General features: G+C 44.0%; 3 protein-coding genes across 3 annotated transcripts in view; 1 reads left to right on the top strand and 2 right to left on the bottom strand.

Moving 5' to 3' along the window:
• Positions 1 to 16,230: 16,230 nt before the first annotated feature.
• T265_06608 (hypothetical protein) lies at positions 16,231 to 58,097 on the top strand (the record flags this gene model as incomplete). The annotated part of the gene is made up of 13 exons (XM_009171912.1): positions 16,231 to 16,641; positions 28,527 to 28,678; positions 30,019 to 30,118; positions 31,317 to 31,447; positions 33,895 to 34,146; positions 35,617 to 35,871; positions 37,485 to 37,671; positions 39,454 to 39,712; positions 41,559 to 41,650; positions 41,935 to 42,156; positions 50,573 to 50,647; positions 54,973 to 55,043; positions 56,520 to 58,097. 13 exons carry the CDS (start codon positions 16,374 to 16,376, stop codon positions 56,595 to 56,597), a joined length of 2,142 nt encoding a protein of 713 aa, XP_009170176.1.
• On the bottom strand, positions 41,414 to 42,551 carry T265_06609 (hypothetical protein; the record flags this gene model as incomplete). Its single annotated transcript, XM_009171913.1, has 2 exons — positions 41,414 to 41,657; positions 42,469 to 42,551. 2 exons carry the CDS (start codon positions 42,549 to 42,551, stop codon positions 41,414 to 41,416), a joined length of 327 nt encoding a protein of 108 aa, XP_009170177.1.
• Positions 58,098 to 84,638: 26,541 nt separating the features above from the next.
• Positions 84,639 to 101,223, bottom strand: part of T265_06607 (hypothetical protein) — a gene marked incomplete at both ends in the record, with an annotated part of 113,342 nt that continues 96,757 nt past the window's right edge. The window contains 3 exons of the mRNA XM_009171911.1: positions 84,639 to 85,249; positions 89,466 to 89,703; positions 91,281 to 91,434. Of these exons, the coding sequence (XP_009170175.1) occupies positions 84,995 to 85,249; positions 89,466 to 89,703; positions 91,281 to 91,434 (647 nt within the window). The remainder of the gene's footprint in view (positions 85,250 to 89,465; positions 89,704 to 91,280; positions 91,435 to 101,223) is intronic.

The following is a 101,223-nucleotide window of genomic DNA, read 5'->3' as shown; positions in this document are numbered from 1 at the left end:
TTTCCAAAGAAACATATTATTATTATTTAATCGAGTACCTCCCACTGTTTGTGACATTGTCCCCTTTTCGTGCAGTCAACACTACCCGCAAATCCCAATGCCATGCCCCATTCTGACTGTAAACGCATGATCATGCCAGACGGCATGCCACCCACAAGTTGGGAATAAACATTATCATTATCCAATGGATTATAGTAGTGCTTTGAACTGGGTTCTAGTAGGTACATGGACAACCGTCGGAGGAAGGTCATTCCACGCAGCTACTACCCGAAATGAGAAAAAATTTTGCCTAATGAATTTGTGCACTCAGAGCTTGAAAATCTTCTTACTGTGTCCCGCCTTGTGTTCGCTGGATCAACGGTGCAAAAGCTGTTGGCCAAGCTTTATTCAAACAGGGCATAAGTAAGAATTAGGTCCCCTCGAAGGCGACAATACTCCAGGGGAAATAGGTCAAGCATCGCGAGACGCGTTTCGTAGTCCATGAACTTGAGGCCAGCGACCATTTTCGTACCGGCTCGCTGGACACGTTCAATGAGGGTGACGCCTTTCGTGCGTCATGAGCAGACAACTTAGTTGGCGTATTCCAGGAGTGGTCTGACGTAGGCCCCATAGAGTATTTGGAAGTCCATGCGAGTGATACGGGAGAAGGTCGGATGGATCATCCGTAAAATGGCGAATGCCCTTTGGGCTGATTTCTCATGGTCAAGTGAGAGGGACAAGTTTGAGGAAACCCGGATACCCAAATATTTTTGGGCGCCAACCCTTATGATGTTTCTGGCCCTTTCTCACCATACATGACAAATGACACATGGACATATGGACACATGGACGCACTTTTTTCATTAGGGGGAATGTGCCAGTCCAACGACCACTGCTTGGCAGCGTCTACATCCATTTGGAGGGCACTGGCCATGGAATTCCAGGATTTCAAGTTGTCCGCAAAAAGTAAGCATGGACTTGCAAGAACATCTGGAAGGTCGTTAACGTAGATCAGAAACAGCAGTGGTCGCAGAGCGGAACCTTGAGAAATTCCAATAAAGACCGGTGCTGGAGAAGTGTAGGTTGACCTTATTCTCACTCGGAATGATCTGTCTGATAGGAACGCTTTGATCCAGTGTAGGATTTTCCCCTGAATCCCGTAAGACTCGAGTTTGTGGAGCAGCGGGTTGTGTGGGACCCTATCATATGCTTTCGAGAAGTCGAAAAATATGGAATCTGACTTGCTTATCAACTTGTGCATAAGTGACCTACCCAGGCTTAACATCAGAGATGGCCCACAAATTAAGTTCTGAGCTGTATCAACAGTGTTCACTGATACAAGGCAATCAACCGCGAATGACTTCACCTAATGCAGAAACATTTTCTTCGTCGAAATCATGTCTATATTCACTTGTGCCGCTGTCTAGAGAAAAACCGGGGACAAGATAAAACCTGGCTACAATGGGATTCAAGCTAAAATGATATATATCCGGAGCTCTCTTCAGAAAACCGAATTCCATATCACCCGCTTTCAAAGCACCTGTCCACAGCTGGAAACAAAACGCCTTCGCTTAATCAGTAACTAAATAACCATCCAGTGCCGTAATTCATTGAGTCGGGTTTGGAATAAGAGCGGTCCTGACAAGAAATATCCTAATCCTCTTCAGTGCGGTCAAAACTCCACTGACCCTTGAAGCGGGCTAGGACCTTATCAGCGTGTTTGGACAAAATAACAAGCAAATTAATCGCAAAATCACAATAAGAAAAGAATGAGTAGTCGAATGACGACTCACGAATGCGTAGATCCAATAGTCCACCACCAATCCAAACGCAGTAACCGGCTGTGAAAAAAATATTCACTCGTAGAAATTTCCCACGGATGATCCAACGAAGCGTAAATACGCTCGTTAAGCAGGAAGTCAGCAAGCCGCACCGGGAAATCGCGCACTGGCAGCATTAAAACAAACGTCGTGATAAAATATGTACGATAGTTACAAAGTGTAGCTTCAGTTCAGCAAAATGGTAAACATGTGACAACGGATTACAGACACTACACCCTCCCAGGCTTTCATGATTGAAAACGGAGTAGTTCGGAATTAACAGCAGGATACTATTCTGGCCAGCAGTCGATCCACCCTATATCACCTTCACTTGTAAGCACATGTAGTCTTGCTGTAGCGGCGAAGGAGGTCATCGTCTTCTGGCAGGCTAATTTCCGAAATGGGAGTTGTGTGCTACATACTGGATATTTGATAAATTTATGAGATCGACTCTGCATGATAGAATCGCATGTAGTGGCTGTCCATTAAGCCGATAGACCGCTCGGTAGGGCGCAGAACTTTTCCCTTTCTTAGAGAGTTCTTTAGCTCGACTTGTACTTCCGTTTAGGTCAGACGAGATCATTCTCAATGTATCATCCCCCACTGGGCTGCGCTCTGGAGCAGCATATTGGTATCTGGTTTGGTTTCACGCGGATGGCTGGACAAAGCGTTTCCAGGCGGGATTTTAGACTCACCTGTGGCTGTGTTAGAGGGACAAGATTTTCCCGTATAATCCCCTTGGCCTCCAAGATATTATTTATAATCAAAACCGAGAATTCTTTGGACGGAAGTTTTCTTTACCCGTATTCCAAATTATGGTACAAGCTCCACTCACCTATCAGTACTACATTATCTCATGTAGGATTTCAAGAGACCCTTGATCCTCACGTTTCCATTAGGGACCAGAGCGTCTTTTTGCGGCACAGCTTAGACCGGACAGTTTCTTCGAAGTAGGCCTTAAGCCCTTCTAATTTGCGCTCTTGCCCTGTCCTATTATTTTGCGGCACAGCTTAGACCGGACAGTTTCTTCGAAGTAGGCCTTAAGCCCTTCTAATTTGCGCTCTTGCCCTAACGGTCCTATTATTAGACCCTAGAATGTACACTTAAAAGCTTCAGCCCTCTAGCGTTGCCCCCACCAGTGAGAACATTACCCCCCACCCGCAAGTGTTTCTGTCCATAAACCATCATTTTTTCTATCTCTCATGCCGACGTTCATTTCCTATTTACACATCTGCACCTGCTCTCTGAAGCGTAGTTGTGTTGCAGATAGTGCCTAGAGCCTTCCACCGTAATCGTCTTCATGCCCGTCTCCGCTGATCTCTCCTTAGCACTGCCCTTAAGTTTCCGTGCCCAGCTATGTTGTTCCTGATTCTTTCAAGCCTAGTCTCATCTATCAATATCTCTGTCGGCTTTATTTTATATGTGGTGTACATCTTAAATAGATTTGACTAATATCAGCCAAAATGAATCTTTGATTCCTACCTGTTCTTCATCCTCTGATCACGCGCAGTGCATACACATCAAAAAGTGGGTCTGAAGATGCGGTATGAATTAATACTGGCTTAGGTCCACAGCCCACTCATTCACACATACACAAAATTGTAGCCGCCGTTTCATTTGCTTCTGGGACTTGGCACTTCCGGCGGCTGTTTTCCTTTGCTCATTCGAGATGACGAAGCTATTTTACTGGCCTGGCTCCCTTCCGGCCAGACGAAATATTTGGTAGCTGTATTTATTTAATAACGCACAAACCGTACCTATGACTGCTTGGTGGCTTGTCACCCTGAACATCTGGCAGCATGCACGAGGGATGAAAGTCTCGTGTGGTGGACGGGTATGCCCTGCGGGGAGGGTTTCCATGTTACACTGCACCATGATGCGTTCGTTTACCTGCCATTCCTCTAATAGCACGGATGCATCGCCCATCGCCGTTGGTTCTGAGCCTGGTCTCTAATTCGGGAAAACCATAAAAGAGCACCTTTGTTGTTTGCCTGTAGTTGGATTGGACTTCTTCCGGTTGTCACTTGTGTCGAAACACCAAGAAATACAAGCGAACGACGGCTGTACTTTCGTTTGATTTAAAATATGTTTATGCACGGGATATCCTGAAGGCACGGCTCGAACTCACGGCCGACTTCGACGTTCAAGGAGTTGCTACCTTCTCTTAGTTGTCTTGTACCACCCCAAGTCCATTTCTTCGTTTAAACTTAACACGTGTTCTTCCGTCTTGTTCTCTGACCATATACATATAAAATGTGAATTCCCTACTATTTCCTGAATGCCAGGAGTTACAGCTGGCGCCTAATGGCTGTTTCCCCATGCACTATTCGTTTCTTGGAGCTGACAACATCGAATCGGTGACTGGCTATACTTACTCTTACCTTCCTATTAATTTGATATGGTATATTTCAGTTTAACTTATTCTCTTATTTATCTCGAAAGCTATTGTTCGGCAGCTTATAACTTCTCTGCTGTTCCTGTTCACATTACCCCCCCTTTGCACAACGGAGAGCCTACGTTTGGGTTCTTTCGCTGAGCTAAAATCTACCACCACGTAATCTTGCCATGTATTCGCCCGCTTCAACTAGTACAACGGCTAGCCTTCCTGCCAGCCACCTCAGCCACCAGTTCCTTACCTTCGCAAGATTAAGCACCTACTCTGGCCTTGCTAGTTCCTGGTTTCCAGGTCAGCCAACAAAATCCACCCCTTCCTTGGTTCGTTTAGGTTGCTGTCACCCCGTTTTAGATTTTTCATTGACACCGTTATCTGATGTCTTTTGGCACTCAAGATGCCACTGCTCTCATCCTATTCCTTCATCATTCCCCTTCTTCCCATGCTTCAGACTTCGGCTGTAGTTGCTCAAATGCCCCGTACAGAGGTTATTTATTAAATCCGGCTAGTCCTTAGCCTATAGTCACATGGTCCTCCAGCTGAAGGGAAATTATCCGTGACTCTGCATTGGCCAGACTTCATCTGTGTGTGCATCCTCATGAAAGTCTCTCATACTCGTCGGTAAAAGGTTATACAAGCACTTCCATTATTTTTCAGCACTGCCAATCAGTAGTAGTCTCCAGTCTGGACGAGGGTCTATGCGTCTGTCTATCAGACGCCATAAAGATCGCTCCAGATGTCTCTCCATACCCCCTAAATATTCAACTGCACTTTCCACGGCCGTTTCATCCCTGCATTCCATTGGTGGTTGCCCCGACATTGATTTAGACACTTCATCCGACCACATGAACCGATCTTCGCCAGCTGATTCTCACTACCTTTGCTTCGAGGTTAGCATTCAGCTGCCACCGCAAATTCTAAGCCTCTATGCTAACCCGTCAGCAACGATTCTACCTCCCTCGTTTTGGCTTCCACCTTTATTGCGACCTTTAAAATTTTTCGCGCCATGGAAGTGAGAGTCCTCCGTTTTATACTCCCCCACAGTAACGTCAGCCCAGTATTTACCGTTATTTTAGGTCTAAGTGAATGTTAACTACCTCACACGCATTCAGATCAGCCGCCCTCTCCCTTAGAGGTGCCCCTAGAAAGTACATTGCCATTGCTAAGCGGTTTATTCCTGAGAACGGAAGTCAAAGTACACATCGGAAAGAATTCCTAACCGATAGATCTCCACTAGTAGTCAGGTACGATTTTTGACACCTTTAAAGCAGCTTGACTCTCTGTTGTAGTATCTAGGATACCTTTGATTGGGCCCTCTATACAACTTAGCTGCTAATTCTTGGTTTCGTCGACAATACCGCATCGTCGTTTCAGATGTACGCCTCTCCGCTCTTTGATGGAACTCTAGTCGCATTGATTTGTGACAGTTGCTCCACTCCCGATTATTTTGGAGTCATCCCGTGGGGTGCGTTGGACCTTTTGTCCTCCTGCTTTATATCGATGGCATTTTGGCGTCTTTTTAGGTGGTGAGCCTCTGCAGTATGCAGATTATAAAAACTGAATCCCTTCTACAAAAATTCTTGTCTTTCATCATTTCTAACGCCCCTCAGTATTCGCACAGTGGAATTGATTTCTCGAAAGCTATGGCATTTTCAGGCTCGCCACTTCATAGTGTAGAATGTCTATGTATGATATATATGTTTTTGTATTACTGCAAATTGTCCAATGTGGCGATTGCCTTAAGTGAGCGAGTCAAGGCAAATAAACACCACGGACTATAATAAGAAATCGAGAATGGAGGAAAATTTTGACTCACAATGTACGGATTTTTCAGGTAGTTTTCCAGCTGAAGCAATTTCCTAAATAGTCTAGAATCTACACGGCCTTTGGGGACGCAAAATATGTGGAGGTGCACTCCCTGAAACAACTTCTGCTCGTTAATTGCTCTTGCCGGTTAAAATCCCATACGCCACGCTGGTCGTTAGCAAAAAGCCGTGCAAGTGTGTTGGTTGACAGCAGAGTTTTCCATGTAGGTTGAGAATTTTGGTAGAAGGACCTCGAATTACACCGATCGGCCACATGAAATCTATGTCAATCGTAGCGGACAGCTGAATGAGCCTAGCTGATGCACACGACTAAAATGCGGCTAGGGGTCCACGACGCTTAATCAGCTAGCCTGAGCGCGCCCATCCATCTGCATCGAATAAGAGGCTCAGAATAAACGCCATAAAATGTCGGGGTATATTGGTTGTTTTGATGAGTACATGTGTCTTTCCGGGAGGCGGATGATTTTCATGAGGAGTGTTCACTTAGCCGTTGACGTCCTGAACTGAGGGGGAAATAATTTGGGTTATCGAAATAACACCGGAAGGCGGGTGGCCGACAAACTGGTAGGAATACTTACCCCAAAATGCACTCCAGCGGTTGTGATGCTGTAGATGCTTCTTCACAGAGTGCCATCTTCAGCGGCTATTTCGCATGCCTACTTCCAGGGTCCCTCGAGAAATAAGAGACGTACGTGAAATGTATGAGATCCGATTAACAGGCTAACTGCCTGAATCTGATGGGTGAAATGAAACCATCTTCGTACCTTCCATCCAGCTGGTGCTCTACAGCCTTAATTTTCTTACATTTACTCACGGCTGTCGAGTAGTTCCTCAGTGTACCCGAAAACACAGGCACACACAGACTTCCGGGACACACTGTGCTGGGATCCTGGGCTTCGGTCTAGGTCGACATCAGGAGACGTCTTCTTTGCAGACCGGGTAGCTAGCGCACCTTTGCGTTTTCTGGATGGGTGGGGGGCTAAGAACCAAAAGTGATTTATTTTTATGTGGACTCGCCTTTGGGACAGGCTTAAATAGCATTAACACAGCGGGCAAGGTTCACAACCACAATGGCCCGCGTGGTATGATAGGCGATCCGTTGCATACTAGCGGTTACAGATTAAACAAAATCCCAAGTCTGTGTCCCCAGGCCGCCATCTGGATTGAGGTCAGTATCCTCGGCCACCAACAGCAGGTCTTCACTTTGAGACATTTATTCATGACGCAGCAGGATTTGCCCCTGAACAACCAATTTCTTGAAGATGGCTGTGGCTCTCCTGGTTCCCAACCGCTGATGACCGTTACCTGCCTGCCCATAAACCAAAGTATGGCAGTGCAATGATGACACTGCACTGTCATGCCCATTTTGCTGGCACTTCTGCAGCTATTTCCTTCACAACCTGGACAGCAACCTCTCGCTCATTCGAGCCAGTAATTGCGACCACGAGCAAATTTTTCACCCGGCCCCAAATGATTCTGAGACGAGTTTGATCTAACCCGATGAAACTTTCGTTCGGATGTGACCAACCTGTTTTACTGCTACGATTTTGCCTTGCATCTTCCACAAGCTTAAGTCCATGCACAGTGTTCGTCTGGTCTTATGCATCAACACTATCTCCCCATTCAACTCATTCTTTGAATCTGACTTCCCTGCAACAGTGAAAACCGTGAGTCTACTTAGTTTCAGATTACATCACAGTTTGAAGACACAACTTGCTGCTTGCTTCCACTTCGAATTATTCCATCTCCGTTTTTGCTTGCTGTTTCACTGGCCATTTACTCAACTGCCCAAGGTTTCTCATGGTCGGCTATGGTTTTCAGTTTTAGTTCGTGTCAACCGGCTCCATCTTTTAAATAGTCGGACCTCATGCCCGTCGTCCCCCTACAATTTTGGAAGTGAACCAATTATTATTTCATCGGATCGGCATTACCCTCTTTCCACGCAATCCCTACTACCCGCAATTTTCCCAGTCATGCGTCATTCTGACCGTAAACGTATGAACATGCCAGACGGTGAGCCACCCACAAGTTGGGATTAAACATTATTATTATTATCCATCACTTGGTTCAGTTGTTTACGAAGGCCATCAAAAGCTGTCAGTGATGGTTTTGGAACAAGGGTAAGGAGTACACCTTTTCTCGGTAGATTGTAATCCAACAGCCATCGTTGGAGGATTGGCAAGCAAGCTAAGCAACAAAAAGTCTATGAAGGAGTGTTCCTACTGCTTGGAGCTGACTGATCCCTAGATAACGAGAACACGTGTCTGCAGGAGAGCCCTAGCGCCTGAGAGAAAGGGCATGTGCATTCGCCAGCGCAGGTGTCAACCGTCTCGGAGCATCTGGGTGCTGGCAAAACAAAATTTAAGTCAGTTTACGTAGCCTGAACTTACGTTGCTCATTCCAACACTAAAAATAGAGCAGCCTTGGCGATCGCGGCCCTAAGTGACTCAAAACGAGTGAGCGTGCATATTTATTTGTTATACCTGCTGATTCGCTAAACCGTGTTACTTGCTGCTAACACACTTCAGTGGCCAGTGTCTGAAAAAAGACTCACAGAAAGGAACATGTCAGCTATATTCCAAACAAGCGAAGGCGAAAGCAAAAGTTACAACAACCCCACAGTATTTAAAGGGTACTTTCTGACATTGATTCAGGCTGTCTGATAGGCGTTAGTGAACACCCGTCAGCATCGATCGTGCTTCCATGAAATTCCAAAACACTGATCATATTCGCTCAAGCTTCCGTGGCGTGCATGAAGACTCATTGTCTTTAGCTGAATTGATTGAATGGTTGGCTGGCCTGGGTACTTACCAGCTTTCCTGTTTGAATTTTGGTGAAGCAGGAGGTTTCGGGCTATCTGGGGCTTCTTTCAGGAATCCAACCCTCTTGATAGTGGCCATTCGACAGGCCGCGTTCAGAGCGCAGGAGTGACCCTCCAGGGTTTGCCGTTTGTCACAACGGTACGATATATTTATATCAACTTCCCTCATGAGCCACTCGGCGTGCCGGGACACCTTTTGTATCGCATGCTCCAGCGTGACGGAGTGGTGCACTTGGCCCTTAAGGCGGTCGTTCTCATTCTCCACATGGTTGTTGGTCTCACTATCGAAGTGAGCCTTTCCGAACAGTGTGCGTATGGTTCGTTTTCGGATGATGTACAACCAATGGGCAGTAAGATAAGAAACACATCGAGGGTCAGTGCGACGTAGAAGCCGTAGGTTTTGTCGGAATGTTTGTGCTTGCAATGCAATAAACAAAAGACCCACCGTATGGCGTTGTCCTGGTGAGCGACGCGGTGGTATGTGTGCCGGCTGTTTGCAGTATGCCTATGACCAAAAATACGTCGATATCAAGTGACACACATGTGCATCCTGGTTGCCTTTTGGATATGAACACAGCAAAACATCACGTCATAGCCGAATGCAACTATTGCGGCACGCATTTGCGCCACCAACATTTCCATAACAGAAGTCTTAACTGGATAATTTTCGCCCATCATTCCCTTTGGAGAAAATTGTTCCCCCTCTATGAATGCATTCATAACCGGACGCCCGGGACCCATGACGTCCGTTATCACGGAAGTGTACGGCTTATAGCTACAGGCCGAATATTGGGTGCCTTGAAAAAACTTGTTCAAAGCGGTTTGTTGCGTGCATTCTGTCTACATTCACCATATCTGGAAGGCGTCTGAACAACGCTCTCCACTGCCAGCTGGAGATGCACATGCGGCTTTAGCGAACTTTCCCTGACTGCCACACAAGCAAGCTGCCGGTCTCCCGAAGTTTTACAAGGATCGGAGGCATTTATCTGTCACAGTGAAACCCAACTATGCAGCACCTACTCAACAGAGCCGGTCGATACTTCCGACGGTAATTGTATATAGGATGAGTGGTAGGAACCTTGCCGAATTCATCGGCCACGAACAGCCGCGCCTCACCTGAGGGCGTTCCATATTTCAGAAGAACCTTGCAATTATCCAATTACTCTGCGTTTGGCCGTCAATCAACCGGAACCTGATTGTACAAAAACTTTGACAACTCATAGTTGTGTTCAAAGAAAAAGGAGGTGACTGCCAGTGGGCTCTTTTGTGTTCGTAGACCAAATCAAACTGATAGCCAGTGCTCTGTGTACTGTTTTCTATTAGCAAACAGGCTCAGCTTACTAGCTACTTCGGATTCCCCGAGTTTATGTTGGTCTTGGAGGCCACCTGATGCATTTACTGTTCACTCATTCGTACGAAAAACCGCGTTGGTGCTTCACTCATTCGTAACGAAAAACAGCGTTGGTGCTTTGATTACTGGATGAACGCACAAATACCACATAGTTATCCTTCGTCTATTGGTTTAAGGCCTTCTCAAATGCCGTCAAGCATGAAAAGGATACAGCCCCGAATTTCTCAGCAAACACTAGTGAAGCCACATCCAAAGTCATAGCGCAACAAGCTCAAAGCAGAATATGCACCGAAAATTTCGAAATCGCAAAACAATTATAGCAGATGAGGGTGAGCGAATAAGCTAAAAAATGCACCATTTTGGCTTAAATGTTTTTATTTCACCCACAAGGGTTTTTCGGAAAGATGCATTGTGCGTTCAAGGTGCGACATTTCCAGCCAACGCAAGCTGACACTAGTTGAACGTGCGCGCTCAGCCTAAATCTCTCTTCCGCCGGCAACCAGACAGCTTCCTGTCGCTAACAGCTCCCAGCCGGCCCGGTAATACTTAACGAAATGCCAGTGAGATTGCCACCTAGTCTGGCTCTTGCTCACTGAAGCGCGCAGACTCTTACTCCAACATCGCAATTCCCCTACCTTGGAGACCCAAGGATAACAATTTTCAAGTGGTGCCTATGACCAAATATGGAATGTTACCAGGCATTCTTTTCACTAGTCCTTCAACGTTGCAGAGTAGTAGTTGAAGTCACTCTACCAAAATTCGCTCCAAAAAGTCGAGCTGTCTCCAGCTGCTCCCGCCACAAAGCCTGGGGTCATCAAGCTTTTCAGCTCATACAGTCAGCCAGACCACGCTCAAATTTCCGTTTCTATAAATTCTGGAACTCCAACGACGTAGTGCTTGGAGATGCTGGGTGGCTGATTGCGTTTCACTATATATCACGTCAAACAAGTGAAAACCAAAAGTGTAAAAGTAAGTTTGAGAAACATATACGTATATTACTCGAAAAAATTTCTATCGCTATCAGTAAAGGCTTACATCAAACCAACCAAAACAACTTTTCCATGTGGCAAGTGACAGGCCTTAAATACTGGGGTTCGCCAGGGCGCGGTGGAGAAAGTTAGCTTCAGACAAAAAACGTCATCAAATAATAAAACGCATTAGCACGTGTACTAACATCAGTTCCACCCAAAAATTGACGTTTCGTTGGTTTACTGCACAACCTACCCCTGGAACCTCAGAGGAAGTACCCACTGGGCTGTAAAATACCCAGCACGTACTCTCAATCAGCCATGTATCATCGGCGCAAATATTTTCTCCACAACCCAGGCGACACAGATAAAACAGAAGTCATTCATTAAAAAATGCCCGAGCTTAGCAATATATTTAAATCCCCACACTGGAGAGCGAAAAATTTCACTGCGCTGCAACGGATGGGGATCGCATCCGTGCATCCGTTAATTAGGTGAGGCTTTGTAGAAGAAACACCCCGCAACAACGTACTTTGCTTTATGCAAAGCCAAGTGACCATACGCATTGCTAATACACGATCACTGTTGAGAGTGAACGATTAAAAAATAACGAAAAACATATGTACATGGGAGAAGGGATGAGAGGTGTCGTTACTCGTCTTCGCAAACAAGGCACGTTTGCAAGAACACCTGGCAATTTGAACGGCTTGCTATACCACGGTAGCTCGAAGAATATGCGGCCCTCTGTAACGTACGTAGATTGGAGCTGTTGGCAGATTCCGTTGTCGCATTTGATGATGGAAGCTTGTTTCATGAGTTTGCCGTTATAAAGGGGAAGAATGAGATGGCCATCAGGGGTCCGATTTTTCTCTCATCAGAAGCCCTCTTGTAGAGTTTCTCACTATGCCTGTTTCGGGGAGCACCAAATGATTTGCTTCATAAACCCCCGGTGATTTTAAAAGTTCCTCGAATATTCCCTCAACATGCACTTTCAAGAGAGGATAGACCTAGTGTCTCCCGATGATGACTAGCATAAATGCCCTTGGGAATCCCAAACCATCTGGTTGAATAAGCTGAATCCTTCCCAGTGCACTCGTGTCGGAGTACTCAATGGGTGACACTCAGTAGCTGGGATATGGTCTGAAAGTTTTAAAAGCCGCAAAAGCAACAAATGTCTTCTAAGAGCTTCAGCTTCTTTAAGGTGCTGAAGAGCAGTTTCCATTCTCAGACGCCTCTGCGCATTATGCACTATGCTTGAGATACGCAGTGGCTTGTGTTTACGGAATTGTGATGGTTACTATAGCTGTGGATCCACTCTGACTCATGGACCTGTGTATCTGCTACCCTGAGTGTAGCGTTCACTAAACTGTAGCATCCCTTTAGGCTCACTGGGGCTATAACTCTCGTGAACTTTGGTCTGCCTTGCCGAATTCTTCTGCGAAGTTTGATTTCTAACCTAGTTTATCGTCTTGATCATTGCCGCCTCCCACATTGCTGGCTGTCTGGCCCACTGCATCGACCAGAGACACATTGGCCGAAGCCTGAATGTCTCGAAGATGTCAAGCTGGAGCGCATTGGAGTCTACAGTATCCGGTGTGTCTCACTGATCACTCCTTGCTATGCAGACACTTCGTTACTTCGAAATCTGAGATTATCTTCGTTGCCAAACGTCCACTGGATTTCCCACATACCACCGACAAGCTGACGACGAACACCCGAGGAAAAATCTCACACCCGTCGTCGAAAAATCGGGTCCTATGCTTTTTCACGAATAATATCAAAGTTCACATCTAACCAGTTGCTGCTCTATCTTGAAGCATGCTCACATTGCGCATTTAAATGAAGCCACAGAGAAATCAATTGAAGCCATGAAAGCTAGACAGATACATGTGGATGGAAATGTTTGGACGCTAATAGGGTGTCGCTCTATTTCGTACGGTGCAAATACACCTGAAATCTAGGGTTGGGAAACTCAGGTGATATGGAGTAGTGTGGCGTGGAGCTTATGTTTGGGGATAAAGGGACTCTAAGGCAAGGAAAACAGCATCATTGGGCTTAACATATAGAAAATGTAAGTGGTGTAATGTAAGTGGCGATGGAATGACCTAGGCTGCAGCCAGACAGCAAAATAAAGACGAGGACTTATGTTTAGGTTGAGTAATAAAGGATGGAGTTTCTACCACGAGAAAAGACCAAACCGGGGACGGATAAACTCCCGGCAACAGTCTTGGTCGGATATGTTAGAGCGGATGTTATTTGTATTACTCAGAATCAGTTGGTCGTCACGGGAAGATTGGGTGGGTTCAAAGTCAAACTGACAGAGAGCACTTATTCGCGGCGAAAGTGTTAAGGTTATTGCATAACTGAGCAGTTTGAGGCGGTGTTTCATCTGAGGTGGGGCAAGTGGAACCGAAAAAGTAAAGTTATGGCGGACCGCTGGGAAGCTGGGTATGGCAGACATGGTACTGTCATCATGGCATCGTTCTTTTGTTCACTGATTGCCACGTAGATGTGCATCTCGGGTAAATCATTTAGAATTGTTGGGATCGGACAAAAGATTATCAGAACAGGGCAGTGTGTAGCAAGGATGTTATTGGGTCTGCCAAGAGATGGCGTAGGATTTTCCTGCCATCCAAAGAACTGTCTATTGTCCACTGACCATCATTTGCAAAGCAGTGTGACCACCTTCAAACCGTTTGAATCGGGTAAAAGCTCTGTCTTTGGCCTCATCAAGCTGCATCGACCAAGAACTACTCAGTAAAGAGTGCGGTTGAGTCCGCCTACACCCTCGAAAATTTGCCACCCTGGGCCACAATTCCGGTATAATTTTTCCAATAATGCTGGCCTGCATGCCTTCCTTACCCATAATCTCCATGTTTTCCAGCACTGCCCATACCTCTAGGATAACGTCATAGCATCTTGCATCTTGCAGACCGTTGATATCAACAAACTGAGAACAAAGTTTTCTCAACAATTGGCGTATGCTGCTTACAGTAATTAAAGACCTCCTTGTAACTCCCAACTGTTCTGTCAACTGGGCGTAGATAGTCGTGCCTACGATTACAAATAAAAACTGCATCCTATCTTTCAGGGAATGCAGGGAAACGGTCGTGGTGCTAACACGGAAGAAAGGTAAATAAAGGGAAGCGTCATTACAGATAGGCGAGAATGATTGACCTAAAGTAGCATTTTGCTGTTACCCGCCATCTGACCGCCTCATTCAGCGTTCCATAGAAACCCCTTTCCAATCAGCATATTCCATCCAAAGAAAGTAGTTTTGCCACAAGAAAGGTTGATTCGTGCTGATTCAAACTTTTGCATGCCTCGTGGTCTCACTGCCTTGTTCTTGTTGCGTGATTCTGGTGGTATCGCGTCCCCCTGTAGTCCAGGCCGCGCCCAAGTGCAGTTCCAGTGACCAAGTGAACCAAGTCCACAGGAATGTCCTGGAAGACCAACCAAAGCAAGAATTGGCGAGTTTTAACATATCAAAAAGCATTGGCTTAAATTTTGTTACATTTGTGCCTCCAACAGTAGTAATGGGCTGGTGTCAATGGTCACGGTTGTTTTGGTTTTGCCGAATGCACCTTTTCTGAATCAAACACACTCCATCGAAAACAACGGGTATAAGATGCTTGCTCACCTCCATACGAGTTGCTGGCACTTACCATACTGTACGCCCATTGGTTCTTCCCAGTGAAAAGACTTCCTAACTGATCCGAATGGCTAAACGAATCATTCTGCACTATCGCTAGGTCTGAAGGGGAATATGGGGTAGGACAGAAATGACTCCGCATGGGTTGACTGCAAAGACCTCGTCCAGTACACAGTTGTCAGAATCCAACCATCCAAAATTGTCAACCTCAGTCACTGTCTGTTCGCAGTGTAATTAGGAACCCGGGCTTCTGTTGCCCGGGAGACACTGAAGGAGCATTCTTGAGATGCAAGGTTAGAACAATACAAAATCGAGTTATTTAAATAGAGGTTCTTGACGTCTGATATCGGACAACGGGTTCAAAAGCAAAAAATTCGGAAGGCTTGTCGCTCATCATCGCCGCAGTCCACCTCGTGTCAACCGATTCCCAAAAATGCTGATTGGTTCAGATTTTACTGTATTGGTCTGGCTACCCAATAATTTGCTTTACCAGCAGTTTTCGGCAAAGAAAGAAAAATAATAACTCTAGATCGGGTATACAATAATAAAGAGGTCAGATGGAACGGAATCACTAATAATTGTTCTCTTTGAAATAGTTCGTCGTTGGCCCAGGTGAGCAAATCAACAATAATCCAATTATGGTGGTCCAGGGGCTTCTTCTGAACAGTCTCTACAGATAATAGATTCCGAAATGGTCTGAAATGTCTTAATACCAGAGTTAGCACATGAGACTCGCAAATGACCGCTGTAATCGCGAGAGAAATCAGAAGATGGAGTCGAGGCACGTGACCACACTTGTATTGCGTGTATTGTACAAGTGCGCGATTTTGTAGTTTTTCGTATTCAAACAGAAAATAATTATACAATTGACAAAATTCGTAGTTATAATGGAAGCAAAATTAAGGTACAGAAAACCACTTCATACAGCGTAGAGTTCGACTAATTGTGTTCTTATCCCGATGATAAATCCTAGTAAAGCGGCAAATATATAATTTGTTTTCACTTGTTCCGTCAGATTATACCATTGAGCCAAGCATAAATTGAGTGGCTGACATCTGCGAACAGTGAGCTGCCTATATGTCAGTTGTAGAATAATGGCGAGTTGTGCAGCAGGCCTTTCAGGAATTGTTTATTCTTGCTGTAGAATTGCGCTGTCCACCTACTAATCTCTCAGGCTTCTGCTTACTGCGTATCGCGGATGTTTCCTGATCCAAGCCTTAGGCTACTTACTAAAAACACCAATACGTTTTTCTGATGATCAGCAGTTAGCTTTTCGTGATCCCACAAAACTCAAGCTTTTCTGAGCAGAGGTTACACCTGGTTTAAACGGAGCTGTGGGAAATCAGTAAAATACAAAAACCCTATGGTGTGAATTAGTGAACTGGTTAGGTGTTAAAACTAACCAATTGAAAACCTAGTCCGCGAATTTTGATTTCCGCGGGTATTAGAGGTCGCTGCACTTTTGTGTAGTGGCGTGCGTTCTTCGTTGACCTCGGATTACTCTTATATATTTGCCGATTTGTGAGACCACATGTGAGATTCCCTTCCCTGTCTGTGCTGCATCATGAATTCTGAACATGATGCCATCCAAAGTACGACCGTGTTTGGCACTAACGGACCCTTAGTAGATCATCTAAACACCGGTGATTCTGGTACATTTGACTCTAGAATAGGTGGTGATGATACAAAGTTATCTTCAACTCTCAGGTCCTATCCTGATAGTTCAAGGTCAGCAACCGGATTTCGTGGTCACAAACACGGAAACCCTTTGCAAGCACTCAGTGAGCTCCTTGGGCAAAACTTGAAGATCGAGGGTCTTGCGGATTTCAAGGGTAAGTTCAAATGCTTGATTTTGTCATGCAGCTGGGGCTTTGTTTGCATTTCCTATCGGCACTTGGGAGGTTCAAAATTTGGGGACATTCAATTTTTAGTGTGCAGGGAAGCTGAACGAATACATATGCGTGAGAGTCTTGTGGTTTGACCGTCTGAGTGGCTGTGGGTGCAAAGGACCGAGGGACCATATAGCAGTTAACCGTTCACTGAAGGTAGACCGCTGCTCTGTTTATTGAGCTGGATGCGCAGCGTCGCACAATGGAGAGGAAATGACCCATGGTAAGCAAACCGCGGCACTCGTTCGGGTGCGCCGAGTGTAGTCGAAAATAACCATCCAGATGAGCAATCATTGGCTGAAATGATCCTCTGATCCATAGTTGTCATGTAATGTGATGAGTTGGGCTCGAGCCACCGACCTTGCCTTGAGTTACTTCGCTTCCTAATCACTAAGCTCTGGAAGGCTTTAAGCGCTGAACCTGAATACCACTCTAGCGGACACAATATCTAATAGAAGTCCTTGCGGAAACCATGCCACTGGCGACCACAACCAATGAAGCTTCGCTCCGCCTCGACGTAGAAAGCGCTAAACGATGTATGTTGAATAATGCTTTCCTTCATTAAAGGCAATAATCATGTCGTAGTAGGGATTAATTGGCTTGTAGATAATACTTACTCCCTGCTTTTCACCGATTGATATGCTGTTAATTCTAGCCGTAATTGTCAGGTGAATAACAATACGGTCTCGTAGTGCGCGTGTGATATGGACCTTTAGATATAGAGGAATTAGAACTCCATTCATACATGATAATTTCGAACTGACGACTCTGGAAGTACGAAGATTCCATAGATTTCTGAAAGTCAGTGGCAATCATTCAGTATACTTTGATTAAAAACTGATCCCAAGTTCATGTCCAAATTACACACAAGCCATTTGTCTGTCATGACACAAACGTGTGCATCATTAATGATGTGGAGTGACCCCCATACACGAGGCGTGAATCCGAGAATATCGCACTCATTACCGGGTCAGAGATAAAAACTGTTATTTGTCGCCAAGAAGCTGTCATTATCTTCCTCAGCCCATCCGATTTCAATTGTATTGACCATTCCGCATACTCACGGTTAAGGAAGAATGCCAGCTAATTCGGAATGTAACTTATGTCCTCAGCTCCTACTCCGCTTGTCTTCTGACGACTCAAGTGAGTCGCCGCAATATCTTCATAACCGGTGAGGTTTGTGTGGTCTGCTATCCGGTGGTCGTTGACACCCTGGAATGCACAATTCAGGGGGCCGTGTTTCCAGCAGTCAAATATGGGGTCAAATAGTCGTTTTGAACTAATAATCGTTCAACTTTAACACATGGTAAGCTGCCATGGCACCTGAAGGATATATGAGGGATAAGGTACTGCCAGTTTACCCAAGTCTAGACAAGAGCATTCCAAATGCCAGGGTTGGATCCGAGCCATGGACCTACCATTTAGTAAATTAGCGCCTTAATCACTATGTCAAACTCAGTTTTGAAATACTCGGGTATTCTACAACCTGCTGCGAAATCGATTAAGCAGAGCGCCTTATGAATCGACGTCTTGATCGCCTGACGAAGCGCTTAGTTTGAGTCTAGCTACCCTCCTCTAGCTATCCTCTCGTTCTCCCCCAACAATCCCGTTGGCTAGGGGTATATAGTAAAGTTATATTTTTGAAACATAATAAGTCGCCCAGCGAAGACGAGCTTTTCGCCGAACTTTCCGAAACTATAGGAGTAAGGCTGCATTGACCAGATTTGCACACTGCGACACCTTAAGCTGCGCTAAACTCCGAGGATGGAATCTTTGCAGAATCGTTTGAGGTACTACTAGCTGAACTCGTGGACTTACGTTGGAAACCTAATAAAGAGACATCGGTTTGAGTCACACTTCATTCAATAACGGTTAGCTTCTACGTTCGGGTAAGCTGGCCCTTTTTGTTAATTGTGCATTAGGATCGGCTGCAGGGTTGCTGCATATTCCTTCTCATTCTGCTTCAAGTGACAATTGCCATAAATTGTCCCAGACAATCGGTATTGGATTTCACTATAGAAGTTCAAGTGTCAACTTTCGCAGGGAACAGGACGGTCATTCCCCTGTAGTCTGGAGTGTCGTAGGTACACAGTTTGTGTTACTACCAAGCACCTTTTCTGTTCATCATGGTCAGAAACGCGAACTTACTGACAGGGAGGTTTGTGGTTCGAAGCTCACCCCAGCATCTAAACTACTCTGTAGGCTTTGGCAATCTGACTATGTCGGCCTTCATGCCTCCAGGTGAAGTGGTAGTTAGGCACGTAAAAGTGTTATTACGGTAAGGCATTTGGTGACGCCAGCATACTTTAAAATTGGTCCTTAAACATTTCTCGCTGCTGAAGATCTTCGATCCGTAAGAGCTAGGTCTCGCATCCGTTAAGTAGGAGAGGGCGAGTAGCAGCTTTCCAGACATGAACCTTGATTCGAAAATTGGTTCTCATCCTGTACCTCCAAGTTCCCATTTGAACGAAAACTTCCCAGCATTTACTTTAGGATGAGGTGTTTGAAGTCGCTACCTATCGGTTGTAGCATCTCTCAGCATAAGGATTGATCCCATGTCGGTTTTGTAGGTTGAAGAAAACAATTCCGCGTTCAGTGTGGTCTTGCGTAGCTCTAAGGCTGCCGGTAAAAGGGCATTATCGTCAGCTTAGTTTGGGATGTCTTATTTGAACTTGCGATAATCTCTAACTACTCGTTCCATTATCATGGCAATAGTGACTGCGGAAGGGCGGAATGATCGGTATTTCCGTTGTATGCAGGCGTGCAGAAAAAGGTTGATCAATTCTTCAGCATGTGCCCGGCTCTGAACTTTGATAATTTAGCCTTCTAGTTCAAATACTTCTGATTCCCAGTAGAGCAGCACAGCTGGTGAATGGGGTCAAAGAGGCTTGTGCTGCGTAATTTGTTGCCACGAGCCGTAGGTCATTATCGCGATTGACAGCAATACAACCTAAGGATAACGATCCATAACAAAGTGCCTGTATCTTTGGAAAGCATTAAAATGAAAACATCTGAGGGTCTTGCTGAAGTAAGGTACCATCAACGGGAACGACCCAGCGTCCTGTGCAAACCTGACCTGACAAGCCCAACGAAGAACAGCAGACGAATTTTGGCTGGGGAGTCTGGCTGGGAAATGACAGCTTGCGCGTGTCATGTTCCACAGGGTTCCCAATCACCTGCATCTCGTGGACCCCAGCCAGGAAGGCACGAAGATTCCATAGCACTCAGTTCGACAGAAGCCGCTTTCATTTCACGCTACAATGTCATGGACTAGTCGTGCGAAGCTTTCGCCAGTGCGGGTTAGAGCAGCGCTGTACAGAGGACCCACAGTCTTGAGGTCCCTTGGTTTCGTATGCGCGTTTGGTTCTATCGACCCGTCCATGCTGTTAACCGGACTTGCTCAACAGGTTATGGCCGGGATGTTTGAACGTATTCACCTGTTCACTGTTCACCTGTATTCACCTACTTCGCGGCGTGTAAGATCGTGTTGTATGCTTCACAAAAGTTTTCGTGCAAAGTAGGATCTGACAAGTATGTGCACGCTCTTCGCTCCTGTTCAACTTCGCCGTTGACAAAATAATGGGGCTAACGCTGGAAGGTCTTGAAAATCCTGGTGTTCAGATCGTTGTCAGTGAAAACCTTGTTGATGTGGAGTACGTAAACGACATCGTTATCTTTGAAGACGAAGGCTAAGCACACTCCCTCTTGAATAAGCTGACCACCATTTCACTACCTTTCGGCGTACGCCTAACACCTTTAAAGTGCAAAGCCATGCTTGAGAACGTTCAGTGTCTGAACATACTCCTCATGATTCAAAGAAAGTAATTGTAGATGAAGTGTGTCTGATGTAATCAGTGCACGAATCTCAGAAGCAAGAAGCACGTTCGCTATCTCAAACAGAGCAACTCTTCGAAACGTCCCTCACTGGTCGTTTCCCTTGGTCTGAAGTTTTTGGACTCTGTCAATCGTCAGAAGCTGGTCTGGCGATCAAAGCTGTCCCTTCTAAATTTTCATCTCTGTATGCGAACTCTTGTGGGCGCATACGGGTGAGCAGCAGCCTGTAGACCAAGGTCAAGTCTAGAGGTGAGTTACAAAGCTACCATCTCACTGACGTGCTGCTTTAAAACTCAATCTGCTTGTGGAACCGCGCGGATTTAAAGCTGTGATACCAGTTTTTTCCAAGTGCTGCTTGATCTTTTGTTCGAAGGCGTACCTGTAGCCTTTGTACGGTCAAGTGCGACCTGCAAGCTAGCAGGAAATGCAGCCACCGCTTGAAAAACATTACTATCATTACCCATGGATTCATTAAGCCAATCCGCCGACGCTGTTCCATGGTTACGCTGTGTTCATATGAAGTCAAGACATAACCATCCACTTTCAGTGGGCGACCGACGGGCCGTCAGACAGGCCATAGCGCTGTTTTAACGAGGGCTGGGTTACTACCGGGTTGCCCAAGCCTAGACAGGGGAAGTCGAGAGACAGACGTCGGGTTTGAACCACGGACCTTCCGGTCAATAAATTCACGCTCTAACCACAGCCATCTCCCCCACGTACCTGAACTGTATGTACGTTATTATATTCAATGATCAGCCTGTACCATCTTTTCGGATTGGATCGTCCGGAGTGGTTTCTCAGTTCGGCACGCTCTTTGCGACTTATAAGTACAAATTATCACTGAAGGATTTTCAGTCTCTTTGTATCCCTCAAGAACTTCAGGATGAGGAATTTGAGTTTTTCTGTAGACATTTAAGCCATGCTTGTATCGCGGCATACCATATGGATACAGAGACAGGATCATACCTGGTCTGTAATGGACGTGGCCACTAAGTGCTGTGAGATTTTCGCATTATCTTGCTTACGGTGTGCGTGATTTCTCTGGTCTTTGCTGAAGACCCCATAGAGAAGCATAATCAAACCATATAGCTGGAGTTTGTGGAATGTCGTATTTGTTTTTCAAAGACTTACAATCCATCCCGCTGGTTATATCTATCTGTTTACATGCTGGTCAAACCTATGGGCGCTTTATTCTGGGTTCTTCCAGGAGAAAGTTCTTTATACCAAGCTTTTACTGTTTACTGTAGCACTCTTCCCCCATATCTGTGCAGCAGTTCAACACCCTTATTACTGTTGCATTGCTGCCAATGACGATGATGACGAGTAACCCGGTAATGTAAACCCATGGTCAAAGGACATATGCACTTTCCGAAGCGCCTGTAACGGTCTACTTCTCCAATGTCAGTTGCTTGCAGATCCATCACCGATGAGTACCAGAAATCCTGGACAAAGTACTTCTTCCATTATATAGTTAACATCAGTGCCATTGACAGCAACACTGTGGTTCATTTTCAGGCACCCACCCTAATTTTCTCCACAGAAACTCCACCATGTGGAGAACAGCATAAGAGGGAACGGATCTGGTAACAGCCTATCGCATGCCACTGAGGTGCATGCCCCGAATCGGTTAGCCTTGATAAAAAGCTGGCAGCGTGAATGCATCTCCCATAGGTTTCCTGCATTGCAGTGTCTAGCCAATCACGTGGACCTCACCATTGAATGCAGGTCGCCCCCACTCCACCTAGACTTTGCGTGATTCCAATTTGCTCCTTTCAACGCTTGCAGTACATACCTTTTTACCACTTGTAATTCTGCTCATAAACTTTCTCGATAGACGACGAAACGGCATATGTGGACTCAGACTAAGCTACCGAACGTTCTGCTTTCCTGAAGTACACTCGCGGGATCACACGCTCGTCCAATGATTACGTTGCAATTGTTTCACCGCTAGCCTGTGCTGGCGTTAGTTACAAAATTTCGTCAAAAGCATGTAGATATCACAGCTGATTTCTTCGAATCCGTATGACAGCACAGGTCGCATTATGGTTGGGCGCACAGTCCTTGAGACCAAGTGATTTATCTCCTCGGTATCACAAATAGTATAGTTACTCTTGTTTTAGAAGTCACCCACTGTCACGCCGCCATCAGTGCAGATACATCTCCCGCGACACACGGGGACCTCCATTGCTCTCAGTGCCCCGGTTTTCAAGAGGTCTGCTCAAAGAGTACATTCTGGAGAGTGGTTTAATCCCATTGTCCTTGACTACCGATGATGACTAATCGCTCAGCGCTCGACGGACACCCAGTCGGACACTAACTCTGCCCGATTTCCTATTCGTATCTCCTGAAACCATAGTGATACCTGGGTTTTAGGACTTGTGACGTGGTACCTTGTGCTTCATTTGACTGAAACTATCAGACTTTCGAGCGGAAAAAACTATTCTCAGCCCCAGTTTGCAGACATGACCGGGCTGCTTGCACATAGACGTTTACCATTGGGTGTTCAGTCACGTATTGACTCCACCCAGTGCTGAAATAATCCCGATCCCAACGTTGTCATGAACGGTTGTTTTTAACTCATCAGAGGTACGTAACCGGTAGCGCCAAAATTATGACAGGCAACTTGAATTGGTTCCCACTATCTTATTCTTGTCTCTATTTCCACGTAGTAGCCATGTATTTACGGGTTGGTGGTGTGTTGTTACTGTGATCCATGGCGGTTCTGTGTTCTTCACCTCGAAATTCAAGATGACAATGCTTTCTTGCTTTGAGCAGTGATACTATTGACACTTGCCATGGAGAGAGTGCAAGGTACGTCTTTTTTCGGGAACGCCGTAGCGCGGATGAAATTGTGAGTTTGACGTTCGTAAGGTGTCTTGAAGTTTCTTGGATTTTGGTGAGGGTCAACATCAACCACCACCTCCTAAGTCTACATAACCAACTGTGACCTGTAATATAAAGAGAACAACAACATACGCTGATCTCATCTTCCCAATAGGCCAGGACTAGCTTCACATACCAATATGCGCCCTCAATGGCGCTCGTGCATCCAAGGTATTGCCTTCAATGCACAGCTCCTTTTCTTGCATCTCACCCTCCAATCGTATACGTGTCAAATGTTTAATCAAAAGCCCCAGGTGTACTTTCCCAGGCGTCGGTCTTTCGGCCCGAACAGAAAACATTCCCTTCTTCTTATTTTCCTCTCTTATATTTCTAACTGCAAATTCAAGATCTATCTCCTTATCCGAAGATAAAGACCGGACATCTGTCGCTTTCGTCAGATTCTGATCAGAATGATGTCACGCCGGCTGTGATTGGTGTCAAATTCATGTGCTTGACTGTTTATATGTCGTTTGTGCGTGACACTCCTTTTTGGGGACAAGACTACTGTTCCATTTGGAATTTTTGTTTGGACTCAGGTCATACTCCGGTCCAAGACCGTCTGGCAAAGTTTCACGCGGAACAAACTAGCTGGCTGAATAAAGCCTAGCTCGAAATTCTGTGCATCCGACATTTGGTCTTGAATATTTTCGGCTGATGGTCACAGCAGTTTTTCGCCGTCGCTGAGTAGGGTTGGCAATTTCGTCGGATTTACATTTCGAGGTTTCTCAGTTCGGCACGCTCTTTGCGACTTATAAGTACAAATTATCACTGAAGGATTTTCAGTCTCTTTGTATCCCTCAAGAACTTCAGGATGAGGAATTTGAGTTTTTCTGTAGACATTTAAGCCATGCTTGTATCGCGGCATACCATATGGATACAGAGACAGGATCATACCTGGTCTGTAATGGACGTGGCCACTAAGTGCTGTGAGATTTTCGCATTATCTTGCTTACGGTGTGCGTGATTTCTCTGGTCTTTGCTGAAGACCCCATAGAGAAGCATAATCAAACCATATAGCTGGAGTTTGTGGAATGTCGTATTTGTTTTTCAAAGACTTACAATCCATCCCGCTGGTTATATCTATCTGTTTACATGCTGGTCAAACCTATGGGCGCTTTATTCTGGGTTCTTCCAGGAGAAAGTTCTTTATACCAAGCTTTTACTGTTTACTGTAGCACTCTTCCCCCATATCTGTGCAGCAGTTCAACACCCTTATTACTGTTGCATTGCTGCCAATGACGATGATGACGAGTAACCCGGTAATGTAAACCCATGGTCAAAGGACATATGCACTTTCCGAAGCGCCTGTAACGGTCTACTTCTCCAATGTCAGTTGCTTGCAGATCCATCACCGATGAGTACCAGAAATCCTGGACAAAGTACTTCTTCCATTATATAGTTAACATCAGTGCCATTGACAGCAACACTGTGGTTCATTTTCAGGCACCCACCCTAATTTTCTCCACAGAAACTCCACCATGTGGAGAACAGCATAAGAGGGAACGGATCTGGTAACAGCCTATCGCATGCCACTGAGGTGCATGCCCCGAATCGGTTAGCCTTGATAAAAAGCTGGCAGCGTGAATGCATCTCCCATAGGTTTCCTGCATTGCAGTGTCTAGCCAATCACGTGGACCTCACCATTGAATGCAGGTCGCCCCCACTCCACCTAGACTTTGCGTGATTCCAATTTGCTCCTTTCAACGCTTGCAGTACATACCTTTTTACCACTTGTAATTCTGCTCATAAACTTTCTCGATAGACGACGAAACGGCATATGTGGACTCAGACTAAGCTACCGAACGTTCTGCTTTCCTGAAGTACACTCGCGGGATCACACGCTCGTCCAATGATTACGTTGCAATTGTTTCACCGCTAGCCTGTGCTGGCGTTAGTTACAAAATTTCGTCAAAAGCATGTAGATATCACAGCTGATTTCTTCGAATCCGTATGACAGCACAGGTCGCATTATGGTTGGGCGCACAGTCCTTGAGACCAAGTGATTTATCTCCTCGGTATCACAAATAGTATAGTTACTCTTGTTTTAGAAGTCACCCACTGTCACGCCGCCATCAGTGCAGATACATCTCCCGCGACACACGGGGACCTCCATTGCTCTCAGTGCCCCGGTTTTCAAGAGGTCTGCTCAAAGAGTACATTCTGGAGAGTGGTTTAATCCCATTGTCCTTGACTACCGATGATGACTAATCGCTCAGCGCTCGACGGACACCCAGTCGGACACTAACTCTGCCCGATTTCCTATTCGTATCTCCTGAAACCATAGTGATACCTGGGTTTTAGGACTTGTGACGTGGTACCTTGTGCTTCATTTGACTGAAACTATCAGACTTTCGAGCGGAAAAAACTATTCTCAGCCCCAGTTTGCAGACATGACCGGGCTGCTTGCACATAGACGTTTACCATTGGGTGTTCAGTCACGTATTGACTCCACCCAGTGCTGAAATAATCCCGATCCCAACGTTGTCATGAACGGTTGTTTTTAACTCATCAGAGGTACGTAACCGGTAGCGCCAAAATTATGACAGGCAACTTGAATTGGTTCCCACTATCTTATTCTTGTCTCTATTTCCACGTAGTAGCCATGTATTTACGGGTTGGTGGTGTGTTGTTACTGTGATCCATGGCGGTTCTGTGTTCTTCACCTCGAAATTCAAGATGACAATGCTTTCTTGCTTTGAGCAGTGATACTATTGACACTTGCCATGGAGAGAGTGCAAGGTACGTCTTTTTTCGGGAACGCCGTAGCGCGGATGAAATTGTGAGTTTGACGTTCGTAAGGTGTCTTGAAGTTTCTTGGATTTTGGTGAGGGTCAACATCAACCACCACCTCCTAAGTCTACATAACCAACTGTGACCTGTAATATAAAGAGAACAACAACATACGCTGATCTCATCTTCCCAATAGGCCAGGACTAGCTTCACATACCAATATGCGCCCTCAATGACGCTCGTGCATCCAAGGTATTGCCTTCAATGCACATCTCCTTTTCCTGCATCTCATCCTCCAATCGTATACGTGTCAAATGTATAATCAAAAGCCCCAGGCGTCGGTCTTTCGGCCCGAACAGAAAACATTCCCTTCTTCTTATTTTCCTCTCTTATATTTCTAACTGCAAATTCAAGATCTATCTCCTTATCCGAAGATAAAGACCGGACATCTGTCGCTTTCGTCAGATTCTGATCAGAATGATGTCACGCCGGCTGTGATTGGTGTCAAATTCATGTGCTTGACTGTTTATATGTCGTTTGTGCGTGACACTCCTTTTTGGGGACAAGACTACTGTTCCATTTGGAATTTTTGTTTGGACTCAGGTCATACTCCGGTCCAAGACCGTCTGGCAAAGTTTCACGCGGAACAAACTAGCTGGCTGAATAAAGCCTAGCTCGAAATTCTGTGCATCCGACATTTGGTCTTGAATATTTTCGGCTGATGGTCACAGCAGTTTTTCGCCGTCGCTGAGTAGGGTTGGCAATTTCGTCGGATTTACATTTCGAAGAGACTCTCGACTTGCGTCTACAAACTAATAAGAGGACACGATAGATAAGGAGAAAGTGGCAGCGTTCAGGAACAGTCGAATTCTGTTTCAATTTATCCTCAATACTGGTTGAGGGGAACTACAAGGGACGATGGAGCACTTTGAAGAACGACTTCACAGACTTCAGTTTTACAGCTGGATGCAGGCCGCTTGAATTCGACGTATGTTAAGCAACCCGAAACCCCTGAACAGAACCAGCGTGCTTTGTGGAGGTCATCTCACCTTTCCTCATTTAAGGAAATGTCTCATTCACACTTCATCCGGAGTTTCTGGCGGACGCGTGAACCTTCCGGGTAACGACGGATTTATGCCTTCCTCCTTATCTCCAAAAAGGTCGTCAGACGCAACTGCGGAGATCTTTGGGATGTCACTTTAATTACCATTGCTTCGAATTTGTTGATGCATGTCATCCTACGCTGCCTCACCAGCATGCACGAGAGACAGTTGTGAAAATCAGGCAGAATTCCCTCCGAATATTGTGTGTATCGCCCACATTTTCGTTGTGCAGCCTTTTCTGGAACACGTCACATATGTAGAAGACCAACTTGTGCAGCGTTTAACTCAGTCGGCCGTTTCAGCTATGCAGGTTCCTTAAGTCTCCAAGTTATTGACTATTCTTCTGTTCTGCCTCGACATCTGTAGGTGCATGAAAGTCTCTTGTGACTGTTCTCCTGAGTCTACCACCAATACTTTTCATCTGCCTTCTCACTTGATTTGGTGATCGAATGAATTGTTTGCCATATAAGGCCTGAAGTTATCTCCTGAGAAATTCTCAGTTATCAGAGGGCTGTTACCAAGCAAGCTAAGGAGAATGCCGCATTTGGCGTTGCTGATTGCGTGCCTAAGGTACTTCTGAACTTAGGTGATACAGCGCAACAATCATCATGGTGAAGGAACCAGTTACGGGGTTGAATGCGTACATAGTCAAACAACATGGATCAGAATGCTTGTAGTAGGCTGGCATTGGTTGTCCTCGTCCACTGTTTTCACGCTAAGGCCTTAAGTATAATTAAATAAACTTTGTGACTGTACATTGGTGAACATCACTGTCAACACTGTTGTTGCTATCTTTGATGATGACGACTTCTTGCGTATCAGAGGCTTGGGCCGCCCTGCATCGCAGATTGCATTATCGAACAAACCTCATTTTGGTGATCCCTTCGAGGTTTTCGGCTGCACCAGTTCTATCTAAGCACTGAATCATGATGTCACTTTTGACTTGTTTATAATTGGTGCGTTGCCACGCTCTCATCCTGTTGCTGTGTCCAACTTTGAATCAGGAGAATACATCATCTGTGCTTCCCCTTGTTGCATCTTCCTGCTTTTCAGAGCTATTGAGAGTATTCGGAAACGACGACCGACGTGAGTATTGGGATGCGGCCTTGCGACGGCGTTATTATGTTAATTGGGTTTGGTTCATCTATCCATTCATTGAGCACTAATCCCACATCATCCGGTGCCTTTGTCTCACGACTGTAGCCGCATTTGGCAAGACCCCATTGCAATAAAGCCCGACCTATATCCGCTTTGTTTTCGCCTTCTCTGTCTTTCCAGGCCAACTTCCAACCATTCCAGTGAATGACCTCCGGGGTGAGGAAGCTTCCGCCTATTCCCGTGAGGAATGTACCCTTCGGCGAAGTCTGGCAGCGTTATACCGTCTCGTGGATGTTCGTGGATGGACCCATTCGATTTACAATCACATATCGGTTAGTCATTCTGACTTTTAAGTTTTCTGTCTATTCTGTTGCGGTTCGCACACACAGGCGCGCTCCGAATCGCTTATTCATAGGTCATGTGACATGAATGCAGAGCAAAACAGAAATGCGGTCAGCTGCTCATATTTCGAGATTATTTCATTTTCAGTTGTGTTCTTGTGAGGTCGTTGAATGACGTTTCTGAGTAGACAACGAGAATGAGTATTGGGAGTATTGTGATTCTGAGTGATAATTCTTTGGTTGCCGTGACATATGTGATTTTCGCAAGGTTCGCCTGCATGTACAAGCTGTTTTCTCGAAGGTTGTTAGGTGCCCTAAGAACCCTAATCTTCATGGGAATTAAGAGTTTCCTTTTTTCTCTCAGAAAATCAGGAAACAGACACGGAACCGCTGAGGTTATTATGTCCTAAGTTGCTTACAAATCGTTTGAAGAACGGGGAATATTTACACTCATTCTTCAAACTCGTCGGCCTACATTCGCTGGATATCTTAGAAAAAAACTCCTGCCATGAACCAGCTTATTATGCTCCATAGTTTGTGCCGGTTAGGACATTTACTCCGCATGTCCGGTAAACGTCTATCTTGCTCTTTGTTGAGTGCAAACGACCGAGATATGGACAGTCTATGACCTAGCAATGAAGTGTGAATCTACTAACCACTCAAAACTTCATGTATTTACTCCTCTACCCTACTCCACCCCAATGTGAATATTATGTTTGCATGTCCGAGCACTAGGACTAAACGCTTCGTGTGTCATGCAGTACGTCCAGCTGTGCGTCCATCTCCACTAACAATCCTAGTCACCTCGAACTCACTTTTCTAACCTCGAATGTTCGCACACTGAAGCGAGTAGGACAACAGTGGACTCCCTTTGCATTGAAGTTGTTATTGTTTTTCTTTGTGCCGATGTATGGACTTCGAAATGACAAGGTGCTGAATGTTCACATTGGTTTGCTTCACATGTTGCATGCACACCGCAGAATGCAACCAATCCTCTCTCACGCATTCTACTTACCCTCTACACCGGCGTTTGAGTTTTCACATCTGTTTTCCACTGTGCTGACCGCATAGTTGATCATCTGGCGGATCGATTACTCAACCATGCTGGCAAGCCAGTGGTTGGGGTACACCCCTAATTTCTTGATTGCCCCTGGGCAGTTGAATGGTGTACCCGACAATAACAGTAATAGCGATGAGTTGCTGAGGTAAGCAAACCGGGGTACCACGATCAGGTCTAACCTTTTCATGACGGCTAAACTGGGCCGCATGGCGAGGTTCTCAAATAAGCTTACCCTATCTTAGAACTTCTCTTATTTTTGCTTTGTTCACAGGCAAGGTGTCCGGACAACTCCCACCATTTCCTTGTCAATCCCTTTGGTTTGTTATACCATGAGATTCAAGCATCCTGCCTGGTGAAAATCGATGAAGAAGGTATGTTTTTTTCTTGCTGGAATACACTACTCATGGGGTACTGAAAACTTTTCTGCGACTGGTTTTACTCTTGGGGATGACCGGGTAGGCGCCCTCCCCAGGTTTCTGCTAATCGTATGCCCAACGCAAACGTCAAATTGTACACAATTGGCGAAGTGCATCCATTTTCAATTTAAGTTGATGTTATTGGGCGATTCATCTTAATGCCAGGTGAATCGTTTGCAATTGGATGGTATTATCAAAGATATTAAAGCTGGGTTGATGAAACATACCTGCTCCAAATGTTTTTCAGTCTTTAGGGACGCTGCTTAATGAATATGATATCTGTTCATCTGATGTCCGCGGTAGTGATTGTATACTTACTGAGGCTGATTTCAGACTGCTCTGGATGTGTCATCGTTATGGGGGTTGTTAGCGCACCATCATATGAAGTATGTACGTAATCTTGTTACCGCGGATGGGAAATTGTAGACTGAGTCATTCACTTGTGACCGACACCTGAATAAAATAGGTTCGTCATTATTGTCGACTGTCTTATCTTGTCAAGGGCGCGGTGTTGCGCCAGCTTTCCTCAGGACCTTTAAGGATGTATTGGCGATCGCGGTGAGTGATATTAGTGCGGTAGTTAGTAAAGAAGATTGTGATCGCGGTGATGGAGCCTTTTGTTGTCCAAATTATAACCGGGCGTGGATACTGCGAGGTTCAAACGAAACGATTCGCCATACGTGATTATTTCGTACACACCCAGTGTATCCCTGAACAGAAGGTGGGCGCAACTGCGCTTCATTTAATCAAGCTGTTACCTTTGAACTTACTATATCGTAATTTCTGCATACTCACGTCTCCAACTTGCCTGTAGGCCTAAATCTCCTCGGACGTTTCACCCTTCCGCGTTTTTTCTTGTCCGACGTGCTATATGACCGTCGTACCTACGAGTACTTGGGAGAAGATGCGGTCCAAATGCAATGTTGTTCAATAAAAACATACAGTTCTCAGTCACAAAGTAATCAGAACAATAGTAATACTTGTGTTTCCCACTTTGTTTTTTATTGCACTGTTTGATTGTCCATCGTAACCATACCTGCTGTTTCCTGTTCACACAGAGAAGGTCGACTCAGATAATGATGGACTGTGTATGTTTATGCTAGCCGTCATTCGGTACATACACTTGACTCTGCGTGTCGCTTTGTCTGGTCAGGTAACGTTATCCAACAAGGTAGCACAGTGTTGGGTGTCAACAAGGCCGCTTGGACGTTACATTCCGCCCTGTACGCGTCTCGACCGGATGTCAACTGCATCGTTCACATACACCTGCCAGATGTTATCGCGGTACGTACCTGATTTCCTTCTTCCGTATTTCACCCAATCGCTTGATTTAGCCCTTTGGATATATGCGTACCACTGCAACCACCGCATTGCGTCCTGCTGGTAAAATCTACCCCGCCTTACTTCAGCTCCATAATAAATTATTTGCTATCCTATATTGCACCATAGGCCGGTACGCTGGAAGTTTCGTGGGTGGAGTGTGTCCAAAGGCACAGATGATCTATAGTCTATCGTTTTCACTCCATTCAGTAGACATGAAATGTTTCTGCCGTCGTACGGATGTAATCCGCTCCAGCACGATCGTGATCGAGTAAAGATCATAGTCTCCATACCATTCGCACAAAATTTGATCCGTTTCCGAGGAAACTGACTTTGTACACCTTTAAATCAAACTAGATAAGTTTTGCTATTTGCACCAGCCAGTCGCTAGACTTCAGCGGTCTTTATCAATGTATCCAGGCACTTTTTATCTGATTGTTGCATCACGTAATCCGGTTGGTGAATGCCAGACCAAGAACCTATACTATGCACTTGTCGTACACGTTTGTCGATGCTTCTCGTATTATCAGAACATGTCGAACCTAAGCTAGTAGAATCTTTCACTGTCTAGTGAAGCGCAAGTCGTTAGGTAGAACCAAAACTATAGGGTGTAGAATGTGCAATGTAATATCAGTGTAAGCCTATTTTTACTGCCCAAAAGGCCGGAAAATTCAGCACATCTCATGTGCTTTGTTTCTACTGTGCTGATATCGAGTGAACTTGTTCCTGAGTTTCACCTCCAAATTGGCTCGTTTGGTAGGCCTTAGTAAGAACGATAGAAACCAGTACCTCACAGCTTTTCTAAAAAGTCCTTCTGGTTCAGGATGTATGCATTTTGACAACCTGGCTTCCTCGTGTTACGGTCGCTCGGTTCACTCGCAGTTCGTCAATAAGTTGTCTACACGACCGACCCGGAAATTTTTTTCGCGAGTACATTTCGCGCGTCAGTACCAAGTAGACAGCAGTTGCAAACTGTTAATCAGGAGGCCTTCAAAACACCGGTCAAAACACCGGTCGTATTCGTCATTCTTTGGTCAGCAAAAACTGAAGATGGGGCTGGAATAACCGCTGTACTTTTTTTTACGCAAATTAATGGCAGACATGAGAACAGGACCCGCTTGATGGTTGCAGTGTATTTGCTAATGTGCGATTCATATTTACCAAAATTGTATAATAGAGCTCTGGGTGGTCATTGTTCACACTTTAGACTTGCGTAGAATCGGAAGTGTGAGGTTCCTGTTGGAATTTGCCACTACAGGCTGGCGAAAAGACGTGGATGAAAGGTTTTGGTGAAACGGTTACATCGAAACACCTCACATACTTAGTTATTTCAGCATCTCCACATCCTTAAGATGATTTTGTAGTTCGTTGGATGACGGTGACGTAATGAAAAAGTGGGATTTCCTTCTTGACCGTCGTCCGTCTGTCAAATTCATTCTAATGGTGCAATCGTTGCTCCAAACTGCCTTTCTCTGTGTTGGGTTGTAATCGGGTTATTCTCCTTGGTGGGGCTTTGTTGCACACTATCCAAACGCTGACATTTAGGGCATGAGAAGAAAAACCAAGTCAGGATGCGGGCACCTCTGAGTTGGCGCAACTTCAGGGTGCATGTAACCCATTGCATAATCCATTTTAGTCTCGTTTTAACACATTTTCTATTTCCTTGCACCGAAGTTGAGTAGTGTTATCTTATTTTATCCATTCATCTGAACTTTGTCTACATTGGATAGAGGCGACACTGCATGGAGTAAATGAAAGCCATTCTTTTCTAATTTCGGTGCCTGTTGTGTCACGCTTGCATTTGTACTATACTTATCCGAGAGAGGCCTCTTTATTGTGACAATATGATCGTTTTGAGGTGTCCCAGTTCTCGTATCTCACTTTACTCCCTTCTGTTCATACGGCCTTTACTAGTGATCATACATGGGCTGCCTTGTGTCTGTGCTCATGATCATTATCTTAAACCACGTACAAGTCATTTGGTGGTGTCAGCCGTTTCGATTTTGTTCACTGTTGAACAGTGGAATGAGGTTGGAGGAGAACCGCACTTTGAAGAGGGTCACTCAAAACACTGAAGTGACCACCGAAGTAAATGTTTGTATCAAGTACGTTCTGCGATCTGCTTCTGAAATCCGCTATGATCAGTGAGATAGCTTGTTCAGGTTTTATAGGTGAGGATTTCTCGTGTTATGTGTAGTGGCCTAGTGTAATCCTATTGGCTACTTGGTGCCGTACGGTTGATCACCGGTGTATAGACCATCCTTGAGTCATTTGTAACTTTTGTCTTGTTCACTTGCAGTTTCGCTGAAAATCGAATATACTTTTTCCTTTCTCCTGAGTTACCTATAGTACTGAGGAGTTTCTCGTGTATAACGAATTCGTCTTGTCTTTGCTTGACTTTTTGCTATTAGGTCTCTTGTATTCGGGCTGGTCTGCTGCCCGTTAGTCCTGAGGCCAACGAACTTCTCAGTTCCATTGGTGTGCAATATCATGACTACCACGGAATCCTGGTCGACGATGCAGAAAAGGGTAGCATACAGAAGGACCTTGGACCCAAAGCCAAAGTGCTGTTTCTACGAAACCACGGTGTTGCAGTCGCAGCCTCAAGTGTTGCTGAAGCTTGGTATGTACTCAAGCGTGTTGTTGCCGCCTGTCAAACGCAGGTGAGTTTACTTTCACTCACTCCATTTCATTCACTTGGTAGACTGAGTTTACTCTGGTTCACCCTTTCGATTGGTCAACTCTTCAGGTGCCTTGTTTCTTTTCATTCACACATTCACCAGCACCCCCGTACACGCTATCACGTCATCTGGGAACCCCTCACTTAGTATTACGTCTCACGTCATTGTTAACTATGATCAACGCACTTATGGATTTTCTTGCATATGTGATGTGCGTTAGTAGTACCTTATGATGTCCGATTCGATTCATCTCACACTGTGGTTTCATTATTGCACTGACTCTGGAGTTTAAAACTACATAGTGGCGTGGGGGAAAAGAATGCGTTGGTGTGTGGTAGAATCTTGGGTAGTTTTCTCATAGTTTCAGTATAGATATAGTATACGTATAGGTATACCGGCCTTTGGTGGTTGTGGTAGAATCTACCGAATGAGTTCGAGGTTCTGCTTGGGAATATATCGCTAGCTTTTCCAAACTAGTCAACAGAACCCCCTAAATACTTCTCTGCTCGTGGCTAACACCATACCCGAAATTATTTCCAGGTACACGTGGCTTAATTTCATGTGACACGGACGCAAATATCGTGTTTTTAAGGTCATACGTTGACAACGGACACCTTGCGACAGCCAATGTGGGCCCGTAGTGAGTGTGATAACCACAGGAGTATCACCTTGTCCGCACAAGATTCTTTACTTCACTTGCCTTAGGGTTGCCCGTGGAGGATTGGTTTGAAAGCAGCCAGTGGGATTCCGGTCTTGTAGGGGTTGCATTGGTCATACTTTTAAACGGCCCATAATTTTAGTGTTACCCTCTTTCTAAGGCACACTCGACTCAGTTGCCGGCAACGTAGTTTGTGAACGTGATCAGTTCGTTGTATTCTCGAATTCCTGGCGTGTGAGAGTACACAGAGTAGTGTTCAACAGGGATGTCCACTCCGACCACTTTCAATTTTTTGATTGATGAGATGATGTGGAGGCTAGGAGGTATTCATGAAGGAAAGAAAAGTTGCTGAAAACTCTTCGATCGGTTTCGCCCTTCTTGGTGCTCACCATGTAGGCGCAATCTCTGAGTTTCCGTCAACCTTATGTTCTACTTGAGGAGGTCTCAACAACCATAGATGCTGACAAAAACTTCTTCGGTATTGAATATGCTGAAGACATCTCGTGTTTGAAGCAGATGAATGAACTGACCATAGTCATTCAGTCGTTTACCATGCGTTCTGCACCAACAAAGTGTGAGGCCATGCTTATGGCAAGCATTCGCTGAACATTCTATTTACATTCCATGAGAAAGTTGTGGAGCGTTTTACCTATCTTGGAAGTTTATCATTTCCGAGTATAGTGTGACGGTTGAGGTCAATGCACAAATCTATAAGACTTGGATCGAGTTTTCTAATATGAGCCCTCTATGGTGTCAGTGGTATATCCATGGATCTCAAAGGACGTGTGTATCAGGTTGTACAGTTGTATGGTCGGGAGAAGTGGCCTGTGCGAGCAGCGGAACTTAAACGTCTCCAGATCTTCGACAACCGTCGTTTCAAAACCGTGGTTCCTTTAGCCTGGTGCCGGCGAATTGGCAAGGAGACAGTTGGGGAAAATCTTTCAGCCGTAACACCCTCTCAGTGCATTGCTGTCATGCCACCGAAAGGGAGCATGATGGCTGAGATACTGCCAGGTAGCCCGAACCTTGACAGCAGTCGAGATGCAAAGGTTGGGTTCGAGCTACGGACCTTCCAGTCAGTAACCCTAACCACTAAGCAATCTTGAGCCCGATATGTGGAAGATAAATCTTCGGTTATGCAACGGGGAATTTACAGCGCCAAAAGCTGCGGTGGTTAAGCTATGCATTGCGCATGTCAAACCATCTTAAGACGCGGATAAAGAAGAAAGAAAGCGTTCAGCTGTAGCACCCTTTCGGTGCCTAGCTGCCTTGCCACCCGAAGGAAGCACGAAGGCTTTGATACTGCCAGGTTGCCCAAGCCTAGACAGGGGGAGTCGAGAGGCGGAGGTCGGATTCGAACCGCGGACCTTCCGGTCAGTAAATTCGCGCTGTTACCACTTGGGCCATCTCGCCCATCTGCTTTCTGTGTTCCATTCAGAGTGACATAACTAGAGGAGTGGTGAACCTTTGATCTGGCAGAGGGAAATGAAGTCAGGTTGCTGTCGCTGCGACTCGCCTTCCAGGATAGGGTCCATCTGAGAAAATGTTTGGAGGTTTAGGCCCTTCAGAATGATTTTGTTGGGTTTAAGTCCGTTCCCCATCAAACTTTATTCTTCCTTTCAAAATAGGGCTTTCAAACAAATTGCAGGTGTACAGCAGCGAATAATCAGTGTTTTTAACACTGATTTGATGCTGTCGATGTTGATGGCGGTGTTGATTCGTAGCCTGATATTGAAAAGCTGCAGGCATACCACCACCGATTTCGTCCTTCTTTTAGCTCAGTAGGTAGTCGTAATCCTCGAGCTCCCACCACTGTTCTAATTGAGCAACTTATTGTACGCAATTGGTGAACTACACGAATGATACTTTACCCGTATCAGTCTGTCATTGTTAAAGTATGTGTATTTTCTAGGTTGTGCGGTGGTACCCCCTCGGACAACAGCCGTGACAATTCCGTTTCAGGTGGCCTGCTCGCTTCGTATAACTACTCATCGTCGGCAGCATAACATCAGTGCTCAACACTGATGCTTCGCTATCGTAACACGAGATTATTTTTAAGTGTGCAGTTCATGCCTGTACGTGGGCGTGGATACTGCCCGGGCGTTCAGACCTAGACAGAGGGGCGATTAGGGTGGACCAAAGCGTTTGGCTCAAAAACCTGACCTCAAGGCAGCGATGTTTGGTCGGTGCATTATCAGTGTCGAACGAACACTCCCTTGTGTAGTTCAATGGGTCACAGAGGCATACAACCCCGTCACACCATTGTTTGCATAACTACTGAAAGTGTAAACACAGTGAAGCCAAAACTTGGTTTTTGGGACTAACTGGTTTAATTTGGTTGTCGGTATTGTCAAACAAAACAAGAAACACTTTGTTACCCAACCATGGTTAATCGGGTTGCAGTACGGGTGCGTTATTTGAGCAGTGGCTTACGCTTCCAAATCCAGATCTTGGCATGTTAAACATGCAGCAGAATAACGATGCTATCAGAGCAATCTGGTTGTGATGTTGCGCGTACCATTGTGTGTAAAAAAAGACAGAGTAAAGGACAAGGGCACATACGTCTTGTGTAACGTATGCTTGGCGAAGCTTGGCGGGCAAATCTTAACGCCGACCTTCCAGGTTACCGAATAACACCTAATTCTGCCTGTTTTGTACCCAGATGCGAATGCTTCAGCTGACCGGCGGAGCTAGTATGTTGGCCGATCTGAAAGCAACGGCAGCGTATTTGATGGATGGTACTTCCAGCTCTGCACCGCGGCCATTCTCAGACCTTGATGGTGATGATGAAATGAACGATGCCCATGGGCACTCACTTTTAAATGGGAAAGCCCGTAGCGGATCCGGAGGTAAGTTGGTTTGTCGGCGTGGTACGCTTAGCACCTATCCTTATCGTTACATCAGTATTTTTCAATCCCTGTCAGTACAGCTGGCTACCGTATCGCTTACCAATGGCGGTGCCGTTTGTTGTTGGGGTCGTCACCATTTTTTGTATGATCACTTATGCTGTTCGGATGCTGTTGGTAGTGTGTGAGCATCTGTGTTGTGGTCGTTCTGTCACAGTCAAAGCTTTCGGAACTATATTTGTACGTTTCCTGTTTCTCACCTGGGCACCATTACTGACTATCGACGTACATTAGTTTCTGGTGCCTCCCAACATGCATGACGAAAAGCTGTTGAACACCGTTCGTCCCTGGCCAACATGAGCTGTTGGCACAAGCGACCATTCTGGGTGACTTGGAGGCCACAGGCCGTTTGTGGACTTATTTGGATGATGCGGCAGTTATATACCTATGGAGAGCCTCAAATTTGCCGATCCCTCTGGAATACGCATAGTAACTTCTATCATGCCATTGTACAGGCTTGGTTATGAATACGCTTTCTTTTCAGAATTACCCTTGCAGAAGTAAGACGGTTCTGTTCATCAGCTTTGACAAGTTGCAGTAGCTCAACAATATCGAGGCGATCTGGTTAGGAAGCTAGTTCAGTGACAAAGTCCTGCGGATGAAGATTGGTTGGAGAATCAACGAAAGAGAATGAGTGAAAGGTATCATCTTAGAGCTGCCTGTCCCAGGCTAGCGGCGACATCAGCAACTGTTCACAATGATGATGCATTCAGATCCATTAAACGCTAGATAACCAAAAACATGAAGAATGACACAGTTGTGGATTATAAAGGCCAAAAAAAGAGGACCTTCGCTGCAGACAGCAGCCGCACCCTATTTTAGCAGATACGATCGAGTGGCCGAAAAATAGCTGTCAGCAAAACAAGTTGCTGAAAAGGTGAACCGACTATTCGTTCACAAAATCGTCGTCTTCAGTCACTGGTTGAACTTCATCGCTACCGCTGGAAGCATCCAATGGACCCAAGTGGGATATCGATACCCTTCTGCCAGCCCACTGTACCTATCCCCTCCCCGAAACATCGGTGAACGAAACTGCGGCAGCTACAACCACTGTACGACGAGTACGCGGTTATTACAGCTGACAATGATGATGATGATGATGATGACCCTTCTGCCGTCAGCAACAGAAATCCAATGTGATATATGATTCCTACGATGTGACAAAGTATTCGATTTGGACGGTCTGCACTCCGCAGTTTTCAAACAAGGTGGTGAAGCCATGGTGAACAGTCTGACGGCCGTATTACGGGAAATTTCAAAGGAAGGCAGAATAGTGTATTAGGACGCTTCGACCATGGTCCCGATCTTTTAAAAGGGACGAGCCAATTAGCACCACTCTCTAGCTATCACGTCTAAATCAGGTACGCGGGAAATAATCAGAATGATTGGTGGTTCTGTTTCACTGTTCTTACGGACGATACACGCATAGAACTGAATTGGTCCGATTTGGATTGAACCCACTTCAAATCAGAAGACAAAAACAACTGATCCCAGTTGGGTATGATGCTTAAAGCACACTACAAATCGGTTACGCGAGCTCGGACTAAATAACTTGATATCTGCGATTCAGTGTTTCTTGGATGAATCAAACGAAAGGTGTGAAGTGATGCGCCAGCATTCAATCTTCTGTTAGTATCCTTGTGAGTGGGTGTTGTTCAGAGTAGTATCTGTCGTCTTCTGTTGCCCCTTTCTATTTTCTGACACCATGCTTTCTATTTCCTACAGAAATATCCTGGGCACCAGCAGAACTGGAGTTCGAAGCCGAAATGCGGGTACTCGACAGTGCTGGATTTCGGACCGGTCATGTCTATCGGCAACCGAATCTGCTCCGAAGAGCACATGCCGCGTCCACATGGGCTGGAGACACGCTAGGCGATCAAATGACTGGTGCCGACTTGTTTACCACGGATTTCTCGGCAACTGAATTTAGTGCTACTGATGATGTCGCGGCCGCGGAGGCTGCCGGGGTTCAGCAAGTGGCTAAGTAAGCAGTGTATCGTCGGTTTCTTCCAAGGATATTTCCCACTCCCTTGATAAATGCAACTAAAATTTTCTGGTTTGTTTGGGGAAAAAATTTGTCAGGTTGGTTATGCTCCTACTGATGCCGATTTATTCATATCCTTGTTCTGCGATGCGTTGTAGTGATTAGGTTTACCTCGAAGTTTCCTTGCTACACGCAAGGGAATATCTCTGTTGCTCACGTACGGGAGAGACAGATAGTCATATCATTCCACATCAAAAACCTTTGGTGACGTTTATTTTATGAGGCTGGCTCTAATCAGTCTTCGGTCGACAGTTGTCGACCATGGAGAGATCGTTGACAGAACTAGTCTTATCTCAAATTCGGGGGCCTTTCATTTACCCATAGGGAGCACGTCTTCAAACTTTCACTGCTTTTTCGTGGCACCGATCATTCTGTTTTGACCGATAATCAGACTCAGGTGAGAAACAAGCAGGATATTGGTGATTGAGGTAAGCATACGTGGATTTGGTGAAGCCGGTCAATCCAATATCTACCATGCTGGCGAGCTTGAGAGTAGCTTAATCACCGGACGGCCCGTAGTTCGAACCTAACATCAGCATCTCGACTACTCCTCTTTAGGCTTGGATAACGTGGCAGTGTCTGATCCCTCGTGATTTCTTCGGATAGCATGCACCGGAAGGATGTTGCAGCTGAACGATTGTCATTTACCATCCTGATTTATGCTTTCGCTCTTGCTCTCTGTGAATCATGGCGCACGAACGGTAGATGTACTGAATTCTTTCGGTTCGTGTTTTGTTGTTCTGGAATTACGTGATTTACAAAGGGGATTCAATCTTACGGAATCTTTGGCATCCAATTATCTTCAAAAAGCCTGATCCTGGGTGAGCGATGACTTGTAAACATAAGTCGTTTGTAGCCATTAGCGGAGCCACCGAGATTCAACCGGTGTGGACAGCTCTCCATCCGTTTGTGGATTTTTAAGTGGGACGTCCGTTACTTTCTGACATACTTTGCTCAGGGATCTCATCCTATTTGCTTGAGAAAGTAGTTGACTGCCTGTGTAAGCAGGCTCACGCGTGGAACCAACTGCCTTGTTTTGTTGAGCGAGAAATGACAACCATTCTGTTTCACTCAGTGCACGTTACTCAGATAGTTGGACCTCCTTTCAACATGTCGCTCTTCGTTCGCGACAAACCAAGTACAGAGAATATCAGCTACTAGTTGGTGTTTTGCGCCTGTCGTTTTGGGTCCTCTTAGGCCAGAATCTCGGAGTCCATTCTCTGTGTTTGACTTACATCTCAAATCCCTTTCACTAGCTTAAGAATATCTCATGCTGTTCTCATTTTCGAAACAGAGCTCTATCCCGAAACGTTGTGGTGACGTAGTGAAATGCTGATCTCTTTTCTCATCGAACCCCGACCGAGAGAAAAAGTCTCGCCCAAGAATATCGGGATGATTTCTTGCTTCTGGTACTGGTGTCGGAGATCAGCTGATATTTTTTTACTCAGTAGCGTTAATGCTATGTTGTTTGTAGCTGTTTCACATTTCAGCGTGATCCCCAGCGCGCCTGATTGGAGACACTGCACGCTATGGTTTCTATTTTATATCAGTGGCGTTTCAGCTGTCAGTTTCTATCCAGATTGTCTGAATTAGTTTTTGCAGTTGTAGGCACCTCGGAATGATTGTGGTAAGGTAGTAGTGCTAAGTCCATTCCCTGTTCACATTTACTCTTTTCTTTACAATAAGGCTTTTAAATAAATCATGGTTGTACGCCAACGAAGCATCAGTGTTGAACACTGATGTCACGCTGTTCATGATGACGATGATGAAATATTTTCTACCACAGAATCGTGGACAGCGTGAAAGCCAATCGGTTGAAGAGTGTGCAACGCAACCAATGGTTATCAGACAAACGGGACCCCACAGCACCAGGTCTTGGTAAGTTCTGCGTGATTTATATAAGGTGGTTATATCAGAAGGCCCGCTTGTTACTTACCACTGTGCTGCATGAGGTAATTCCAGTTTCGCATGTGCCATTACCAATTGTCTTCTGAACTCTCCTTAATTCAATCTGCATGCTACTTTGTCTTGAGCAACAACATCCTGCGTTGTGCATTACTGTTCTGCTGTTTTTCTGTGTTTGCGTGTATACTGTACCTTATCATGCATGTATGCATGGACGCATTCTTCTCCGCAATTCTCCGCCGATTTGACCCTTTAAGTGAGCAGTTCGATGGTGGCCTCACCCGGTTCCAACCAGTCTGCGAACTTGACACCGGTTGTTAGACCGGTACACTCGTTTCACAATCCTCCACCCGATTCCCCAGTCACTACTCCTCTGAAGCGTCCACCCTTGGGTTACTCACCATCCAGTTTACCAAGAGCCCCCAGCTCCCTACAAGACGGAAGAAGCAGTCCTATGTTGAACGGCGAATCGCTGATTGGTGAGTTTCCGCCCCTGCTTCATGGATGATTTTCGTTTGCCTTGATTTCGCTATTGCTACCGCTATCACTATCATTCCATCTACTCGTTCTGCTATGGGAGGGAAACTATTGAATGCTTTCCTTTTGGAGCCGAGTTACCGGGTCTTCTCTTGGGTGGCATGACATTTTTGCTGCTGGATACCTTCAGCCTGATAGAGCTATTCGGTTCCCTGTGAACAAAGTTCATCACGCAGAGCTTGCGCTTGTTGGTATCTTGAAAGAGCACCCTCCGGATGAATATTTGCGTGTTTTTTGTGGTCTTCACAACAAACCTTGGTGCACTTGGTACTTTTGTCCTTGCACGTTCATGTATCGGTCGTTTTCCCGTCGACCGACAGTCGAGGATGCGACGCATGGGACCTGTCAGTTTTTGTTGACATATCGGGATGGGCTTGTCGCTTTTGTCTTTGATCCCACCGTAGACATTTACTAACCAAACGAGTTACGATCTGTGTTTCCTGATTGCTTTAACCCTCCATGAAAAGTTTCTGTCGTATTTGGTGCCAAAGGCTGTTTTACTTACGATTACATTTCTGCATACAGACGGCCGCAGGAATTTTGTTAAGGTATTCGGTCCTCTTTGTTGTGTCGACCAGCATATTCTCCTCCACTCGTGGCCTTCTGGTTTACGCGTTGCTTTTCAACTGTTGTCTACTGGAATTAATTGCTGAATTAGGTCGCCAGATCATATTTCCGTTGAGGCCTCATTTTCACGCATTTTAGGCTTTCCTTTTGGTCACCAGTTCTGAAGGTATGGTAATATAGACAGAACGTAGGCCAGATATTGCCTCGCTCCTCCTGTCGTGTAAGGCATTCTAATTAACCAAGTCAACTAGTGAATTGAATTATGTGGTACGTGTAGTTGCACAGCGCTTAGTAAATGAAACAGTTTCAGAAAGTAAAGTTCACTATCGCTAACGCCTTATGATAGATGAGGGAATTGTGCAAATTCGCACTCGTCATCAGGCTTTTTTAGGTATCACGAACGTGGGTATCACGTACGTCCTCTTAAGCATTGCAGAGGAAGGGGAGCCCATATTAATGACGTTAAGGTTCGGAAGCAAGAATGATGGATTGAGAAGATGCACAATAACTCAATGTTTGTGGGGTGGGGTGAGTTTGGAAATACAGGAAGTAGACGAAGGTTCTGTTCCGCGGAATAATGAAGACTTAAATATTCACTTTCTTCCCTAGGGGGTTAAAACCTGGTAGTGATGGCAGGAGGTGAATAGTAATAAGTGATAAAAAGTAATCGTTCGGCGTAACGTCCTCCCGGTACCCAGCTGCTATGCTACCCGAAGGAAGCACGAGGGTTAGGAAACTGCCAGACTGCCCAAGCCTAGACAGGGGAGGTCGAGGGGCAGTGGTCGGGTTCTAACTCTGGACCTTCCGGTCAGTAAATTCGCGCTCTAACCACTTGAGACGTCTCCCATCAGGTGAATAGTACGTTTGTGCGGCAAAGGGATTGAGGTATTGGGACGGAAAAAATCTAGTTCCGACAAATATCTTCCTTTGAGGTAATAAGAAAACAAAGCAAGAAAGGCTGCATTCGGTCGGTAGGAGTTTTTTTCAGGCATTTGATCAAGAAACTGTGGTACCGAGGCTTACAAGTATTATCTTAATTTGTGCGATTCGTGGTTGTACTTCGGCTGGGATACTGCCAGGGCGCCCACGCCTAGACAGGAGGACGATTAGGGTCCTCAACCAAAGCCTTTGGCTCAAAAGCCTAACTGCAAAGCAGCGGTGTTTGGCGGGAAATGCAAATGCATTACCATTTCTACGGAACAAGTCGCCAGATGTTCCAACCCTCGACCTGGAGGGCCAGGAGACTGTGTTCGTCAGACCTCTAACCATTGACCAACCTGGTATGAGAGACTCTGTGAGTGTCGCGGGACACTCTCCAGTGTAGCTCAATGGATCGCTGAGGTGCGCAAACCGTCACACCACGGTAAGGTCCAGTCTCTTCATGACGGGGTCCAGTCTCTTCGTGATCTGAAGGTGAACCGAGCCTGGTGTTTAGTGAGAAGCTAAATGATATTAAACTGTTTACGTGCTCGAAATAGAAAGCCTTTCTTCCAAGAGGCGAGAGTCATGAGCAGTTTGAACTAAGCGGACTTGGAAAGGCCCATAAACGTCAGCTGAAGAAGAATGAACAAAGTAGACTGGAAGATGATAGATGTTTAATCCATGAGTGAGGTGGTACATGGAGGGATTTGCAGTCAACATGCCTCGTTCGGCCATCCAATTAAGGTCGCTTTTTGACACCCTGATGGAAGTGCTCTGTCAACGGTAGGATGAAGGATAAAGAGCGACAGGTGATTGAATGTGGGAAGGAGATGACTATAACTCATTGGTGAAAAGTGTGCGGGCAGTATATATGCTCGAAGAACACTTACACTAATCTGAGACATGCGTGATTTGAGCGACCGCTCAAAAAACGCCTCGATCCATTTGCTGAGGTTGGAGTGCGGAACTTGTATGGAAGGATTACGTGTGGGATCTATATGCCGTACACAATCGAAATCTGTTGCGCAACTGCGTCTCGTCAAACGAGCCAAGGGAGAATGATTATGCTTGTGACGCAAGTTGGCATGTTCCGTCTGGAACTGTGATGTTTGGAGTCATACCGACGTTCGCTCGTGAGGTCTTCCAGATGGCACAGAAGTTGGGTAGTTCTCTACCGCGGACTAAATCTAGTGATATTCTCTATGGATCTCATAACAAGACAGTTCGTTCTTTATGTGCTGAACGTAATACTGAGGACCGATCGGTCCATTATGGAGTAATAGCGAACTGAGCGAAAGGATTCCGTCCCTGCAGGTTAACGACCGGAAACTGAACGAAAAATGAACTGGATGAACTAAGTTTTCCAGACAGCGTTGGGCCTGGCTATTTTACAATAGGGATTCCGTTGGTTTTCTTGGAAGGGGTGTATCGAACCTTGCCGAAAACTCCTGGTTATGTTTGCCAGCAATAATTTCCAAAAAAAGACATTTCAGCATAGATTGGCTTCACTTACAGGACGAAATCCCACATTTCAGTAAACTTTTATTTGGGACTTAATTTGGTGATGAAAGGAGACGCAGCTGCAGTTCACCAGAATCTCTTCTACTGAACGTGTGTTTCCATGCCTCTCATAAGGTCAATCAAAACTCTAGACAACTAACTACAGGTTTCGCTTTTTTGGTAATCATCAAGCGGGTCTAATCTTCGAATTTACATCAAGCTTATTTCCTACCCGAACATCAGTGTGTACATATCTTGCGGTAAACAGTTCGATATCCTGGACATCGTTCCAGCTGAACTTGGGCTGTCAGCACATTCAGTTCTAAACGAATGTGCATCCACTCATCCGTCCACTCACTTTGAGTGGGCTGTTCAATGTTTACAGCTACGTTATGGATAGTACTGATGCTGTTGCTGTATTTTCAAGCACTGATGGAGAACGGTGCTTCAACTCAACTAATAAAAAAATGTAGTTCAAACCTACTGTAACTACTGTTTCGTGTACGAGGGGTGCAAAAAAGAAAGACAACACTCTGAAGAAACGCTATTGGTAAGTCGTGTTTGAAGAGAGTAAAAGGCCATCCGTGTATGTAATTTTGGGTGACCTTAACCTGACTTTGCTGGCTACCTTGATCCCTTAGTATCCGTGCTAACGGTATTTTGTTAATGTCGCCAAACCTTCGCGTAGACAGTAGATGTACATTGCTCAAAAAATGAAATGAAACAGTTTTTTGATGTGGAGGATGATTTGTATTTACTGATTTTGGGAGTGGAAACACCTCAGGTCATGTGCAGGATCGTAGCTGTGAACAACGTTCCACGTGATAAGGATGACTGCATTCCTTGTGTAAATAATGCAATGCACGCGGCATGATAGCATCATATTGATCTGATTGACACTCAGGTAATTAAGTCATCCTCCTGCTGATTCCAGTCAATCTGAAGAAATGTCACCGGAGTTTGACAAAACTGAGGGTGATTTGGTCGAAGTTAGCCACTGCAGTTAAAGATGTGTTTTAAAGAGGAATGGAGCTAACGGATACAAGTTTGGGTTTTGAAGTATAATAGCATGCTAGATCCTTACGAAGTTGCCTTACCTTCAGTTACCCTCAGATTCGGGGGAATTATGCCTTTCATCAGAAAATGTTCGCCAGTTGTTAACCATAGTATGCCTACGGATTTTTTGTCAGATATCTGGTAGTATGTCGTATTTGGCCTTTTAAGTGATGCCTCACTGCTACCTTGTGACACTAGACAACGTGTACTAGTAAATCAGGCGTACCAGAGAGAGTTCAACATACGCTTTATTAGATCATTAGGACCGAGATGGCTCAAGCGGTTAGAGCGCGGATTTATTGACCGGAAGGTCCGTGGTTTGAACCCGACCTCTGCCTCTCGACTTCCCCTGTCTAGTCTTGGGCAACCTGGCATTATCCCAGCCCTCGTGCTTCCTTCGTGTGGCGTGGCAGCGAGGCACCGAAATGGTGCTGCAGCTGAACGATTTTTTTAAATAGATCATTGGGATTCTGTGTACTGGCTAGTTTTTGCACCGTGTGCCAAACTACATTCTTACATATGGGACCCAATCCTAGAAACATAAAAATCGAAAGCAGTTTCCTCACCAGCGCCACCTGGCATCTGTGCTGAGTGAACTCAGATGCATGCGGACTTCGCCTGGCACTGAACTATTCCGATGAGTGAACTCAGATGCATGCGGACTTCGCCTATTCCGATAGGCCTGGAGCAGTCCTACGGTAGTGATCACAAAACACCCGGGGACTGAATTGTAGTGCTAGGTTACGTTTAAGGTCACCGGGATATTTTAACGAAATGTCCTAAGATTTATTTCAACAACCGAGCTACTCAGAAACTTTCACATATTTCAGTTTTTACCCTTCCACAAAGGCTTTATGGGATAAGCTTCAATGTAATGGCATTCGGCTTTCAGAACCTGATTCGTTAGAACAAACCCGTTGGTTACTAATAAGTATCTCGTTACCCCAACTTTATGTGATGTCATTGTTTGGCTAAAAAAGGGAAGGGAAAATTCGGAAAGACAATTGTCTTAATTAACAATGTCTCATAGTCTGGACACCCAATACCCCCGTTATATAATGATAGCAGGGACCGCGAAGAACACTGTTGTCGAGGTTGAGGGGACAGGCCCACGAAAGTGAGGGGTGCCTCGGCTGTCCAGAATGCATAGAGTTGGATGGAAGAAGCTAATATCCTTTATAATGTTGGGATATAGTGGAATTCTGCCCAATCCCCGTTTTGCGGCCTTTTTTGAAGGACAAGTCGACGGAATACCACATCGACGCCTTGTACGTCAATCTAAATTGCCAAATCAATTTGCTCACGCTTTTTGTATCAGAGAATTCCATTGCTGGACTGCACTGCATGCACTGCGAATATAAACAACAGCAAGGATCTCTGTGACGTAGCGGTCAAGGAGGAATAGTCCTCAATAGATGCTATCAATCTTGGATTTATGGGAGAACTTGGGAGCAGCAATCCTGCAGAATGTAACCAACACTAACAAAGGACAAACTATTCTGTACACGAATGTTTCAACATTTATTTGGAAGTTCTCAGAATTATGCACTTATGAAGTGGGCTTTCGTTTGCAATTGTGTTTAAGCTTTAGTTGATGGGGAAGAAAGTAAGGAAGCATGTGGTCAGAGCACCTCAAGTGTGGTTAAGCGCTGTCTATTCCATCGTTTCTCGACTGTGAGCTCTCACTAATCTGCAGCGGTATGGACTCTCACACTGACGCTTAAGCTGGTTTGAACTCGTAAATTCATTACATACTGGTGTCTGCAAAGTCTGTGAAAGTTCATCGAAAAACTGCGTGAAGCGGTAAACACCTTTCAACCGGGCATGCGCTCCAAAATCCCCTTTGCAATGAACGTTGCTTGCTGCTCCTGGATGTCTGCTGTTTTCTTCCAAATATTAGACTAGTGGTATTACCATCGACTACCAGTATTTACTAAATTACGAGCGCAGTATGCATATTTGCTGTGAACGGGTGTTGTCCACACAGACCGTTATCCTCAGTAGCCTCACTTACCAGTGCACGCGAAAAATGCGAATGACTGATAAAGTTTGTTTAATTCCTGCTTTTTATACGATGGCCTTGTATTTCACATGGAATACAAAGCCTGCGCGATGGTACCGTTTGACGCAGTTTCGTCAGTCACACCACGTTACAGAAAGTAGTGGGACAAACGCGACCAATCGTACAACGTACAAGTCAGCTAAATTGTCGAATGAAACCCACTTGTCTCCGTAAATCAGGGTAAGCGTGCCGTAACTGCCACACATTTCTGCGAGCAGTGGTAACCTGAAGCGAATAATCAGTAAAGCCTCCAAAATTCCAGCTTCAGTGATCGACATAACATCAGAATGGATAATTTTGCGTTCTGTCAATTGAGTAGGCAGCCTGTTGATCGATGACAGTTGGCTTCGATCACTTGTTTGTCTAGTGGTTTCGTTTGTCGGTGGAAAATGTCCCAGACCCATGGCATCAGGGGGTTTTATCTGTCTGTCCCGCACAGAAATTTCCGCAGCTTTAGATGTAACAATGGATGTAATGTAATTATGTTTACCCTATTCAAATGTATTCAGGGGAACACAATGCCTGCTATTTGTCTTAGATAAAGTGATTTGGTTAAACGGTCTGACAGGTTTCATTCTGGTTATTGTTCTACCACCGTGCATCCCGGGTGAATTGAGTGGACGTCACGTCTGCTCGTCACTTGATGTGACATCCTAAGTAACTAGTGTCTGACCCATTAGTCTTTTGGACTGACCCAAACGACTATTAATTGGCGTTCTTGGTTATTAGGTTCGCTAGCTGCAGTTACTGAATTAGATAAATCTCCGGTTCCATCTTGAACGCAAGATTAGTTTCCTGTGGACTTTGATGCCGAACAAAATCTGACATCAGAGAAATCTAAGTTCTTGAGTTGTGTGAAGTTGGTTGCAAAAAACCTAATCATTAAGTACTTCGAAAAATTTGTCGGACTCTGTTCCGCTGAACGTCTCGCCGTAGGCATTGAATCGTACCTTATCACTGAAGCTCGATACTAACTATATTGTGAGGACGCGGAATTGAGAAATGTGATAAATTCATCAATTCCAATTGCACGGGTCTGTCTAGTAGCCTAACGGAGCGTCAGTTCGCTGTATTTTCTTCAGAAATGAATTAATTCGATGTGTCAGTCAGTCATTCGCAGTGAGACCCTTAAGAAGCCATGGTTTAACGTTGCATTGGCTAAACAACATAGAACTAGTGCTATGTTTTTTTTCTGAGAAGTCTGTTTCACTTTGTAACTACTCGCACTTAGACCTTCCTGTATGCTAATTCCTATCTCCGTCAAACCAAGAAGTTGGGAATAGGTCCGCCCTTTTGGAAGCTTTCTATCTTCTTATATTTTCAGGATTTAACTCCTGCTATTAGGAGCCTGGAAAGAAGCGACTTCATATTAGTATGCTGCGAGACGGCTATAGCCTCATTTGTAACATTCACTGACCTGCACTTTCACCTTATCTTCCTCGGTATGATTTATGCTTAGTGATCAGCGTCCTAAGCATGCAATCCACAACCCTGGAAGTGCCCTCTCTGACGTAAGCTCTGTTGAAGAAATCCTGCTTGCTACATTTGTGAGACGCGAGTGTTTCCACGGGAGTGAATGATAACGACTGATGTTCTGCCGTGCCCAGTGACGAGTCTACGGTACAGCTGATCGATAGGCAAGGAAATAGCTTATTCACTTTGCGCTACACTGGAAGTTATCGTGTTGCATTGGTCCTGTGTTCATCGTGTGTCAGTTGATTGAACTGCGCCTTCTCTGCTAACGATGCTAATTCAATCGGGTTGAAATCTGTAGTCCCCCGGAATAGGGACTGCAGGTCAAGAGTTAATGACCCACAGAGTTGTGTTTCCCTTGCATCTACTGGAGGTTCTACATGAACGTTTATTTTTTTCCGTGCATAGCTTACACACACACACACACACTCACAAACACCGTTTTATCACACAAATTGACCAGCTCAACATTAACCGACTGGTCGGCCATGGCCTGCTATGTGATGCTGTCATTCCCTCACTCATTCTCCGTAAATGTACCTTGACAGATGGGTTATGACGGTAAAACTGACTGAATGACATTAAAATACTTGGTTTCGCCATTTGGAACTCAGTGACAGATGGGCGAACAAGGAGGCACTGCCATGCTGGACGGCCGGCTCCGTACAATAACTTGTCGATGTCGCAAATTTTTCTGGATTCTTGGCGCCTCAATTGGCTACTTTTGGTGGCCGTTCATTGCACTCTCTTGTTTTTTTTTTGGTTTCTCATAATTGCAGTCACCCGGTCCCCTCCGGATCAGCTAAGACCAGCGATCAAAAGTGCTACCCTGCCGGCCTCAGTGAAGAACCGCGGTAAGTTCCCTATCCTTTCACTTACTAGCAGTTGCCATTAATTTGCTGGCCGCTGGCCGTTTTTCATTCTAAGTCAACTTCTGAGTAGTACAGCACAAGTGGTCCGGTCAGATATTCCATGACAAATCATGGTCAGGTCTGGTGGGAACATCGAATTAGTAATGCTGAGGTACGCCAGTTGGTCTTAGGAAGAAGGAACTCTTCCCCAATATATGGATTACTCATACTTCATAGCTTGCGCTGGTTGGGTCATGTACTCCGCATGCCAGAGGACCGCCTGCCTCACAGAGCTCTTTTTCGCAAGCCCTATGCTAAGTGGAGGGGACCGAGGGGAGGACAGTCTATGGCCCGGCAATGAAATAGGAAGACACCAACCAGTAAACTTAGTCGGGTGGGCAACGGCCGTCTCCCTGGGTGAGGACTCCGGACTCAAACCACCAGTGGTTAATGGTGTTGGCGGAAATAGCCCAATTGCACAGTCAGTGACGCTCATGCATCAAAGCTATCGCCTTTAACGCGTAGCCGCTCAATTTCCGAACAAACTAAACATGCTTTCTTTGTAATGTACTACGCATAGGGTTGCTTAAAATCCGTCGACAGCCCACGATCGGTTTCGCTCCTTCTTGGGGCCCATCAGGTAGGTGCAGTCCCCGAAAAACCAAATTAGTTTGCAAATGAGTGTGTATTCGCTAATTTCGTGCAAGTTGGCTCAAAGTAGAACATAAGGTTGACGGAAACCCGGCGACCTGTTTTGTTCACGCTGCTGCATTGCTCAGTCAGTCACTGCTCCTGTTCAACTCTAAAATTTCAACGATTGTCTTTACCGTAACTACCTTATCGTAACCATCAGCTTTCCATGTTTGTTTGTCCTCGTGTTTCCGCACGTCTCCTACGGAATCTTTTTATCTAATTGCCTTTTCGGTTCATTCCATCAGCGAACGACGTCAACTCGGTTAGGACGTAAATATTTGCTCTCCGAACATGCTGCAGATTTCGCATCGTGGTGGTAGTAAGATTGGTCGATCGATCACCGTGTGGCGACGAATGACCAACTTGCCTGTCTGTTTTTCACCCGTAAGATGTATTGGACTGATATAACACAAAATGGTCACGTTTAACTGCCTACTTGGTGGTTGGAATTCTTTTGTGTTGTGTTCGTCGGTAGGGCGTTGCAATGCCATCGCGGGTTAATGCTGTTGATATTATCGGATGGTTTTGCCCTATTGGCCAGTATGGTGCCACATTTCCGTTTAGCTCTTCGGCTGTCCCATTCGTCTATGCCTCTGAATGATGAACTTTTTACCGTATTTGTAGCGAAACGCTAACAAAACGCTAATTTTTATCAGCCAGCTTCATTTTACTTTGTATTATTAATAGAATCTAGGTGTGACGACTCACAAATACACTTGTCTCTGGCGATCTCCTTAAGCGTCGCTAATCGGTTTGTGTAGAACCTTATCAGTTCTCCTCTAGCTGTTGCAAACTTTATCGGTATCCAGTAGGCAACTTTATGCGCATGCTTTAGTTAATTGATTATGGGTAGATTACACGGAGCGCTTTTAAGACCACTGTTTTTTTACAATCTTCATTCTCATCTAGCCTAGAACACTCAGATTTCCAGCACAAACCGTTTAGGATTTTTTATCAATTGGTATAAAACTCTTCAAAGATCGTACTGCGTGCTGTAAGATCGCTAAGCGCTATCAAGGCCTATCTGAGCTAACATTATTCGTCACTAGAAAATAATGTTTTTGCGATGCTCTAGATTTCCACTATCTTTCCACGCGCTCCTCACTCTCGACTTCAAAGATCCTGCGTTAGCCGTATGCAAGTCTTGTCTGACAGACAGTCATACCGAAAATAAATGACACCCAAAGCTGAGCAGTACTAATCGAGGCGTTACTATCCTGAATCGTCATTTGTTCTCCGCATGACATCGGAACTAGGTGTTTGTCATGTGTCCCGATGTAAAACTTAATCAGTATTTATCCTCCTGATGTATTTACTTGAATCTCATCTACCACAATGTGGGCAAAGTAATCCACTTTGGCTACCTTCTCTATGACTTACCAGTACCCTATGCAGCCGCATAGAATATCCAGACACCGGGGTTCATACGACACGATCTTCACTGATTTGATTTTACGCTTCAAATGCATTCAGCCAAGACGAATACCGCGTTTTTGTGATTCAAACCAGGATGACCGCTGCATCCCCGGTGCCGGAATTCAAACTACAAAACGTGTATTCTAATGGAGATAATTGTTATCTACTTCTTTATAGCCCTCAGCAATTTTCAATTCACATTACCATGGGAAGTTGATGTTTGCTCTTGGTCTTCTGTGTGATCTACCCGAGGAGATTGAGCGAACAAGAGCTTGTTAAGCAAACATTCCATTTCAATGAGTCTATTGCTTCTGATACGTAGGAGGAATATTTCCACTAACGAAAGTTTACATGTTATTCTTCCGTGGGCAGTTCTGAATTATCCTGCTGTGCACATCGACCACAATCAAATACACTAGGATTGCGAGCTAAAAATGTCACCGATTGAATATCGAATGTCGCTAGATCATATCAATGAGGTAACCTTAATAGCCTCCCATACACTCAGCACGCAACGTGTTTATTGCCTACCAAAGGTTGCAAATACGAATGTTTTAGGTTAAATGGTGAGGAGAGGGATAAAATAAAGTGGGAACTAGTAGCGGTAACAGCGTTTTGCACAATGTACCTTGCTTCCGTTTTCACAGTAGCCATTGTGATACTGACAGTTAGGACTCAGTCTGTTTACTCTAGGCAACTTGTTAGGCTTACCGGCTGGTTTATTCTGTGATGCTTCTTGTAGGAGCAGACGGGAATAGTGACTTAATCAGAACTCTTACGGTCTTTTTTCTGTTGGCTACTATGTTCATTTGTTCTAGATTAAGCTTATCAATTTAATTGACCCGGGTTTGTGGTGTCGCTCATTACCCATATGTTTTTTCAACCATATTAGTTTTTAACTTTCATTACCTAAGCATATGCATGCTTCTCTAAAAGCGTGACACAGATGACAAAGTGTCGACGAAGAGGGATTGGCCGTAGTATGTGGTACGTATTGTACGTAGTATGGAATGTTTCATATTGGACTGGATAGGGCCTTTGTGGTCTGACCAGTTCTCGACTTATTGGAGCGGCTAGCCTGAATGTTAATCCTAGCTAGTGATGAGTTTTCACGGAGGACCTGATACCAAATTGTTGACTTGGAGTGTGGACACGTGTGTTCTTTGTGAAGGGCGTGGTCAGCTCTTGATAGACTGAACAATTCTATATTTGATTAAATTATAGCGCTCCTAGTTCGTCTGATAAAGCTTTTTTTTCCTTTGGGATTATCTCCAGATTAACTCTAAGCAGTACGCCAGCCGTAGCTCAATTACTGGCGTCAGTAATGTTACGACACCTGAACTAATTGCCGAGTGTCGCAGATAATATATAGACTATACAATGACCACCCTTTCACATTGGATTAAGTCCTTGAGCACCGCCACGCACACTGTTGGTCAGGGTTCAGAAGAGTCTCCCACGCCGTGGCTACAATGGCTCTTCCAGATCTACCCGGTCAGCGGTGTGTACTCTTGGAGTCTTTGAATATCCTTCATAACACCAATCTCCCTAATTCTGGCCGAATGAACTTTCCAACTTGTGGGGTCTCCAGGGTTTACTATCCACCTTTGTCACTGATATCACCCTGTGCTTCCTGCAAGAGACCATGAATTTGGATCAGCTCTTTTATTGTATATGAAAGATATGGTAGCCGTTCATCGTTCTGGTGGCGGTCGTTATGCAGAGGGGAATAACTCACCGTCAATTTATTTATCTTGTCTTGGGTGCTGACACCTACCCAGAACTACGTTTGCGACTGATATTAATATCCAAAAGGCACTCGTTGACTCTAGCTACCTAGGCCTAATCGTACTACTTCGTTTCAGATTAATACCAGTAATCAGCCATGTGTGACAGGTTACTTTACAACCGTGTTCCAAGCTGAATGTTCGGATTTGCTTGAGCTGCGTACATCGTAACTGCCTCATATCAATTTCACTTAACGGAGCTATTTTGTGCTATTCGTGCCTACCTTGTTTGTGTGTTCGGCTGTCTCTGAACCGCAATTCACGACCATGCTTTAGGCAGGAATACATTCGGTGCATTTTGTGTTGGCTTACTCGGGCATTCGATTATGCCACAGTTTGCATATGTGGGAAAATACTCATTGCGCACAACAAAGGCGACTTGGAACTAATCACTTTGCTTCATTTCTCTTCTCTTCCATCCCGTTTCATTAGCCGAGGTCAATGCCCACACTACCAACACATTGCAATCCGCTGATGGTTTGGCGCTCAGTGGTGACGAAGAGGTTGTTGTCCTTTTTGTTGTTGCCTTATCGTCATTTGTATATGTGCCGTTTGCTATCTCTCATTGCGTAGTTGTCCGAGGGCACACTCTGCATGCTTACTTGCACGTGACACCCCTCCAATTTTGAAGTAGTTGTTTCTGTCTTCAGCGGGCGATTGCTTAGTCGGTTGAGATCGCCCAGTCTGATGGGTTTATAGTGGGTTTCATGCATCCTCTCATTGACTGGAGAATTTTTGTTCAACCCATTTAACTGTAGTTCTAATCCTTCCGCGAAGTACATCGGTTCACTTCTGTTGCCCATGAGGACAATCATTCTTATGCCGATAACGGACTCAGTCACTCGCTCCCGCAAACTGGGCTACTAACGTTTTGGCGTTATCCCCATTGACAGATTGTGTTCTTGCATCATATAACGTTTCGCCTTTGCGATGTAATCATACTGGATATGTTCGCGCTACATAACTTCATTCTATGCTAAACCACCGAGAGTGATATTACTACCTAAGGAAATGAGTTTCTCGGCTGTTAGTCGTGTCTAATCGTCAGCCAGTTTACTTCTTTGAAGGACCATGCATTTCCAGTTCACGCATTCATGGGATGTGTCGTCAGAGTATTAAATCCATAAAGTTACTATTTTATCCGTAGTGCACTACTCATAAGGTTGCCGAGAATTCGTTGACAGCCCACGACCGACTTCGCCCTTCTTGGGCTCATCAGGTAGCGGCAGTCCTCGAGTTTCCGTCAACCTTATGTTCTACTTGAAACCAAACTGGACAAAATTAGCGAAATACACTCATTTGCAAACTGTAACATGAGGCGGCCTGGTGCAGCAGATTGAGTTGCCTGGAAACACCGCAAACGAGAGATTCATCTGGGTTACATGTGAGTCTCTCGCAAAACCAAATTAGTTTGCAAATGAGTCTATTTCGCTAACTATTCTTTCCTTTTAAATGCGGTCTCCGCCATCTCGCGCGTCTTAGCTTTGTCGATTACTCATTGTGAAGCACAGGATTGACTAAATTTGGGCGAGAAACCGGAAGCGACACTGGAACATGAGTGATTGCATTTTTATCCGGAGGAAGTTCGTGCCACCACACTCTCAGACACGAACCATCGCATTCTATGTGCTGCTGAAGTCTTGCCATTTTTGGGATACACTTGTCCTACAGACTTATCTAGGTTATAGGCATTTCAAGACGCGATTCCCCGAAAGGCGTGGGCTTTGTGAACCTCACATGATATGTAATTTTCAGCGGGTTTCATCTCATTTTAAGACCGTGGAGTCGATTCTGGATCTTAATTAGTAAACTACATCCGCTTGCTGAAATGGGCTTGGATACTAGTTCCTAAGATACCCCTTTTGTTTGGAGTAGCTTACCGACTACCTTTATTCATTGTCAGATTATCTGAACTCCTGTTCCATGCCCTATTGCTTAGGCGTCATCCCGTCTATAACATTATTCCCATTCTTTTCCAGAAATCAAAAAGTGAAAAGAAGGTCAGGAAGAAGGGGAGTTTCCGTATCCCGTCATTCTCCCGGAAGAAAAAGCACTAGTTGCCGCATAGACTCCCCCACATTCGCCTTGCTTCAGCACAGCAAGTCATCCGATCTAGTTTGCTCTCGCCAGCGGGATGGTCTGTTTGTGTAATTCTACCCCACTTCATTATTTCGCGATTCGTTTATGTGCCCCAACCCTCCCCAAAGCGCATCAGTGCTGCATAAATCTATTTTTCATACTTGTCTCCTGAGCCCTCGGTGTGTTACGCCCACTTGTCAGGTTCCATTCTATAAGGGTAACTTTGTTTCTCTTTTGGTCTATTTGTTGATTCTAATTGTCGGATCAACCGATTGTTGCGACTCATCTCTCCTGTGGGTCGGTTCGGTGTACTACAACCCCTCTCGTGTCTACTCCGCAAGCGCCTGCATCAAGTTGTCCTTTCATCGTATCGCTTGCAGTGGGCAAAATACCCGTGTGCACTTGTCACCTCACTGTTTTGTGTTTCTGTCATTTCGAAGTAGTTCTTGCGGTACCAGTGTTCTCACGTTTGAATCCCCCCCGGGTTTGGGTGATTCGAATTGATGTTTTCCCATTCTCCTTGATTGTTGCTTTCAGTAATTCATGTACTCGGTTTCCTACACAGCCTCTGCCACCACGGGCGTTTTTCCAAGTTCCTCGGTTCCTCTACTTTTGTCAGCTGCTTTTGTGTGAACTGTTACCCATGGATTTTCGGAACCCTGCCATCTGCTTCGCTCACGTCCTGCACTTATTTTGCTTTTGATGACGCCTAGCCTGTCCCCAGTGTTTAGTACGAACCATGGACACTATTCTATCTAGAAAGCTGTACTATTATCATTCGTTGCTTTTCCATACCCAGTGATTCTTTATGGCCTACCTGTTATTTCCACTTGTGTTAGGTATCTTGAATTAATGGCTGAGCGTCTGGCAACTCGGCACCCGCATTGTTTTCACGTCCACCCGAACATTACATCCAGCTAGACAGCTGATCCATCTTACGTGGCCCATATTCTTTGTGTTTTACACCTCATTGTCAAGATCCATCGAATGACGTCGATGAGTTAACCTTTTTCTAGTGTTTGCCTTCCGTCTGATTAACTCCTATGTGATGATCAACATGTGTGTTTCGTTCGTCGGCCTAGCTGCATTTTATTCAGGCTGAAGAACAGCACAGGTCATTCTAATCTTCACTGTCGCCACTGCTTTCGGAACCCATTTTCGCGCTTCGCTGCCGCTTTTGCCTCCTGTCACGTTGTCCACTACACGCATTGTATTTCGAATTGTTCGTTCATTTGTTTTAATTCCGTTTTTTGGGTATCGCAGTGGCGAGAATCCAACGGGAAATGTTTCTCCTCTTCATTTTAGTGCTGAATAAACCAAGATATTCTCTTTCACTCCGTTGAAATGATTTGTTTTCGGTTTTCACTTACGTAACCAGAAGGCCTATCTTCTAAGCGTAGAGAATGAAACTCCGCTTTTGGTTTTCTTTACACAGGTCTGGTTGATCTCGGTCGTTTTAGTGAGACACACTGAATTTCGCGTATGGGACGAATTTCTATCAAGAAACAGCTTCATGGATAAAGTGCGGTAATTGTTACACAGTGATGTCACCTAAACAAGTCATAAGCATCCACTTCGAAAAGCTCATTACGAACAGTAGAGCGTCTCAGAGAGCTGGTTGGGTTAATCTCATTTCAGGGTACTGTGTACCATTAGGCAAGTAATGGTCGTGTGCAAAGCCAGCGAATATCTACGTAACATAGTCGATGATGTACTGGGACAATACAATTTGCGAGAAAAATGGTTTTTGGGCGCTCTGGAGGTTTGCTGTTTATATTGCTAAGTATTTTCACTTTACATTTATTAAAATATCGTTCAGCTGTAAAACCCTTTCGGTGCTTAGCTGCCATGCCCTCCGAAGGAAGCACAAGGGCTGGGATCCTGCCAGTTTGTTCAAGCCTAGATATAGTGAATGGGTTCGAACCACGGACCATCCGGTCAGTAAATTCGCGCTCTAACTACTAAGCCACTAATCATCATTAGAAGGAGGTGTTTCCAAATCGTATCATCAGGATTTGTGTTCGTCTGTTTTCGTAGGCGTGCGCAAATCTTACACACCTCGGGTCCTGGATTCGATGTACTCATGTCTACGAATGGTGGAGTTCCGAAATTCGCATCGATTGGCCTCTACTGGGATGGGTTATCGAGTGACCTTATCCTACTATCACCCTGTTTTATGCTACGCTACCATATCTTACCTCTATATTTGCTGCGGTTCTGAATCTCGGGTGACCGTTGCCGCATGTGCTATTTGTGGGTAGAACACGAGAAGCGTTATTCCTTGGGCCGTTCCCGAAGCACCCAGTTATCCGTTGGAGTCACAGAATGAGGACACAGAAGTAGTACTCCAATAAACGTACATCGTGGGGACTTTATTTCTCCAAGATGCAGCAGCATGAATCATATTTCAAAGAGGGTTCAGGTGCAAACTACGGGTTGTTTCTTAGCTTTTTGCGTCTGTATACCTGGCAGCTGTTGTCAGCCTTAGATGAGCGTTCCGGAGGCTTCTGAAGTGACATATCCATTGAATTGGGTGCTGTTTACCATGGTTGATGTCACTGGTTTACTGCTAAACCGATCAGACAGCTTACGCCACTGATTCTTTGGTCTATGGACTGTGTTAGGTTGGCAGTGTATGTTCGACACCACTCCGATTGGGGCTCGTTTAATTGCGTTCGGTGACGAAGATGGGCGACTTGGTGCGTTACTGACTGGAAACCCAGTCTGACTTTTTCCAGGGCTTTTAAATGAGGCTTTGTGAGAGTATTTCCTTGCTCTGGGATGGTTGGATGACCAAACTGTCTTATCGGTCGGGCCCGACAATCGCCTTTTAGTTTGCCTGTCGGATTGTGACGCTTTGTTAAAGAGGTGATCATCGGTTTTTGCGCTATGGCAAGCCACCAGTACAGCCGATAACTAAGTTGGGTGGTGAGAATCTTGTTTAAATGGTTGTCTCCTAATACCCATCATCGTCACGGTCAACATCGGTCGCTATGAGTCTTTTGAGTGGTTTTATCCTGGTGCGTTGGGTGCGAATATTCGAATTTATTGATTCTCCCGTTGTTCCAGTCGGGTCTGTTAACTTTAATTGTGTTTATTCGTTTCTTCAGTCTTTTATATGTCTGCAAGTCAAACTGACATATTCGCACTATCTATGCTGGAGCGACTACCAGAGACTTCCTTCCGGCCACTGTCATCTCATCCTGTACTTTGCGCTATAAGCGTGCATTCATCTTATTGAGCTGAAGGGTACACCGAGGTCATCTGGCCATATGTGGAGAATTCGGGTGACTAAATTGCTTTTTGTTCGAGCGTTCTGTCCTGAAATTTCTCATTAAGGTAGGTTCACAGGTGCGATGGCCAAGACCGGAAGAAATAGTTTTCCTGTGTGCTTGCCGTCCTCCCATCGGGTACAAATATTTTTGTCAGTTCAGGGGTCCAAAACATGTTTGGAAACGTATCTTGCTGAGGGACACGAATATAGATGTAAAGCGGTTTTCCTTTTCCTTGATCTTTTTAGACTGTTTATCGGACAAGAATCTGAATGAGGCTACCATTCCCCTTTTCGTGTTTATTTATTTACCTAGCCATCACTTTGTTGTTCATAGTTGAGCATAGACAGCATTTCCGTAGCCTGATGTTATGGTTTGGTTCCAGAATTCCTTGGCCATGGCCTGAAGAACACAGTCGTATCAAGGTAGCTTCAAAATACAATGCTCTAACTGCACTCAGAGATTAACCGTGGTCACATTCAGCTACGGCCATTCTTGCAAATTGAACTAATTTCCGCATCTCCTTTTAGGGGCGCTTTACCCATGTTTTCCAGGAGATGACTCAGCATTCGTAGTGTTATGTCTGATTGTGTTCACCTCACCGGTTGTCACTTGCGGTGGGCAAAATGTAGGACAACGGACTACTGCCCGGAATCTTGCTTGAAGATTGATTGATTATACGTGTCATGGTTTTTGGTCTGTTAGCACAGCCTATTTGTGTTGTCCCTTAAGGCCCGGTTCAATGGCAGTTTTCCTATTTTTTATTGGGATTTCGGTTGCAGTGCGTGCCAAGGGTGTGTTTCAGTGATTCACAGTGAGCTCCTCCGTTTTCTCCACCGAATATAATGCATCCCGTAGTAAACATTGTTCGGAATTCAAGGTTGTTTTGCATTGAATTATCCCGCTAATCATGGTGCGCAACGTTCTGGTTCCCTATTCTTATGCATTTTTTGAGGATGCAGCTTGTCAGTGGACTCAGATTGTTCGCATTTGCTTCAGACTTGATACGTGTCTGCTCAGCTGTAATTTGGATGCTTACTAATGTTGAGGAAGAAGAGAGGAATTCACGGGGCGAAGTAGATATGAAACCGACCAAATCGTATTGAGTATACAGGAATGTCCGCCAAGACACTAACAGCCAAACTGAGAATGCTATGTAGCGTACATCATCTTTTTAAATTGCTAGACAAAAAATTGGCTATTTTGAATTACCCTATTCGAAGGTAGCTAGTTCTGAAAATTGACTGGAAAGTAATCAGGATTTGAATCTTTGGACCTAAATGCATCGGGTTATTGATTCCTTTCCACCGAGTTATCAGACATCATTGTAATAAAATGCGCCATATGCAGGAGATGAGGAGGTCAGTGATAATAAGGTTTTAACAGATTGTATGCCATCAGGCAGTACCATCAGCAAGCCCGAAACATGGTTCGCAATCACAATAAGTGAATTTGCGATCAATCGTCTGTAGTTATTCCTGTTAAATCTAGCAACAGCGTATCTAATTATTCTGGTGTAAACTGGCCCCAGTGCTCCACTGTTCTGTTGGCAAGACATTCTGATAGTGGCTACGGCAAAAACATTGTTACAAGTTATAAATAGGCCCCAGTAACTTCGTCGGTTATGTGCTTTTCTGGTTTGTGATGGAAATTCCGTTCCAATTCACATAATGCTATGTTAGCCAAATTATCCGTAGCACATATCGACAAACCCACAGGCTTCCGAATACCGGTAGCCATGCGCAGCAAATTCCACTTCAACAATACCTTTCAGTTTGTGACATTTACTTTATTTGCGAGCTGCCTGTTCTACATAACTGAACCAAATTGATCGAAAGTATCACAGCGTTCTAGATATCGTCGTCTAGATAAGACTGAAGGAACTTTGGGGACTAATCCCACCCAATTAGCCTCAGAAAGTAAGAAGCTACTGGTCAATTTTCCGGGGATTTAAATAGATCTTATAGACGGTATTATATCAGGAATACTTGTCCGATGTCTTGAATATCGTTCCAACTGGAATGTCAGGCGGTAGCAGCTAGGATTGGATAGAGTTGTTCGTTCACATCGACTTGATTCGCAACTATGTCCATAACTCCGCCTTCGTAAAACTTAAAGGTGAAGCGAGTAATAGGAGTGATGGGCACTCAGCGACTAGGCCTACCTGATAATTCCCAAAAGTGCTAATCTAGTGATGAGTTTTAGAAGAGTTCTCCTCAACCATACACAGTTTCCTATCAACTGGTTTTCGCATATGGATGCTGTGGTAAGATTGTATATAGACACAGAATCTCGTCAAGATCACTCTCATTTGTAGGTGGATGGTAAATTCTATCGTTCTCTAGTTTTAAAAAAGGATGAGCTAATTATAACTGGCTTTCTAATTCAATGTTATTTTAGCACTACGTTACTGGTTCAAGTTCACTTTGGCCTCACATGTCTGTTGTCAGTTCCGGTAACAGTTGGTGATTGGTTTTTATTGCAACCAAAACACTACCACGCTCGCTTGACACTGATACGCTGACTGGTAATGATACGCTTGCAACTATATTCCTTAGTTTATCAGGCAAAGCGATGACCACAAGCCGGGCATCTATGCCTGGGTTACCTCACTTTGTGCACAGATCGAAACCTTACTAAGCTGTGTAATTTTGTTATTCTGTCAACACTTTCTACAGTCTACGCCCATGCATGAAATGAATTCACCCATCGATCGTTCTTTCAAGGATTCATTTGGTCCAATGACGGACCATAGGACAACTATCTGGCGAGACTATACTTTGTGAGGTCTGTTTCTAACATTCTATACACATGGTCTACACACGATCAGTTCTCGAGGACATAGATCGATACAAATTCAGACTGGTTAGGTGATTATATGGGAACCATGAGGTCTTATGCAAACAACCCAATGGCATGCATAGAATAAAAACAACACCCCACCTTCAAAAGTGCCAAACGAACGGCAAAATACACCACAGGATACAGTACATGTGTACTTTCTTTCTAGGTGTGAAATTCACCTGATACAAGTGGATTCAGCGCGGCTGACAAGAGGCCATATGAACGAGGTCAGTGCAGTTGCAACCAAGCAGTAACCTTCGGTCAAACAAGTTGAAGTTTATGGCCGAAAATTTGTCTGTTCATGCACCTTGCATTCTAGCGGAGCACGAAGAAGATAAATGTGTGTTCCACGTGGAGACAATGCACCAGAATATTGTTCTTCAATGATTTGTAACCCTTTGTCATTAGTGTCCAAAACCAGGAAGGTGATAGTGGTTGAAAGCCTGTGGCTCACTCTGGGGGGACACAACTGTAGTTCTGTAATCGCAACGTCTGGTCGGATCTACAGGGGAGCATCCAACCTCCTTATAGTCAAAGCCAGCTTAATCGAGACAGTAGGTGCCGTTGGAAGAACCTATATAATCTGCAATATATCTGCAGAAGCTTTCGACTACGTTGATCACCACATACTGTTTTTGAAACCTCAGGTAGCCATGGTTCACGATCGAGAGGAAGCATGCACTTTCCCTGTACGTCACCGTCAGTTGTAGGAGAACCTTTTGCACTGTTTGGATCGAGTTTGAGTCCCCAACTGTCCTCGCTCTTCATTATTGAGAGCCCTTGGACTCAATCTTGAAAGTTTAAGGGACGAAGTGCTTTGAAGACGGCTACTGCCAGTGTCTATCCGTCTGCCCAGGCGATCACACCTACGGGAACCCTGGTTTTGTAGTGCCCTACGATGTGTATAGATGGGGTGTTTTATGCTAATCTCAGGCATCCCACGAAAAATCTGTTTCCGTCCGTCATATAATGAATTATCACATCGGATCATGTCCTTGGGCATGTACCTAATACCCAATTCTGAAGTTGAGGTTTGGTCATCAAACTAACCTTTTCTTGCGTAAGTCCATCTTGAATTATGGCGCCTGAATATGAAGCTTTTGCCTCAAAATTTGCTGTTTTAAAGAAGTGACTTCATATTCGTTAAGACGTTGATAACAGATATAGCTTATTTTCCCCAGTCGTTTGTATGCTGACTTGAAAATGCGGTATTTTTTAAATTTTCTCCACTCACCCCTCACCACAGAAATCGGGGACGTTTGAGGAGCGTCATGCAATGTGCCCAGCCATATATCATAGCCCACCCAAAACCAGCTCATCGCTACACTCTCCACGCTCCCGAACAACGTACTGATGATGTCATCCCGATTGGTGATGAAACGTTTGAAATCAAATTGCCCAGCTCAGCGAACAAACCAACGACCAACCATGTAACTACCGGGTATGAAATGGGTTTCATTAACCCCGAAATTCCTAATATAGGATATGTTCTAGCAAACGACCTAGACTGCCTTATATGAAGTATTTCTTATAGCACGGAATATATTTTAACTTTCTTCTAGAATGCGCATGTCTCCCAATAACAGCTAGTTTTGGCTGTCCAATCAAAGCTGAAAGCCAAACGGAAAGCTTCTACCGCTGAAGGATAGCAAGCCACACACACACACCTGACTCCTCTCTCAATCAAATCAATAGACAAGAAATCAATGCACATTCCTTCGTGAGTAGTACTAAACTCGATCAATATCCGCTTTCATTGTGGATAATACGTGAAATTCAATTTTCTGAATAAAGCATGTTATTCGATCATTGGCAAGTAGTTTTGCATTTTTTGACTTTCCGGTGGAAGATACACTTCTAGGAAAACCATCACAAATGGTAGTTTTTGAACCCCCGGACATGCAATAGGCCATGAGGAAACAAGAGTTGTTTGGAGGTAGAGAAACTTACCACCGGAGATGACCGGAGGTGAATTCAAGTTGACAGCAGACTCCAGAATCCTCTTCAAGTTATAACATATCAAGGTCATGTGATTTCATAGATGGCAGGTACGTAAACCACAATAGAGATTAAGCAACTCTTAACTTAGTAGGTGTTAGTTCCGAATTTTGAGGACCAATAAGATGATGAATATTGTCTGCCAAGCGAACCGTTATTCTCTCGACAAAATTTTCCATATAGTGGGTACCACCCTGTTGTGATACTGAAGCATTGTTCCAAGGTGCAGGCAATTTCCGAAGGAAGGAGCGTAAAACAAATCGGAAAGCGGATATACTTTCAGTCAAACCGGCCCAGAAAACGAATGAATTCAGAGCCGTAATTCGTGTTCAGAAGTAAACCTTTGCAGGCGAGTAGTTTACTACTCCACTAGGAGACTTATTCACTGTCAGAATGCTTGGGTTCCCTTTTCACGGTAGAACAACGGCTCACCTGAGTAAGGCCCCTAAGACAAAGTTAGTTAGTGGATCAGTTTGTTGTTTTATCATGGTCCCTGTCGCGTCGTCTACCTGTGTAATCCTCACTTATGATCATTTCCATTTGACGTTACTGGTCACTGACACCGATGAGTTTGCATATGCAGCTACAGTCGGAGAGTCGCTTTTTGTTTTGCTTGTTGGTCTGCTGGTTGCAGCCGGATTGTAAACGTTTCACCACCAATCGAGTTGACATTATCAGCGCGAGGTTGAGAGACCCATTCTTTATTCCTAACGAGCGACATGACCCAGCTGTGATTAATTTCGACGAACTACTACTATACACATAGATTTGGATGAAAAATTGCACGGAGTCCCGAAACGTTCTATAACTGTACACTTTACTCGACAGATCCATTGAAGGTCTTCTGGTACCCAGTCGGATTGTACAGTACTACCAAGCCGTTCAGCCGTTTCAACGCAGAATATTGGGAGACTTCGTATCTCATTTATCTGTTCCAACCCATGGCGACACAAATACATTGGAGCATATTGGAGTTGAGCGTTGCTAGGCCTACACTGCAGTGGTTATGTCCCCAGATGCTCCGAGTGGTTGTACGAAGGAATCCAAATAACAGTACTCTCCTCAGAAAAGAACACCTTCAAGTAGCTCCAAATCTCCGTGAAAGATAGACCATAAGTACCCTATCGCACGTTTTCCACACTGGATAAAGAACTGGAATTTCCGTTCCACTGTTTTGAACAACTCTTGGCAAGACAAGGCTTTAATTTAGTTTTCAGTGTATGATCCAGGTATTCAGTAGTCTACCCCGTGCGCTATTGACATGTACCAGTGGAAAGTGGTGAACCCGTATGACAGCCTCTATAATACTCCTGCCTAACGAAACTTGGAAACAAATACATGCCAGGAAAATATGTTGCCACAACGTGTTCTCCAAAAACGATGAGGACAGTTATAGTTGTTGAGAACTTTGGTCTTATCACATCAAGTCGGCTTTAAATCGCGAACTGCAATGTGCGCCGAATGTAGTTAGTTCTATCTATGACGTAGCTAGTGATTGGGCGGGTGGGTGTGTTAACCATGCTTAAAGGTAGTTTTAACCTTCTGGATTATATTCACCCGAACTACGGCACGAACTCATTTTGTTCGTCAGTGCGATCGGCTAAGCCGTTGCAATTTTGTGATTTTAAATGCCTGTGCATAGTCTTAATTAAGCCTGAAAAGGTTTCAGGTTTCACTTGTGAAGGTGTCGTGAGGTAAATCTGCTGGCCATACTTTCCAAACATGTGCTCGTAAACCCGAAACGTCAGTCGGAGCCTTCGACTTTCACTGTCTGGACGGGTAGTTAACTACTCGGGGATTCACAAAGTCGTTAGCGACGGCTCTGCAGTAAGTCATATCAGGACACCACATCGTCATGAGATCGTGGGATCCTTCACCCACAGAACAAACTGCGGGCACTATAAGCTGGACCCTCCAACCCCAGGGGACTACATCTTCGTAAAAATCCATCCCCGAACACTTGACTTGGAAACTTTTCACATAAATTAACTGAAAGATTTTTCGTGAGCATCGCACTCCCCTCCAATTATAAATTTATACTTTTGGAAGCATGGCAATTCCAGGGACACGTGAAATTCCATGTGAATTAGGCATACCATCACGTGACCCCGATCAGCGTGCATAGAACTGGCTGCTTGTGGAACAAAGCTCAAATTCGCTTTCAGACGCTGTGAGCGTGCCATCAAATGTTCAATCATTAAGGTTGTTTCAGCTTCCTGTTTATGTCTCTTCACGGTGCGATAACGGTGGAATCAAAGGCGGAGCATCCCTGTGAGATTTTGAACGAAGGAATTATTAGACATGCACGAAGAAGAGCTGATCAGTGATGGCTTGAAGTAAGCCTCTGCATCGTACTCTCCATAAGAATACCGCTTCTGGACGAAGAAGGCGGTTTGCCATTTTTAATAGTGCTCCAGGTAGGCTGAAATTTCGAAGCTTCAACGAAATGCACCATACCTGGTGAAAGGCACACTCAAAATACGAACGAAGTTTGTCGTTTCTAAAAGTTGCTCGTACAGCTTGAGGCCACGTTCGGACTCAACGGAGCAGTAGGTCGTCCTTAATTAATCCTTCTCAAATATTTTTCTGGCAAAGTTTTATTATTTCACATTTTCTACGTAGTCATAATCATCTGTTAAATTATTTGATAAAATGCCTATATTGTGCCCTGAAATGTCCCACCAATTAAATTCCATGTCACATGCCCGGAATTTCTTCCGTACTGATCAACTCACATACTAACCACAAGTGACGAGCCTGCTAGAAATTCACTAACCAGTGTGTGGTCTGCCGAATCGATAGTGAATAGGACATTACTGTGGTCAGTCCCTTTTTATATTCAGTGCTTGTTTTCTTAATGGAACACTGGACAAATTAATGCCAAACCATGTGATGTGGACTCTGCTACGCAACGAGAAGCGTCTTTAGTAGGGTCGTGTGTTTTTGATTATACGGTCAATTCAGTGGCAAATGGGCGGTGTAATATAAAAAAGCCTTACCAACTGCGTTTTCGGATGGTGGCTGAGATTCACCAGTCGATATGTTTGGCGCTGTGCCCGATTTTCCACTCATGCTAAACCTGTTTATCGGTTTTTCCCATAAAAATGACAGCTAATGTTTGCTTAGTCCCGCAAAACTGATAACGTTCGACAGATGACCATGAACGATAGGTTCGGACACTCGTGTGTTGTTTCCTATACTTTTGTCTGTACATGACTGGTGTTATCCATCAAATCACTACGCCACTGCAATGTGAGCTAACGCACACAGAAAGTTGAGGTCCAGTTGTTGACCAAATGCTTCATGGCTCATACAGTTCTGGAAACTGGAGTTGAACTTTGTTCAACATTTGAGGGGTTTTTTTTGCACTTCGGGTAAACTCGTATGTGGTGGCATAGCAATTTCACACTTCATTTCACTTCTCTGTCGTTCTGATCTCTGCTCCGAGACTGTGGCACAATACAAGAGTTATTACGCACGCATCTAGACAGAAGCGAAGAGTGCACTAGAACAGTATGGATAGAAATGCGGTACATACTTAATTACTTTCTCAGAACAAAATATCCCAGAGTACAGTGTCATGGGCATGTAATGTCTCGAGATGCTGTGTCTCGGAAAGAGCCTAAGGTTGCTGTATTTGCGGCGCAGCTATCGAGAACTAACTGAGTGTTCCGTCTTTTGTAGACTTGGTTCTCTCAGGAAGAGGGGAGGGTACCACAAATACATTACATTAGTTTCCTTTTTGTTTAACCACTCCGTGTTGTTCGCTGGTCGGCCAGTACTGGGTGCACCAACTTGTATGCTCTGTTGCTCTGCGAGGTTGGTGAAATTTCCTTGCAGTGAAATGACGCTTGGGTAGCGTTGGTGATTGAAACCTACCTTGTCCATGTGTTCGAATATCTAAAAATTCTATTCCACCAATATCATCTATACTGGTAAAAAAAATAGTGCGACTCCTGAAAAATAAAAATATCCAACGATAATTCTCAATGCTTCGCACTTGACAATGAGCAAAAGAGGCGCGTCTTTCGGAACCTAAAGCTTGAGGGTTTTCTTGGAAAGCGGTGGAGTTTGGTCTGAATAGCAAATTTATCTTGTTGTAAAAGAACTCAAAAGTCACAGTATAGACCTGACTGCACATAGTTAGACCCGGTTAACCGATCAAAGAAGGCTCTACGGATGACTGATTCTTGTTATACCATGTACTGGAGTAGAACAATACAAGAAATCAGACATGAACCCGATACCTGATCTGCACTTGCAGATCATTAGACTAAGTTAATAATGGGATAACCTAACTGCATCTACTACAAAAATGTGGCCAAACAAATTCCCCTGTTGATAGCAAGCTTCTTCGTGATTACCAGTGTCTTCTTCTCAAACGTTTCACGCTCAGATGAACAGTTCTATGATCTGTTATCGCATCGTGTCAGGTGTGCGTTTCCAACCGTTTCGCTCTTTCCGTCGAGCAATTTCAGTGATTAGGTTGGTAAAGCCTGTAAAACCTAGAAGAATATACTTGGTTTGCTTAGAATTATTTCAACGAACAACAACGAAAAAGACCGTTCAAATGCGTCCAGCTTTCGAAATCTAAATAGAAAACACGTGGCTCAATTTTTAGCGACAGTCGTTTGAAATGTAGACTCATCCAACAAGTTATTTGACTGCCACTGTGCTGTACTGGTCAGAATTGATGTGTGGAGCTGAACGGGTCACCCCTTGGAGCTTCCTAAAATACTCGTCGCACTAAGAAAACTGTCTCGTTGTGGACCAGGAGGCAACTCATTGAAGTCAGATAAAGTTGAAGAAGAAGCGGTATCGAAGTTCCCCGAGACTACAAAGCAAAACCTTATGGATAATCAGGGCCCAAACACAGAAAAGTCTGTGGGCCAGAATGCGAACACGTACTTGCAGCTGCCATGGGTACAATTCGATTAACTCAAGAACTGAGTCAATATTTGTTTGGTGCTAATGACTCATCAACATACACCCTAATTCAAAAGAAGAATCAGGCCACTAAACCGGTGCAAAAGTGCAGCTAGCCAGGTTTCTGACGTATCGAGGTAAGTCCCGTGTTGCTGCCGGAAGACTAAGAAATATGGAAGTTACACGATGGCGCAATAGATGCAAAACTATAGGGCAGTGTCATCTCTAACATTTGTTGACCTTCATTCGCGCCACAAGCTTATTGAATAGGCAACGTACAAATCAAAATTAGAAATAAAAAGTCCAATTTTCGACAGGAAAGAAACGTCTCGGTTGTGAACAGCGACCCGTCTTAGGTCATCAGAACTTCAGCAGATGTCAACAAACCGAGTCCTCAACTTGTGGTGACGATCTCCATTTTCATAGGTTTTTTGAGGAATGTCCTTTGATTTGCGCATAATGTTTCTGCTCAGTTCTATCACACAGACCTGAGAGCACCTGTAGGTAGAAAAATAAATTAAGCCTGACGTCGAGAGTGCTAATGAAGATGTTTCGAATGGCTACAAGTCATGGTTTCAGAGGGATCGTAGCCGTGACACATTTGCGTCATTCTGAGTGCCACTTGCACCGTGTTTGTCGTGCTGATGATAACGTCTTCCTCAAATGCAGGATTTAGAGAAAATATTCCTCCTGTGTAGATAAGTTAATCTCTACTTGTTAGCGAGTTCTATCTTGATGCGATTTAAGCGCCTTCAGATAACTGCTTTTATCATCCTGTCTATGAAAGCGTGAACTTGACGGTCAAGTGTATTAAATATGTAGATTTGCCTAGCTTTGTGAAACAAGGTAGGATTCAGTGAGCGCTTGCACTCTTCTGGAGAGGAATTGCAAAAAATCCCGTTATCTTCCTGCCCAAATAGGTTTGCGACAATCCGAATGGCTGGTCGTCATATCTGGCCGCCTGGCCACTAATCTAAGTGGTCAAGATTGCTGTTCTCAAAAATGTGAGTGGGCTGGACGTTTTTGTCCAGGGGTTGGGGACGGAAAGCCTGTCTTTCATTCGCATGCTACAGTAACTGAATTAGCGCCGGAAGTCGACTGATGTGCTGCGCCGCTTCCATTTGCATTTTTGACGCGAATAGTTCACTCAAGGTTGAAAGCCATGAACAAGCAATTGTCGCATCATGAATCCGAGCTTCAGAAAAAAAGAATATTATCTTTGCCACGAGATTGGACGGCGGTTTCGATGGCTGCGCCGCTTCCATTTGCATTTTTGACGTGAATAGTTCACTCAAGGTTGAAAGCGATGAACAAACAATTGTCGCATCATGAATCCACTGGTAGTCCGAGCTTCAGAAAAAAGAATATTGTCTTTGCCACGAGATTAGACGGCGGTTTCGATGCCTGAGGTTGGAACTGAGGAACTATCGGGTTAAGCCAAAAGTTACTGACAAGTGTACTCAACAGTATTTGAATAAAAGGTCTGTAAAGAATAATGGTACATTAGGGAAATAAAGTATGCACCGAAAGTGGGATATCAGTTGAGCATGATAAATTGATTCAAATACGACCTTCTAACTAGGATTTGCTAATTCCAATCTAATTGATGCTATTGTCTCCATCAAGCACTGAGTTAGTTAATCTGTGCTAGTTTGGGCCATCCACATCTACGACTGAGTGTGACAAGACTCCAGTTTTGCGGTCGTCGGTCTAGTTTTATGTGATCCGACCGGATCCATGGAACAGTATTTTGACTGTGACATGAATTTTTCATATTCGTAAAGCAACAGATCGTTCTTCCTCAATGGCTAAAGGTTAATTGGTTGGGCATCCAGCTTGAAGTTCCTTGCAGATATGGAAATATATCTATTCTAGCACAGTGATTTTTCTTATTCAGTTTCAGTAAAATTCATATCAAGGGGAATTAGCAGTGGCCTGAAGGCTGATAAAAGGACATGTTCCTAATAAGGCTCTTGTGCCTTCCCGTAATCCCAGTTTTTCTGTTTATTCTGAGCACCACATCATCGCTCCACTGACATCTGTAGCAGTCACAACAAATTGCGGACCCAATTTGTTGACCTTTCTCGAGGCCATGTTAGCCACATGACTGAGACCAGACCTGTGTTCAGACTTGAGCCAGACGTTGCATCCACCCAGTTCACGTGATACAAATGTACATTAAGCGCTGCCTCGTATGAAGTTGAATTTTTAATGGATGGTACTGATTTGTACGTTACTTATTGAGATTGACAAGCGCGTTCACTATCCGGTCTTATTTCTTCCGGTTTGCGCCAGGTAGGTGAAGTAACTCAAAGCACAAAGCACGTGGCACTGCCATTGTGTTCAGAAGCCCATCGGTATGGTGCACTGTTACAGGTGAATCCGAAAACTGGTGCCAACCGAACAAGTATGCTTGCCGCGTATCGAGCATAAAAACGAACCGAATCTGAATGCATGATTGTTTCCAGCTTGCTAACTCATCTACGTCTAGCGTAAACTGGTGAAGTAGCCGTGTTAGACGTCCAGTGTTTAAATCTCGATACAAGATGCGTATTGCTAGTAAACACAGCTCGTATCCAGTGCTCCCGCACTTTGCTGTGAAATGACCAGAAGCATCGAAGTAAGCCGATGCTTGCATGATACTCTAGATGAGTATGGTTATCCGTTATTTCATTGACTACGACAAGTAACTTTTCTCCATGCTCAATAGAACAAATAAACACTAGCTGATTTTTTAAGCACCAACCCATTTGCGTGTAGTGACTTGTAAAAATGAGATTCTCACTTTTAAGTGTAGTGTTGCGATTGAAGTTTTTGTAAAATCTCTTTACGAGGAAACTGCATTACAATCAGAGAGAGCAGTTGCGCTTAATCCATGATCGAAGCACACCTTGAGGATTTTGAACTTCACTGAGAAGAGCTATGAAGTGTTATTTCGTTTAGTGAGAGCTGATTTCTTTAAGTGAATTCCGACCAAAAATATCTGTTTTTATTGAGGTAGTTGTCTTCACGCTTAGGCCGGTATACCTAAATTATTGATTGCAAAATGAACTCTTCATCAAGAGATTTGACATATAAACATGTAACACTTTTAACGGGTCAGTCGCCATAGCAACGGAACGACAGGGCCTCTTAGCTGACCACGTGACCCCATCTCTCTGTCCATGAATCGGAATCAAAGGTAACTAGCACAGATAAACGTCTTATCCAACTCTCCTATAATTGGTGCCGGTGTCCCCGGATCTTCTTCGGAAATCAGTCACCCCGGAAAAGAATGGGAAGAAATAGCCGAAATTTCCAGGTTTCTTTCCCTGGAAGTGCTTTGCTCATCAAGTCGGGGATGAGTTTGCGGAAACGGGACGCAGTTGAATGTATACCTGTATACCTATTCATAGCTTACTATGGTGTCACTGTATCCGCTTAACCAAAGGGGTTTAATCCATGCTCGAAATCGGATGAGTTTATCATTGCGAGAGGAGTTGATCCAACAAAAATGGTGATTTCTGTTATCAGATGTCGTGAGTGTTGCAGGAGGATTAGTTGAAGCACCCATGTTTTCCATAAGCGAAATACAAAGTCCAGCTGTGATAGCCAGTCTCTTTAAGTGACTGTATGATAAAAGACTGGTTTATCGATGGAAAGTCCAAGTGATACTTTTAAATACCTCATGTGTTTGGCAACGCAAGGAACATTAGGAATTCAGGCAACTGCAGTTTTCTGATGAAATAATTGACGAAGTAGTTGAAATGAATTGAAGGAAGCTAGTGCATGGTTACAATACAAGTGAGAAAACGTGGTCTGCCTTGTGAATGGTGCATAAGTTGATGCCTAGAGCAGAATTTTTGTGAGTAAGATTCACAGACCGTAAGAACCGTATTAAGTTGACTTCTGTGTTCCGTGGACAAGAAAGACTGATATCTTAACCTCGACTACTGATTGCACAACGGAATTTCAGTATTATTTGAATTAAATTTTATCCCAGTGGGTTAGTGGACATAGAAAGCACACGTTTTCCTTCACCCCATCCTACCAGTTGAGTCCTTTTCAGTAGAACTGTCTCGCAGTGTGTTTACCCATAATGTCTAAATAATTCTGTCTTCTATGTCATCGATGTAGACGGAGTGTATGACGTTTATCAAACCGGCACCTTGGCCCTTTGACTGACCCAAGAGGTGAACTCAAGTAAAGGCTCAAAGTGACCTCTGAATGAATCCAATGGGAACCAAGAACTTCACTGCTCAACGCCCTCCTTGTCAAGAGGTCAGATTCGACCGAGCAAGCTTGAGAGGCCTTTTTTTCTAGGCCAAGGTTTGTTCCGGCTCTCATATCAAAATAGTAAGTGAAGCACTGAAACCAACTCATTCGCTGACGTAACAGACTTTGTCCTGGACATACCGTTTTATTTGCTGTGCATCCTCAGATTCTTATTCTAAAGGTTTTTCCAAAAAAGTGGTGATCACATGCCTTGTGAAATTGTGCGAGCACTTGAATCTCATTAGAGAAACAGATTGGTGTTCATTCAGGTCTGTTTGTCAGCCAATACTGTGTACTGCAAAATTTAATTAAGATCACTTGATGGAGTGTAACTCACAGTTGACGCTTTATTCACGGTCGTGTGGACGTCCACTGCGTCCCCAAAGCTGATCGACAAAGCGGACTAACTAGGAGCAAAATAGCAATCCTTCAGGGCTAACGAATAGCTTTAAAATCATTACACTGAAAACAATGGGTACTCTCCTTGTAATACACTACTCGTAGGGTTTCTGAAAATTCAGTGACAGCCCACGACCGGTTTCGCCCTTCTTGGGGCTTGTCAATTAGGCGCAGTCCCCGAGTTTTCCGTCAACCTTATGTTCTACTTGAAACTGAATGCACGAAATTATCGAAATACACTCATTTGCAAACTAATTTGGTATCGCGATATCTCGAATATCGTGGTGACTGAAACATGGGGCGGCCTGGTGCAGCACATTCAGTTGCCTGGAAACATCGCAAGCAAGAGATTCAGCTGAGTTCCAGGCGAGTCTCTCGAAAAACCAAATTAGTTTGCAAGTGAGTGTATTTCGCTAACGGTTACTATGTTTTCGCTCTAGACCGTAACTCACGAAGACTATTTCACGCCTCGTTAGTAAATTCAAAATGTAAATCCCTCGCCAAGTCGTTTTTTCGTGGATTGCGTTTCTTCAACCAGGATGTCTCGTATGAATCAATTTTTGATATTTTGCTCTTTCGTGCCCCTTGGGATAAATATCACTCACTTATTTAGCTGAAGTGCATTGCTAAGCCTCATTTGCAGCCTAACTAACTGATGCCTTGAAATGGATGCTCCAAAAATTCTCATAAAGTACGCGTGGCCTGATGCGAAATGCAGACATGATCTAGGCTCGCGCCAAGGATAAGGACAGTTTAACCCCGAAATACGGATACGTCAGTGGTTTTGGAGCAATGATGTCGGTCGCGTTGATGCAAATTAGTTTGGTCAATTATTTTTCGGTTTAGGGAATAGGATTTATTGTGTTACTGGGTTGTTCATATCAAACGATTTATTATTGATTGCCTGTGCTGCCACAGTCTACTCACCACTCCAGCTACTAGAAATTACGGTCCCTTGTGATGCTCCGGTGACAGTGATTAGTCAGTATTGAAACACCGATATCCATACTAAAGAGTTCTAACCGTAGTTAGCCTCCTGTGTTTTTTAAGACCAAGAGTGCAAGATATCCTACCAGTTCACAAAGCGGATTCCTGAAAATGGTGGGTTTTATACCGCTCCATCGTGTGAAAGGAGTACATTGCGTGTCATCCCAGTGACTATGATCCCACCTGGATTATTTCCTGAATATCCAACTGACAGCGCGCGCACAGGTTGGACACCGCTTACGCCTTGTGCTGTAACGAGTGGTGTGATGTGTGTGTAAAAGCCATGGACAGATATCTGTGACATTCATTTGGAGGTTGACGGCATCTATGCTGATCGGAAGCAACCGCAAGAGACAGGCAGTATACAGAAATAAGCACGAGCACGTGACCTGAGCTCATTCATCCATCAAGGACCTGGTCTTACCGGAAAAATTCCTTACGAAGGTATTTTTCCTTATGCAAACAACAACACAAAACAAGAAGTTATTTGTGAAGTTTGTCTACTTTTAATTTACCCAGGAAGTTGGTCACTCAGGAAGTTGGTCAAATCCAACACACAGTTCTTCGAATGTATTCTTGAAATGGTGCGATACTATTTATTAGGTTGCCGAAGACTCTTCGACTCTCTCCTACCAGTTTCGCCCTTTTTAGGATGCATAGGATAGGCAGAGTTGTCATCGATTTTGATGCTCTTCTTTAACACTAAATCATACTGCACTCACTCATTCATACACGCACTTCTTTGCAAAATAATTTCAAAACAGAATATATCAGAGTATTCCGAATATTGCGTCAATTGAAACATCGGGCGGCCTCGTTACAGCACAGTAAGCTGAAGGATAGCACAAATGCGTGAATTTCCCTTTAGCGCCAATGAACCGACCAAACGCGGTTTTTCGTTACATTTCTCCGCACCATCCACAGATCGAATAACGCTGATTCGCTCGACCTGATCACATAAGCTAAATATTGTTAGATGCAACAAGGCAAGCTTCGTGTCTCACTTTATTCCATTTTATCACAAATGCAGGTGGACTGATAAGCGCAGTAAGTGATAGGCAGAAATAAATGTGTTGCGGTGTATCAGATGAGTCTTCACTTATCCATGTAGGTGGGAAATTCGTGGTAAGGAAACGAAAGCTGAAAATGCTGCATATTCATGTTAGGTGGATTGTGTAGTCTTTGGTCTGTTGTTGTTGGGGGCACTCTCGAAGTTCTAAGATTGTATGAACCAGACGGGGTTTGATTCACGTGGCTTGAAAACCTATTACTGAACTTATGGTGTAGTGATTTTGCAGTGAGTCTGACTTGGTTTTCGCAGTCCTGAATGGTTAATTAAATATTTTATTCTCCGATGTTTTCGCAATTTGGGGACTTTTGCTCTTCTCCCCCTTTTACTTGGGTTACCAAAATAACACGACTACCAGCATTGGCAAATAATGACTGACATTAGTTACTCCAGGAAATTGTATTTTCGGTCACGTCAGTTCACTTCACCTTTTGTATCCATAATCCTCTTATATTTCTGAAACGCTGCATACAGTCACAGCTGATGCCACATGCGTTGAATGCAATCCAATGAACTGCTAAATGTCAGGCTAATGCTCAATAAGCTGAGCTCCCGTGGACGTTACATGTAGCCACATCTAAGCAACTGGAATTCACATGTGGTTCGTTATGCCTCAGTTAAATCAATTGACAGATGATGTCTGTTATTGACTTTAGTGTACTACCTGCATAATGAGCGCATTGCCGATATCGTCAAGTTACTGAAAGTGTTCCTTAAGCTGATGGATTTGTACTGGCTATCTGAGACAATATGGTTACTCGTCAATTCCTCCTGCGAATTTTGTAACCGTTCAAGGATTTTCTCACTTCCCTTATAGCAGCCCTGGTAAGGTAGAACTAAAATCATGCGAATAAATAGTACAACCAACGAAACCAGCGTCTTATGCTGATATTCAAATCTGTTACTTTAGTGGAGCTTGGTGTCATTTCCACACCTAACACAGCATGCCAGGGTTAACAAGACCTTCGCACAATAGTTGTTTAACTGCGTTGGTCTTGCCTAACTCGGAGCCGTTAAACGGAGGAGGTGTGATCGAGGTTCAACTTAAGTGTGCAGAGTTTCAACAAGACGTCAGCGAGAAGACAATATGTTATCTTCAACAAAAATCAATTCCCCCTTTCATTACTTTTCTGGACCCTTTGAGGCGATTCCGTCAGATGGAGTTAACTTTTCCACTCAATGGTCGTTGGCCGGGACCAGTCTCCTACAAAACAAACAGTGATCCTTATAGATGGTTAAGTACTTGTGCAATAAGGTTGCAGTGCTGTGCTCAATCCATGTTGGTCACTCATACTCAATTTGTATATTCAACCAAACTGTCTACCTCTATTGGAATTCACTGGAATCGACTTTCTCCTAGATCGCTATGAGATTCTCACTAAACTAATCATTTGTGAGTCATACATTTAAAAAAACGTAATGCATCACAGTGCCTACATTTTGTGGTCACAAATTGTTCGTTGTTTAATCCTACCTAACCATTACTGCTTCTATGTACCAGCCTTATATTAGGATGGTTTTTCAGTCCACTAAACATTCGCTGAAATGGAGTTGGAGTGACAATAAATATCACTGTTTTGACGGGTTAGAGCTAGTGTCCTAGTCCTCATGTGGTTCACAGATGCTCATTCTTATTCGCCTGTAGAAAAAAACCAAAGGCAATTCTTTGCAGATGGCCTTGGATGGGTCGACTGAAATAAGAGCATCGTCTGCCAAAACAAACCATGCGTACCTCACCGGTGAATTTGACAATATAAGTGGCCATTTGTTCCTGTTTCCTTACCACTGGAAATCCTGTACGTTGAGCCCAGCTACTTGTTACTATGGGATAATAACATATATAACTGAATGCACCCAGTTGCTCGGGTGACGACTGTTTTAGGACTAGGGATAATACAGCAGCCCTACTAAGCTTGATGTCATCGAGCATTGAAAGGTTCGAACATTTTTTGGCCTTTTCTTTGTACCAAAACGCCATAGGAAGGCTAGAACATGACTGACAGTCAATGGGTCATGCTTATGCTGACCGATCTTGCACAGCTGGCGGATATGTGCACGAATAAATATGGGGTTTACAATTTGTATTTTATCGTGCAAAGATCCCCCATGAAGGGTATTCGCTCTTTAAAACATAAGGGTGAGACAACTACACTGTCATTTCATATACAAACAACGTTTTCAAAGGTGTCTGTTTGATCAAATACAGACATTTACAATCACTTTGTTTTTTACTGGATACTTAAATGAATTTATCGTTTATGCTATTCAAGTGGAACAAAAGTCTCCGGGAACTCGGAGACTGCACTTACCTAATGATTTCGAAGAAAGGCGAAACCGGTCTTTGGCTGTCAAAGAGTTTTCGTAAACCTTGTGAGTAGTTTCCTTCAAGAAAATATTTAGTCGGTCATTCAATAATTACTTAATCTCAGTTCTGATGGACAAACCCTAGAATCAGCCTGTCAAAATGAATGAATGAAAGTGAAATGTTGAGTGATACTAAGTACGGTGGTACCAGTGTAGCAGTGGTACTGCTGATGGGGAAGCATGCGAGTAGTCTGTTTTCTTGTAAATTCGCTTTGCGTCTATTGAAAAGGGAGATCTGTTGCGGAATTTGTGGAGTCGCTGTGTAACACTTGCTTGGATTTGGGCAACAGTCAATGAATATCCAGGAAAGTTCAGGAAGACGCGTTCAAGAGAAGATGGATGTTCGGTTTTCGTAAGTAAGATACATACGAGAGTTTTACTTCTCTTTCCCGTAGTCTGTAACTGGTCAGTTGGAATTTTCTAGTAAATAACTCTGCGGTGAAGTCCTTCTTCCTTTCACCAGGATTCCCTAAATGTGACGACTTGAGAAAACGATTACCGCAGCTGTGTTCCTATTTTGAATTTGTCACATTGCTACTAAAATTCAGTCAAACCATTCTTGGATAGCTAGTATGTTTATCACGAAAAGTCAACAATGTGATTAGATTCATTTGAAGTTCTGATGACCTTCAGTTGCACGTGGAAAGAATCGGTTTTCTGAGCAATGGCTACGAATGTCGTTCCAAAAAGAATAAGACTCCAATCCTGCCTAAGAATTTCACTCCACTACAAGAAACCATACTTCGATTTGTTTTTAATCTAAACTGAACAGGAAGTATGACGGAAGTTCAACCTTGTCGCAACTAGTTCATTTATGCTCTCGTGGGAACAACACAGTCTAGATGGGTGGTGCACGGAACTTACTTGCAACTAGTTGCTTAATCCTACGCTGTTCGCATAGTTTACGACGCTATAGTTCTCCAGTGACAATCAATCGGGGGTGTGTGAAACAAGTTGGCTATGTAAATAAACAAGTAAGGAGTGTATACGAATGTCCGCTACGGAGCTACTGAGGAAGGCTCTGTGTTACTTCAGAGGAAAAGACCGCAAGTACGTCAAAACTGGAGTGATATGAGCGTCCAGAGGAATGATTATGAATTAAGAGTACGCACGAAGCCTTATTTCAGAGAATATAATGGTAGGTGGTGCAGTTTTGAACAAAACATGCATCACTGATACTGAGTATTGTTTGAATTGACACTGTTGTTGACAATCTAGTGTTCAAATATCTGCCTACCCATAATGTCTGCATGTTCTGTACTGGAATGTGATGCAGTATCACAGTGAAACCTGAAGAAATCCACTCTCCACATCAGTACCATCGAAATACATGCAGCACCATATTCGGCTTGGGACAAACCTTCTATGGCTATCCAACTATGCGACGGGGCCCCTTGGTTGGACCAATGTTGATCCGCAAACTTAATTCGGATACAAGAAAATAAGTGATGTCGGGGGTGAGAAAATCGGTATTATCTTGAAAGAAGGGAAGCCTAGTTTAACCTTCGATGTAACTCCTTGTAGATTACAGATCTTTTTCCAGAGCAAAGCACTGGAGTTAAACAGAAACTGCTTGATCTAAAAAATATGGCGTAAATTGACACACCATGTTATATAACTATGATTAATCCACTTGTTCCTATGTCATAGCATTCTCCAGTACAAAAACAAAATTCGCCGGCATCGAGCGGACCATACCTTACCTCCATGTGGAGGCGCGCATACAGAAAGAAAACAGCCGGTTAACCAGTGGTTTATAGATTATTCTGCTACCCAGATAATGTTATGCTCCGAGAATAGAGCGTACCCTGGATTCTACTTATTCAGAACGAACCGGCGAGGGATCGACATTTTCCTACCTCTGTGCTTTGACAATAGGGTGATAAAACAGCTGACCACTAAACGAAGTGGCTTGCTTCTCGCCTAAATTATCGAGAATGCTTCCCGTAGCAATGGAAGTAACAGCGAACAGCAGGAAAGGCCCGCGCCCAAATTGAGAAAAGTTCGAATAAAAGCTCAGTTTTCGAGAGGAAGGTGGTTTGTGTGGGGAAATGCTTTGTACGGATCCGCAGGCGATTAACGGTTTGGATGACTATCGATCTTTTTCGTGACCCAGTGCCAATTCTTCACAGGTATGTAACCTTATCATAATTGAAAGACCAAGTTTTTATGACTCTGTTTTATTCTGGACTGACCATTGTCTGGATGATATACCAGCCAAGAAACGGGACAATTCTCCCGAATGATGTTCTTCACGAGGCGGAAGTGCTGCACTGCTACATTTTTTTGCTTTTATTCACCGTGAACAGAATTTTGAAATAAGTTTGAGTGAGTTCTAGGAACACGCATCATTGTCGGGGTAGTATAACGTTTCACGACTTCCAGTTTGTATGTAAGTGGCGCAAAAAATAGGAAGTTTCATCTACTGACCATTTCACATATTGAAGCATACAAGTTAGAGGAATGGACTACCATTCGACTTCCATTCACCAGATATGGACAAGTGAGCCGAACTTGATTAATAACACGGTAAAATGATGTGAACTTATGAAAACTAAAATATATTAAACATGACGCCCGTAAAACGCGGTTCCACGATGTTTTGTTCCAACTGTATCCATACAAGTTAGACCAAACCACTGTCCCTTGCAACACCAACAAGTTTCCCAAAAAATATTAGAAACCTTCAGAAGTAAATCGCACATCTTCCTTAAATTAAATGGCATTCTCCCCGAGATAGTACACAGAGTGAGGGATAGGTACATTATAAAAAATGTTGAAGTCGTTCGAATATTTGGTGGCTTGTTTAAGACCTACTGAAGAATTTTCAAGAGATTTCGACAGGTAAAACAATTCCAAGCCAGAACGTCTCATACGTTGTCGAACTGGACCTAACCTGCCCAACAGCCGGTGGGCAGACTTATGACATGCTGAGTCTTGCATACATAGGGTTGGCTGCAACGAATATTTATCTCGTTGCGCCCCGCCCATTGGTTGTCTGTGTTCTGATTGGCTTAGCGGATAAAGGTGTGCACAACTGCGTTCTCTAGAGGTCACCACAATTATCAGCATTTTAACGTCCACTCGTCTTTGAATATCAGGTTTCGTTTTTACTCTTCTTTTCTAAGCTTAGGGCGATAAAACCCTACGGAACGTGTTTTGGGTTTAAGCAGCCTGGGGCATTTCATGTTTTCTTTTTTTAATGACAGGTTGATTTTCTACTGTTATACGTAATTTTCGGCGGGTTGATTTCGGTGTTCAAGATCTTCAAGCTTTGCTCGGAACTGTCTGGCATCGTAAAAGGTAGTTGTCACCCAGGGAAAGTTCCCGGAATAAGATCACGGGTACTTTTGGACGGTAAACGGGACGCATGCTAATGAAAAGATCGTAAAGGGTATTTTCAGCGCATTTCCGAAGTGTACCTTCCGTTACAAAACGAAAGCCTTACGTGATCGCAATGGTTTGATAATATGGTTACTCTGTCATACTCCACCGTCGGGTATTCTGAAATCAGTAGTACATTGATCCCTATTTGTTAGTACTGCAAAAAGCAAACCCGTCGAAAATTCAGGGAGACTTAATGGTGTTGGCTCATTTTTTAATTTGATTGGACGATTGTTGAGCGCCAGTTATAGTATTGCACGACTCTTTCGCCTCTGCTCGATAATTCAACTAATTCTGACCATTTAATAGACATGTCGTCTATCTATCGAATACTTTCACTTCGTGGATAAATGTCTGCATCCATTGCACGAAACAAACGGGACACACGAAGCCAGGTTGGTGTTCGGGGGTAGTTTCCACTTTGTTACTAGTTTCTCCACTCTAGTTAAAATATGAGCAACTTTTGATTGATGATTTGATGCATCAGCTACACGATTTCTGTTAATTACAATTCTACTTGCAACGCGTGAATTCGCCTGACAATATTGACACGTTTCATGCAGTGTGTGCAGTATTTTCCAGAAGAACTGATTACTCCGGAGGCCAAGCAGTGTTTCTAGTCGGTTGTAATTTTGTGAGGGAAATATTCACCCCGGGATAAACTGGTAGCAAGAAAGAAGAAACCAATATCTTCTCTTCTTTGTATGGGTTGTTGCCTTTGACTGAGTTTCTCAGTGTCCAGTGAATAATATCCACTTTCTATGTGGCTTAAACAACAATTTGTCATCAGTTTTGCAAAGTTAGCAATGAACGAAAGCTAGGAAGTTTTACTAAAGATGTGAACGGGTCGTAAACTTTTCACCTCGTGAGTTATTTTATTCCTATTGGAACCCATCGGGTGAGTGAACAGTAATCAACCAGTGACAATTTTAAACAAGCTTAGGTCCCCATCCCAAGTTCTCAGAGTCTGTAGACTAGTTTCTGCAGCTTGTGAACTCGCTATTGCGTGATCTTTGGACTAATCAGCCACCGACCAATTCAGACAACTGTTCGATTTTTGGCGAGCTTAACTCTCATCTGTGCTGACGAAGGAAGTGATACAGTGGATTCCTCGAAGTATTCCCACACTATAAACTGTGGTCCCACTAAAAATGAAACCCTGGTGGAACAAGTCAAAGTGCCCCTTTCTGAAAAAAGGTTCTCATGAAGACCAGTCCAGATACGTGAATGTCTACTAAAGGTTTGATTAAGTGCTATCATATTTAAGTCAGTTTGCTACGTAACTGTATCACAATGGGGATGAACTGGGTAGTGTGCTGGACCGTGCTGCGGGAATTACGACACTTACAGTCATATCACTCTTGTTAGAAAATTCCCCTTGTCCTGCTGTTATTCTATTAGAGCCACACTAAAAGCGAATCACTGGATTTGAGCTCTGCTCCTATTAGAGTCTATCCTCAGTGCATAACTTGGGCCTTTGTGGAAAATCATGAGGGGCAGGTCAATTGATCGTAACAGTGGGTCGTCGTTCGAGTCGGGGTGCAAATTAATCAGATGGCTCAGGCGTGGACAATTTCGCTTCTTCGGACGCTATAATTCAAGGGCGCCTAGCGGGCGCTGGCGCACTAGTAGTGATGTGCTCGCTCCACATGTCGGATGACCGCAGTTCAAACAGAGGCTGTGCCTTGCTGATTAGCTCAAATGAGAGCCTAAATCAAGGCCGGGTACCTGACACACGCAGAGTCTAAACCAGATGAACCATGAGGCACATCATCCCACACATACTATGGACTTCACAAATCGATTGATGCGCAAGTACACAGAGCAGTTGCATCTGGGAAAGAATCCCACATTGAACACAAGAGGAAACCATGTTGGAACGGTAACAAACTTTGGACAGATACTGTGGACAGCCTACACAGAATGTACAATTGCATAGATAGATTGCCCGTCTTAGTTGGATTACGGTACTCAACTCAGGTCGACAGGATACATTGCCAGCTTTTCCAGAGCCTGCAATATTTAGCCATCACTTGTAAATTCAAGAAAGCTAAAAATGCTCCCAACGAAGAATGGTCTCATTATGACGTGTTGTATTCCCCAATGTTCTCGATCAGCGTTTTTACTTGTTGTGGTCCATTTGGGTCAGCCTTTGAATTATGTTTTGCAATTCTTGCATTTTATTGTTAATCGCGAAAACTTCTGAAGGACTATTTCTGGCATGGTCGAACACCGTTTGTCAATCAGAAAAGGTCATAAAACTATCGTTGATGACGCTGCTTTACTGAGCGTGCTACAATTGCATGGATCTTTGAGATATCAAAGTACTATCTTTAAGGTGACTATCTACAAAGTTGATCAGCACCCTAGGAAAGTCAACTACTTCTACTTTTTGCATCTTTCGTCAATCTCAGAATAATGCTGCCAACCGCTACCACTCACTCATATCATGGTGTGCCAACTTGGACGAAGTCTTCGCTCACTCCAAGGGGCCGATGCCTTAAGGAACACCAGTAGGAGATATCTCGAGTATTCCGTCAAGTGTCTCTCACATGCTGTACCTTGTTACGACAGAAAAAGCAGGAAAAGTAATAATAAGAATGACCAGAAAGTCAAGTAAAAGTTTCAAGGTCAGTATGACAATAAAACAATAGTCCGGTTGTGGCACTTACTCACGAGCATGTGAAAGAGTTGGAATAAGCAACTTTGGAGATGAAATGAATCAGATGGTTAGGGTGCTGGGGTGGTAAATGAAATTTAAAAGATGCCACTCTAAAACGTTAGCTAGGGATAGATCGAATATGAACAAGGTGTTTGCTGGTCTGAATACAGTCTGCATTTTATTTGTTCTATATGTACGATGACTGGCTGGCTGGCTCTAATTATTCCGGCGTAATCGTGTCCAAAAGTCTTCATGTTTGTAAACGTGTCGTTTTGGCGCTGCCAACTTCATTCGGATTCGCTGCTCCACCGATTGTGTTACAAACAGATAGAGCTTCGTAATCGCCAGTCCCAGCTGAAGATCGTTTCTGGTTGAAATCACATGTAACGAAATCAGCATGTCCACAGGAGCTGGTATAGACCGAATCAAGACCACCTCAACTTGGCCAACATGGGATGGGCTTCTCCGCAGCTGGGGAGGTGAGAAAGTAAATAAGCGTGTGTAAAACAACCTATGTTGATTGCAACATACGCAGCAGTCTTGTATGAAGGTGAGAGATTGCATTAATCACTAAGTAGGGAGGGGTTTTTGAATATGAGGTATATAGTCCCATAACAATTGCATGATTCGGCGAAAAACTTCAGCACCAATGACAAAATTGGTTACAGAACTAGAAACTCTTGTTTTGATTGCTTTGCTCTCGTTATGACCTTTACACTTTCACCTGCCAATGTCTCGTTGTTCACAGGTTTAAGAAGTCAATTTTTTTCTTAGGCATTTCAAAAACACTTGTTCTCAAAATGAAATGATGTTTGAAAAGGCTTCAAATATCTTCTAAGGAACGACAACGAAGTGCTTCGTCCGTCTGAACATTTATGGATACATCCTCACATTTAGAGAGTAGCGGTGCCGTACCTGGTGTCACCATGGAGAAGTAACCACATAAACAGTCAGAAATAAGTTACATACCCATCCAACAAGCAACGCTACACCAAGCTTAGATCAAATATCGTTAGGGTTTGAGGGATTGATTAACACTGATTTGAACTCGATCTCCTTCCTAATTGGTATGAATACGTACTAACTCTTCTATCCTGGCCTGAGTGACTTGTTGTATCACCCGCATGTGTGGCTATTAATTTCACTGACAGGTTTTAGATTCCAAAAAACTAAATTATACTTGCATAGACGTGATGCAATGCTCACAAGGCTGGTGAAAACTCGTCTACAACGCACGACCGGTTTTTCCCTTCTTGATGCTAATCAGGTCGGCACAGTCCCCGAGTCTCCGTTAATCTCATAGCTCGCTTGCTTGGAAACATTCCGTTACTGAGGTTACGCTAAACCTGCAATCAGCGAAAATGCTACTTCAGGTCATCTATTGGGTTGCAGCTTTTCAATCGTTTGGTTACCCTATACGTCTAAAAGGTCCATGGGATCAGATTTGTCACTTTTCCGTTCTCTTGATGTAGCTGTAAAACGGAGCTGCAGGTAATCTTTTTAGGATTGCATCCTGAATCGAAGAGGCCTTTTGCCTCCTATGTAGAAAAGGTTTGTTTCAGTGCCTGGATCAAAGTCTTCTATAGCAAGAAGCATGCGAATTGTGACTCCGCAGAAGGAAAGTGACAAAAATACGAAGCGTTTGACACCTGTGGCCACAGTGTACTATCCGGAGCGATATCCAAGTGACACTTCCCATTCCTAGCAGGAGGCGCTGAAAGATAGGGCACGAAGCCTAACTCCTTGCTACTGGTTTCTACCCACTTCTGTCTTACTGAATGTTAAACGACCGGGCACCTTGAATGTCTGTGCTAAGCACTAGACACTAGGCCAATCCTTCTCCAGTTGTAGCCTTCTCTACCTATCAAGAAAAATAGCGTGAACCATTTCGTTGCTGCAAGGGACGGTGACATGTGCTGATAATGAACAGGGTATCAAACCTGTTTTCATTCTGCTGTAGTTCTTTATCTTGAGTCCGGCCGGTGAGTGACCGACGGATCCATATTCGCCTACATCGATCTTTTTAAATCTATTTTAGATTAGAAGTTTTAATATTACTGTCACTGTTGTTTTTATCTTAACTCTCACTCACAGGCTTATCAATAGTTGCATTCTTGTAGCTTTCTTTACAAGTTGTTTCTAATGTTGTTTGCGAACCAGCCAAACTGTTATGGTTTTTTTTTACTCATCTGGGCCATGTGTTACTCCCTTCAGACAATCCAAATTACATCACGGAATCAATATAGCAGTTGATAAGATATCGCTTGTCATTGTTTGTCTGCCCGTCATAACTGGATATTGCAGGCAAGGCCAGCATGTCCCAATTTTTTTTAGTTGTAAAGCTTTATAATGGTCAATGGGATAACCGACAGAAGGTCGCATATTTTGTCAGGCATCCTAGTATTAAGACCTGTCCCGCGTGGACGTCAGTCAAGCATAAGACGGCCTAATGCAAAAGCGAACAGCCACTTGCTAATCCAAACCCTCAACTAATCCTCTACACTAATAGGTTTGCTGACTCATTCCTACCTGTTGCACTTAAGATTGGCATTCGTAAACATTCCTGCGTTACTGACCTTCCTAATCGGTCGCTTATAGATAATCGATTGCCGCTTTCCGCGTCGTGTCGTATCATGTGGAATTTTTTCATGCAAGCGCGCATGACGCGAAGGTGCGTTCAGTGAATATGCGGCTGTGCGTAAATGTGTGCCTGGTATGCATACGTGTTTCTGAAAGCCATTAAAAGCATTGAATACGGGCAGGAGGTGCTGTCACTTTCTCGGGTAATTTCTGCCGTGGCCTCTTCAAAACCTAGCCTTAGAAACGCTAGGACTATGGATTGTTTCAAAAGGGCTTCGTAGAAGCACGTGGATTATCTCTATGACATGAGCAGCTCCCTGCTAAGGAGTATCAGACCTACTTCAACAAACCTTTCCATAGTTCAGCTTATTCGCCGCTAACTGAAGTATACTTTCAGCCGATAGGCAATCGGCTTTTCGGCTTAAATCGTTTCCGGTTATCCGTCATCGTCATCAGGCCTTTCCAAAGGTACTGATCAATTAAACAGGATTGTACTGATGTACTGAAACGATCTTGGCGTGTTTGATTGGAGAGTTGGCAAACCTAACCCATCCTCGTGATGTGAGAAGCAACAATTATTTTGTCTCTCATCATTCATCGGGTGGTTATCCAAAGAAGTCACCCATGGGACAGGTGAAACATACCCTCCTCTTTGGTTCTCTTTGGTGAATATTGTGTGTCACGCCTATGAAAGGAAGCTTAGAGAAGTACAGCAGTTATATGTGTAAAATAAATTAGTGCTTCCTCGGAAAACTTATAAGATCACACCAAATTTCTCCAAAATCTTAAGAATAGGGCCATCTGTGTACTGAATTAGGGAGTTTCATTCCTTTGCACACGAAAACCGTCCAGTTCACTTTCACCCTCTTGAGTTTCTAAGTCAGTTGCCATAAAGGGGCTTTCAGCCAATCAGAGCAATGCAGAAATTTATTTGTCGAATGCAAGTTATGTTTGCAGAACAATAGTATACTCTGAAGCTTAGATATCGATGAGAAAAAAAAACAAATTCATGCGAAGCTCCCTCTCGTTAACCCACTGCTGTTAAGGATAGACTGAATCGTTTGTTTGAATGGGAACCGCAATATATGGGGAAAGGCCATGCAAAAATCAAGGTCAAAAGTTATATATCTTCCCATGGCCTAGCAGGACTGCGAGGACTAGAAAGAATCTCTGGTGTACAACAGTTTTTTAATAGTGCACCCGTTTGACATGCTATTCCAAAAAGGGTGAAATCCGAGCCCTGTAATTTGCTCTGGACACAAAGTTTGAGTGCATGATGGACCAAACATGCGTGCACAAATTTCTGTTTTCAGTTATAATACGAGAATTTGCATGGATACAGCATCGTATGTCGGAAACGTAAGCTCACCGTGATAGACTGGAATGAAGCATTTCATGTGTTTCGTCAGCACAGGTCAACAAAATGCAGTGTCTAGGTTGAAATCTGATTTGCTCTATGACTGCTTCATTACCTTCTACAAGAACGATAAGTTACCATTTGTCTCATGAAAACGGACTGGGGGGATAGGGGGAGGGGGGGGGGGGTCAAATTTAGTGGAATATAAGAGTTGGTGTGATGCACAGGCATACTTCGTCAGAGTGCATTAAGAGACTCAGCTGCAAATAGTACAAGCTCAAATCCTCAGGGAAGGAAGGCTTAATTCAGCAAAAATAGTAATCTCCCGTTTATGTAGTTTTTCGTTGCACGGTTAGTAGAACATTTCTCCGTAAGCACAATATCACTTCTCAGCTCAAACGTCCACTTTTCGTTTATACAGCATGAGTTAAGGCGCTACACCCGCCACCTAAGGGACGGATTGGCGGCTGAAGTAATATGACTTACTGAACTAACTCTCATTTCGCCACATAGAACAGCTGACAACTTGCCCACCGATTTCTTTCGGGAACTTATTTGTGATTTGGCCGCCGTTTTTGAGGAGGCCATTTGACTGAATATTATATGCTTCCTATGAGCTAAAAAAACGTCCAGGTGAGCACCTCTTATTCAAATACAGAGTTCAAAGCGAATCTATAACAGTACGAACAGTGCGAAGCAGAATTCTTGCGCTGTTGTGATAGGAAACGCAATCGAAAAAGATATTCATACCCGAAAGGCCTGACCAACTTTGATCGGATTGCGTGTTCGTAAATCATTGGCGTAGTGTTGCCTCAAATCGACCCGGATCACACCATGCGGCATCGTTTTAGTATCTACTCGGGCAAGAACTTGTGGAACACGCGTGTTTTGATCGAGTTCTTTGAAAATACTGTCAATCTGCTGTGGGCGTTCAGCGAAGCAGTTAGAATCACCGGGAACACAAGCATGTGCTGCGTCCAGGTCACATCTAGCAAAGAGTAGAAGATAAGCAAAAAAATCATTCCAAAAGGATTTCGGAGAACTTGAATTAGATACTTAGAGGGGAGAAACCCATGAAACAGACTACGGAAAATGTGGACCTGAGTATTTCACGTTTTTATTCCGTAACAACCGCTCCACATGTATAACTTCTTAAATAGGATGACATTACCAGGTTTTCTTATGATTTCGATGAGAAGTGATAGCTTTTGATAGTTCACACAGCATTTCCTGATAAAGATTGATACAGAGCACAAATATCGATCTAAATAAGGATTTGAATGCATGGTGTGTTTCTTTTACACTGCGATAATGGGTGTTTCCTCTACTTCCGAGCTTGTTTCGGGGGTGATCTGAAACTTAGGTGTGTGGTTTCGATCCACAAGATGATGTACGTTACCCGAAAACTGTCAACACTCCAACCAAGTCGAAAAATTCCACATGGTATTTGTCATTCGCAAGACAGATTCGCCCTTAACAAATACCACCTAGGCCTCTAGAATGCATAGTTTATTTCTTCCACGGGTAACCGTATTCTGGTGCTCTGACTAGGATCATATCCAAAACCCGAATGGTATATCAAAAGCCGAATGGTAATGGAGGTTCTTCGAACTCCGATCAGGAAGCACGCCAAGTGATAATGCGAAAATGGATGTTGCATCCCCCAGTTTATTGAATTCTTGGTGCCTCGTGTGCATCCACTGATTGCTGATCAGGTGGTTATTGATCTGTTTATTGATATTAGACTCACCAGACTTGGACTGACGGTTCAACATCTGAACCTACGCTAAACATCACTTGTTAGAACGGTGTACCTTTCATTAGATGGTCACAAACATTCGTTATTGCCTTTTTTGACAGGTGAAGCAACAGCATTTAAGTGACGGTACTGGCACAATGGAATCCTATGCTCGCATGATTCGGTTCAGTTTTTTTTTCCAAAATGAGTTAGCTGAGTTACAGTCAGTGTCCTGATGAGGACCCCCCACCTCTTTTAGGTAGTCCGTGCATGTGATCTGATTTTTCACACGGAACGCTATCACTTCATAGAACCATTAAGAGAATATTACAGTGGAAAATATGGTGAGGACTTATAGAACCAGATATAGCAGACGTGATTTGTCAACTGATCTTTCTTGAAGCATGCTCAGTTTGCATTTCGTTACTGCTAAAATTGGAACCTGTATATCCGGGATATGTACCAATATTTCTAAACAAGAAAATTGTATAGTTTTACCTCGTTTGAAAGCGGAACAGATCACTTGAATCTCGCAGGTATTCCCTTTTTCAGAAAATAAGCAAATTAGTACATGCATCTCACTTTAGTTTTTGGTGTGCGGTTAACTGAGAAGCAAGACATACGCATTGGAAACAAAATAAAGTAACGAGGAGAGCTGAACGCTAAAATTTGGGATAAAAGTTTAAATTCCCCCATACACTTAGTTACTTCGTAGCACGATGAGTGAGGGAGCGTCCCATTAGGATTTTAACTGATTTCCCAGCTCAGAAATTCGAAACCCCATTGTTGGAGATTCAAGTGTAATGTGACAGGCACAACGAACATACCTATACCCGTTTCCAAGAAACGTCTTTTTGTATGAAGGAGGGCACTGGCTGGGGACGCAGCGATATCCACCCACGAGGTTCACACAGGTCTGACTGGCGGCAGTGGCGTATTTGGGCTGACATACATCTTCGATTTCTGCGCATTCGTCAATATCTGTTTTGGAAACAAGAACAGAGTGTGTAAAATTATGACAGTCTATGAGTTGTTGAAAGTTGCAGTATTTGTTGGATTTACATTCATATTTCTCCATTTCGTCTCGATGGAACTATTCTAGTTGGTCCATCTCGAAGAAGGAAGCACTGTACCGGAGTTTCACCTTTATTACAACTGATCAGTAAGGCTAACCTATAGCTCTAACTGAATCCAAATTCCAGACGTCTGACATGCAAGACGAGTTGGATGCCGTTACTCTACTTGTGCAACACGAATGCATCCTAATCGGAAAAACGGACGGAATAAATCTCGAGTTCAACATATTGGATGACAGCATAGTAGCAGTTCTGTTCGTGTCAGCGTAGGAACTGGATCTCATGGGAACTGGTCAGAAATCGCATCAGGCAGGATTACGACAAGACAGCCTGAGGTAACAAACTAGTGAGCACCAAAAAGTGATGGGAATATCCACGTGTGAGGTTAGTGGAGTTGGACAGATTTTGGGTACAATATGAAGAATAGCAGATGAATTTAAGAAACTATACTGTTTGAATCACATGTTGTCCAATAGAAACTCCTATGTTCCGCTTTCCATTTTGTCGTGCTTCACATTGCTTCTTTGTTACTCTAGCCCTTTACTGTCTGTCGTTCCGTCTTGCTCTTTTACACTGAGCATCCAAAATTGGGTTCCGAAACCACATGCTGCCGAGTGAATGAAAAAACAATCCAGGAGCAAAAGCCACTCCAAAACGTGTAAAGACAAGAGTCATGAATTCATGTGTGATTCCTGCAGTGTAAAAATGTGAAAACTGGAATGTGCTCAAACATCTAACGCAGCTGAAGATAGTTTGACAGTGCAAAGCAAGCCCTGGCTTGCATTCACTCCAGGCACACTTGGAATTGTTTAGTCCAGTCCTACAACCAGCTGCTGCTGCACGCAGCTTGTTTGTCCGAGAATAATAACAATGAAGCTGCACAGTGATGGTTGTATTTTATATGGAGTGCTACCATGCTCATTCTGTGACGCTGAGTTTTGCTTGCTCGAGCCGACCCTTCTATTGTCCAAATTTTGGCACCTTTGCATTGCGGGCCATCCAGATCGTGCCTTGTTTTGGGGATTGACAGCTGCTGCCACAATCGCTGTATAGAGCTCCAAGTTTTGCACATCTATTCCTGTCAAAATTACGGCAAAAAGCCAACAGAATGTAAAACAGGTTAGGAACAACGGTGTCAACGGTTCACCGCTCAGATTCCTCGATTTTAAAAAACTGAACCTTGGCTATAGGAGAGAGAGTTTCAATTTCTCCCATAATCATCAACCTCGACAATCTAGTCTTTACGCGATGCAGTCGGGCAAAACTTGTTATCTGTTGGTGGTTTGAGGAGATTTGGGAAGTTTCACTGGAGAGCCAGTCCTGTCCTGATGGAACTTCGTGAAGTGCACACTCATGACGGTTTCCAACGAAGACGAAAAAGCTGTAAATTCCTTCTCGACTTTTTGGACATAGACTGGCTTCACTTTCGTCATGCAAAAAAACAGGAACCAGACGAACGACGCGAAAACGGACAAGTTTCAACAACGAAGGCAAATTAATATAGTTATATGCTAATTATTTAGGTCCCTATTTAGGGACTGTAAATGCATATGTTCTCGTGCTTACCGATAGAGTTTAGCGTGCAAACGTCTTTACGCTAACACAAAAGCCTTATGAAACAATACACGAGGTCTTTCGTTATTGTATACTTGAAGGAAGTGGCCAGTATGACTATACAAGGATACAGGAGAAGCAGGCTTTCAAACTACATTTCCCAAGGATCATGGTGCAACCATTTACATGGGTTTCGATGACCTCGATTCTAAAGCCACCTGACTGGCCTTGCCTCGCCAAGACACCAGGCACAACACAAACCTTCCTGTAAAAATGAACTTAATTGTTCTCTAGGAACGAATGAATGGTCGTAACACAGTGAGCATGTGCTGTCTGAAACAAAAGACTTCTATTTGTATCCTCACTCTGTGGCGCACAATGGCTGTACTGCCTGTGTTTCACAGCGCAGAACAATTTGATATTGCACAAGTGCACAGTTCATTGTTTTTGTTGTTTCACCAGGGACTGGAGGTAGCACCAATATCGAACTGCCGAATGACATGAATAGGGCTACCGAAGTAGACCGATTAACTCAATGCTGATCGTTGGTTTGTTCGCTGAGCCGGGCAACATACTGATGATTCGATTGATGGTGAAACATCAGCAATCAAATTGCTTAGCTCATTGAACAAACCAAGGACCACCTAAGCTACCTGAGCTACCAACCTTATCTTCGAAATCTAACTCAAATTTTACTGAACATTAACAAGAACTAGAAGGAAAGTCGCTGGTTGAACAGTATTTTACAATGTAACTGAAACCATGCACTCCGGTGGTCCCCAAACTCGGAGTGGTACACGAAGCTCCTACAGAGAGAGTTTCAGGGGTTCCGGGAGACGAAGGAGACCCGTAGAATTAGAGACTTCGTTTACTGAAGCTCGGCCTCTTGAACTTGAATTTTAACAATTTCCATGCTATTTTTAGTTTCATAATTCTATCGTTCATTAGTCAAGGAGTTTTGCACGTTGCGTGCTAGCGTAGCAGATGTTTTCAACTCTGAGCCTCACCAACTAAATCCGACATAGGTGAATAACATCGTCTCATGAAAATAAAATGTTACATTTCCATGTATGCAGCACAATGACTGCTTGTTTTCAACCGCGTTAGGTTCAGGTGCTCCAGGTGCGCTAACACACTTTTAACCCTAACGAGGTAAGAAACCCACCCGTCAAAGCGCTTAAGCAGATTACCATAATCCCCTCTTCCTCGTGGGGTGACCAATGTACGAAGGTATTATCTGTCGATGCCATAACGAACAGTAATATGGTAGGCGAAATGACAAGCGGTGGGCTGGTCGAAAAATTTTGCATACCATCGCGTACTGAGGTGGATCTTGGAGTAGGTGGGTGAGAATAGACCGACAGGTGGCTAGTTCAGCTTGCAGCGAACTTACTGCACTGCGCCAGTCTGTTCGTCCGACTGATGGTGTCTATATCCCGCCTCCCTCTATCTTCATCCTCATCTAGTTATGTTGTCTGCCAGACTGGTAACAGCTGATGTCAAGGTTGTTCTTCCTAATTTCGGTGTGCATGTCTGCTTTATATAGTCCGATTCAAACAGATGTATGTTTCTAATGTAACTGATTTGCTTTTCATGAGGCAGCTATACGAAAGATGAAGTTGCATTTCATTTTTGTCATAAATGCGAATTGTTCGTGAAATTATTGACAGTGGAATAAAAAACGGCACAGAGAATGCTGCGCCAGAGAAAATAAAAAATGTTATCAAATAGTATAGTTGTTTACAACAACGTGTGGAACTGTGAATGGTTTTGATCAGCTTTAGTTAGATGTAAATCACATCTAAGTGTTTTCTCACTGTGTTTCCATCGCCTTATTTTTACTCCATCAGGTGTCTTAGATAGCTTGAATTCTGAGTGGCGAAATCGAGAAACTCGACCAGCGCAGTATGACACAAACCCTTCACCAGCAGAGGAGCCAGCGCATAGTTCTGATGACCCCATGAACTGAATGGGGATCTGAGGCAGGAAATATTTTGTCCAATCAAATTGTTCCCCAAGAAACAAGCAAGGAAAGTGGCTGCAAGCCTCCTTTAAGTAAAATCGCCTCCACAACTAGTAAGATATTTGTTTGCCTAAACGAGCGCGACATCCAAAGTTGTATAAGACACCGGGACTTCTACCTGCGGTACATTCCAACCGGCCTCTTCCGTGAATTGGATCTCTGATAGAGCATGTACCATGAGAATTATGTGTTCCCGTAGATAGGGAGGCTCTCTGGATCCAAAAGGATAGGAAAACTCGTTTGAAACGTGCGCAGATTGTTTTACTTGATTCGTTCGACTGGTCCCCAGAAGACTCTTGTCAGCGAAACCATGGAGAGTGTCAATGGCTCTCTGACACCTAACAAAGCAGAGCACTCCAACTGTTGGGTACAATAAATCGAACAAGAGTTCTGTTTGTTACCCAATGATTCAAACCCGAACCGTCAACCTTGGACATTACCGTGAACAGTGTGCATGGAGGCCCATTCAGCCCCAAAAATTCCTTAGTGTATGTACCTACTCAAGCGCCATCTTGCTTTAGGTACCTACAATCTATCACCTACCCTGTTCAAGGGTGGCGGGAAATTTTTAGCCAGTGCCCTTCTAGCCCACTTGCTTTCATCTGGAAGAAAGAGTTCCCTCCAAATTGCTGGGGTGAGTGGGATTTCGACAAGCTGGATATTTCACTGACCACATCTTCGCACTCCGCCAGATGTTGGAACAACACCATATGTACAGATGATCCAAAATCCTGGTGTTCCAAATAGGCTTGCTTTAAAGGTGATTTCCAGAATTTGGCCACCAATTTGGTCCCTATATTTGCATAATTTTAAGACGTGAGTAAAGATATTAGGAACTCTGAAAAAGCTTTTCCACAGGAAGTGGCGCCCGGCAAGAATGCCTGTTCGCAGACTTCACTGTCTTAATAGATGGAGACGAAGTTCGAGCGAAAGCGCTGCTGAATAAACTTATCAGCGTGAGAACATCTTTCTTTATTCGTCTTGCACCTACAGATTACAAATTCACGCTTCAAAGCCCGCATTCTTCGAACAGGTTTCATGCTATTCCAGGAGAAGCATGGGAATGTTACATACTCGGCAGTCCCGCTAGTACTGATTTTAATGAATTTAATGCCAAAATCTCAAAAGCCCGAATTTTGTCTGCCAATTTGTCACTAGTTATTTCAAAAAGTTATTTTAGCGGCTTCAAGGATCGAGTGTGACAGGTTACAATAAGGGCTGTGTTGCATAGGTGAGAGGTAGAGTCGATGCTGACAGATAATTTGTGATGAGTTCAGGTTTTCGACTACAAATGCTTCGGTTGACCTCAAAGAATTCGTAGAGGTAATGAGAAATCAAGAATTTGATTGTGCGGCAGGCACTTTAGTTGCGTAAAACACGCAGTATCATCAACCGCGGCCGCCCAGCTACATGCTAAGCATGTCGAAACATCACCTGTCAAGATGCCCACTGTCCTCCGCGTCTATTTAAGAATAGGGTAAACTGCGAGGTGTACAACATGTTTTTGAAGAAGGGTTTGAAAGAGACTCCAAAGAGCTCAGGTGTTCTTGGTGTGGTCTCGTCTCCAGAACAACCATCTACGCTACCTGAGCTACCAACATTTTCCTTCATAAGAAAGTCAAGATCAATGTTCCAGAAATCGATATGGACGAATAAGCGCAGGTGCAGTGCCAATTTTTCGATGGTATCGGACCCGAGAGTGTAAGAATTTGTATTGTATTAACTTCCTGCATTTGCCATAAGTTCAAGGGTGAATGGAATATATAACAGCAACTCCCCTCAGTCAGAGTCATTTCCCAAAATGAATTATCGATCACGTTATCAAGGAGGCCGATAGACACACGTGTGCACTCAAAAATGATAACCACTGACAATTTGTTTATTATCAGTTCTGATTTATTTAATTCATATGAGGATCCCGTGACTTAAATGACATAAACGTGATCGTACAATCGTATTGTTTAGTGGTTGAACTGTAAGGCTTCCTCTGATCTGATAAATGATGATCACCACACTTCAGTTTGATTATGTACAATGACCGGTGGTTTTTAATTGTTACGCCAGCCATGTGTAAGCTTACACACCATTTAGCAGTGAAACAAGACAAAACGGCCGATTTTAACGAGGCACTTCACGCACAATACATTCCAAAATGCATACAGACCAGCAGCATGGTGGGCCAGATGCAACAGTACACATACGCTTAATCTACCTCAACGTCCGGTTGCCAGTGAAAGCTAACACTAACTGACCAATGGACTATAGAGTAAGAGTAGTTCTTTTATTGAACTGTGGGCTGTAACAGGGTTTTTATCGGTCGGATAAATTGCGGACTTTGAAAAAGCATTAATGCTAACACAAGCACGCCCAGGTTCCAGTCCTATTGATAAGATATTCAAGGTCATTTTCGTGATGTTTACCACAGCGCATGACCATTGTGTATTTAACATTACTTATTCAACAATGGTCCGGTCGAACGTTCCTCCGGTAAGCTTTCTCATTTATTATCTAACAGTGTCCGAGCGGCGATTCACTCATTTTCTTTGGTAGGTACCGGTACAACCAAGTGAAAAATGCGTAAAAAGTGATGAAACCTACCGGTGTGCAGATTAATTTTTACTGCAAACGCAGTACGCTGTAAGGACGCATAAAAACTAAGTTTTGTGCCTAAAACGAACGCTGTCCCTGTTTGGCAAACTGTGAAGCTGTGTTGCTTTTAAAGTGGTCTTTTGTGTGGTTGAATATTTCTCTGGTCTTTAAACAAAGTGTCACTTGATTAGGGTATCGTTTCTTTTAGAGGGGCGGTCTTCCCTCATAGAAGTGGATTCAGCTTTAAATGAAATCTAATTCCAGGTAAGAAGCCACACGTCGACTATTTCTTTGGTTAATATGCTTTATAACACCTTTTCTTGTAGCTACTTCTTTTCATAGTGACCAATTTACAATAATGACGACTTTTTCACAAGTTTTCAAAATTGGTCGAGATTCTGTAAACGATACCGATGTTTATAAAGGCAGTGACTTTGAAAAGTGTGGTAAAAGATCGGTGTACCAGAATTTTGTGAAGCGAACAGTTTTCGTTCGGCTCCAGTTTCCACCCAGTCGACCATGCAGCATTTTCGTCATTCAAAATGTTAGTTGAGTGCAGAGAATGAGTTTATGAACCAAGTTACTCAAGCAAATGACCGAGGAAACACCCAACAGTCAGTCATGTTTTGCGGAGTCACACTGGATTCACCGAACGAAAGTAGAAACGTAGTTAGGACTAGCGTTCTGTCTCCAAAACAACCAACTTATTTAAAGTGGACACTCCGGACACTACACACACAAAATCCATCTAGGCGAGGGGGAGTGTGTATAAATTTGGAATGAGTTGAATGTACTGAACGAAGAGTGGTTGGAAAGGAAACCTGTGTCTATCGGGTCATTTGAAGCGTACTGTATCAGTCACGGAAAAGAGTTAGAATCGCCGTGACTCATTTGACCCTTGTTGAAAGCCAGTTTCCCTTACAGATGACTGGCTTCTACGAATAACATCTCATGCAATTTATCCATCCTCCAAACTGATTGAAAATATAACCACATTAGGGCAGTGATCATCTCTGGATAGTTCCGAACGCTGTACCTATCCCCTACAATTACCATATAATTATCGGCTTGCAATGACCGGACAGATTTAACTTATGTTCATGGCAAACAATACTCGCGGTCAAAAATCCGATTCGTGGAATCACGATTCCGCGGACTTAATAAAAGCTAAATTTTCCTTCAATTTAGAATTGTCTTCAGACTAGTGACAAAGTCATCAGCCTCTTGGAGAGTTTCCCATCTACTTCAGGGCAACCGATTGAGATACCGTGTCAGTTCAATCCATGCATTTTCTTCCCCGAAATCTGATCAGAGTTGTGTGTATTTTTTGGTAAATGTGCTACCAAGATGTGCGATAATTGCAGTGTCAGTTCAGGCCACTGAGCTTCAGCTGTGAAAAAATACATTTGATTCCTTTGGGACGGCAGTGCTAGGTTTGCCCGTCGTTCTACTGTATGGGCTGCTATATTTCTTTTACAAAGCAAGCAGCTATTGATTATTTTTCGTCTGCTGCCTCAGCTAATTCCTACTTAATGGCCAGAAAATTTCATCGACGGTTGTGATAATCAGGACCGTGCATTTTGTTAATTTGATTCTTTCCTCAGGGTGTGAAACGTGTTCACTTGAAAAGTGAACGCAGATGGAGTGAAATTTGACTCTAAACTTGTTATTTTCGTCTTTGGTGTGATCTGACCATGTTGAACGACAATACAGTGTTTTCAAATCAAACAGACCGTGTCCAAAATCTTGGAAACGTGTTATTGATTGGTCTTAAACGTGTCTGCTAACGAGCGCATCTGGGCGTGCGGTGTTGCAGACTATTGGAAACATTTCCACTTGTCACTCAGCATGGTGCTTTGATGCAGGTTCTGTCAAATCCGTCAAGCGCTGCTACACAGATCACATGTACGGTCGTTGGTTTATTCCCTGAAATCGGCAATTTGGTTGGAAATGTTGTGATCACTAATCAAGGTGACATCATCGTTAGTTGTTACGTGGTGGAGTCGATCGTAACGGTGTATAAGTGGCTATTCCACAACCAGCTACACTACCTGAGATATCAAAACTCCGCTCCTCAAACTTAAAGAAAAATGATCCTTTTAAAAGTGTTCACAGGGTTTTCTCCAAATGGATCTTAAGGTATGAAGGTCAAAATTGTGTTTTAGTGTACTGTAGTAAACATGAATGTGTGCTGGATAGAAGTTCCTTCTCCGAACAAAAAGTCTAAAATAAGGACAAACGGTAATAGGACAGGGAGTATTTGCATCATATTCAATAGAAAGAAAAACCGAATTGCTTGGGCATGACCGGTGTGGAAGCATAACTTGAGGAGCAGAGTCTATTGCGAAGCACCTTCATACCATCCTTTGAACATGAAACGAATTGCTCATAAACAGAGGTGAAAATATATGCCACAAGAAAAATTCGAGACCTACAGGCTTGGGTAATATCTGGCACGGCCAAGGATGAGGCTTACTCACTGATTCTGATAGGAGCGAAACTTGAGTTCGGAGTTTTTCATTTTTGGTGTGGATCCAGCAGAATGCGCCAAGAAAAGAAGGGAGCTGCACAAATGAATCTCGCAACCACGTGCAATTAACCAAAGATTGTCCAGCTTGTTTCAAACGCCAGTGTCACTACCTGACGGAGAAAATTCCTCATAGATGGGTCAGTCGACACAACCAGGACGATTACTGGGTCCTTGTTCGACCCATCCATCACACCAATGACATCGCTTAAGTCTGAAAAAATTTGCCTCTTCGCTAGTCATAATTTGGAGACTTCCACCTTACGCTGGTAGAGTAGTGCTAATACCCTTGCCTCGCACGTCAGATGCCCTGAGTTGAACCTCCGGATAGGAACTGCTGATAAGCTCACCAAGGGCGATGATAGCACTGATGAAAATAACTGCACCATGGCAGGCGAATGACTGCTCAAGCAAGAATGACTTGAATATGAATTCTACAAATCCCGCAACCACCTACATTTATTATTCTTTGAGTGCGAGACGCCGTACGGTTTGAGATTTTAATCATTTTGCTTCTGAAGAAATTCACCCATGGTGATCGAAACGACCAGCAGAAAAGCTGCACTTTTTAGTTGTGCTATTCCACCGGTGTTTAACCAAAAGGAAATAGGAAAACTATTCACAAGGTTGCTGAAACTTTTCGACAGCCCACGACCGGTTTCGCCTTTCTTGGGACTCATCAGGTAGGCGCAGTCCCTGAGTTTCTGTCAACCTTATGTTCTACTTGAGCCCAAATTGGACTGTTTTCGAGAAATACACTCATTTTTAAATCAATTTGGTTCTCTCGAGAGACTCAACTGAATCTCTCGTTTATGATATCGAAGATTTCTCAGCAACCTCGTGAGTATTTTCCTTTATGAAAATATACTGCGATACCTCGAATATCGTGCCAACTAAATAATGAGGCCCCCCGTGTGTAGCAGATTCAGTTGTAGAATATCATAAACGAGAGATTCAGTTGAGTCTCTCGTGAAAACCAAATTGATTTGCAAATGAGTGTA

Source organism: Opisthorchis viverrini, assembly GCF_000715545.1.
Source record: "Opisthorchis viverrini unplaced genomic scaffold opera_v5_139, whole genome shotgun sequence".
NCBI lineage: Eukaryota > Metazoa > Platyhelminthes > Trematoda > Opisthorchiida > Opisthorchiidae > Opisthorchis > Opisthorchis viverrini.
Note: the sequence above shows the minus strand (reverse complement) of the source record. Positions and strands in the feature narration are given on the sequence as shown.